We start from the raw sequence: 144,179 nt of genomic DNA, 5'->3' as shown, positions 1-144,179 counted from the left end.
AGGAATCAAAATTTCAAATAACCCAAAGGCAATGGAAAGACTACTAGGTAGGCATAAGCAGATTGCAACATAAAATCAGTGGTAATTTATAAGGGAAAGGTGGCTTGAAAGACAACAAAAAAGACATGTAAGAAAAAAAAAGGAGGTAGACTGGTATGAGACAACTATGTTGGCATAGTGGGGAGAACACTGGGTCTGGAGGAAAGAAGACCAGACTTTGAATCTAATGTGAGGCACTTACCAACTATATGACCCTGGTTAAGTTATTTAAAATCTGCTTACCTCAGTTAGCTAAATTGTAAAAAATAATTAATAGCTCTTACTTCTGAGGAAGGTTGTAATGATCAATGAGATATTTGTAAAGTACTTAGCAAAGCATTTGGCACATAAGAGGTGCTGTATAAATGTTGGTAATTATTATCAAATGACAAAAATGAGACAAAAGAATGGCAGACCAGGTGCTAAACTTGTACTCCCTGAGATAATAAGAGAATCAAAGGAAGGTATCCATTCAATGTATTAAGTGGATTTTCTATGGAGGAACAATTAAAACTCATGAGCTTTCATCCCTGTAAAATGAAAGGGTCAATCTAGGTGATGTTTTAAGTTTCCTTTAGTTTCTAAGACCTAATTATTCCATGGTTACTAGACCAAAAGAAAAGAAGAAAGAAAATAAGGAAGGAAGGAAAGAAAGAAAATAAGGAAGGAAAGAAAGAAAGAAAGAAAGAAAGAAAGAAAGAAAGAAAGAAAGAAAGAAAGAAAGAAAGAAAGAAAGAAAGAAAGAAAGAAAGAAAGAAAGAAAGAAAGAAAAAGAAAGAAAGAGAGAAAGAGAGAAAGAAAGAGAGAGAGAGAGAGAGAGAGGGAGGGAGGGAGGGAGGAAGGAAGGGAGGGAGGGAGGAAGGGAGGGAGGGAGGAAGGAAAAAAGGAAGGAAGGAAGGAAGGAAGGAAGGAAGGAAGGAAGGAAGGAAGGAAGGAAGGAAGGAAGGAAGGAAGGAAGAAAAGAAAGAATGAGAGAAAAAGGGAGAAAGAACAAGGAAGGAAGAGCAAGGGAGGAAGGGAAAAAAAGACATGAAGGAGCTGTAAAGATAAAATTATATAATATTTTGCAAGTATTTAAAGTACTATATAAATGCTAATTCTTATTATTATACCTCTCACAAGTCTAGGATGTGGGAGGTGGAATGGTGATGATTATCAAATATTGACTAACAGCATATGGAGGCCAGTTGATTATTCACTATTTTTAAAAATTCTTTTTTTTTCAACCCTTACCTTCTGTCTTAAGATTGATAGATACATAGGTATTGGTTACAAGACAGAATAGCCATAAGGGGTAGGTAAATAGGGTTAAGTGACCTAACCAGGGTCACATAGCTAAGAAGTATCTGAAGCTATATTTGGACCCAGGTCCTCCTATCTCCAGGCTTGGCTTTCTATACAGTGAGCCATTTACCTGCCCTTTCATTAGTCATTATTTCTGCAACTTTTTCAGGCTATGGCACACCTGCTAGTTAGGCTGTGAGGTACCTGGTAGGAAGGGGAGGAAGCAATATCAGTCCCTACCATCTGAACCACTTGTCCATTTATGTGAACTATATAAAGACACACATACACACATGTACATAGTATACATATACATTCACTCACACACATGAAGAACTAGTACAATTGCTAGTGGTTAATGTCTGAATTAGGAGAGAATGGTTGCTACATTTATTCATTGTATTTCAGGTTACAGTTGTATTTCCAAAGCTTACTTTCAAAGTAACATTTTCTTCCCTCACAATTTTTAGCACTAATTCTAACTCTTGTCAAAAATTGTTGAGCTAAGAATTTATGGTGGGAAGGAATCTTAGAGGTTATCTGTTTCAACCTCCTCCTCCCTCCCATTTAATAGATGAGAAACAGAGATCCAAAGAGGTTAGGTGATCTGTCCGAAGTTACACAAAGGGAATTTGAACCAAAATAATAGATTCCAAATCCAGTGAGCTTCCATTCTACAAACACTAATATGCCTCAAGAAGTGTAGGGAAATCTTAGATATAGAGACTATTTCCCTCCTAAAACCCTACCCCCAAACCTCCCAGGGCATGTTATTGTTGATGTCCAGTTGTTTCAGCGGGGCCTGACTCTTCTTGAGCGCATTTTACATTTGACCTTTGGGAAAATCATTTTGGAAACTGTGAGTAGAACAGTGGATAGAGCACCAGGCCTGGAATCGAGAGAAACTGGGTCAAAATCTGGTCTCAGACACTTCCTACCAATGTGGCCCTGAGCAAGTCACTTACTCCCTTTTGCCTAGTTCTTGTCTTTCTGTCTTAGTGTTTTAACTAGGACAGAAGGCTTTAAGGGGTTTAAAAAACAAAAAGATGTAGATAGACTTGAGACAAAGAAACTGATTCGAAGGTTACTTCCATACCCCACATGAAAAGAGTAAGGCTTGAATTAAAATAATTATTGTGGAAATATAGAAAAGGCAATCGATGAAAGAGATGGTGTAGAAGTAAAAATGACAAAATTTGACAACTGGCTTGCTGGCACAGTGGCTAGAGCACCAGGCCTGGAGTTGGAAGGATGGGGTTCAAATGTTGCCTCAGACACTTCCTAGCTGTCTGAGGAAGCTAGGTATTAAACTTAGTTGCCTAGCCCATACCATTGTTCTGCCTTAAAACCAATACTTAATATGGATTCCAAGATAGAAGGTTAGGATTTTTTTTTAATTGACAACTGAGTAGAAATGTAGGTTAAAAGAAAAACAAATCCAAGGGGATATCAAGATTGCAAACCTATGTGATTATCAAGGATAATAGTGCCCTTGACAGAAAATGGAAGGGAGGCGAGTTTGGGAAGAAGGATGAGTTCTGTTTTGTCTGATTTAAGTTTGAAATGTCTAGTAGGCAGTTGTTGATGTGGGATTGGAACTCAGTAGAAAGTGGGGCTTGAAATATAGACATGAGATATCAGAATAAAGATGCTACTCAAACTCTTGGTAGATAATGAGGTTACACAGAGAAAGAAGAGAAGGGGGGATCCAAAACATAGCTTTGAGGTTCAACAAAGTTAGAGGCTGGGATATAGATGGTGAACTAGTGTAGCATCCCAAGCATATTCACATCTATGAAATATAAATGACTGTATGGCGACTGTGTCTCCAAGCATAAGGTTATACCATATAAGGCTTGTGAATGTAACCTTGAACTGGCCATGCGGCCCTTGGCTAAGACAAACTCATTAACATGCTCGGACTCAATTCCCCCGGAAAGTGCGGTTTGCAATCTACACACCCAAAGGTGTTCCCTCTACCTTGCCACCCAATCTTAATTGTCTATACTTTGTGATGTGGTTACTACGTGCTTGGGAGTACCGCCCAAGCAGGACAGGAATAAATTCAGAGGCAAACCCATGAACTTCCTCTTGGCCTTTCTCCCCTTCCATGGAGCTCCACTGGGCTCCTCAATGACTATCTCTCTCCTCTTGACCTTCTCCTTCCCCAAGGCTGTAACCATCTCCGCCTGCATTTCCTATCTTAATCTCCTCCTCCACCTCGTGTTCCTTTGTACTCATACTTTCCTATCAAAGGGAGTATCATAGGGATTGCCTGCCCTATTCAAACACTGACTTGTCTGTGTCTTTCATTTCCACCCTGGTTCTGGGTTCCTACCTCTCCTCGGGTCCCATCACAAAGGTGAGCCCCTTCCCTTGTGGGACCCTGCTGGTCAGGGACGTCCATTAAGGAAAAACCCCACAACTAGCAAAAGAAATTGAAAATGTGTAGTTAAGACAGAAAGAAAACCAAGAAAGAATAGTTCCACTATGCCCAAAGGGCGCTAAAAGACTGCCTACCTTTTGACCCAGCCATAGCACTGCTGGGTTTATACCCCAAAGAGATAATAAGGAAAAAGACTTGTACAAGAATATTCATAGCTGTGCTCTTTGTGGTGTCAAAAAATTGGAAAATGAGGGGATGCCCTTCAATTGGGGAATGACTGAGCAAATTGTGGTATGTGTTGGTGATAGAATACTATTGTGCTCAAAGGAATAATAAAGTGGAGGAATTCCATGGAGACTGGAACAACCTCCAGGAAGTGATGCAGAGTGAAAGGAGAAGAACCAGGAGAACATTGTACACAGAGATGGATACACTGTGGTACAATCAAATGTAATGGACTTCTCCATTAGTGGCAGTGCAATGTCCCTGAACAATCTGCAGGGATCTATGATAAAAAACACTATCCACATGCAGAGGACAAACTGTGGGAGTAAAAACACCAAGGAAAGGCAACTGCCTGAATACAGGGGCCGAGGGGATATGATTAGGGATGTAGACTCTAAATGAACATCCTAGTGCAAATATCAACAATATGGAAATGGGTTCAGATCAAGGACACATGTGATACCCAATGGAATTACTCTTTGGCTATGGGAGGGGTGGTGGGAGGGGAGGGAGGAAAAGAAAATTATTTTTGTATCCAATGAATAATGTTTGAAATTGACCAAATGAAAATTATGTTCAAAAAAAAAAAAAGAAAGAAAGAATAGTTCCAAAGTCCAGAGGAAAGAGAGCATTCAGGAAAAAAGAAAATGGTCAACAAGAGTAATATGCTACAGAAAGGCCAAGAAGGATGTGGATTTTTTTGTAAAAGATCATATTTGGCAATTAAGAGACTATTGTTGGGGGCAGCTGGGTGGCTAAGTGGTTTGCGAGTCAGGCCCAGAGACAGGAGGTCCTGGGTTCAAATCTGACCTCAGTCACTTCCTAGCTGTGTGACCATGGGCAAATCACTTAACTCCCATTGCCTAACCCTTACCACTCTTCTGCCTTAACACCAATACCCAGTATTGATTCTAAGACAGAAGGTAAGAGTTTTAAAAAAGAGAGAGAGAGAGAGAGAGATTATTGTTGACTTTGGATAGAGAAATTTAAATTGAGTGATGAATGATAAGAAAGCCTGGCTGTAGACAATTTAGAAAATAATGAGAGAGAAAGAAGTGGTGGTAATGAACACAGACAGCCATTTCAATGAGTTTGGCCTGGAGAGGGGGAGGGGTGGGCAGATATAGAATGATAACTTGTGGAAATAGTAAATTCTAGTGGGAATTTTTAAGAATAGGTAGGCAGAATATAACAGCAAAGGTAAATAATAAATATTGGAGGAATGATGAACTGGATGATTTCAGAAAGAACTGGAAAGACCTACATGAACTGATGCAGAGTGAAATAAACAGAACCAGGAGATCATTATGCACAGTGACTGCAATATTGTGGAATGATCAAATGTGATAGACTTTGCTATGAACAGCAATATAATGATCCAGCATAATTCTGAAGGACTTATGAAAAAGAATGCTATCTACCTCCAGAGAAAGAACTGTTGGAGTAGAAACACTAATGTATTATTTATCACTTGCTTATTTGAGTATATGATTTGGGGCTCTGGTTTTATAAGATTATTCACTTACAAAAATGAATAACATGGAAATGTGTTTTGTGTGATAATACATGTATAAGCCAGACAAAATTAAAAAAAAAAAAAGAATAGAGAGGCAAATGTGTTTTAGGAAGCAGGGAAAGAACCAGGAAAGAGGGAAAGGTGGAAAGTTAGAAACAGATAATGGAGGCCATCTGCTCTAGAAGATGGGAATGGATGGGATCATGGGTACATGTAGAGGTGTTGTGGGGTTTTCAAGCCAGAGGACTACTTCATCAAATATTGGAGTAAAGGAGAGAAAAATAGATTCTGATGTCAAGAAGTTTGTGTGATAAAGGGGGGGGGGGGAGCTCATGACAAATAGCTTCTATTTTCTCAGTAAAATGAGTCAGAATATTCAGCTGTGAGAACTGGAAGGAACCTTAGAGATCTAATCCAACCTCCTTATTTTACAGATAAGGAAACTGAGTCCCAAAGGCTTGTGATTTTCTAAAGATCACACAGGTAGTTAAGTGACAGATTCAAAACCGCATTCTCATTTTCCCATCGTTCCATTTGGATTTCTTAAAGGTCACAAACTTCACTCCTCACTACAGTTATTTTGCATATACTCAGCAGGAGATTCTATGGAATCTAGTGCAATTCCATCCTCACTTCGGAGAAGCAAATTCAAGACCATATCCGGCTCCCCTATACGTGGGTAACCCACCTATACAAAGGACTGTCGGGCATTTGTACTAATAGCCTGGAAGCATCTATGTTTTAAATTTTCCTTTTAAAACTCAGTTAGGACTTTGCGGTGGGGCACACCTGTAATTAATCCTTCCTGCTGAAGGAGGCCGAGGCTGACAGATTGCTTGAGCTACGTTAGGACTAAAGCAGATCGAATGTCCTCACTAAGTCGGGCACCAGTGTTGGGGAAGGACCGAGGAGTGGGACCAGGATGCTTAGGAAAAGGCAAACTAGTTCAGGTCCGAAATAGAGCTGGTCCAATCCTTCCTGCCAATCAGTAATGGGATCACCAAGAGTGGCGCCTGCACTTTCGGCTTGGGCAAGATAGGGAGATGCAGTTTCAACCAATCAATTAATCGGCAAATAAAAAATAAATCTCCGTGAAGACCTCTGGGAGGAAATTCCTCATTAACCCTACTTGGCAAGTATCTAGCCAAGCCCGGAAGGCGAAAACGGCTGCTTTGAACTCCCTGGGGCATTCCACCAGCATGCCTTTACATCATCGAGACAAAGGAAGAGGTTCTGGGAGAAACTAGATATCGAATTTGGCTCACTCTCTCGCCAGTGGAAAAAACAAATTGTGGGGACTTTTTCTCCATTAAAAACACACACGTTTCTAGGGAACGAGACCATATAATTTGGAATACAAAATCATAACCACTAACTGAAAAGTGAAAGTGTCAATTCAATGTCTTGGTCTACTCAGAACTAATCAACCAGTTTGGAGGATTTCTTCCCTTCAGTTTAAGTATTCTCCGCCCCCAGCACTGATTGATCTAACCAACTGTTCCCCCCAAAAACAAATAAATAAATAAATAAATAAATAAATATTTTTTAAATGGCTCCAGAAGAGGGAAAGCGTTCCCCCGAAAAACGTTCATTTTTTCACCGCCCCTTCCTCAACCTTCCTGCGCAGAGCCGGTGCAGCTCCGTTCATCCAGGTCCTTGAGCCTACAGGTGCTTCCTTCCCATCCCCAGGTGGTTCGCCAAGTCACCTCTAGTAGCAGGTTTCCTCGGTGATCCACAAAGACTAAACCCAAACTACCCCAACCTCACCCCCAACAGAGAGAGAGAGAGGAGGCAGGAAGAAGGAAGAGAGGGGAGAGACAGAGAAAGAGGGAGAGATACAAATAGAGAGACACAAAGAGAGACAGAGACCGAGAGACAGAGGGAGAGATAGCGGCGGAGAGGGAGGGAGAGACAGAGACAGAGACAAAGAGAGAAAAGAGAGACAGAGAGAGATAGAGACAGAGACAGAGACACAGAGAGGCAGGGATTTTAGTGACACAAATGCACTAGAGGAAGTCAATTTGAGAGCCCCGACGGTGGGAAAGATTTTATTACATTTCTTTTTAAATGGAAAAATCAATTGCGAACTCAGATACCTGTACAATCTTCACTCAAATTCCCATTCCAAGTGCCTCCACCAAACAAAATTAAAACCGTAGTCCCCAGTGAAGCAAAACAGTGGCTGGGTCCCTCTCCTCTATTCCCATCCACATCTGACCTCCTTTCCCCTCTTTTTTCTTTTTCTTCTTAAAATAACAATTATTACAAGCGATCCCCAGGCAGCTGAGGCAGAGAAGACTTTACTAGGCAGCAATCGCAACCGTCCGCTCCGCACAGATCAAGTTCCGCATCACCCCCTAGGCAGGGAGCGAGCGCACTCAGGCGCTAGGAGGATGTGCTCTTACAACCCTGCAGTGGCTTGGAGCCCCTCAACTAAGACGCTTCGACTGCCTGCTTACTGCAGCTCCAAAGCAATCTTTCCGGACTTCCTGAGTGCCCGAGGCAGCCTGCGCGGGGCCCTGGGGCGGGGAGGGCACAGTTGGCGCCAGGATCCTCGGAGTACCCTCAGTAAAGCCCCATGATGGCCGCGCCCACATCCTTAGAGGGTCGCCTCTCCTGCACCAGAAAGTTGATCATGCTTTCAGACTTGATAAGCAGGTTGCAGCCCAGGAAGAAAATGCCGAAGAATACCGTGAGGGAGAGAACGCAGAGAACTGCGATCTGCGCCACTCGTGACACCCACAGGCTCCGCTCGTCGGGGGCCAGACCCGCCGGGATCCCGTCGCTCGCCACCAGCGGGGGGGTTCCGGGACAGCAGCCCAGCCACGTGTCCAGCCCTTGGCTCTGGTTGCCGTAGGCGCCGCCTCCGCCTCCGCTGCCTCCCGGTTCCAGGGCACTCCGATTCAAGAAGGTCCCGTTCATCTGGCTCCCTAGCGCGCCCCGCCGCCTGACAGACCTACCGACCAGGGACTCCTCGGCACGCTGTCCCTGACTCCTGCACACCGTTCCCTCGGCCGCCCTACGGGGCCCAGGTCTGGGCTCTGCAGGGAACCGCTGCACCGGCGAGAGCTCGGGGAGACTTGGAAGCTGTCGGAGTGGGGGTGGGGAGGCTGGCCGGGATACTGAGGCGGAGAGCAGTTCTGGGGGTGGGTCAAGAAAAAAGAAATGGAAGGCGAGCTAGCTCACATTTCCCTCTCCTACCTAGGACCGAGCCGTGGGGGCGGCCCCAGAGGATGAGAGCAACAGGCTGGAACGTTCTGTGCCTCCCGCCGCGGGGACGAGCTCGAATTGGAGCTGGAAAAACAGTCACCCAGACTGCAGCTCCCCTCCCCGCCCCTCTCCTCACTGAGCCGGCCGTCGTCCACCTCCCCACTACCACCCAACACACACGCACCCAACCTAGCAACAGCAATTCCCTCCTCCCCCGGCTGGGTCTCCAAGGGACTGCGGCTTGGCGTCTGAGAAACAGAAAAACAGTCTTAGGAGTGAAAAGGACCTGCAGGGACCATCTGGTTCTGCCCCCTGACTTCAAGCAGGAGAACGTCTAAAGCATCCTAAAACAACAACAACAACAACAACAACAAACCTAATATTTTCCCTCCTAGAAGATCTCTGGGACCTGAGAGTCTCTAGCTTCCTTCAGTCTCCTAATCTAGTACTTGAGCCATCCTTAACAGTTGAAATCTTCCTTAAATCTAATCGATATCGCTCTTTCCCTAATGTCCTCTGCCTCTTGTTCCTCTTTCTTGTTCGGTCCTTTTACCTGCTTTGTCTCCCTCTTCATACAGATGCTTAGAGATCAGAACTAAAATGTATTCCAGGCTAAAACCTCTGAACCCCTTCCAACTCTAGCTAATGAATCCCTTCCTTTTGTTTAGAAACATACCCATATTTTCCCATCTTTAAGACACTTTCACTTGGCCCCCATCATCTCCTCAATCGATCATCCTACATCTTTCTTAGACTTCTAATAAAAACCATCCACATTTATTGCCTCCAATTTCTCACACCCTCATTCACTTCTCAACCTCCTATCTGTCTTGAGGTCTCTTCACTCACTTCAAACCACTGTCTACCCTAAACCATACAAAAAAAAAAAGGCTAAATCGCATGACCTTTTTCTCAGGCTTCATCTTTCTTGACCTTTATTATATGTGTAAGGACAGGGTTGACTGCACTTTCCTCCTTGGTAAGCCTTCCATTCTGATTTTTCAGGACATTGCTCCATCCTACTTCTACATGTCTGGCTACACCTATGGATTAATACCCAGGTCCCACTCCCTTGGAGAGGCTACACTGTTCCTTAGTCCTCTTATCTCTTACTCTCTATCTCTATGTGTCTCTCTCTTTGTTGAAAGGGCTAAGTAATATATGGAGTCCTAGGCATAGTTGCTTAATATTCAAAGGTTCCTGTAAAGGCCTGATGCATGTAATTAACTCATGGGAGAGCAAAACGAATCACTCTTGCAAACCTCAGATTGCTTTATCAAAACTAATGATGCAAACTAATGATGTGAACTAATAATATACCTCAATCTCAACTCCCAAACAAAGTATTGTCATTAAGGAAATGTCTGGGTGATTATTCTGGGGATTGTTCCATCATGCCTAGTTGCCTGCTTAAATGGAGAACTAATGGGAGCATTCCTTGTAGTCTTTTGCAGGATTACTTATAAACATTTACTTTGAAAATCAGTCTCTTCTTGAAGAATAAACTTTATTAAGCTATTTCAGATTTGAATTCAAGAGTTTCCTCTATGGAAATTTGGGAATTAGGGTTTGTACTTTCTCCTACCAACCTCTGTCTGTCTGTCTGTCTATTTCTCTCTCTCTCTCTCTTTCTCTCTCTCTCTCATCTTTATGTATATGTGTGTAAGCTGTTATGGGCTAAAATATCATCTACCCAGATAGCTCCCAGATCTATATTTCCAGGTCCCTCTCCTTACTTCTAGTCCCACATTGTCGACTGCCTATACAACATCTCCAACTGTATGTACCATAAGCATCTGAAACTCAATATGTTTAAAGATGACTTATTATCTTCACCCTACTCTCAACCCTTCCCCCCACAAAAAAAAAACCCTCTACTCTTGTTGACTTCCCTATTTCTGTTTAGGGTACCATCATCTTTCTAGTCACCCAGGTTCACAACTACAAAGTAATCTTCAACTACTCATTCATCTTTCATAGTTACCAAGTTTTGTTGATTCTTCATCATTTCTCTTGAATCTCTTTCTCTTTTCTCCACTCACATGGCCACCACACTAATTCCCACACTTATTGCTTCTCACCTGGACTATTACAATAGCCTCCCAGTTCATCTGTCTGTCACCAGTATGTCTCTGTCTCTGTCTGTCTGTCTCTCTCTTTCACAAACACATACACACACACTCACTCTGTCTCTCTGTCTCTGTCTTTCTCTGCCTCTCTGTCTTTCTGTCTCTGTCTCTCTCTCTCTCTCTCTCTTTCTGTCTTTTTCTTTCTCTCTCTCAAACCATTACCTTCTGTCCTAGAATCAATTATAAGCATTAGTTCCAAAGCAGAAGAGCTCTAAGAGCTGGGCAATGGGGATTAAGTTATTTTCCCAGGGTCACACAACTAAAAACTGAGGTCAAATTTGAATGCAGGATCACTCATCACCAGGTTCTCTATCCACTGAGTCACCTAGCTGTCCCATCCCTTCTCTCTTTAGTCCATTCTCTGCCCAGCTGTCAAGTCAATTTTCTAATGTCAAATTGATACATTATTCTCCTTTTCATAAAGGTCTAATCACTCCCTCTTGCTTCTAAGATAAAATACTTTTTGAATTTTCATGTCCTTCATGATCTGACTCTAGCCTTCCTCATTTATTTCTCTCCTTCAAGGACTCTTTCAGTCAAGTTGGACTGCTTGCTGTTGCACATGCATGCCTCTCTGTTTTTGCAAAGGCTTTCCCTCTTGTCTAAAGTACACTCCCAATTTACCCACACCTCAGAAAATCCCTAGCTTCCTTCCAAATTCAGATCACCTAACACTTCCCAGGTCATCTATCTTAGTTACCCAAATCATTCCTGCCCTTTCCACTCTGAATTTCTTTATATGTAGTTTGTATTTCGTTTTCTATGGAGAGGTGATTTCCCTTCAATAGAATATAAACTCCTTAAGTGCAATAACTCATTATTTTTTGCCTTCCCAGCACCTAGCAATGTAGTATTGTGCCTAAATAAAACTTGTTCAATGAATGAACTTTTCTCTTTTATGATTACAAAGAAAGGATGGATATCCTTTTGATAATCTTATTGTTCCTTCTTTGGAATCTCTCCAGAGTCTTCATGTGGTTCTTAAAGTACAATGACCCATAAAAAACTTAAACAAGGGTCTCAGTATTACCAAGTGTGAGTAAAGGATTGCTCATCCGGATCTTTAAACTTCACACTTTATCTGCCCTATAGATGAACCATCTTTTATGTGTTGTCCACCCCACCTCCCCACCCAATTAAAATGTGAACTTCTTGAAAGCAGGGACTGCCTCAATTTTTCTCTTTTGGAGCCCCAGCACTTAGCGCAGTGTTTGGCATATAGTAAGTGTTTAAGAGGGACAGCTAGGTGGTGCCATAGTGCATAGTCATCTTTCTGAGTTCAAATCTGACCTTAGACACTAGCTACTTTACTAGAAAAAAAAAAGGGAAATAGGGGATAAGGACTGGACCTGTGATTTCAAGGTTTAGGAAACTACCTGGTGAGGAAATTTCCTCTTCTAATGAAAATCACCATTTTTTCTTCAACTAATAGTTTAAGAGATATGAGAAGTAAAATGACTTGGCCATAGTCACTCAGTCAATATTGATCAGAGATGAGATTTGAGTCTATATCACCCTGGCTCCAAGGCTAGCCCTCTATCAATAATAATGCATCCCTTCTCCGGTAAGTAAAAAATAATAAAATGAATTCACATAGAATATAAAATTGTTGATATGTAGTTACAGAACTCCCAAAATGAATCCTGAGTCCCAAAATCTAGCATTAATATCAGCAAAAGTTTAGTGACAGTGTAGCTTCCTTCAGTTGGAATATCATCCTGGCTGGGCCACAAGACTTCTAAAGCAAACTGCTTTCTATTTAGCTATCATTCTACCCTCAACTTTCCCCCATTAAGATCTGACTTCCAAAAAGGCACACTAATGCAGTATTAGTAGGATTATTAATTGATCTAACCATTCTAGAAATCAATTTTGAACTATGAATTCTGATCAATACAATAACCAATTGTACCTTCAAAAGTTTGATACTTCCTAACTTCCTAACTCTTGACAGGGAGGTGAAGATCTAGAGGTAAAGAATAAGAAATCCATTGATCAGATTCACACCAATGTGTAAATATTTGTTTTATTAGATTATACTTGTTACAAGGGAAAGGAAAGAGAGGGGAAGTGGAGGGCAGAGAAAGGGAGGGAAGCTGCAAAACATTTTAAAAATACATGAAGAGTAGAATAACATCCAGAATGGGGCACAGACAAACAGGATATTGTTGAATTTTGATACTATATGTATCTTAAAATAATAAACTATACATTAAAACCTCCCGGCCCACGAGAGGTTTCAAGGAGAGAAGATAGAAACAGGATAGAAGTTTTGGATTCCGCGAAGGGCATGAACGAGCTGGTTTTAGAGATGTAAATAATCAAGTCAGTAATCAATTATTAATTTTCGGGAGCCACAGCCTGCTCCGACCACTGGAGGTTACTATTCAGGCTATTCCCATCCAATGATCTCAATTTAACACTGCACTGGTCAGAGGATAATGCTAGCTCAGAAGGAAAGGAGATCAGAAACTAAAGGTGGTAGATAATGCTAGGTATTAGCATTTAGAAGAGAGAGAGAGACAGGAAGGCAAGATAGAGAGGAGAGAGAAAGGGGAGAAGTTGCTCCATTGCAAACCTGTCTATGTCCTCCAAGTGGGCGGGCTGGCTGTGTCTCATCCATTTTATTCTCTTTGATATACAAATGAGCTCAATACATATTGATCAGTTACATGATACTTCAATACATATGGATGAGTTACCTAGTGTATTGCCATTGGCTAATTGCAACTTATGACAAGGTGAAGGTGGGGTTATTATCCTCAGGTGAGTGAGACAAAGGGAAGCAAAGTTTCGCGCCTAAACTTCAGCCATGCTGGGAATAGAGCTCATTGCCATGCGCAGGGTGGCCATGTGCTCACTCACAATCCTTTTCTCTCCATAATACCTATGGGCTGGACTGCTACATCCATAAAGGATTCCAAGTTTCATACACATTTTCTTTTATATTCTTTATGTAGAGAAATGTTTGTGTTTGTTGCTATTTGTTCAATTCCTAATTTAAAGAAGAAGAAAAAAGAAGCTTTATGAAAATTAAACCATTCAGTGGGAAAAGGTTAAAAGCTGACTTCCAGGATCAGGTCTTTCAGTGCCCAGACCTCTGCAACCCTATCAATGGAATTCCCATTCTGCCAGAATGACTAATATTATCACAGCCTTCCTTCTCCAAACAAGGGAAAACTTAAAAAGTTAATCACGTCTGTCTGAGCTATGATGACACATACACAGCTTCTCTCCCAAGTAAGGAAAGAGGCATGTTTCACAACAAGGTAGGTTAGATATGTGTAATACACTGCTGCTTAGAGATGTGAAGGCCGGGAGTCATTTAGCCCCAATTAATTTACAGGAAGCTGAAGGTTAAGTTGATCTCATTAAATTGAGCATGAACACCCATTTACAGGAAACTGAGGTCAGAAAATTGTGTCAACTCTGCATAGCATTCAGGTCCTTTCTGTTATCCTGGTAGCAAGTCTTTCAGCCCATCCTTAAATTTCTTTGCCCATTCCTCAAACTGAACCCTGCTCCTGAACCAGATATTTCCTTTTCTGCTCTTTCAGCTCAGTAGTCCAGGAACCAACTCTCAATGACAACCTAATGTTTCAGGCTCTTCTCTCAATCGGAAACTTTCCTCAAAGGATGTACTTCATTTCCCAGTCCCAAGAAGATTCAACCTGCAACTTGGAAGTCTCTCAGGAGAACCCAATCCAAGACACTGGGTTCTTTACCCCAGCCAATGAGAACCTAAGGATAGGAAAGAGAAAGAGCTGATAAGAAATTTAGAAAATTAGTCATCAGAGATCAAGTTGCATCTAGGTAATACTGAATAGAGTGCCAACCTGAGAGTCAAGAAAAGCTGTGTTTAAATCTGGCCTCAGACACTTCCTAACTGTGTCATTCTGGGCAATCCACCAGGGAAGGAAGGAAGGAGGGAAGGAAAGTGGGAAGGAAGGAAGGAAGGGCAAGTCACTTAATTCCAATTGCCTAGCCCTTACCACTCTTCTGCCTCAAACCCAATATTTAGTATTAATTCTAAGACAGAAGGTAAGGGTTTTAATAATAATAATATTTATGAACTTGACCATCTTGATCTATAATCCATAGCTTCTCTGGAACAAAACTCAAGGACTAAAAAATGCAAAATCAGTTAATCTCAGATCAGGATTATTCTTTCTGCCAATAACATATAGCTGGGAATAAAAATTTTGCTGCTCAAAATGGAAATTCAGTCATCAGTGACCCCCAGACTAAAGAAGTATTAGATTTTAAAGGGATATTATTGTTTTTCTTCTCATTTGGAAGAAAAAAAACATGAGAGTAGGTGTAACAGGTCACAAGAAAGAGCAAGGATGATGGATTGGTGGCCCAGCAGAGGAGTCAAATTAGCACCCTGCAGCACTGCATTGCTTTAGGAAAAGCTCAGCAGAAGAGCTGATATTTGTGCTTGACCTTGAAAGTTGGGAAGATTTCAGTAGGAAAGATGGAGGAGAGGATTTTTAAAAATATTTACATAGCACTTTAATGTTCTCAAACTTTACATTGATTATCTAATTTGATAAAAGTATAACTGAGTAGGACAATGGACAGATCCCAATAACTCTACTTGAGACCTTCCTTTAGGTTATTTATTTTTATTTTTTTAAACTCTTACCTTCCGTCTTGAAGTCAATACTGTGTATTGGCTCCAAGGCAGAAGAGTGGTAAGGGCTAGGCAATGGGGGTCAAGTGACTTGCCCAGGGTCACACAGCTGGGAAGTGTCTGAGGTCAGATTTGAACCTAGGACCTCCCATCTCTAGGCCTGGCTCTCAATCCACTGAGCTACCCAGCTGCCCCCAGGTTATTTTTTTAAAGATATTTTATTTTACCAATTACAGGTAATAACAACTTTCCACATAAGTTTTCTGAAGTCATAAGATCCAAATTGTCTCCCTCCCTCTCTTCTTTCTCCTCTCCAGAGATTTTAAACCATTTGATCTGGGTTATATATGCATTATCTTGCATATCCTATTTCCAAATAGTTCATTGTTGCAAGAGAATGCTCACTGAGGGGAGGATATTTGAATCCAGAATTTGAGGTAAGCAACGACACAAAGTGAGAAAGCAGGGAATATGTACCTGAAATTATAAGTGTGGCTCACCCTTACTTCTCATCAATTATCATATTTCTTCTTATATGACTTCATATATTATAGGACAGCTAGGTGGCACAAAGGATAGAATGATGTGCTGGAGTCAGGAAGACTCATATTTCTGAATTTAAATCTGGCCTTGGACACTTACTACTTGTATGACCCTGAGCAAATTACTTAAACCTTTTTGCCTCAATTTCCTTAACTGGAAAATTAAGTAGAGAAAGAAATGGCAAACCATTCCAGAATATTGGCCAAGAAAACACCAAATGAGGTCACATAGGGTTGGATGGAACTAAAAATAACTGAACAACATCTTATAATGTGGGGAGGTAGGTGGCACAGTGGATAGAGTACTAGGTTTGAAGTCAGGAAGACTCATCTTCCTGCAGACACTTATAAGCTGTGTGATCCTGGGCAAGTAATTTCACCTTATTTGTCTTAGTATCCTCATCTGTAAAATGAGATGGAGAAGGAAATGGCAAACCTTGCAATATTTTTGCCAAGATAACCCCAAATGGAGTTCTGAAGAGTTGGGCACAAATGAAAAATGATTAAACAACAATAAATCTTATATTACAGTTTAGCACATGTATGTTCAACAATGTTGATTGATTAATTACATGGTTCCCCCCTACTTGATTCTAGTTTTTGCATTGCAGAGACAATGTCTTTTTTCATCTTTGTTTCTCCCTCAGCAGCTAGAACAGGGCTTCATATATAGCAGGTGCTCAATAAATGTTTGTTGAAATAAATATTCTAGAAAGAGGACAGGATTGAGGGTTAGCAGGCATCTCAGATGCCACCTGAGAGTTCCTACACCACAGGCTTCTCTAATGGAATGAGTTGTCCTCATACCAGGATCCACTATAAAAGATGTTAGGATGTTGATGTCACAGCCCTTCTGGGAGGAGTTGGAACACAGCCCTTCTGTCACCCATCCTGGGAAATTATTTTTATCCACTGTTGAAGATATGTGTCTGCATCTCTATGACTATGGAAAGGAAGGCTCCATCTGGAGTAGGTCTGGCTGTTTTGAGCAAAGATGTTTTAGTAAAGATATTCTGATGCATGCTTCAAAGAGACTGAAACTGGGATAAGTGGTCTGAATATACAGAGGAACAATGTTTACTTCTAAGTAAGGAACTCTGATTTTCACCTTGATATTCCTGAAAGATATTTTGGTTTAAACTCTTAATCCATATGAGCATTTTTACAATGGATAGTCTGAAATTTTTCCTCTGAAGATCTCCTCTGATGAATAGAAAGGCAGCATGGAATAGTGACTAGAATGCTAGACTAGGAAACTGAAACACCTGGACCATATCCTGCACATTTAGTGACCCTATGACCATATGAATAAGCCACTTAACTTCTTTACACTTGTTTCCTCATCTATAAAATGAAGGTTTTAGACTAGACACTCTGAGACCCCTCCCTTCCTGTTCTGAATCTATGATTCTATTGTAGTGGGGACTACCATAGGCAGAGTGCCTTTGCTACTACTCCAGACATGGAAGAGGCTGTAGAGTTTACTTCCAGGAGAATCATGATGGTGGGTAACAAGAGTCCCTTGGATAGACTTTGGAGCATGGCTAGAAATTCTGTAACTGGTGTAAACCTTAAATTTTCTTAGACTTATGAATGCTGGAAATTTCCCCCATTGGGAAATTTCATACTTGAAAAAAATTTCCTACTGATAGTAAGAACTCTATTGGAATATGAAACTCCTTGGCATGGGAGGATCCTTCTCCTCTCTACTTAAGACTACTTTAGGACAGAAACCTTTTGCTAAACAATGGAAAGGGCTTTGACCTATGCTTAAGCATAGAACAGGAAGTTCTTTGAGTCATGATTGATTTTAGAATTGATACAATAGAGATACTTGGAATGACAGAACCAGATCTTGGAAACTACAATCTCCACCCTACTCAGAGTAACAGGATTTAGGAAGGGCTGCAGCAAAGATCAAGATTTAATTATTTGAGAATATGACCTTCAACAGACATGTGCAAAGGGGGCAGACCTCTGGGCGGTCCTGGGTTAAGCTAGAGCCACCATTGGCAGAGGGGAGAGATTGACAGTGATTGGTAGATGGGAGAACTGAGGGGAGGGAACTTAGATTTTTTGCTTAAAGATAGTGGGGTCTGAGGACTGAGAGAGGATTGATGCTCTGAAGGAGGTCTGGAGAGGGGTAGATGCTCTGAAGGAGGTCTGAGAGGAGAGAGGTCCTGGAGGGAGAGCTCCTGGAGAGGTCTTGAAGGAGGCTGTGGAATGAGAACTCAGGAGGAGTCAGGAGGAGAATTCTCTGAAAACATTTCTTGAAAGGAGGCTCTCTTGAAGGTGGAGCCTGAGGTTGTCATGAGAAGCCTTACCTAGAGAGATCTTGGGTGAGTGATAAAACCAACTGACTGATTTATCTCTTAGGACTGAGGTCTAGGCCTTATTGGCTTGAGACCCTTCATTCTTATTCCTTTCTTGCTTTCTCTCTTTTTCTATTGATTAATCAGTGTATTATAAATTAAATTTCTCTATAAAACCCAGTTGGCTTGGGCATATTCATAAATTGGGAATATATTCCCTGGTGACCATCTTATATTTATATAAAACCAAGACATAGTAGAAAACATATTTCAGCAGTCATAATTGTTATATATTTCCCTTGCTCCCAAACATTTTAATTATCACATTTTATGGCTCCCACTCTCTTATCTACAACTATTTAAAGCTCAAAACTATTTTAAATCTAACACTGGTTCCAAACTTCTAACCACATAGTGAATGGCAGCTTCTTTAGTTAAGTAACTAGAACTGGAAATGCCTTCAAAAGGCACTAACTGACCACAGCCTGTTTGCCTCAGTTTCCTCATCTGTAAAATGAGCTAGAAAAGTAAATAGTAAACCACTCCAGTATCTTTGCCAAGAAAATGCCAAATTGGGTCATGAATGGTTGGAATTACTAAAAATGACAAAACAATAACAAAAAACAATTTTTAAGACCAGTACCTCTTTCATTTTCCTGGTCTAGTCCCTCTCCCTACCAGAGATCAAGGTGGCTCCTTAGTTCCTCAATAATGAGATGACTGAAAAACCTAGCATAGACTTTTGTTATTGAGTCAGGAAGGCATTTTCTTTTCTTTTTTTTGAGCATAACACACTTTTATATTTAATCTATATTGTCAACATTTCCTCCATCATTTTTTTATTAAACCCTTACCTTCTGCCCTGGAATCAGTACAATGTATTGGCTCCAAGGCAGAAGAGTGATAAGGGCTAGGCAATGGGGGTCAAGTGACTTGCCCAGGGTCACACAGCTGAGATGTGTCTGAGACCAGATTTGAATCTAGGACCTCCCATCTCTAGGCCTGGCTCTCAATCCACTGAGCCACCCAGCTGCTTCTTCCATCATTTTTTAAAATAAACAATTAACGACTTCCGGTCAAGATGGCAGCTTAGAGAAAGCTAAAGTTCAGGTCTCTGGAAAACCCTTCCCGACCAATCACAAACTATAAGCTCCTAAGGCGCCGAAATTCAAAACGATCAACAGCATAAACCCTGGGAATCCTCCTCCTGGACCTGAACCTGGATCAAAAGGTATGGCCCCCCTCAAAAGCCAGAACCTGAGATCACTTGGACCTAAGGGGTAGGAGCACAGAGTCAAAGGCTCCGGGAAGCCGCGGCCCCGCCCCGCTCAGAGAGCAGGGTAGTCTGAAACAACAGCAACCCTCAGGGCAGGCAAGACAGCCTCACCAGCTGGATCCTGCTATCCAAGTCTCAGTGAAAGTCACTGCCCTCGGAGCTCCGGGAAGCCGCGACTCCTTCCCCCACAGAGAGCAGGGTCGTCTGAAACAACAGCAACCTTCAGGGCCGACAAAACAGCCTCACAGCCAGCTATTCTGAAGGCAACTTCTGGAAAGCAACCCAACCCAGTTCAGTCGAGGGGGCACCTTAGCAGCAGGGAAGCAGATAGAGCCGGGGGAGAGTGTGGCCCCCTGGTCCGACCCTTCCATTCCAGTTCCAGTGAAAGTCATTGCCGGAAGGCATACTCAATTTAACCCAGGGAAAGCTCATAGAACCGACAATCTGCCCAGGACTAAAGCCTCTGAACACCAGACAGAGATAAGAAAAGCTAATCCTCCCCATTCAGAGATGGCAAACTCCACAGAAGCATAGAAGCCCCAAAATCCCAAGAAAAATAAGAAGAAAGGGGCGACTTTGGACACATTCTATGGAACCAAAATACAAAATACAGAGGAGATAGAATACGATGCACAAGAAAATGCTCCGAAACCTTCCAAAGGAAATGGAAACTCTCCACAAACACATGAAGAATTTGAATCAGAAATGACCAAAAAGATGGAAGCCTCCTGGGAGGAAAAGTGGGAAATAATGCAAAAGAAATTCACGCATCTACAAAACCAGTTTGACCAAAGTGAAAAGGAAAACCAGGCTTTAAAGGCCAGAATCAGGCAGCTGGAAGACAACGATCGTGTAAAAGAGCAAGAATTAATAAAGCAAAGCCAAAATACCAAGAAATTAGAAGAGAACATAAAATATCTCACCGACAAGGTGACAGATCTGGAAAATAGAGGGAGAAGAGAAAATTTAAGAATAATTGGACTTCCAGAAAAGCCAGAAATAAACACCAAACTTGACATCGTGATACAAGATATAATCAAAGAAAATTGCCCAGAGATTCTAGAACAAGGGGGAAATACAGCCACTGACAGAGCTCACAGAACACCTTCTACACTAAACCCCCAAAAGACAACTCCCAGGAATGTAATTGCCAAATTCCAAAGCTTTCAAACAAAAGAAAAAATCCTACAGGAAGCCTGAAAAAGACAATTTAGATATAAAGGAATGCCAATCAGGGTCACACAAGACCTTGCAAGTTCTACTCTGAATGATCGTAAGGCATGGAACATGATCTTCAGAAAGGCAAGAGAGCTGGGTCTTCAACCAAGAATCAGCTACCCAGCAAAACTGACTATATACTTCCAAGGGAAAGTATGGGCATTCAACAAAATAGAAGACTTCCAACTTTTTGAAAAGAAAAGACCAGAGCTCTGTGGAAAGTTTGATACCGAAAAACAAAGAGCAAGGAATACCTGAAAAGGTAAATATTAAGGAAAGGGGAAAAATGTTATCTTCTTCTTTTACTCAAACTCTCTTCTATAAGGACTACATTTATATCAATCTATGTATACTAATATGTGGGGAAAATGTAATGTATAAATAGGGGACAAAGAAAGACCAAATAGAATAATCTTTCTCACACAAAGATTCACATGGGAAGGGGAGGGGAAGAAAACTCCTATAAGAAGGAGAGGAAGAGAGGGTTTTTTACTTAAACCTTAATCTCAGGGAAATCAACTCTGAGAGGGAAAAACATCCAGATCCATTGGGATCTTGAATTCTATCTTACCCAACAAGGGTAGGGAGAAGGGAAAACCAAGGGGGGAGGGGGAGAGGGAAAACAAAAAGGGAGGGAAAGAGAGGGGGGAGGGGCAGGGAACAAAAAGGGAGGGACTAAAAAGGGAAACATCAAGGGAGGGGACAAGGGGGACTGATTCAAAGTAAATCACTAGACTAAAAGGTAGAGCCAAAGAAGAAAAGGTTAGAATTAGGGAAGGCTATCAAAATGCCAGGGAGTCCACAAATCACAATCATAACTTTGAACGTGAATGGGATGAACTCACCCATAAAATGTAGATGAATAGCAGAATGGATTAGAATCCAAAACCCTACCATATATTGTCTTCAAGAAACACACATGAGGCGGGTTGACACCCACAAGGTCAGAATTAAAGGATGGAGTAAGACCTTCTGGGCCTCAACTGACAGAAAGAAGGCAGGAGTGGTAATCATGATATCTGATAAAGCCAAAGCAAAAATAGACCTGATCAAAAGGGATAGGGAAGGTAATTATATTTTGTTAAAAGGGACTCTAGACAATGAGGAAATATCATTAATCAACATGTATGCACCAAATAATATAGCACCCAAATTTCTAGTGGAGAAACTAGGAGAACTGAAGGAAGAAATAGACAGTAAAACCATATTAGTGGGAGACTTAAACCAACCATTATCAAATTTAGATAAATCATATCAAAAAATAAATAAGAAAGAGGTAAAAGAAGTGAATGAAATCTTAGAAAAATTAGAATTAATAGACATATGGAGAAAAATAAATAGGAATAAAAAGGAATACACCTTCTTCTCAGCACCACATGGCACATTCACAAAAATTGACCATACATTAGGTCACAGAAACATAGCACACAAATGCAGAAAAGCAGAAATAATGAATGCAGCCTTCTCAGATCACAAGACAATAAAAATAATGATTAGTAATGGTACATGGAAAACCAAATCTAAAACCAATTGGAAATTAAACAATATGATACTCCAAAACCGTTTAGTTAAAGAAGAAATCATAGAAACAATTAATAATTTCATCGAGGAAAATGACAATGGCGAGACATCCTTTCAAACCTTTTGGGATGTAGCCAAAGCGGTAATCAGAGGTAAATTCATATCCCTGAATGCTTATATTAACAAACTAGGGAGAGCAGATATCAATCAATTGGAAATGCAAATGAAAAAACTCGAAAGCGATCAAATTAAAACCCCCCAGCAGAAAACCAAACTAGAAATCCTAAAAATTAAGGGAGAAATTAATAAAATCGAAAGTGATAGAACTATTGATTTAATAAATAAGACAAAAAGCTGGTACTTTGAAAAAACAAACAAAATAGACAAAGTACTGGTCAATCTAATTAAAAAAAGGAAGGAAGAAAAGTAAATTAACAGCATTAAAGATGAAAAGGGGGACAGCACCTCCGATGAAGAGGAAATTAAGGCAATCATTAGAAATTACTTTGCCCAATTATATGGCAAGAAATACACCAATTTAGGAGATATGGATGAATATATACAAAAATACAAACTGCCTAGACTAACAGAAGAGGAAATAGAATTCTTAAATAATCCCATATCAGAAAATGAAATCCAACAAGCCATCAAAGAACTTCCTAAGAAAAAATCCCCAGGGCCTGATGGATTCACCAGTGAATTCTATCAAACATTCAGAGAACAGTTAATCCCAATACTATACACACTATTTGACATAATAAGCAAAGAGAGAGTTCTACCAAACTCCTTTTACAACACAAACATGGTACTGATTCCAAAACCAGGCAGGTCAAAAACAGAGAAAGAAAACTATAGACCAATCTTCCTAATGAATATAGATGCAAAAATCTTAAATAGGATACTAGCAAAAAGACTCCAGCAAGTGATCAGAAGGATCATTCACCATGATCAAGTAGGATTTATACCAGGTATGCAGGGCTGGTTCAACATTAGGAAAACCATCCACATAATTGACCACATCAACAAGCAAACCAGCAAGAACCACATGATTATCTCAATAGACGCAGAAAAAGCATTTGATAAAATACAACACTCATTCCTATTAAAAACACTAGAAAGCATAAGAATAGAAGGGTCATTCCTAAAAATAATAAACAGTATATATCTAAAACCATCAGCTAATATCATCTGCAATGGGGATAAACTAGATGCATTCTCAATAAGATCAGGAGTGAAACAAGGATGCCCATTATCACCTCTACTATTTGACATTGTACTAGAAAAACACTAGCAGTAGCAATTAGAGAAGAAAAAGAAATTGAAGGCATCAAAATAGGCAAGGAGGAGACCAAGTTATCACTCTTTTCAGATGACATGATGGTCTACTTAAAGAATCCTAGAGATTCAACCAAAAAGCTAATTGAAATAATCAACAACTTTAGCAAAGTTGCAGGATACAAAATAAACCCACATAAATCATCAGCTTTTCTATATATCTCCAATACAGCTCAGCAGCAAAAACTAGAAAGAGAAATCCCATTCAAAATCACCTTAGACAAAATAAAATACCTAGGAATCTACCTCCCGAGACAAACACAGGAACTATATGAATACAACTACAAAACACTCTCCACACAACTAAAACTAGACTTGAGCAATTGGAAAAACATTAACTGCTCATGGATAGGACAAGCCAATATAATAAAAATGACCATCCTACCCAAACTTATTTATCTATTTAGTGCCATACCCATTGAACTACCAAAATACTTCTTCACTGATTTAGAAAAAACCATAACAAAGTTCATTTGGAAGAACAAAAGATCAAGGATATCCAGGGAAATAATGAAAAAAAACACATATGATGGGGGCTTTGCAGTCCCTGACCTTAAACTATATTACAAAGCAGCAGTCATCAAAACAATTTGGTACTGGCTAAGAAACAGAAAGGAAGATCAGTGGAATAGACTGGGGAAAAGCGACCTCAGCAAGACAGTATACGATAAACCCAAAGATCCCAGCTTGTGGGACAAAAATCCACTATTCGATAAAAACTGCTGGGAAAATTGGAAGACAGTGTGGGAGAGACTAGGAATAGATCAACACCTCACACCCTACACCAAGATAAATTCAAAATGGGTGAGTGACTTAAACATAAAGAAGGAAACCATAAGTAAATTGGGTAAACACAGAATAGTATACATGTCAGACCTTTGGGAGGGGGAAGGCTTTAAAACCAAGCAAGACATAGAAAGAATCACAAAATGTAAAATAAATAATTTTGACTACATCAAACTAAAAAGCTTTTGTACAAACAAAACCAATGTAACTAAAATCAGAAGGGAAACAACAAATTGGAAACAAAAAAAACATAGAAACCTCTGACAAAGGTTTAATTACTCATATTTATAAAGAGCTAAATCAATTGTACAAAAAATCAAGCCATTCTCCAATTGATAAATGGGCAAGGGAAATGGATAGGCAGTTCTCAGATAAAGAAATCAAAACTATTAATAAGCACATGAAGAAGTGTTCTAAATCTCTTATAATCAGAGAGATGCAAATAAAAACAACTCTGAGGTATCACCTCACACCTAGCAGATTGGCTAACATAACAGCAAAGGAAAGTAATGAATGCTGGAGGGGATGTGGCAAAGTAGGGACATTAATTCATTGCTGGTGGAGTTGTGAACTGATCCAACCATTCTGGAGGGCAATTTGGAACTATGCCCAAAGGGCAACAAAAGAATATCTACCCTTTGATCCAGCCATAGCACTGCTGGGTCTGTACCCCAAAGAGATAATGGACAAAAAGACTTGTACAAAAATATTCATAGCTGCTCTCTTTGTGGTGGCCAAAAACTGGAAAACGAGGGGATGCCCATCAATTGGGGAATGGCTGAACAAACTGTGGTATATGTTGGTGATGGAGTACTATTGTGCTAAAAGGAATAATAAAGTGGAGGAATTCCATGGAGACTGGAACAACCTCCAGGAAGTGATGCAGAGCGAGAGGAGCAGAACCAGGAGAACATTGTACACAGAGACTAATACACTGTGGTATAATCGAACGTAATGGACTTCTCCATTAGTGGCGGTGTAATGTCCCTGAACAATTTGCAGGGATCTAGGAGAAAAAAACACTATTCATCAGCAAAGAATAAACTATGGGAGTGGAAACACGGAGGAAAAGCAACTGCCTGAATACAGCGGTTGAGGGGACATGACAGGAGAGACTCTAAATGAACACTCTAATGCAAATATTATCAACATAGCAACGGGTTCAAATCAAGAAAACATCTAATACCCAGTGGATTTACGCATCGGCTATAGGGGCTGGGGGGAGGAAAAGAAAATGATCTATGTCTTTAATGAATAATGCTTGGAAATGATCAAATAAAATATAATTTAAAAAAAACAAATTCTTTAAAGACATAACCTTTTTCTCTTGTATTTGTAATGCCAGTGCTTAGCACACTGACTCGACCATAGTAAATGTTTAATAAATGCTTGTTACTTCTCTGAGAAAAAAAATTAAAAAAAATAAACTATCAACAACAAAAAAAATCAACAAACCCTAATTTGTAAAATTTGCTGATTTCTAGGGTGCAAACAACCACACTGAAAATTTAGCAGTAGTTTGAGTTGCTTCCAGCACAACCCTGCACAACACATCTAAGGAAAAGGTGATCAGGGAGGGATGTTTTGTTTATTGAAGTCACAGGAATAACAAGTGGAGTAATAGGAAAGTTGACTCATATGCCCTTTCAGAAGCAATAATAGTCAGCATTAGATAGAGAGTGAAAAGGGGAATGTAAAGACTCAAGGGAATGGTTGTGAATTGACCTTAGACTTTTAAATACAGAAAGTCAGAGGGGATCCATAGCTGAGACAGTTAGATGCACACTCTTACATTGAAGAAGTCCAAAAAAGACTCCCTAAGACCTAAAACATATCTCCATGCTACTTCAAATTATTCATAAGATCATAGACTTGAACAAATTATAATTTTCACAAATGAGGAAATTAAGGACCAAAGTGGCTAAGTGATTTACCTAATATCACAAAAATAGTCAGTATGGTACTGGAATCTGATCCAAAGTTTTCTAAGCACCAATTCTGATAATTTCTAGTGTATCATTAGATTTCAAGCTCATTAAGGGCAGGATATGTTTGGTTTTTTGCCTTTCTTGGTATCCCCAAGAGTTTAGCACAGTGCCTGGTACATAGAAGACTCTGAAGAAATGCTAGCTGACTGACTGACTACATCATTATATCTCTTCATTTTATGAAATGGATGTACCTAAGATACCATCACTAGTGTTCCTTTCCTTAGAGTTAATAGATGTCCTATTTTACTTTAAATCACTTCCCCCAATCCCCCTCCCTTATATTACTCCCCTTCCCACCACCAACCTTCTTATTCCCTTACTACTTCTCTATAAGGTCTTTTAATCATTCCCCCCAACTTCCCCCTCCCTTATATTACTCCCCTCCTCCTCACCCCCTTTCTACTTCTCTGTAGGGTAATATAGGATTCTTTACCCCAATGAATCTGTCTGTTTCTCCTTCTCTGAGCTAATTCCAATATGATTAAGGTTTAAGTGTTACCCATTACCATCTTCATCCTCCCCTCCACTCTAATAGTTACCTCCATGGGCCCCTTTATGTGAAATAATTTACCCCATTTTATCTCTTTCTTTCCATTGCTCTCAGCACAATATTCTTTTTTACCCCAATAATTTTTTTCATATCATCCTAAAAAGCTTACTACTAGACACTCTGTCTATGTATACTTATTCTAACTACCAATGATAAAAATTTTTAAAGTTACAAATATTATCTTTCCTTGTAGGAATATAAGCAATTCAACCTTATTAAATCCTTTAAATGTTTTCTCTTTCTTATTTGCCTTTTTATATTTCTCTTGAATTTTGTATTTAGACATCAGATTTTCTCTTTAGGTCTTGTCTTTTCTTCCAGAATGCTTGGAAGCCTTCTATTTTATTAAATAACCATATTTCTCCCTGAAAGAATAGTTTATTTTGATGGGTAGGAGGATTCTTAGCTGTAAACCCAGTTCCCTTGCTTTCTAGAATACCATATTCCAAGCTTTCTAGTCCTTCATTGTAGAAGCTGCCAGATCCTGTGTAATCCTGACTGGGGCTCCATGATATTTGAATTGTTTCTTTCTTGCTGCTTGCAGTATTTCTCCTTGGCTTTGGAGCTCTTAAACTTAGATATAACATTCCTGGGAGTTGTCATTTGGGGATTTATTATAGGGGGTGATCTGTGTATTCTTTCAACTTCTATTTTACTCTTTTGTTCAAGAATATCAGGGCAGTTTTCTTGGACAATTTCTTATAATATGATGTCTAGACTTTTTTATTATCATGACTTTCAGGTAGTCCAATAATTCTTAAATTGTTTCTCCTGGATCTATTTTTGAAGTAAATTGTTTTTCTTTAATGAGATATTTCATATTTTCTACTATTTTTAATTCTTTTTATTTTGTTTTATTGTTTCTTGATGTCTCATGAAGTCATTAGCTTCTGTTTACCCAATTCTTATTTTTAAAGACTAATTTTCTTCCATGACCTTTTGATCCTCATTTTCTATTTGGTCCATTCTACTTTTCATGGAACTCTTTTCTTCACTAGATTTTTGTGCCTCATTTTTTCCACTTGACCAATTTTTTATCCTTATGCTATTATTTTCTTTTTGTATTACTTTCATTTCTTTATACCATTTTTCTTCCATCTCTTTTATTTGATTTTTAAAATTCATTTTTGAGCCCTTCCAGTGCCTAGGGCCAATTCTCATTTTTCTTTAAAGTTTTACATGTGATTGTCTTACTCTTACTGTTCCCTATTGAATTTGTGCTTTGCTTTTCTTTGTTTCCATAAAAATTTTCTGTGATTAGATGTTTCTCTTGCTGTTTGCTCATTTTCCCAGGCTTTTTTGCCTGGGAATTCTGAAAGCTACTGGTTCTGTCTTGCCTGCTGAAGTCTTGCAGGACTTAGAGCACTATGAACTATTTTGCCTTGAGGCTAGGAGTCAGGGGATCACTGCAGCTGGTGCCAGGGCTTGGAACTTAAAGGGGTGGGTGGGAGGTACTCTGCTGTTAGCTTAGGCAGGGTCTTGGAATACCAAATTTGGCCTATACCTAGGCTTGGAACCTGGTGCAATGGTGGGGGGTGGGGGGTATGGCTGACACTTCTCTGTGCACAATTTTACTTCCAATTCCTCCTTATCCTATGAAAACTGACTATCTACCTTTTGAGTTGTGATCAGTAAGAGAGCCCCCTCACTCCTTCTTGGTTCTGTGACTTTAGTCATTTTGAGGTGCTATTTAAAGGTTGGTTTGGAGAAAGAAAGAAACAAAGAAACAAAGAAACAAAGAAACAAAGAAAGAAAGAAAGAAAGAAAGAAAGAGAGAGAGAGAGAGAGAGAGAGAGAGAGAGAGAGAGAGAGAGAGAGAGAGAGAGGGAGGGAGGGAGGAAGGAAGGAAGGAAGGAAGGAAGGAAGGAAGGAAGGAAGGAAGGAAGGAAGGAAGGAAGGAAGGAAGGAAGGAAGGAAGGAAGGAAGGAAGGAAGGAAGGAAGGAAGGAAGGAAGGAAGGAAGGAAGGAAGGAAGGAAGGAAGGAAGGAAGGAAGAATAACTGAAAAGATTAAGAGTATTAGATTGGGGGGGGCAACTAAGTGGCTCAGCGAATAGAAAGACAGATATTGAAAGTTCTGGATTCAAATCCAGTCTTAGACACTTTCTAGCTGTGTGACCCTGGGTAAGTCACTTAACCCCAGTTGCCTAGTCCTTACAGCTTTTCTACCTTGGAATCAATATACAGTATTGATTCTAAGACAGAAGATGATAGTTTAAAAAAAAATTCACTGAACCACCCAGCTGCTCCAAAGAGTAACCTTTGAAAGGCTAGTTAGCCAATCAAAGAGGCTGACATTCACATATGATTAACAGATTCAAGTCAGTTGCAAAATGTCTATACAAACTCCAGAGTCTTTCAAAGGGACTTTCATTATCACATGGGAAGTAATAACAATAATTATTGTTACAATCATTATTTTTATAGCAAAAATTAGCATTTATGTAGTGCTTACACTGTACTAAATGCTTTGCAATTATTATCTCATTTGATTTTCACAACAATCCTGGGAGGTAGGTAGCTATTATTATTATTCCCATTTCCCAGGTAAGGAAACTGAGGTACCTCTAAAAGGAGTTGCCCAGAATCACATAGCTAGTAAGTATCTGAAAACTCAAAACTTCCTAACTCCAGGCCCATCATTTTATCTACTATACCACTGTTATCACCCCCTATTTTACAGCTAAGGAAACTGAGGCATATAGCAGTTAAGCAATTTGCCTAGGATTACATAGCTAATAAGGGTCACATGTGAACTGAAGTCTTCCTGTCTGCTTGAATGTCCAAGTCTTCCTGACTACATGTATAGTCCACAACACAACCTACATGCCAAGATAAGGATATTTTAGTAAATCCTAGAAGTAATGGGGAGCCACTGAAGGTGTTTAAGCAGAATGTCAATGTGACCAGACCTTTGCTTTAGAGAGAATGAATATTATTTTAAAAAATAAAATGTTATCAATATACTTTTTCACATTGTCCAAACTTCTCCCTGACTACCTCTCCTTTCCCATTCCAGAGATCTACCCTTCATAACAACAACAAAACTAAACAACAACAACAAAAAAGAAAAATAGGAAAAAGAGAGAAAAAATCAGCCAAAGAAATCAATACATTGATGATAATGGGAATCCTTGCTTCAACCTTGATCTTATTGATAAGGCTTCTAGCTTATCCCCATTACAGATGTTTGTTGACAGTTTTAAATAGAAACTTATCTTTTTTTGTGAAAGAACTATCACTTTTATTTTTTTAATGTTTTGTCTTTGTTTTATTTTAATACCAAATTTCCACTTAAATTTTCCAAAGTTATATGATTCATATTGTCTCCCTCCCTTCTTCCCTTTCCCCTCCCAGAGTTGACAAGCAATTCAATCTGGGATATATATATATATATAAAAAAAATATATATATATATATGTATGTATGTATATATACATATTATCACATAAAAGATATTTCCATATTATTCATTTTTGTAAGTGAATAATCTTATAAAACCCAAAACATGTAGCCAAATAAACAAGTGATAAGTTGTATGTTTTCATCTGCATTCTAACTCCCACAGTTCTTTCTCTGGAGATGGGTAACATCCTTTTTCATAAGTCCCTCAGAATTGTCCTGGATCATTGTATTGCTGTTAGTAGCAAAGTCTATCATAGTTGATCATTCCATAATATTGCAGTTACTGTATGTAATGATTTCCTAGATCTGCTTATTTCACTCTCCATCACTTCATGTAGGTCTTTCCAGCTCTTTCTGAAATCATCTTGTTCATCATCCCTTATAGCACAATGGTATTCTATCACCATTATATACCACAATTTGTTCAGGCATTCACCGATTGAGGAGAAACTATTTATCTTCTTAAAGAAAACTCAATTTATTCCTATACTCTCCAGTATTTTTCATAGGAATTGGTGGTATATTTTGCCAAAAACTTTTTTCTGCATCTATTGAGATAATCATATGATTTCTGCTGGGTTTATTATTGATATAGTCAATGATGCTGATAGGTTTCCTAATATTGAACTAGAAATCAGTCAATACATTGAAAAAAATCTAACATTATATTCTATATTCTGCACCCATGGACTGCCCACCTCTACAAAATTGAGAAGAGGCACCTCATATCTCTTTAGGAAAAATATTTTAGCAGATATATATCAAGTATGAGTTGGACAAGAGAATGACAAAAGGGGTCCCAATGAGAAGTAGTCCAGGAAAAAGACAATAAAAACATAAATTAGGGTGGAAAACTGATTGGATATTGAGAAGGAGAAGGAGGGATTGAGTGTTGCCCTGGCTTGATCTAGTTCCCAGTAATTGTCTTATGGCCCACTTCATATATGACATCACTTCAAGGGATGCTATGTTATATACTGAAGAAATAAATGTCAGTTGAGAGGTTGGTACTGAGGTATTTGCTGGTTATACCTCAATTACTTTACTGACTAGGCCAGAACACACAATTAGTTTGGAGAGCAAGGATTTCTATAAAAATATATTTATTTGTATAAAATTAAATATAAAAAGATTAAAAAATAAAAAGGAGTCCCTGTCAAATTATATCTTCTAAAGAAGCTTTCCCTCTCCCTCTAATTGGACCTCACAGCCCAGTCTTCTGGTCTTCCAAGTTACACTCTCTCCTTACCAGCTAACTGTTAAAACCCAAAGGAAATGCTAAGCTGACTAATCTACCACTAAGGGAAATTATTAACTTATATATCTATACCTTGCCTGCAAGCAGATTGGCCCTGGTAGGCCTAAATTGTCTGGGCCTACCAGTTTCTTGGCAATGGGGGGAAATCTCAAATTGCCCACAAAGCAAAGGTTTGGTCTTTACTCACTGTCTGTCTTCTTAGTGGTTTCTGAAGACAGGAACAGAAAACCTTTTAGGATGGTTCAAACCTCTCTCAAATCAAAGATGGCCTGGGAAAGGAATCCAAGATAAATCTTAAGGCCAGCTTAAGATTTTGTTGCCTAAAGGATCTTCCTGGGAATCAGCTTTCCCTCTCTCTTCTTGAAATATCAGCGGTGGGTTATTCATTACATTATCTCAACTGGAAAAAAAAAATCTCAGCTGAGTCCTCACTGCTGCAAGGCAATCTGTACTACCCTAACTAACTCACTATTCCTCTTAACACAGCAGTACTCCCAAACCTTTTCATCCCTCCTCAAATCTCCCCCAGCTTCCACTTTCTTAGCTAAGGACTTTGAATGATATTTCACTAATAAGATTGAGGCTATTCACTGAGACTATATTATCTCCTCATCATCATTTCACATCACCCAGCTGCCTTCTGTCTCTATCTTGTCCTTACCACTGTCTCACATGAAGAAGTAGCTCTTTTCCTTGCAAAGGCAGATCCCCTCTAGATGCATGTGATCCCTTTCAAAACTGTCTTCTCCAGGATATACCCTCCTCTATCATCTCTACTCACTCATCCTCAGTCTCTCCCTGTCTATATTTTTACTGCCTCTTGAGATACCCATGTTCCTCCTATCCCTGAAAAACGTTCATTTGAACCATCTATATCTACTAGCAACCACTGTATATTTCTCCTCCCTTTTGTAGCTAAAATACTTGAATTTACAATATATTTAAAACAGATGCCTCCCTTTCTTCTCTTGACTCTGGCTTCCAACCTTACCACTCACCAAAAACTGCTCTCTCCCAAAGTTACCAATGATCTCTTGGTTGTCAAATTAAATTTTTTTCAATCTTTAACTTTTTTTCTTTTCTTTTTATTGAATTTATTAAGCTCTGGATCTAAACCTTCATGCAGTTAAAAAAGATGCTCAGAATAGATGGCATTGTTCTGGCCACTGCTGTTTATGAACTATCCTCAGGCAAACATACTCATAAACATAAAAGGGAAAATTGTAGGCATTCTTCCCCCACTTCCCCCAGACACCCCATGGTCTCTGCTCAGTGAACAAGTCTATGTTTCACATCTCAAGTTAACAGAATGGATACAAAAATAAGCATGTCTCCTGGGGCAGGACAATTACTTTAAAAGGTCTGAAGATGAGCAACACAGCTGGCATTTTACCAAATATGGCAGGACGTGGCCTTCTGGAAGAGCATGATCACCATCATGGTAGTCACCTATGTTAATTAGCTTCCCTAACAGCTACCTTTGGCTCAGTCACAGAGAACTCTCCTTTTCCACTTGATATTCAGAGCTGGAGATACCAATCAGTAAGACACCATAATTTTGGATAAATCAATTCTCCTCCATGGGGAATCCCCAATCTTCATCTAATTTCAGGAGAAAGTTTAGAAAACAACCAAAAATTTCGCAGAGCCAAATAATGGAGAACAGAGATCATGATCAGACAGGTCAATACCCCTGGGAGTGTATAACTGAAAAACTGTTACCCTAAAAAAGAAATGCATTTCCCAGGAGCCCACTGACTTCCTGTCATTACACACTTCCTGTAGGCAGGGGATAAATTTGGTGGGCAGTCTTGCTCTGCCACTTTGGCTTCCTGTTGGCGAGCATTGTGGTGGTAAATGCAATTTTAAAAAGACTGATTAGCCTTGGGCACATGGTTTTTGTTTGTTACCTTTTTATTCCTCTACTTCTAATGATCATTTAATAAATCTCTAAAAATATGATATTTTTATTATTGCACATTAATTTTAATTTTTACAGGAGATGCAAACTTGGAGTGGACTTGTAGGAAAGCTCCATTCATAGCTGTGAGTCACTTCTAAGACAGGTACTGCTCAATTCCTCATAATAAGCAGGGGTATATGGGTAGCACTCAGCCAACATTCAGATGGATGTCTAAGCACACAATCAACCTGACCCAGCCTTGTCACTTAAAGGCCACACTGAAAAGACTGGCATATGCTTGAGTACCCTTCAAAGATGGAAGCCTCTTGTTTCTAAGTTAGTTTGTATTTGCTTCAAGTAAGGATAATATATGGTAAGCACTGATATGATCTTCAGGACAGGATGGCCAACAAGAATCTGTCTTGAAATGAGACATTTCTTCTCTTCCTTCTCTCCCTTCTGGACAACCCTGCCCTCTGGCCAACTGGGCAATCATCACTCTTCCCTGCTAAGATGATTGATCCATTTGTCATTCTGACACCCTATCACCTAAGGATGAATATGATAGAGGTGCATTGGGGGTGGCCAGCAATCCTCACCATACTTGACCCCTTTGCGGCTTTTAGATACTATAAATCACTCTTTTCTCCTTGATACTCTTCTCTCTAGGTTTCTGTGACACTTCTCTCTCCTAATTTTCTTCCTACCTATGTAACTGCTTCTTCTCAGTTTCCTTTACTGGATCTTCATCTAAGTTATATCTGCTAAAGGTAGGTATCCCCAGGAGTGTGCACTTGACCAGCTTATAGATTTTGTGAGAGCAGATTGTTAAATTTTCAGTGTGAGCATTTATACCAGAAATCCCCAAATAAATCAAGGCTTGATTTATTTTGTTTTCTCCATCATTTAATAAAGTGTTGGAGAAAATGTTAATGATACAGATTAAATTTAAATGTGATGGTGGCACTTTTCCCCCAGAGACTTAGTTGTTAAACATTTACCAACACACCCCTGGTTACCTGACCTGAAATCTTTTCTCTTCTTCCTCAATACTAGTTCACTTGGTGATCTCAGAAGTTCCTGTGGATTAAATTATCATCTCTATGCTAATGATTTTCAGATCTACTTCTCCAGTTCTAACTCTTCTCCAGACTTACATCTCCAGATGTAACCTCCAGACTTACATCTCCAACTGACCATTAAGTATCTCAGAATGGACCTCCTGTGGATATCTTGAACTCAGCAGATCCAAGACTTAACTCATTATCTTTCCTCCTAAATCCTCCCCACTTTCAAACTTCTCTCTTGCTGTCAAGGGCACCATCACACTTCTAGTCATCCAAATCCATAGCTTAGGTATCATTCTTGACTCTTCACTTTCTTTCTCCTCTCCACACCCAAGTATAGTCTATTGCTTTTATAGCATCTCTTTTGTAACACCTACAACCATGATCCATTTAACCCACAGACCACTCTTTCACCTCATATTGCAACCATCCTTGGTGCATATCTTCATCACCTCACACCTTGCAACAGCCTACAGGTTGACCTTTCTGCCTCGAGTCTCTCCCCACTCCAATCCATCTTCCACTCAGCTATTAAAATTGATCTTTTAAAGTCTGACCATGTCACACCTTCTCCCTCCCCATTCAAACACCTCCAGTTTTTCCCTATTGACTCCAAGAACAAATACTAAATCTTCTATTTAGCATTCAAAGTCCCTTATAACTTATCTCCCTCCCACTTCTCCAGTACACACTCCAAAATCCAGTTACATCAGCCCCCTTGCTTTTCTTTGAACAACCCTCTCCATCTCCCAAATCTGAGCTCTTTTTTCCAACTGTCCCCCATGCCTAGAATTCTCTCCCACTTATTATCTCTGCCTTCGAGTGTCCCCATTTTCTTCCTAGCTAAAACCTATCTTCTATTGGAATGTCTTTTAATTCTAGTATCTCCATTCTGTTGACTTTCCAATTTGCTCTGCATATAGTGGTTTGCATATTGTTTTCCCCATCAGACTATGAGCCCCACAAAGGCAGTGAGGCTGTCTGTTGCCTTTCATTGTATTTCCATCAATTAACACAGAGCCTGGCACATGGTAGGCATTTAATAAATATTTATTAACTGACTAGCTCATGAACAAATGCTCTTTTGGGAGTAAATGCAATTTTTAAAAATGCTACATTGTCAGTTCAGATGAATGAGATGATAGCAGCAGGTAGGTGGCACCATAGTGCACAGAGCACTGGGCCTAGAATCTAGAAAGTCTTAAATTGAAACATTTACATTTATTAAATATGGAACCCTAGTAAATTCACTTAACCCCTGTTTACCTCAGTTTCCTCATCTGTAAAATGGGGATAATAACACCTACTTCCCAGGGCTGTCCAATTAAATGAAATAATAATTGTAAAATGCTTAGCATAGTGCCTGACCCACAGATTGATATAGACCCATACCTATAGACAGATATAGATATTAGCCAGAATAATGATGATGACAGGTTTGGGGCCAGAGTAGGACTTTTAAGTCATCTCAATTCTTACTATGAATACTCAAATAAGAAGGGTAAGCACCAGATCCATAGTGAAGACCGCTGCCCCGTGAGGTCTGCATGAACATGTAGTTTTTCATCCTTCATTCTGAAAAAGGACCAGTGACATCATGGGTAATGTCCTGACTTTGTACTTCAGTGAGCCAGAGTTGCTCAGTCATCAGCTTCCCCCTCTCTCTCTTCCAGAGTCATCCAAGTGCAGCAACAAGACAAAAAGTCAGGACAACTGGGGCTGGCCCAGGATGCAGAGGATGACTTTAGCATCTTCCACATCTGACCAAGCTCTAAGCTCCCCCCAACATCTGCTTCAGCCACCTTTGTGACTATTGGAACAAAGTGCTCTCACCTGCCCATTCTGTCAGGGGAAGTCTTCACATGCTTAGAGCAGACATCCCTTAACTCACCAACAGGTTTGATGGTTTATTTCAGTCTGGTTTAGCCTATCTGCCAAGATGGTTTTATTGGGGAATGGCTGCTGCCCATGCTATGACTTCTTGAGGATACACATGAGTGATGGACACCAAAAATGAATGAGCAACCCTGAAAAGGACTTGGCAAGCTTTCATACCAGAAGTTCTCGTCTTCCCTGAATACCCCATAGGCCTCAATCCTTCCTATAGAGCCACAGAAAAGGCTGGACAAGGAGCTGATGTTCAGACACATTTCAGTGTGTTGGAGCTTCCCCCTAGTGGCTTGAGACCAAACTAACAACCATGCATTTTCTTGCTATAGGATAGAATCAAGAGAACTGATTCTCTCAAATGCCTCAAATTTTAATGTAAGAAACAACATCAAAAAACATATATATATAAGAAAAGTGTAGATAGTATAAATAGGAGGTAATTTCAGAGGAAAAACATTAGCAGTTTGGGGAGAGGACGATTCTGGGGAAAATCATAATATTAAAGGAGGCCAGGGAAGCCAGGCAGAAAAGGTGAAAGGATGGAAGACATTGCAGACATGGGGGACAACCAATGAAAAAACAATGGAGTCATGAGACTCAGGGGTATCATATTTGAACAAGGCGGCCAGTGTAACCAGATCATTCAGTACTGTGTAAAGGGAACCCCTTCCTCCCAGGGTCATGAACTTTCTTCTCTCAGACCCATCCCATTTGTGTGCCTGGATGTCACATGAATGCTCCAAACAGAGGTCACAGGTGAAGAGCCCTAGGAACATGACTCGGAACTAAAGGTTACAGGTCCAGGTTCAAGAGAAAGGATAAAGGTGTGGGGTGAGACAAGCCCACTCTCTCTATTCCCTTGGAGGTAGTGAGGAAGGACCATGGCTGATAGAGACAGCCAAGTGGAAAACCACATAGTCAGGGTTAGGTTAGGTTAGATTAGGCTTAAATCTCTATATATCTGCTTTCTCTATTTCAAGTAATTATTAATAAACTCTATGGAAAATAAGAACCTGAAGTTATTAATTTAAATATAACAGTACCAGTAGAGTCAAGAGGAAGACTGAAATGCAGAAAAGGACTACCATATAAAAAGCTGATGATTAGGATTTATATTTCACCTGTGCCCTGCACTGTCTCACTCAAAGAGAAAACTATTGTAATAGCCTAATTTTTAAAAAAAATTTATTTAGTCAATTTAGAATTTTTTTCCTTGGTTACAAGACTCATGTTCTTGCCCTCCCTTCCCCCAACCCCTCCAATTCCACTGGGTTTTACATGTGTTATTGATCAAGTCCTATTTCCATATTGTTATGTTTGCACTAGGGTGATTGTTTAGAGTCTATATCCCCAATCATATCCCCCTCCACCCATGTAATCAAGCAGTTGTTTTTCTTCCATGATTCTACTCCCACAGTATTTCCTCTGAATGTGGATAGTGTTCTTTCTCATAGATCCCTCCGGGTTGTTCAGGAACACTGCATTGCCACTAATGGAGAAGTCCATTATGTTCAATTGTACCACAGTGTATCAGTCTCTGTGTACAATGTTCTCCTGGTTCTGCTCCTCTCACTCTGCATCACTTCCTGGAGGTCATTCCAGTTCCCATGGAATTCTTCCAGTTTATTATTCCTTTGAGCACAATAGTATTCCATCACCAACATATACCACAATTTGTTCAGCCATTCCCCAATCTAAGGGCATCCCTTAATTTTCCAATTTTTTGACACCACAAAGAGCGCAACTATAAATATTCTTGTACATGACTTTTTTCCTTATTATCTCTTTGGGGTATAAACCCAGCAGCACAATGGCTGGATCAAAGGGCAGACAGTCTTTTAGTGCCCTTTGGGCATAGTTCCAAATTGCCCTCTAGAATGGCTGGATCAATTCATAGCTCCACCAGCAATGGATTAATGTCCCAATTTTGCCACATCCCCTCCAGCATTCATGTAATAGTCTAATTGTGAGGTGATGAAGGAAGGCCTACACCAAGGTGTATCATTGAAGGGAAGGGAATATATATGAGAGATGTTGTAAAGTTAAAAAAAAAAAAGACAAGATGGCAGCAGATTGGATATTGTGGGGTGATTAAAAATTAGAAGAGAATAACACTAAGGTTTCAAGCTTAGACAATTGGAAGGATAATGGTACCCTCAACAGTAATGGGGTGAGGAGAGTATTTGATAATTAATTTTGTTTTGAACTTATTAAGATTGAGATGTTTACAGGACATCCAGTTTTTAATAGTTAATAGGTCATTGGTAACAGGTAAATTGAGGTCTAGAGAGAGGATAAGCCTGAATAAATAGATCTGAAAATCATCTTGAGAGAGATGATAACAAATTCATAGAAGATTAACAAGTGAAATAGTAGAGAGGGAGATGAGAAGAGAGTTCAGGACAGAATCATATGGAATACTCACAGTTAACAGAGATATAGATCCAACAAAGGAGACTGAGATGAAGCAATAAGATAAGTAAGAGGAGAGTCAGGAGAGTATAGTGTCACAAAAACCTAGAGAGGAGAGAGTATCCAAGAGAAGAGAGTGATTAACAATGTCAGAGGCTGAAGAGAGATGGATGAGAACTAAAAAAAAGGCTGTTAAACTGGGCAAAAGTGTTCATTCAGGGTATACCCAGGCAGCTGGGTAGCTCAGTGGATTGAAAGCCAGGCCTAGAGATGGGAGGTCTTGGGTTCAAATCTGGCCTCAAAGACCCTGGACAAGTCATTTGACCCCCATTACCTAGCCCTTACCATTCTTCTGCCTTGGAACCAATACACAGTATTGACTCCAAGACAGAGGGTAAGGGTTTAATTTTTGTGTGTGTGTGTTCATTCACTTTCACAAAAAACAAACAAACAAACAAACAAACAAAAAAACCCTGCCTCATATACTAACACAATCAGTGTCACCTCTTAATGGAACGAGAGAGGAGTTCTAGTCTCCTTGAATTTATGAGGTTGCCTCCAAGTCCTGGACAGATAAGTCTAGCTACTTCTCCCTTTAAGGTCCTAATGGTAATCTTGAGTAGTTAGGGTTGTTTTTTTGTTTTTGTTTTTTAGTTCCTAAGTCTCTGTCTTATATGTTCCTTCACTATCAATTATTGGCTATCATTTTTCCAACATCAAGATGACCAGATGATCTCTCCTCAATATTATTTATCCAGTTGCTATCTCTCCAATATCAATTAGTTTTACAAATGGTTAGGGAGTATTTGTTCAGTTGTTTTCACTCATATCCAACTCTTCACGACCTCATATGGGGTTTTCTTAGCAAAGATACTAGAGGTGTTTGCCATTTCCTTCTCCAGCTCATTTTACACATGAGGAAACTGAGAAGAAGGTTAAGCAACTTGCCCAGGGTCACATGACTAATAAGTGTCTGAGGCCAGATTGAACTCAGATGATGAGTCTTTCTGACTTTAGGCCTGGCACATTATTCATATACTATGCCATCTAGTTTTACTAGAAATTGTTCAAATTAATTGTGGTTTGACTCTGAATATTTATGTAGGTGGTTACCAGGGATTTAATTTCTAAATCCCAAAATGAATTACTAAAGTAAAATGAATTTATGGTAGTTTTATTTACAATAGAAGGAAGATATTAAGGAATGAGAGAGAGAGAGAGAAGAAACTCCAGCTTCCTTTCAGCCAGGTAGAAATACTGAAGGCCCTAATCAGGGAAAAGAGGAAAAGAGTCTCAAGACAATGGGCCTTTTTCAGAGGTTTTTGCACCTCCAAGAAAGGCAGGGTTCCTAAGTCAGCCTTTCACTCACCAATGGTGACTGTCTAAATGGAAAGAAATCTGGGTGTAAAGGGAAAGAAATCTGGGTGTCTGTCTTCCAGTCCCTCCTCAAGTGTCCATCTTCCAGTCTCTCCTCCAAGTCAGAAAGCTCTTCAATCTCCTCGAATCTCGAATCTAATATATCCGAATGTCTTCTTCTGGCTTTTCCTCCTCTTTTTAAAGATCTTTTTCTCTTGTGTCATCTCCCCAGTAAAGGAAGAACTAAGTACCTTCACTGTTACAATCAGGGGATTACAATTTAGTCATCACAATAAAGAAAGATCTAAGTATCTTCATTATTACAATCAGGAGATAGCCAAATCCAATCTTCACAAAATCCATAATAAAGACAGAAGAAAAATATCTTTAAAAAAAAAAGTGAGGGGGGGGTGTTACAATCAGGGGAAAGCTAAATATAGTATATCTCTGCAATATAATTTGAAATGAAGAAGTTGAATGTTGGTTAATTACAGTGACCCAAAATATATCCGAATCTCAATGGAGAAAGGTGAGATGTAGAAGGGATACCTGTGCAATGTTCTCCTGGTTCAACTCACTTCATTCTGTATCAGTTCAAGTAGATCTTTCTAGTTTTTTCTGAAATCATCCCGCTCATAATTTCTTATGGCACAATAGTATTTCATCATAATCATATACCATAATTTGTTCAGCCATTCCCCAATTGATGGATATTTCCTCAATTTCCAATTCTTTGCCATCAATTAACATTTATTAAGGCAGTTAGGTAACTCAGTGGAGAGAGTGCCATGCCTAGAATCAGAAAGACCTGAGTTCAAATCTGGTCTTAGATATTTGCTAGCTATATGACCCTGAGCAAGTAATTTAGCCTTCTTTGATTCAGTTTTCTCACCTATAAAATAAGCCAGAGAAGGAAATGGCAAACTACCCCAATTACCAAGAAAACCACATGGACATTATTAGCATGCTATACTATGAGAAAGAGTCAGACATGATTGAACAATTGAACTACATTCTGGCTTGGTGATGTAGATAAAAATACAGAAGTGAGACAACCCTTGTATTCAAGGCTTTCACATCCCTTTAGGGAAAGGTTCTTAACTTTTCTTGTATCACAAACTCCTTTGGCAATTTGATAAAGCCTATGGATCCTTTCTCAGAATACTGTTTTTAATTTACTAATGTTTTATTTTTAACTCAATTACATGAAAAAAAAACAATTTTTAACCTTCATTTTCTCTCAGTTCAAGTCAAATTCTCACCCTCCTCTCCTCCCTCCTGTATACAGCAAGAAATCTTCATGAAAGAGAATTCAAACAAATGAAAGAAAAGAAATAAAGTCAAATGTAGGATGTCTCATCTGCATTCAGACTCCAGCAGTTCTTTCTCTGGAGGCAGATGACATTTTTCATAATCAATTCCTAAGGATTTTCTTAGATCACTTTATTGCTAAGAATGACTAAGTCATTCATAAATGTTTATCACATAAGGTTGCTGTTATTGTGTACAATGTTCCCCTGGTTCTGCTCATTTCACTTTGCATCAACTCATGCAGATCTTTCCAGGTCTTTCTTAAATCATCCTTCACATCATTTCTTATAGCACAATAACATTCCACTATAATCATACACCACGACGTGTCCAGCCATTCTCTGATTGATGGTCATTCCCTCAGTTTCCAGTTCTTTGCCACCACAAAAACAGCTGTTCTAAATATTTTTACATAAGCAGGTCCTGTCCCCCCTTTTTTCATCTCTTTGGGATACAGACCTAATAGTGGTATTGCTGAATCAGAGGGTAAATTCAGTTTTAAAGCCCTTTGGGCATAGTTCCAAATCACTCTTCAGAATAGTTGAATGACAGCACCAACAGTATGTTAATGTCCCAATTTTGCTACATCCCCTCCAACATTTATTATTTTCCTTTTCTGTCATGTTAGCCAACCTGATAGGTGTGAGGTGTAGAAAACTGCGTAGAGGAATTATATGAACACAAGTACAAAATACTTTCCACACAAATAAAACTAGATCTAAACAACTGGGAAAACATCAATTGCTCATGGATAGGACAAGCTAATATAATAAAAATGACAATCCTACCTAAATTAATTTACTTATTCAGTACCATACCTATCAAACTATCAAATTTTATAGAATTAGAAAAAATTATAACAAGGTTCATCTGGTAGAACAAAAGATTGATAATATCAAGGGAACTAATGAAAAAAATGTGAAGGATGTTAGCCTAGCAGTATCAGATCTTAAATGATACTATAAAGCAGTGCTCATCAAAACAATATGGTACTGGCTAAGAGACAGAAGAGTGGATCAATGGAATAAATAGACTTAGGGGTAAATGACCTCAGCAAACTAGTATTTAATAAACCCAAAGATCCCAGCTTTTGAGACAAGAACTCACTGACAAAAACTGCTGGGAAAATCAGAAAACAGTATGGGAAAAATTAGATTTAGATCAACATCTCACACCCTATATTAAGATGAATTCAAAATGGGTAAATGACTTAAATATAAAGAGGGAAATTATAAGTAAATTAGGTGAACCTAGAATAGTATACCTGTCAGATCTATGGGAAAGGAAAGAATTTAAGACCAAGCAAGAGATAAAGAACATTACAAAACATAAAATGAATAATTTTGATTACATTAAATTAAAAAGGGTTTGTACAAACAAAACCTATGTAACCAAAATTAGAATGGAAGCAGCAAACTGGGGGGAAATTTTTATAACAAAATTCTCTGACAAAGGTCTAATTTCCCAAATATATAAGGAACTAAGCCAATATACAAGAAATCAAGTCATTCCCCAATTGACAAATGGTCAAGGGATATGAAGAGGCAGTTTTCAGATAAAGAAATCAAAATTATCAATAAACACATAAATCCTTCCTAATTAAAGAAATGCACATCAAAACTATTCTGAGGTACCACCTCACACCTAGCAGATTGGCCAGTACAACAGTAAAGGAAAATAATAAATGTTGGAGGAGATGTGGCAAAATTGAGACACTAATCCATTGCTGGTAGAGTTATGAATTGGTCTAACCATTCTGGAAGAAAATCTGGAATTATGCCCAATGGGCTTTAAAAAGAATGCATGCCCGTTGATCCAGTCATACCAGTAGAGGTTTGTACCCCCAAAGAGATAAAAAAATGTTTGTACAAAAATATTTAAAACCATGTTTTTTGTGATGGCAAAAAAATTGGAAAAAGAGGCGTTGTCCCTTGATTGGGAAATGGCTGAATAATTTGTGGCATATGATGGTGATGGAATACTATTATACTATAAGGAATTTTGAACTGCTTGATTTCTATAAAAAACTTGGAAGATCTCCATGAACTGAGACAGAATGAAATGAGCAGAACCAGAACAGTAACTGAACCATTATGGGACAAACAAATATAATAGACTGTGCTACTAAAAGCAATGCAATGATCTAGGACAATCCTGAGGGACTCATGAGAAAGAATGCCTTCCACATTGTGAAGATAGAATTAACTTTCCCTTTGTCGATTTTAAGTTAATCAAATCAAGACCTTAAAATACTCCCTGTTTAGCACCTAGTTAACCATTAAGTAAGAGAGTTCAGTCACTTACTGGAGAAAGCTCATACCTCCAAAGTCCACTGACCTCCCCTGGGCAATGCTAAGCAAATTGGGAGGCTGTGATTGGTTCCCATGAAATTGGGGAGTGACAGGAAGTGACTTCAAGAATACTGCTTTTAAAAGGCAGGCCAGAGTATTCATGGACTCACTCTGCCTTGGAGAACTGAGCTAGGATTCATTCTGTGTTGGTTAGCCTGGCTTAGAGGTAGTCATTTTGTCCTAGACTTGTCCTTGACTAGAGCTCTCTATGCTGAAGAAGCTTGCTGGGTAAATGACTCAAGCTGAAGGAAGAGGCTTGTGTTGGTGGATTTCTGGCTTGAAGATGCTATGATTTTTAAATTTCCTCCATCTTGCTTGGTCTAACACCCAAGAATGTGCAGACCCACACTACATGGGCATGTGCTAGCCAATGACAAATCAGAAACAACTAACTGCCCCCCTGGGCTGACCTAAGCCAAGCTTGAGCCACCATTGGCATGTGTGAGGCACAGGAAGTGAGGCAGAGAACAGCCTCTGGAGTTCGCTCACTTCCTGTGGACAAGGCTAGATGCCAGTGGGATCCTGGAGCTCGAGCTGGGAGGAGGCCCACAGACAGCTTTCCTTCAAATCAGTCACATGAGTGATAAGGACTGACTCCCTTCCCTGCCTTGGCCCTCCAAGGCCTAACACTCCCTCTGGCTCAGCCTGAGTCAAGAGGTAGAGTTAACCTCTTTCCTTCTCTCACTCTCTCCTTTTCTCTCTCTCTCTCTCTCTCTCTCTCTCTCTCTCTCTCTCTCTCTCTCTCTCTCTCTCTCTGTCTCTGTCTCTCTCTCTCTGTCTCTCTCTCTCATATTTTCTTACTCCTGTTGTAATTAAATTACCTTAAAACTCCATTCTGACTTGAGTGTTTCATTTAGGAATTTCATAATTGAATTCCTTGGCGACCTTTAATTAATATATATCAGTCTTCAAAAGTAATTTCTAATACTACAATGCCACCTCAACTTCCACTTGGAAATTGGGACTTGAGAGAGCCCTTTCCGGGGGTGCTGAGCTAGATTTCACTGGGTCAGCACTTAGGCTGGTAGGCTAGACAAGGCTCTGTCTCCTTCCTACATTTCCCACTTTCAATATCTCTGCCTTGTTGTAAATAAAAGCTGCTAACAGTCATTTTTTACATAAGAGCTAATATTTTATAAATGGTGACCACAATCTCACTTTTATAATTCTCATATTGAGTCAAACCTAATTTTATTTCTTTTTTATTTTAAATCCTTACCTTCCATCTTGGAATCAACACTATGTATTGGTTCCAAGGCAGAAGAGTGGTAAGGGTTAGGCAATGGGGATCAAGAGACTTGGCCAGGGTCACATAGCTGGGAAGTGTCTGAGGCCATATTTGAACCCAAGACCTCCTATCTCTAGGCCTGACTCTCAATCCACTGAGCTACCCAGCTTCCCCCCACTAATTCTTACAACATCTAAAGAAAGAAGTATGTGAATAGAAATGTGGAAGAAAAACATATGATGTATTACTTGTTTATATGAGTATATGATTTGGGGTTTTGGTTTTAAAAGATTAATCTATTCCAAAAATGAATAGTGATAGTAGTGATAATACATGTATAACCCTGGGGAATTACTTGTCAGCTCCAGGAGTGAGGAGGGAATTGGAGAGGGAGAGAACGTGAATTACGGATCCATGGAAAAATACCTTAAAAATAAATTTTTAAGAAGAAAAAGAAGAAAACTCCCTAGAATAATGTTTTTAAATACATATGTGGCCAGTCCAGTATCAACTAGGATTCTTCTATCTGTACCAAACTCTCCCAATATGACTTAGATTCCAAAAGAAAACAGAGCAAGGACTTGATTGACTTGGGGATGGAGTGAGATTTAAGCTACATTAAACTTGTAGCTTCCTGTTAGCCTCTGGCTATAAAGACAGTGGCTTCCTGGTTACCCAAGGGTATAAAAAGACCTACCTACATGGGACTAGAACCCTTCAGATTCGGTATATGTCCCAAGACTATTGAGCAACCAAACTATCTTTTACTGACCAGACCTGTTTCCCTCTGGAGGCAAGTGGTAGGGTGACTTCATCTACCCTAAGTGTTAGTGTATCCTTGTTGAATAACCTTTCTAGGCTAGGGCTAATATAATTAAAATGACAATTCTACCTAAATTAACTTATTCAGTTCAAAGGTCTCATTTTGTCCTAATTCTGAATATGAACTACTCTGTCTGTCCCTAAGAGAATAAAGTAAAATAATGTGGAAAATTAATATTGAATTGGGATCTTTTTTGTGAAATAATTTTCTCTTTAGTCCCTAAAAAACTGTTTGATTCTAAAGTGAAGTCACAAAGGTGTCTTTTCCAGGCTATGAAACTGGGTTAGGTGTTCCTTTTGTTGAGATCTTTGTTGAGGATAACAGAATTTGGAGAAGAACTAAGCAGCTACTTGACCCACTTGAAAGATTACATTAATGCAGCCATGCCATAGGCAGCCATATTAACCCAAACACATGGTGAGGTGGAGGAAGGGACTTCTTGGTATTCTTAAGATCCCCTTCTTCCTGTGATGAAGCAATGCAGGAAGAGTCGGAGTCACTAGGCCCATGTTCTCAGTGACAATTTTCCAATCAGAAAAGTCTTGGAGGGGGCATCTGGGTGGCTAAGTGGATTGAGACCCAGGCCTAGAGACAGGAGGTCTTGGGTTCAAATGTGACCTCAGACACTTCCGACCTGAGTGACCCTGGACAAGTAACTTCACCGCCATTGCCTACCCCTTACCACTCTTCTGCCTTGAAGCCAATATACAGTATTGATTCCAAGGCAGAAGGTAGGGGTTTAAAAAAAAAAAAGAAATACCTTGGAGAGGAACCGAGTGGTGACATCACAAGGGCTTACAACCACAGGAACTCATTCTCTCTTTTGCCCTGCTCTTGCTCCTTGGCTTCAGTTTGGATTATAGAGGGAGTCCACTGGATAGTTTAGATTTTCTTGAGTAGTCAATTAATAAACTAACTTAAAAATTAAGAAATACTGCCTCTCAAATTCAATTGAGAATTCAGGCATTACAACACATATAATTAAAGAAGAAACCCACTATAATGAAATACAATTACCAAATTATTTTTTAAAAAACAAGTTCACAAATCCCATTAGAACCCATTTTCTAGGGGAACACAGCACACTCATGGATAAGTAAAAAGACAGAAGAAGAGAACAGAGGATGATACAAAAGTGATTTGAAGTACAGAATTGTTGAGGCAAGGGAACTCAAAACCAATGGCTTCAATTTTTTTCTCTAAATTATGAGACAAGGTCTTATTCTGGAGGAAAGGGGTAGGTGGCAGCATAGGTAGTTTGAAAATAATAATTATAACTAGCATTTGTATAACACTTGAACTTCTGAAAAGCACTTTACAAACATCACTTATTTGATCCTTTCACAACCATGGTAGGTAGCTCCTATTATTACCCCCATTTTGTAGATGAGAAAACTGAGGCAGACAGAGGTTAAAGGATTCACCCAGGATCACACAGCTAGTAAAGGTTTGAGGTCCAACATTTTATTCACTGTATCAGCTAAATGTCTGTTAGGAAAAGCTACTGGTAGGGGGTTATAATAGAGAGTACATCAGAAAGAAAAAAATAGAGATTAGTGAATTATGTTAGATATCATAAATTCTTACCCAACACAATTATGTGACCACATTCTCTTAGCCATATTCAGCAGGAGCAAAAGATAGATACGAGGAAAAATCCACTGAGCCAGGAAAAGGAAAGGACAAAGGGACAATGGATTCAATGAGTAAGGCCTTTAGAAGAAGACCAATGACATCACAGTAAAAGTCTTACCTTGCTTGTAAATTGGATTTAAGTAAGGCAAAGTTGCACAGATTTGTCAGCCTCACTCTTTCTTCCAGAGTCATCCAAGTATAAAGGATAATTTTAGCGTTGTGACCTAACTATATTAATTATTGGTAGCAATGGATATCCCAAATTTAAAAAAAAAACCAAGTCAGCTGGAAATTTTTGGTGATTTAATTAATATAGTGGAAAGAAATTAATAAGAAGGAAGAAGGAAAGGGTGTAGGATTTCTCCCGCCTGGCTTGTGCCAGGAGGAAGACCAGAGACTCTAGGAAGGTAAGGTTTTGGAGAGTAAAGGAGGAAGGAATCAGCCTGAACTCCAAGAGGGCTCAGCCAAGATGCCTGAACCTGAATCAGCTCAAGGGTAAACTCACCGCCAAAACCCAGACAAATAGCTGCCACCATGCCAAGATGTCAGAACACTTAGCACACTGCCAGCCAGAGCCACCTCTCCAGGGAAAGAGGCCAAAGAGAGGAAGTGACCTGCCCTATGTAGATGGTTTTACGTCACTTTCCTGCATCTCATCTGTACTAATGTTAGCTTAGCTTGACTTAGGACAGCCTAGGGGTCTGTCAGCTGTTTCTACACATGTCTGTTGAAGGCCATCTTCTAAGATACTTAATCCTTGAGTTTAGGTGAAGACATTCCTGACCTTGTTAAACTAAGTAGGATGGAGCAATGTAGAGTTCCCAAGACCTGATTCTGTTAGAACAAGTATCTGCATTGTTACAAATCAGGAAATAACTAAATCAAATCTTCTAAAGTACGGTCTGAGTAGGGTGGAATAGTTTTAAAATTCACACAAGTCTGGTGGCAAGACAAAAGTCAGGATGACTGGTGTTGGCCCAAGATGTAGTTAGTGTATGACTGGTGTCTTTGATGTCTGGTCAAGCTCTAAGCACTCCAAGGCGGCTGCTTCAGCCACCTTCATGTCCATTGGAACAAATCCACCCATTCTGCCATGACAACAGCAGAGCTTAGCACAGTGTTTTGTACATATTGATGTTCAGTCATATCAGTTGTATCCCATTTGAGATTTTCTTAGAGATACTGCAGTAGTTTGACATTTCCTTCCTTGCACCTATTAAGTGCCTAATAAATGCTTGCTTGACTTGACTTCCTCTATTCTCTGGTATCCAGGCCCTAATGCAGAATCAAGGCAGTGCAGTTTCCCTATCCTTTCTTTGTCCTAGATAAATTCAGGGTATGTTCACTTCTTGCGGGGTCCTGAAAATTCTGTTTTTACTACATTTGTGTACTTTATGTTCCTCTTATTAGGACTAAACTATGCAATAATATCTGCTTGTTATTTAGTAAGTAGCAATTTTCTTATTGTCTTACACATGACGGCATGGTGAAAGGAGCACTGGGTTTGAATCCCAGTTTGCCATTTACTAACTGTGATCTTGGGAAATTCAGTTTCCATCAAGGATATTTGGTTTTGGATTTTCTTTTTCTTACTATCCTTCCAACATCAATATGGTACTCTCCCCTCTTCCTCCTTCCTTATATTACTTCTCTTCCTACCACCCCTCTTCTTATTCCCCTCCTACTTCTTTATAGGGTCTTTTAATCATCCCAACGTCTCCCTTCATTATAGTACTCCCCTCCCCAACCCCCCTTTCTTATTCCTCTTCTACTGCTCAATAGGGTAAGAGAGGATTCTATATCCCCAGTGAATCCAGCTGTTATTCCCTCTCTGAGTCAATTGCAATGAGATTAATTTAAATATTACCCATCACCACCTTCATCCTCCCCCCCCCCATTGTAATAGTTTCCCCCATGCCTGGAATACTCTCCCTTCTTACATCTTCCTCCTAGGTTCCCTGGCTTCCTTCAAAATTATCTCAAACCCCACCTTCTACAGGAAGCCTTTCCTAACCTCCCTTAATTCTAAACTGCCTTCTTAATTATAAAATTAGTTAATTCCAATTACTTCTAAAACTTAATTCTAAGGGCAGGTAGGTAGCACAGAGAATAGAAAGCTAGGCCTGGAGTTGGGAGGACTCCAGGTTCAAATCTGACCTCAGACACATCCTAGTTGTGTGACCTTGGGTCATACTTAATCCCCTTGGTTTAGACCCTTCTGTTTTAGAAATGTTAGTAGAACAGAAGGTAAGAGTTGAGTTTATTTTTAAGATATGTAATAAATTATTTCTAAAATGGACATTCCTAGACAACAGTTGGGTAGTAAGGAGTTTCTTAGCATTGTCTTGCCTTTTCCACTCTTGTCTTATAAATGACGCTAAGACAGAAGGTAAGGGTTAAAAAAAAAAACTCCCTTAATTCTAAAACAGCTTTCCCTCTGAAATTAAACCCCTAGTTTACCCCAACTTGTTTGTATAAGAAAAAGTTGTTTGCATATGGACTCCGCCCCAGACGGGATCTCCGGGAGTGGAGCTGAAAGTCTCCTCTGCTTGGCACGGTGCCAGGGAAAGAAGGCACTTAAATGTTTACTGAGGGAACAGTATTTCAATCAGATTGGTTTCCTTTGCAATTCTTTGTATTTTCTTTGTTGCGTTTTAAAATATTAACCTGAGGAGTCCCTAGGCTTCCCAGACTAACAAAAGGGTCCTTGGGATTAAGAAGGCTGGGCTGGCGTTCGCCCAGGACCTTAGAGAGCACCGGGTGGGTGATGCTTCGAACGCTGGCGGACCTCAGCCGCGGAGGCGCTAGAATAAACACTTTACCGGTAGGTCCACTCACCGCTATCTCTCCAACAGACTAGGCGGGTGGCGGAGGTGCGCAGGCGCAGCTTACAGAACGCGGCCCATTCCCACCCCCTCGTGCTGCGCAGGCGCAGTCTGGGGAGTAGCCCCACCTCTCACGCTGCGCAGGCGCAGTCTGCCGGCGGGAATGGCTGAGCTACTGAGTTTCACGATCCCTGCTGGTTCTGAAAAGACGCTGTTTGTGTGGGAGCTGAACCCCGGGCCCGGGCCCGAGTCCCTGAAAGTGAGCCGGGCCTGGGGCCGTGGGGAGGAAAGGAAGGAAAGAGGGAGGAATGAATGCAGATAGCTGTCAGACAGCCAGGAACGTGACTAGCTTCTACATCCGGTCTCCCTCGCTCCCTGTCTCAGTTTCCCCAGCCCTCCGCGTTTCTTCGCCTCATCTCTGTCCTCTGCTGCCTATGCTGCTGATTAGCTGGAAGGGACCGTGGAGACCAGCCTCTTATTTTACAGCTGTGGAAATCGAGGCTTCGAGTAAAGGAGACTTGACCATAGACTGCCGAGTTCGAACTCAGTTCTTGGGCTCTTTCCCCTTTTGTCTTCCTGGTGTTCCTAACCAGAGACACAAAGAAACGTGTTTTTCAAATTGCTACTCTCTATTGAGCTTGATCACCTACTGTGTACCAGGCACAGTGCAACTCACTGGGAATAGATATTGTGTTAAGCACTTAGGTGAAGGAGCATTGGCGAAGGAGTTAGAAAACCTGGGTTGGGATCCTGCCTCCTCTGCTTACTGTTTGGGTGACCTTAGAAGTGGAAAAGGGAAGGGGATAAGCATTTGTACAGTACGTACTTTGTGCCAGGCACTGTGTTAAGTGTATTACATTAATTTCATTTGATTCTCACCACAATCAGGGGGGGGGGGGGGGGTAGGTATTTGTGTTAATCCCCATTTTATAATTGAGGAGAATGAGGCAAACAGGTTCAGTGACTTGCCCAGGGAGGGTCACATAGCTAGAAAGTGTCTGAAGCTAATTGTTTTTTTAACTATAAGTTTCTGTTTTGTTCTAAGGCAGAAAATCAGTAAGGGCTAGGTAAAAGGGGATTAAGTGACTTGCCCATGGTCGAACAAATTTGAACCCAGGACCCTCTTTCTAGGCCTGGCTCTGTATCCTCTGAAGCCTAGCTTCCTGAAGCTGAATTTGAACTGTCTTCCTGACTTCAGGCCTAGAAATATATTGCACCACCTAGCTGCCTAGTTTGACAAGCAAATATAAACACCCTGGGCCTCACTTTCCTCATTTGTAAAATGAAGGGAAAGGAGGTTGTACTATATTTCCTTTGTGGGACCTTCTGACTAGAGTGATGATTCTATCCTTGGAGAAAAAATACCCCTGAATTCAGGAAGCTTATTTTTCTCTGAAGAGAGAATATACCTGAACAGAGAAGTAAATTAGAGGCAACTTGAGTAGAAGAGTACATACATTGTTCACTAGGGAGAATCAAAGAAGGCTTCCCATGGAAGGTGGCACCTGAGCTAAGCCTTGGAGAAAGCTAAGGATTCTGAGAGGCAGGGGTAAGGAAGGAGTATGTTCCAGGTTTTGAGGGGTGGGGGAAGTAGGGCAGGTTAGGGTTTTGTAGAGTCTAAAGACAATGTGGATTTTCATTGGTTGCTTAAGTAATGGCTTTTGGAAAGAGCAAACCTGAATGTTTTCAGGGCTAAAGATTTCATGGTTTTTCTCTCCCACAGCATTCTCTGTTCACAGTATTCTCCCAATTTGGCCTTCTCTATTCAGTACGAGTCTTCCCAAATGCTCCTGGGGCCACTCCTGGTTTTTATGCAATCATCAAATTCTATTCAGCAAGAGATGCCTGCAGTGCTCAAAAAGCATGTGACCAGAAACAGCTGTTTCAGAACTCTCCTGTGAAGGTGAGTATATGTAAGTCCATTGCAAGAAGTTTGTATCTAAGTCATCTAAAACATAAGATGGGAATGATGGCTAATGTCATCCTTATTTTACAGATGAAGAAACTGAGACTCAGAGGTTAAATGGCCTGCCTAAGACCACAGAGCTAGTTGGTAATAAATGTAGGACCCCATTTTTACTTTGGACCCAAGGACTTAGTACACATATTATATAGAAAGCAAACATAAAAGCCCCTCAAATAATAGGCTTGCTCATATTTTACTACTGGGTGAGCATCAGAAAACTAGGTGGCATAGTGGATTGAGTGCCAGGTCTGGAGTTAGGAAGAACTGAGTTCAAATTCAACTTCAGACACCTCCTAGCTGTGTGACCCAAATTGGGCAAATCATTGAACCTGTTTGCTTCAATTTCTTCAGTTGTAAAATGGGGATAATAACTACACCTACTATCCAAAATTGGGGTGAGGATCAGATGAGATGATTGTAAAGCACTTAGCATAATACAAATGCTTATTCCTGTCCCTTCCTGAGTTCAAATCTGACCTCAGACATTTAATAGTTGTGTGACCTCAAGTGGGGTCATGAAGAGTAGGATACAACTGAAACGATTTAACTAAAAAGCACAATAGAATTTAGCCATCTTCTGTAGATACAATAGAATTTAGCCATCTTCTAAAGACATAAAAATGCTTTATTTTCTATTATATTTCCAATCCTCACACTAACTGAATCCTAACTCCAGAGTAGATGGCTAAAAGTCATCTTTAATACATCATTTGGAAGCATACTCTTTAGACCCTCATTAATCTAATGTCAGATATGACCTTTTGCTTGTCTCTACCACTAGGTCTTCACTTTATGGTTTCCAGTTTCCTCAACCATCCTGCCCCTTTCCCACATGTAACAAGAATGCTTAGTTTTTCCATCTTGTCTACCATATAATCCTCTCTCCAAAAACCTTGCTTATCATATCACAAGTTTCAAGCTAAAAAAGCCCCTAGAGATCATCTAGTTCAATGCCTTCGTTTTTTTTAGATGAGGAAACAGACCCAGGAGAACCAATGACTTGTTCAAAATCACACAGGTCATAAATGGCAGACCTGGGATTTGAATCCAGATTCTCTGACTCCAAAGCTGATGTTCTGCTAAGCTTTTTTTTCCAATTTTTTTTTAGCTTTTAAAAAAATAGCAAGTTATTGGTTGGCAAACTAATGGTTTTCTTTTTTTTTTCTTTTAAATAAATCCTTACCTCCATTTTAAAATCAATATTGAGTATTGGTTCTATAGTAGTAGATAAGTGCTTGGCAATTGGGGTCAACTTTTCCCAGGGTCACACAGCTAAGATATATCTGAGCTGAGGACCTCCCATCTCCAGACCTGACTCTTTGTCCACTGAGCCACCTAGCTAACCCTTAATGGTTTTCTTTTTAATCCAGAAACTCTTATGAGTGCAGATTGGAAGTTTCTGTAATTTATAGTCTCAGAGAGATGCCAGGGGCCACTCAGGTTAAATCACTTCCCTAAGGTCATATAGTCAGTTGTATAGTCAAAATAGAAGTGAAGTTGTCCTGACTCTAAGGCCAACTTTCTAGCCACTAGGCAACAGAGCTTTAACTTAGCTTATTAAGCCTCTGTCATAAAACTCACAAAGCATAACCTTGTAGTTTTTTGTTAGATTATAGCCAGATATTCACCAGTAAGCAACTGTGAATGTAAATATTTGAAAGGTTTCTCTTTGCCATCTGACCAAGAACCATTGTCTCCAAATGTTGCCACATTCTGGAAGACATTGGCATATATTTGAACAAAAATATCTTTCAAACTAAGCCGTTTTAAAAATACTAGTCTATATTTAAAGGGAGTTTTCAAAGGAACCATAATTTCATGGGTGTAAATATACCCTCCAGCTATGTAGATGGCTACTTAACCATACTGCCTCATCCTGTTGAGTCTTGTCTTTCTATAAATCTTCCACATAGTATATACTTAATGTCCTAGAGGCCTTCCTCTAATTCTTTTATTATCCATAATCAATGGCTTTAGGACTAGTTATTTAAACTAAAAGTAGTTTTTAAATTACTGGGAAAAATAGTAAATAAAATAAGGCATAGCTCTAGAAAATGATTCTAAAGACTTCATTGGTAAGTGACTCTTCGTTCACTGCCTCCAATCCTATCTCATCTTCTTTTTAACTCCCCACAACCATCACCATCCCCCACCAGCTGAAAGTGTCACCTTACATTCCTTCAAGACAGGAATAACACTTACTTGGTTTATCTTAATAATTAAATAATCTTCCACATAATTCATATCAAGAAATGAGGGTTGAAATCATTAATACATATGATTGGGAAAATGTTACTTAAAAAAAAAAAAGAAATGAGGGGCTATCCAAGTATTCCTTTTAAGGAGGTATTTTCCTTTTGGTAGAGAGACTTGTTAGTCCTTGTTAGCATCTACAGTGCAACAAAGACAGGAAGGGAGAACTGCTTTGAAAGAATACAGAGGTTTGAAGGAAAACAGTATATAAAAAAAATGTGCAATCGATTCTTTGGAAATCCTCCAAAAGAACAGAATTCCATTTAACAATCTGGCACTTGGCTTCTGAAAATTTGTCTATCCTGGCTGTACTTCATTGTTTTAATTTCTTCTTCATCTCAGGCCATCTCCTCCCAGAAACTAGTGAAGGGAAAACAGCAATCATTTGCCCTGGTTTTGTAATAAGGTAATAAGGACTTAGTGGTAGAAAACCCAGATCGGGTTCCTATCTCTACTACCTAAAGCTGTGAGACCATAAGCAAGGTATTTCACCCCTTTGAATGTTTCTTCATCCTGGAAAATGAAAGGATTGATCTAGATGATCTCTTCCAATTTGGAATTCTGTGATCCTAGTTTGTGTAAAAAATTATATTTTCATGAAAAATAATTAATTGTATCATGTTTATAGCCCTTTTTTCTCTGAATTATTCCCACTTAGGAAAAAATTCTAAAATTTTAATCTATAAAATGTAGATGATACACTGCCCAACTCACAGGATTGTTTTGAGGAAAGCAGTCCCTTTATAAATTATTTCGGTCCCCAGAATAAATATTTATATGTCATTGATTCTATGTGATTTCTTGATAAGAGGCCAAAAATACTTCCTATTAACTGTAAAGCCTCGAAGTCATTGTACTGAGCAAGCAATCTAACATATTTATTTCAACTTTTTCCTTAATCTTTCTGCCTCCAGAAAGGCAATTGCTGTTAGATCTTTGTTAAATACTAAAGTTTGTAGTCCACCTTCTTGTTTCATCAGGTTCGTCTTTGCACCAGACGCAAGATGCATCAGTATCCTATCCATCCGCTCAACAGCTTCAAATGCCAAGAACTGGCTAATTACTACTTAGGTTTCAATGGATGGTCAAAACGAATCATCACGGTAAATATTTTTATTTGACATACCAAGGTTCCCAGTCACTCAGGTTCTTCAGTTCCCATTTGGGCCATAGCCTGAACTAGAATGGTGTTAACAGTCTGGCTGCCTGGCTATTTGAAAGAGATTGTGTTATAAATCATATGCTTTAATCTTTCATTGAAAGATCATAGACTGGGGACAGTGAGGTGGCTCAGTGGATTGAGAGCCAGACTTAGAGATAGAATGTCATGGGTTCAAATCTGGCCTTAGACACTTCCTAGCTGTGTAACCCTAGGTAAGTCACTTAACCCTAGTTGTCTAGCCCTTACTGCTCTTCTGCCTACACGTGTTGATTCCAAGATAGAAGGTAAGGGTTTTTGAGAGAGAGAGAGAGAACATAGATTAAGGGCAGCTATGTGGCACAATGGATAGAGCACCAAGCTTGGAGTTGGGAGGGCCTGGTTTCAAATTTGGCCTCAGATACTTCCTAGATGTGTGTCCCTGGACAAATCATTTAATCCCACTTGCCTAGCCCTTACTGTTCAGTCTTAGAGTTGTTACTAGGACAGAAGGTAAGGGTTTAAAAAAGAAAGATCATAGGCTATTCAGAACAAAAGAAATATATTACAAGTGTTTGGAGATTACTTCTTGGTTTTGTTATTGCTACCACTTCTCTATCTCATTTGCACTGTAGGTCAAGGTGATTGTCCTTGCTACTTTTTCCTTTGAAAACTAAAGTTTGAATTCAAATGCCTTATGCCTTAGGTCTTAGCTGAAATTGTTGGACTTAAGACAAAAATATTTGTGATCACCAGTAGCTATTTCAAAGTCCACATAAAGATCCTGTGTCTCAGAATTACAACCTGACAAGGTTCTCGTTCGGTGCAGAACTGTTGATGCATGAACTTGTGTTCTGTGTATTTGTTGAAGTGCAATGATGTATAAAAAAGTGGATTCACAAAGTTTTTAAAAATAAAACACTGATAAAAGAAAGATCCTGTGTCTCAGAATTGTAAAATTCTATAGTTGCAGAAGCTTTCTGACTTCAAAGTAAAGGAAAACACAAGCCCCATCAAGTCCTCTGCAAGGCAAAGTCTGAAGTACTTCTGTGCCCTAGAAGTGGTGTTGCCAGCCTACTCATGTCGAAGTCCTGGTGCTGGCATTGCAGAAGACTACTTGGAGCAACTAGAAGGTCTGTTTTCAAACTTCATGCCATCAGTGGAAGAAAGTTGAGACTTGCTTGGCCACAGAGGCAAAAACTCAGGTTCAATAGGAAGAAATTTTAAAGAAATAGAAATTGAAAGGAAGCATAGTGAAAAAAGCATAGTTATGAAGACCTGCTGTATTTAGTGCCTGAATTATACTACAGGACAAAGATGTCCTTACTGCCCTGAACTATAGAGTTTAAGTTAAGGTCAAGATGTTTGATTGAATTGGTGAGCTGAGAGTAATACTGAAGAAATAAGAACCATCCTTGGCCATCAGTGTGCCACCATCAATTCTTTCCTGATACACAATTCCATCCCTCCACATAAGATCTTTGGAATCTTCTAGGTTAGAAATTTAATATCACAGCTGGAAAAATTTAGGAGCAACTTAAATTGTAGTCCCATCTTCTGTCTCCTTTTTAGTAACCCCAGCAACATCATTATAATGTGTGGAGAGTAAATTCTGATTCCTCAGAAATATACCCACAGCAGGAACCAAATGAGTCTCACTTTTGTACTGTCCTCAATTTTAAAATTCAATGTTTAAATTATACTATGATATTTTATTTTAGTAGTGTGTGGAGTAAAAAAATCAGTAGTGCATTATTCACAATTATAGTTAGCCATTAGGATTAATAATTAGTAATAATTTCAGATCAATTATCCCTGTAACTCTCCTATATAGATTAGCTCAGCAAGGCCCTTCAGGAAAGAGAGAAAAGAAGTCTATCTCTACATAACAAACAGTAGAAACATTCTCTCCCTGAATAGACCCTCCTCCTTCTGATTATTAGTACTTCTTTAAAATCGACCGGACAAACACCTTTCCTTTTCTTTGTTATTAATTCTCAATTGACTTGTAATCAGCATTTCAAGGGTTAAGAAAATGAAGTCCCATGGAAAATTATGGTATAAAGAGTCCAATGAGGGGGCCATGGAGCCTAGAAGATATAGTAAAACTCCTATCTAGGAATTGTTGTAAAGACTGTGGTTCTGGCCTTGCACATTCCTGTATTATGACTAAAATGGAGAAAGTATTAATTTGAGAAATACCCCCATGATTCAAAGAGAGCTGGGAACCAAAAAGGGGGTAAGGAATATATCAAATAAGAAATCAGTGACTCAAACACAGGTGGTGGTGAACTCAAGACAACATTGTATATATTTCCTATGGATTCTTTTTGTAAGCCAGTGGACATGACTGAGGTAAAACCCAGCAATGTTCCCTGCTGTATGCTCTTTCTCTAATAAAGGTTGCTCCCTGTCAGCATCTTATCTGAGCCTCCTATCTGCTCATTAGAATGATTTCTGGGGGTGCTAGGCCCCCCAAAACCCACTCCACACAGTAGTCTTTAATTCTTAGTTTTGAGCATAAATATTTTACTGTCATTCACTTAGACTTTTATAATATAAAATGCTTTGTTTGTCTTTAGGTCCATTAGAGTTTATTCTGAAAAGGAAAAAAACTCAGAAGCTTGCCATTCAGAAAGCTTTATCAGATGCATTTCAAAAATTGCTGATGGTAGTTTTGGGTAAGTAAATCAGTTTAAATGGGTAGGCCTAAGGCCTGGAGGAAGGAAGTATGATATAGTGGGAAGGGCATAGGATTTAGATTCAAATTCTGAGTCTACCACTTACCCATCTGACCCTAGGACTAGGCACTTAACCTTTCTGGGCATCAGTTCTTCATGTGCTTAATGAAGGAGCTAGTCTGAATCAGAGATGTCAGGCACATGGCCTGCAATACTCACTAGTGTGCCCAAACCAGATTAAAATGAAATTGGGAAGTTTTTAATGAAATTAATGAAAATATAATAGAGGTAGTGTGTATGGTGCTACTCTGATTTGTTACAAAAGCAGGAATGTGGCGGTGATGAGTTTAAGACCTCCTCTGTATTCTTTGGGAATAGCACCAGCCTCTCTGTCTGAAAGAAAAAAAAAATACAATAGAACATAATGTTAATATGTGGTTTTCTGAATTAACATGCAACTCACAGGGATCTTTATGTGTGGTTTAGAGGCCTTTCTATTTGAGTTTGATACCACTGGTCTAGAAGACCTTTATATTCTCTTCCAGATTTATATCAGTAATACTGTGTCTAATTTTTTAATTTTATGGGAACACAAGTATGTAGAGCCTTTTCTTTTTATCATATGAATATGTCTAAAGTGCTTTCACAATAATAGTGTATGCATTTTGCTTTTCTTGAGAACCCTGGGAAATGAGCAACATATTGTTGCTAGTTAAAAGAAGGAAACAAATATTTATTAAGTGCCTATTATGTGCATGGCACTGTGCTAAGTGCTGCACAAATTTACCTATGCACAGATTTCATCCTCATAACCATCCCGGGAGGTAGGTGCTATTTTCCCCACTTTATAATTGAAGGAACTGAAGTAGACAAGGTTAAGTGAATTGTCTAGGAACACACATCTAGTAAATGCCTGAAGCCAGATAGGAATTCGAGTCTTCTTGACTCTAGGCTCAATCTATGCACTGTGCCACCTTATAGCTGTAGAAACTGAAATTCAACCAGCCAGTATTTATTTTTCTTCAAAACCCTTTCCTTCTGTCTTAGAATCAATAACAAGTATCAGTTCTAAGGCAGAAGAGTGGTAAGGGCCAGGCAGTTGGGGTTAAGTGACTTGCCCAGGCATAGCTAGGAAATATCTGAGGCCAAATTTGAATTCAGGATTTCCCCTCTCCAGACCTGGCTCTCAATTCACTAGGCCACCTAGCTACCCCTCAACAAATATTTATCAAAGGCATACTATGTTCCAGGCCCTGTTCTAGGTGCTAGGAATGCATACTCCCTTAAGGGAATTATATTGTATCAAGGAGACATTGGCATAGAGAAGTCTATACAAAAATAAATCTGAAGTACTTTTGGAGGGACAGCAATTGGGGGATAAAGAATGACCTTATATAGGAGACAGACAGCCTTTGAGCTAAGCTTTGCTGTTAATTAAGGATTCAAACAAATGAGGAAGGGAACACATTCTGGACATGGAAGATAATTTCACCAAAGCATAGAGATAGGAAATGGGATGGTATATGTACTAAAAAACAAGAAGGCCACTTCTGCCTGCTATAATTTCTAGTTTACTTCAAAATTCAGCTTGATTTCCATGAATTCCTCCATTTCTGACCTCTGAGGCCAAAAAAGAAAAATCTAATCCATGGGAGAGTTCCTTCAAATACTTAAAAAACACCACTATTATGTCTATCCTGGATTATCTTTTGTCCAAGTTGAAATATCCTTAGTTCCTACCATCAGTCCTCATATGACATGAACACAAGGTCTTCCACCCTTCTGATTGTCCTTCTTTGAATGACTGGCCACAGATTTAGCCCTATAAGGGACCTGAGAAGTCATCCAGTCCAGCCCCCTTATTTTATTAATGAAATAACTGAGGTCCAGAAAGGTGACTTGCCCAAGTTCACACAGGTGAATAGAATAGCTAGAATTTGAACCCAAGTCCTTTAACCTTAAATCCAGAATTTTTCCCATTGCCCTCTTACCACTTGACCTTATCAATATCCTTTCTAAAACTTAATGAAAAGAACCAAGCACAATATTTTGATATATAGAAAACATTCATACTATCTATAAACCTTCTTTTCCTATGGTTTATTAAACCTCAGCTGTATTTTCCAACATAAATTTTTTAGCATTTTCCCCTTTGCCCACTTTGCATTGAAGTTACCAAGTGTGAAAGTATATGTTGTTCTAATTAATTAAAATTAATTTAAAGGGTCTTAGCAAGTTCTTCATAAAATTTCTCTTCCTCCTCATCCTCTACATTAGATTTGATACATAAGCAGAAATTATCTTCATAATGATCCTTTTGCTTAGGCCCCTGCAAAACAAGAGGACCATATGCCCCATGAAGTTATTTCATGTTTCTTTTTGATGCACAATAAATCCAGCTCTGTCAACTCAAAAGGTTTTTTGCTCTGAGCTCTGTCCTTCAGAGTCTGTCCCTCCTGTCACCAGGAGAGTTCTTTGTACAACACCTAGCACAAGATTTTAGATGATGGTAATAAGAATAAATTACCTTTTGGGGGCAGCTGGGTAGTCCAGTGGATTTCTTCTAGAGATGGGAGGTCCTAAGTTCAAATCTGGCCTCAGATACTTCCTAGTTGTGTGACCCACTTGACCCCCATTGCCTAGCCCTTACCACTCTTCTGCCTTGGAACCAATACACAGTATTGATTCCAAGACAGAAGGTAATGGTTTAAAAGAATAAATGACTTTTTGAAGGAGCCCTACACTTTTTACTTTTAGAAATTAAAGATGCTAAATGCCCAATTATTGCGTGTTATATCAAGGGAGGGAGGAGTAATTTCTATTGTCTAATTTTTTAAACAAAGAAAACCAATTTTATTGAAATTTGGTTATATATATATATATTTTTATATATATATTTAAGGGGCATCCAGGTGACTCAGTGGATTAAGAGTCAGGTCTAGAAACAGGAGGTCCTGGGTTCAAATTTAGCCTCAGACACTTTCAAGTTGTGTCACCCTAAACAAGTCACTTAACCTCCATTACCTAGCCTTTAACTTAGAACAAATACATAGTATTGATTCTAAGACAGAAGGTAAGAGTTTTTAAATGTGTATGTGTATATACATATATATGTATGTACATATGTATTTTTAAAGTATGGACCTGATTTAAGAAACCTTAGCTTACAGTGAACAAGATTAGTATTTCCGAGTGCAGAACATTTAACACAAAGAAAATATAGGGAGGAAAAAGTGTCACAAAGTATTGTCTAGATAATTCTAAATTGAACTCTGAATTCTATTCCAGAAAGTGGTAAAGTGGTTGTGGAATACAGATCCACTGAAGAAAGAGATTCTGCAACAGACGAATTCAAAGATTTGATTCAAGTATGTGAACATTCCAAGTTTCAGTGCTTTACTGCTAAGTTCCAAACTCTTTTTATCTGAAGGGGGAAGGGAGAGGAAATCCCAAGTTTGTTTTCCTAATTTTGGAGCTGCTTTGGAACTCTAGGAAATTTTGATGCTTCTCCTATACCCCAACTGTGCAAAATGAAGGAAGGAGAGTTGGGTCTCTAACTCTGGATCCTCCACACCCAGCTTCCCCAGAAGAGGTTCTCCTTATCCTAGGAATCACAGCTGAAGTTTCCCTGGAAGTTAAGTTAAGTTCAGGGTACAAGATGAGTATATATCATAGTGTTCCTACAAGTTGGAGGCATAGATAAAGAATCCTTTTCTCCCTTGGGAAATAGTACTACCTCCATCTGAATTGTGTCCTGTGTTGACTATGAAGCCTCAAGATGCCCTCAACAAGCATAGTTATCTATAAAGACAATCCCTCTCTAGTCCTATTTAGATGTTTTGTGGGGTAGTAGGTTGGTTTGGCAGAGAGAACATGGAAGACATAGGTTCAAATCTTGCCTCAGACACTTCCTAACTGGGTGGTTCTGGGCAAGTCATAGAACCTCCAGAATGTTTCCTCATCTGTAAAATGAGATCAAATTTGATGGACTCCGAGATTCCTTCCAGCTCTAAATCTATGATCCTGTGACCTATAATTTTGCAAGTTGAGAGAGTTTCTAGGGGGAAAATTCCATCTACCAAATCAGACCCCTCATCTACAATTTATAATGTTAGAAAGTTGACTGGGCCACTGAGAGGTCAAGTGCCTTGTTCAGATCACAAAACCAGTTTGTATCAGAGGCAGGACTTAAGCTCAGGCTTCTTGATTCCAAGACCAGCTTTCTGTCCATTAAACCATGTTTGTGTTATAGCCACAAAAACATGTTGGGGACAGCTGGGTGGCTCAGTAAATTGAGGGCTAGGCCTAGAAATAGGAGGTCCTGGGTTCAAATTTGACCTCACTTCCTAGTTGTGTGACTCTGGGCAAGTCACTTCACTCCCATTGCCAAGCCTTTACCACTCTACTGCCTTGGAACCAATACATAGTATTGGTTTTAAGATGGAAGGTAAAGGTTTTTTTAAAAAATCATATTCTTACTTGAATCCTTTTGGGGAACTATTTGGGAGCTGAATTTTATTATTTCCCAGATTTGTAAGGTTTTGGAGGGAAGAAGTGAGTTTTTTTGTCTATTGTTTTTATTTGGGGGGAGGGGTAAAAAATTTTGCCACATTAACTAAATTTGTTTTTAATTCAGCATAAATATGGGCAGTCATTAAGACTTTGGACTTCAACAGAGATTTTTACTTAAGGATAATTTACACTGAAATTGTAACAGGAAAGAGACTTAACATAGACAATGTATATACCACACCTAATATAAAATATATGGATTTTAGAATGATATATGTAATATGGCAGCCATGTGGCATAGTGTACAGAGCACCAGTCCTGGAGTCAGGAGAACCTGGGTTAAAATGTGGCCTCAAACAGTTTTGTAGCTATCTGACCTTCTCGCAAGTCAATTAACCCCATTTGCCTCGCTAGCTCTTGCCCTTCTGTCTTAAGAGTTGTTCCTAGGACAGAATATAAGACTTTTTTTAAAAAATGACACGAAATAAATTATTTCTAAAATGACCATTCCTAGATTAACAGTGAGATAGTAAGAAATGTCTCATCACAGATGTGTGGGCTAGAACCTGGATAATTGACTTCTAAAGAATATTGAAGCAGGGATTTCATCCTAGCCCAAGATGTCTAGATTACTTCAAAAGTCCTTCCAACCCAGGGATTCTTATTATGGAAAACCCCATATCTATTACCCATTAATGTATATTATATATATATAAAAGACAGTTATGCCCCACCGTGCTTATATAAATGCTGAAACTTTTACAAGCCCCATTTAACTTCTCTCCATTATTGTTATGTCCTTGTCCTTCATGTCATTCATGCATGAATGCTCTAGGACAGCAAAAGTATGAAGTCGATAACTATATACAGAAAGTGGCTGTTTAAAAGAAAAAAAATTTTTCTCTGACAATATCACAGTAGAAAGTGCTCAGAACCTAAAGGACTCGAGTTCAAGTCCTGCCAGCCACTTTGTGACAGATTTGTCACAATAACACCTAACTTCCCTAGGCCTGTTTTTTCACTTACAAAATGAAGGGGCAGGTCTAGATGCCCGGTCCAGCCCTGTATCCCTGAGCCTACCTATTTACAATTCAGTATCACTCTCCTTCCTCATTAATTAGGTCAATGATGTTTCAAGGAATCAGGCCTACCAAGGGGAAGAAGAGTGCCTCTCCGATTTCGGCCTGGAGGAAGAGTGATCAAACTGCAGCCAGACCGCCCGGGCCCCAGCCAGACCCTGGCCCCAGCCGTGAGCAGGGCAGCCCAGGGAAGCCTGTGTTTGGGGCGTTTTGAAGGGGTGAGGGAGAGGGGAGGACTGAAGCCGGCTGGTGCCTCCACTCTCGTAGGGAATTGGGAGTGTGGAGACTCCCCTGCCGCCGCTGCTCTGAATGTCTGATGTGGGACGAGTCACCCAGCTATCAGCCTTGGGTGCCAAGGGCCCGGCTATGCGCTGCACTTTGTGGCTGCCAGCTGGGTAACGTCATCTCCACCCTGCCCTCATTGATTAAATAAAGAATTAAGGATTTCCTTGGAGTTCGCAGGGGGCGGGGCTTATGGGGAGGGGTGGGACCGTTGCTGGGCAACAGAACCAGCTCTCTAACGGCGGGTGGTCTACTGCGAAGAGGCCCCGCAGCCTGGCTGGGCTGCAACCTCAGCACCTCCGCATGTCGGGGCGGTCGGTGCTCCCGCTGTTGTTCTCCATGTTGCTCTTGCTGGCCCTGGCGGCTCAGGCTCCTTTCCCTGCGCTGGGGTTACGGAAGCCTCTCTGGAGGGCTCAAAGGGTGAGTCGCCCGCATCGGCAGCGGAGCGCCCACCACGCTCAGCATTGGATCCCGGCCAAGCCTCAGAAGATGCTTCCAAATCGGGCCGCTATTCGAGCTCAGATTCTGCCGCCAGGCAAAGTAGCCACTGTGACCTCGGTCCTGCCCAGTGTGTTGGGCATGCTTCCGAAAATGTCCCACATGCTTATGTCTCCCAAACCTACCCCCACCTTGGGTCCAGAGCCAAGTGAGAACTCCTACCTAGCTAAAAAAGGGTCTCAAATCCTGTCTACTCGGACGACGACCACTCAGGCTCCCAGCATGCCTCCAGTATTGTCTAACAGCTCATCAGAGTTCTCAATTCCCCTCTCAGTTTTCACAGTGACTCGGACTTTGGATATGTTCTCCTCCTTGCCTATCTCAATTTCATTAGCTCCTCAAGTAACAACTGCATCTTTGAAGCCTGTCCAAATCTCAAGAGCACCAGCCGGATCCTTGGTGCCCATCCAGCCTTCTGTGTTGCCTCAGATGACAATATCTTCTCAAATTCCAGCTGCATCTTTGGTGCCAGCTCAGTCCCTATCGTCCATTTCATCCCAGATGCCCACCCAAATCCTAACATCATCACCTATGACCCTAAATGCATCTTTGGAGCCCACTCCAACTTCCCAAATGATTCAGACTTCAGCTCCAACCTTAATACCTATCCAAACCTCAATATTACTTCTGCCTCTGGCGGTCCCCAAGGAGCTCTCACCAACAATTCCAACCCTGCCTCCAGTATTGCCTAAGGATCTAGCTGTGAGCAGGGTGCCTTCTCAAGTTTCCAAGTTGCCTTGGACTTCAGCTGCACGTGTGGTACAGGCTGCAACCCCAGATCTGTCTCCGTCAATGTCTCAGACAAAAGCTATTCCCCTGGTGCCTTCTCAGACCCTATCTCCAACTGTGGGCTACACTCAAATTCCAACCCCATTTCTACGATTATCTCGGACTCTACCTCATTATGAAGCTCAGGCTCCAGTGCCCACCCATACTCTAGCCCCACCACCTGGACTTCAGAAATGTCAGATTCTAACTTCAACTGAGCTACTGGCTCAGACTATTGGGCCACCTCTAGAATCCAGGGAGATTTGTGCTCCACCTCCAGAGCCTACCGTTCCTCTGGCTCCACCCCCAGAACCACCTCCAAAGCCAGCAAAGCTTTCCTCTCCATCTCCTGAGCTAAAGGGGCCTCCAGTTTCACTAACGTCCCCCAGGTCAATCCAGACTTTTCCATCACCTTCACACCTGGCTCATGCTACAGTATCACCACCTTCACTGTCTCAGAATGAAGCCAAAGGAATGAACTTGCACTGCTTGGGGCTCTGCACTTGCAAAACTGGAATGCTCTCTTGTACTGGCCTCAGTCCTGAACTCCGCCTGAAGACTGTGCCAATACCAGGACCTGAGGCCCATGAATTCATCTTCTCTTCCCTGTGAGGCCTGTTCTGCCCAGTATAATACATTGTGGTTTTAACTTCTCCCCTGCCTCTTCCCCATCCCTTTGTCATCACATCCTTCTTATTTCATAGACCTCTTCATCCTCATACTTCTCTTACCCATCTCTTGCACCGTTGTCTTACCTGTGCATCTGTTTCTCTGTTTTTCATCACTGTCTTCCTCATAATGTAACCTTTCATATTATTTTCCTTATTCCTTTCTATAGTCTGTTTTTTATTTTACTCATTTATTGTATCCAGAATTCATTTTTTATGCTTGCTCAGCACAATAATTACATTATCCTGTCACTCCTAGCATTCACATTTATTGATATATGTTAAGTAAAATAAAGGCTACAAATAGAAGAGGGTAGGGAGGGGAAAACTTACAGGGATAGTTGAGAAAATAAAACATACATAAAGTTAATTAAACAATACAGTCCAGACAAGTCAAGCATTTATTAAGGACTTATTATGAGTTGGACACTGTGCTTTATAAATATTTCATTTGAATCAACAACCCTGTGAGATAGGTCCTATTATTCCCATTTTACAGTTGAGGATACCGAGACAAACTGGTAATATCCAAGATTATACAACTAGCAAGTGTCTTAGGCTGGTTTTGAACTCAAGTCTTTTTGAATTCTGCCCCAGCACTCTTCTGTTTTTTATTGAGTACCTACTATGTGCCAGGCATTGTGCTAAAGTGAGGATACAAGGAAAAGGGGTTAAAATGGCTCCCTTTGAAGAGCTTATGCAACATGTAAACACATTTGCATGAACAAAATATATACAGGTTAAATTGGAAATAAAGGGAAGGCACTAACATCAAGGGGAACTAGGAAGAACCAAATTTGGGAGTTCACTGTATAAAAGGAATATTTGAAATGGTAGGTATGAATGAATTCTATGAGTTTATATATGTGTGTGTGTGTATATATATATATATGTACATATATATATATATATGAAAGCAGTAGGAAAGAACAGAATCTGGAATTATCCAATATTGATAAAAAGAGGGAAAATGAAACATATAAGGAACTTTTCCAATCACTGGTTTCTGGTACCCCAGCATCATGAGTCAGAAACTGGTATAAAGGCCTTCGGTCTTTTGAGTCATAGTTAATTTCAGATTTATCCACTCTATTGTGAACTCTTTGAAAGCAGAAAGTGTGTCTTAATCAATTTTTTTAAATTTTCCCTAGCATCTAGCACAGTGTTCTACACATAATAGGTGAATAATAAATGTTTGAAGTGTAAAGCCTCTTGGCATATCCTTTTATTATTTATGGGGATTTTCTCATATATCTTTTTCATTATATAAGGGATTACTTAGTTGTCTATCAAGCAATTCCCTTAGAGTTGCTTAGGCAACAACTTTATTTGGAGTATTTTGATTCCTGCCTCTCTCTCCCTCTTCCTACCCCAGTTGCCTGTGGTTTGTATATAATGCAGTGTCAGATTTTTTTAAATTTACACTTGGGGAAACAGAAGAGGAGGGGCCTCAACATGGATTTCCTAAAACATAGAAAACTGAATGCATACAATTTACCCCATCAATTCCACTTTTTCACCATGTTTTCAACCTCCAATTGCCCCTAGACTTAATCAAACCAACTAATATGTATAAAGAGATTCCCCCCAGATGGTATTCCTCCAATGTTTTGATATTGTATGACATATGGTGATTTCATGCATATGTAATAGTATTGATTCAATTAACAAAAAATTTGTTAACTATGCAAAGATGAGATAAAAATAAATAATATGCGGTCCCTACCTTCAAGGAGTCTACAATTTAGTCAACAACATATGACACATGAAGACAGTTATAATACAAAATAGATTATGACTTCATAAGCTAGGTACAAATAAAATGCTATGAGGGTTCAGAGGAAGAAAAATGTGATAAAGATTTGAAAAAAAATTTGAAAAAGAAAATTGAAAAGGAACAGAGATCATTTTTTCCTAGAGATAGGCTTTACCTCTCTTTGGTACTTAGCTTTTGAGGCTGTTCATTTCTTTTACCAATTTCTTTATATTGATTGCAAAGTTGAAAACTAACAAGTTATTATGGGGTTTTTTGGTTGAAATCTCCATGAGAAACTCATGCCATACTCATTTTTATTGAGTCATAAATTGTATTTTTTCACAGAGATTTCCATGGGAATTCTATTTCTGCCCTTGAGGGAAGTGCCTGGAAGTCATACCCTTGGGCTGAGACTCTGTAAGTACAATTTTATCCAGCCAATATATGGCACTAACCATTTTAAAATCAATTTTGATCTGTAGTTTTGAGTTTACACTTTAATAGAGATTTCCCTCTCAATCCAAGTTAGTCTTGGCCATTTACCCCTAATCTATTCCATTGATCTACCCTTCTATCTCTTAGCCAGTGCCATTGTTTCGATGACCACGGCTTGATAGTACAGTTTAAGATCTGGTACTGCTAGACCCCCATCCTTCACATTCTTTTTTATTATTTCCCTCTATATTCTTGATCTTTTGTTCTTCCAGATGAACTTTGTTATAATTTCTTCTAATTCTATAAAAAAAGTTTTTTGGTAGTTTGATAGGAATGGCACTGAATAAGTAAATTAATTTGGGAGAAGGATTGTCATTTTTATTTGCTTGTCCTACCCATAAACAATTAGATCCGGTTTTAATTGTGTGAAATCCAAGTTAATTTTGAATTAATGTCACCTGTCTGTCATAATAAAATTGGTAAAAATCTATAATGAGTTACATTTAGACTGAATTCTATGTATACAAATTGTATAGGAGGGAGAAATAGTTGAACACAATTGGCAATTGTTTTCTTTCAATTTTTTTTAGGCTGGTTTCCATTTCAAAATGGCAATTTTGCAAATTAAATCAAAAAGGTAGTGATTTAATAAAAATAATGCAAATACAGTAATCCAACTAAAGTAAAAGTCATAGCCACCTAAGAAAAATGTGAATGACTTAACTACTTGTATAGCTTCCCCTTGTATTAAATTGATAAGGAAAGATGATGATAATATATAGTTTATTTTATTTATTTAAGTTCATATTATTAGAGTACATATAGGAGTAGGTATATGTGAAAAATATATGTGCATTTGTGTATATACTTATAATATGAATAGTGTAAATGTCCCAGAGCAGAAACCTTTCAATATCTTTGTGATGTCCAACAAGAATATTAGGAAAAACAAATGCACATTGAAAATAACATTAAAGGGTAAGAATCATTCAGGAAAGACTTCGTAGAGGAGATATTACCTGAGCTGGGCCTCAAAGGAAGAGAGAGAGAGATGTTATAAGTAAGAGGGGCAGACTGCACAAATGCATGGAGACAGGAGGAGGCAGAGAAGAGGGCAGGAAAAGATCTAGGAACATCATCTAATAGTCTAGTTTGGCTGGAACATAGAGGGGATGAAGGGAAATCATATGAAATAAAGCTAGAAAAATGTATTGGAACCAGATTAGGGAGGGCCTTAAATATGACACTGAAGAATTTATCCAACCCATAGCAAAGGAGCCCTGAAGATAGTGGTATTTTAAATCTATGGATTAGGAAACTTTATTGGCAGCTGTGTGAAGGGTGAATTGGAGAGGCAGGAGGCAGGGGAATGAGTTTAAGGGCTTTTTTACAATAGTCTAGTCAATAGGTGATGAGGCCAGTTTGATATTAGTGGAGAGCAGAAGGCTAATCAAGAGATGTTAAGGAGACAGGATCAAATTGTATTTGACAACTGATTGGATAGAGAGGTAAAAGAAAGAGATGATTAGCCATAGAGCCACAGAATTTAAAGCTTAAAGGAACAGAAGAAATTCTCTAGTTCTGCTTCCTCCTTTTACAAATGAGAAAAGGAACAAAATCCAGAGAACTGAATTGAGTTTCCCAAGCTCATACAGCTAGTTAATTAGCAGTGCTGGAATTCAAACTAAGGTTCTAGGACTCCAGAGCCAATGCTCTTTGTACAACACCACCAGCATTCCAACAAAGTTAGTTCAGTTATGGCTTAGGGAATATTTACTTCCTGTGGTCTTTCTTTTACCCAGTTTTAGAAAGCATATAAATTTGCTGGTTCTTTATACCTTCTTTAAAATTGATTTTATGGGTTAAAAATAATATTCAACACTCAATAGTTTAGCCCAGTTCATTGTAGTTTTTGTTTCCACTTCCACTTTTGTTTAGTTCAAATTCCTATTTTAGGGTTATTTTATTATAGCTTCTTATTTTCCTAGTTTACATTCATCATATCTGTTGAAATCTGAAACCATTAGCTAGGTCTGTGACATCTTAAGTTTTAGAAGGACTAGAAGAAGTAAGAACATAATTTCTGCTATTGCAACCTGCTTCTCTGCAGACCTCGTCTTTGGTTCTCATATGAAAAGGAAAGAATGATGATGGATCGAGCATCTAGAAAGTGGCTTGTTACTGCATCTAATGAGGGCCGAAGTTAACCTTTGGTCAAGCTAGGAAAGTATACCATGGTTTATCACCAGCTAATCAGTATGGAAACAGCACTTCTGTTTAATACCACCATCATCTGTTGGCTTCAGTTGCTGTCTCTAAATAAACTACCATTTCTGTTTGGGAATTTCAAGTAGCAGACAGACAGATAGACAGACAGACAGACAGACAGACAGACAGACAGACAGACAGACAGATAGATAGATAGATAGATAGATAGATAGATAGATAGATAGATAGATAACTATATAGATATATGGATAAATGTATATTAGCATAAATGGTAAGGAGAATCCTGCTTCTTAGCTCCATTAATGGAAAGTGGTTTGGGGAGAAAAAATAAAAATTCAAACTTAGGAGTTAACCATATTTAATTTAGGACAACCAGATGGTGAGAGAGAAAAATCAGGATGATAATCACACTTTCTAGTGGCTGCCTCTCAGAAAGGAAGCAGCTCTCACTAAACAAACTGGTATCCTAACTTAATATTTGACCTCAAAGATAACATTTTCTTTTTCCAGAAATCTCAAGGATAATGCTTTGCGTAAACTAAACAAGAATTCCTTTGAAAGCCTGCTGTCCCTCCAGTATTTGTAAGTTACTTAATACTTAATGAGCATCAAGAATGTTTTAGGCATATAATATCTATGAAATTTTCATCTAAATCAGACAACAGACAATACACAGGGAAGAAAAATCAATTACATGGATAAGTATAGTGAATGGTTTCTGTGACATTATGGTTACCCTTAAAAGAAAAAAATATCATAGGTAATCTAGTCAAACCCTCTTATTTTATAGATAAGGACCATTAAGTAGTCAAAAGTAGAGTGTCAACTGAGGTCATCCAGGCAGTTGAGTGTAAAGGCCAGGATTCACACTTTGGTCCTTTCCACCATGTTTTTGCATTTTCTCCTGTGGCCATAGAGGAACTAATTTGTCAGTGTCCAGAAATGATCTGTTGGGGATTTATATTAAGTGTGAACTTTGGCAAAAAGAGAGAGATGAAAGTTACATAATTACCTGAACCATATTCCAGGAAAAAGAATAAAACATTAATTATTAATAATTTAACTTTGACTAGGTTCAACTTAATCTTTATGAGTCTCTAAAGAAATATTCAACTAAGTAAATTCATTAATAATGTATAAATGTATAGGAAACTCTGTTTAGCTCTTGAGAGCAGATTTGGCTTCAGAAAACCTGGGTTCTAGTCCCTGCTTCCATTCTTTTTTAATAGCCTTTATCTTCTGTCTCAGTATCAATTCTAAGACATAAGAGCAGCAAAGACTAGGCAATCAGCGTTAAGGGACATACCCAGGTAGTCACAGGTAGGAAGTGTCTGAGGCTGAATTTGAACCTAAGACCCTTGGTCTCTGGGTCTGACTCTCTATCCACTATGCTGTCTAGCTGCTACCTCTGCTTCAATTCTTACTGGCTTTATGCCCAGACAGATCACCTAATTTAGATCTCTTTACAACACTTTACCATTCACTCCCCTATGCCCTCCTGGATACTCTCCTTTCTGGTTTTTCATGACACCTGTTCCCCTGGTTTTCTTCCTACTTGATCCTTCTTGGCTGTAACAAAGAAATTTCCTATTGCCTCTAGGTTACAATATAAACTATTTAATTTGACATTTGAAGTCTTTCATAATCTGGCTTGAAGCTGTCTTTTTACTGATTACTGAACATTCTCCCTCTTTCCCTCTACTTTCTAGCTAATGATAGTCAGATCAAGTTATCTATACAAATAATAAACCAGTAATTTTATTTAAAACATTGCAATTTGTGGGTTCTTTGAATTTCAGTATGTTTGAACTGTTGTTCTACATTGTAAGTAATTTCTAAAATATGTAGTTTTGTGGAAGTTTGGGGAAGCTAGGTGTTCTGGTCCTGGAGTCACATGAGTTCAAAAGTGGCCTCACTATAAACATGTGACACTTGGCAAATCACTTAACCCCATTTGTCTCCATTTCCTCGTCTGTAAAACGAGCTGGAGGAGGAAATGGCAAACTGCTTTAGTATCTTTGCCAAGAAAACCACAAATGGAGTCACTAAGAGTCAAATGCTGCCAATTAACTATACAACAAATAGTTTTCTTTTCCCCTTCCTTTTCAGTTTAAAGTTCTTTTCATAGATTTGAAAGACATCAGGCGAATATAGTCTTACTTCCCCTTGTCAAGTAGATTCCATTCCCAGAAGACCATCCTTGCTATATTTAAAGCTGTGCTCCAGAAATCCTCAGTTAAGAAGACACGGTCTTCTTCTTAATTAGCTTCCTTGAAAGATTATAGCAAATGCGTGAGATGCCATAGGAATGGGGAAGGGAAAATGTCCCAGTTTTCAAGTAAAGAGAGAAAATAGTCTTCCAAATATAAACAAGTGAGCTTAATTTCAATTCTTGGCAAAATTCTAGAATGTTTCATTAAAGGACTGGTTAGTGAACACCTAAAAAAAGGCTATATAAAAGAAGCAGCATGGTCTCACCAAGAACAATTCATGTCAGACTAACCTTTTTATTTTCTTTTTTTTTTTAAGCAGCATTACTAAACTGGTAAATCAATAATGCCATGGTAACAATTTACCTAGATTTTAGCAAAGTATATGACAAAGTCTCTCAAGCTGTTCTTGTGGGGAAAAGATGAATATATTGAGGGCTAGGCAATAGCAAAATAAGGGTGATTGAGAATATAAAATCTCACTCATAGATTAAGAAAATTAACTTCATAATTTGAAGATGAAAACACAAGGGGGCAACAGGGTAGCTCAGTGGATTGAGAACCAGGCCTAGAAATGAGAGATCTTAATTCAAATCTGACATATCTTCCTAGCTGAGTGACCCTGGGCAAGTCACTTAACGCCCATTGCCTAGCCTTTACCATTCTTCTGCCTTGGAACCAGTACATAGTACTGATTCTAAGAAGGAAGGTAAGGATTAAAAAATAATAATAATAAATAAAAGCATGACTAAATAGGAGTTTTCCTGAAAAAAAAAATCTTGATTTGGTTTTAGTATGCTAAAAAGTTCAATAAGTCAACAGTATGATATGATACCAGGAGAGCTAATGATATCTTGGACTGGTTTCAGACAGCAAGACCTTCCCAGAATGAGTAGTTAATAATCCTGCTGTATGCTAATATGGTCACATGCCCTGTATTATATTCCATTCTGATCACTGTGGTTTAGGAAGAGCATTAATAAGCTGAAAGTGTTCAGAGATGGGTAATCAGAATGCTGTTGGGCTACCAGTTCATTCCATATGAGCACTGATTGAAGGAACTGAGAGTGCTTATACTACACAAGAGAAGATTTAGATGATAGCTATCTTCAAGCTTCTGAAGGTATATCAGGTAAAAGAGAGATTAGTTTGGTTCTGTTTGGGGCCTAGGGGTGCAGCAGGGGAATAAAATCAGAATTTATGGGTAGAAGTCCAAAGAGGCAACTTTGACTTTGATGTCAGGAAAAACTTTCTAACATTGTGCCAAAAAGTCCTAGATTTTGTGTGAAGACCAGCTTGACAAGTTATTTGTGGGTCATGGAACAGGATAAGAGGAATGAGGTTGGGATCAGGACAGACTTACAGACAGACTCACAGACCTCTTGCTATTCAGTGATAAAGTTCATTGATTTCAGGTATTTATAGAGGGTTTGAATCAAGTAGAGGGATTAGATCACTCACAATGGAAGTCAATGATACACAGGATGGAGACAATGAATTTAGATTACCTCAGTGGCTCTAAACAGAGTTTTCTATAGGTGATAATTCAATATGTCAATGTGTAACCATCTAACCAAGCTTCTCACAGAATTCATACATCAGTAATTTCTTGGAAGAGTTCTCATGTGAGGAGCATGCTATGTGTCTGACTGTTTCTAGGCTATGGCTACCCAGAGACCTTGCAAACTGGGGTTCTTTGGGCATTCCAAAGCCTTGCTTGAATGGAGGCCCCTGCTGTTCTCATGCTGTCCCCACAATTTTGAAGACCCCCCATTAGAGGTCTTCACACAAAGGCTGGATGACCACTTGTTGGCCATGTTGTAACTCTTTTTCTAGTATAAATTAGAGTTGTGAATTGATCCAACCATTCTGGAAAGCAATTTGGAATGATGCCCAAAGGACTTTAAAAGAATGCATGCACTTTGATCCAGTAATACCACTAATAGGTCTGTACCCCAAAGAGATAATAAAAAAGGGTTGTACAAAAATATTCATAACTGCGCTCTTTGTGGTGGCAAAAATAGGAAAATGAGGGAGTGTCCCTCGATTGGGGAATAGCTGAACAAATTGTGGTATATGATGGTGATGGGAATACTATTGTGCTATAAGGAATGATGAACAGGATGATTTCAGAAAGAGCTGGAAAGACCTATGTGAACTGATGCAGAGAGAAATAAGCAGAACCAGGAGAACATTATAAATAGAAACAGAAACATTGTGGAACAATCAAATGTAATAGCAATGCAATGATCCAGGACAGCTGAAAAAGAATGCTATCCACATCAAGAGAAAGAATTGTGGGAGTAGAAACTGTATCCGTGAAAATGTGGTTTGCCAAGACTGTGAATTGCCAAAACTGTAAAGGTTTCAGACAAACTATAAAGATAATTTTTAGTGTCTTGATTTAAAATCTAAAATTAAGTGGTCTTCATGGGAAAATTCCGAAACATGAAAATACCCAAGTCAGCTGGGTTTTATGGAGATTTTAATTAATACAAATGAAGGAATTAAGGGAAGGAGAGAGAGAGAGAGAGAGAGAGAGAGAGAGAGAGAAAATAGTAGAAAGGGCCTAGGCCAGAGCCTAAGGGAGAGCGAGTCAGTCTTTATCATTCACCACAAGATCGTCTTCAAGCAAGCTCCAAACCTCCGAACTCCAACTCCAACTAACTTCCAATCCAAAAAACTCCCAACTCCAACTAACTTCCAATCCAAAAAACTCCAACTCCAACTACTAACTCCAACCCCAACTACTAACTCCATCCCCTCAAATTCAATAAGTCCCTTCCTTTTAAAGAAATTTTCTCTTATGTCACCTCCCCTAAATTTTCATGTCTACCAATCACAGTAGATGCTTTTTCCCAGGACTGCCCATTCTTAGTTCACATCTTCTTTTGTTCTCACCTTCTCTGGTTAAATAAAATCTACTGAGTACTTCACACCTCTTTTGTTAAGCTTGCCCTTTGTAAGTTGCTTGACCTTTTAGTGATTAGTTTAACCTTTATAGGTACTTAGCATCCTTTTGTATTAGATCTAAAAACAGACCTAGCTTAAGGTCCTAGCTTTAATATAAGGTATGAGTTGGGGATTTTTCATTGTTCAATCAGGAGTTTACAACTTTATCTTCCCCTTAGGTACTGTCTGAGTAGGGTGGAGTAATTTTTTTAAAGTTCTCAATACATTCCTGATCAAGTACCTCCATTATTAAAAATTGGGAATAGCTTAATCAAATCTTCTGAAGTAGAGTCTGAGTAGTTTTAAGATTCACAAAATCCAAAAGAAAACACATCATTTATCACTTGTTTACATGAGTATATGATTTGGGGTTTTGGTTTTAAAAGACTGATTACTCTGTTACAAAAAGGAATATTATAGAAATAGGTATCAAGTGGTAACATTTGCACCACACAGTGGAATTGCTTGTCAGCTCTGGGAGTAGGGAGGGAAGAGGAGAAGGAGAGAAAATGAAGCATGTGACCATGGAAAAATATTTTATAAATAAATTATTTTTTTTTAATTTTTAATTAAGTATAGCTTAGACTAGATGGCTACAGAGCTCCATTCCAAATTTGAAATTCTGTGATTCTGTCTGAAAAATACTTATCATTAGTTGGAAAGGTAATTTTTTTTCACTTTATTTCTCCTGATAATCACCTACACATATGGAACTAGACAAAAGAGAAATTGATGAAACAATAATTTGATGGGTTGTCTTTAAAGGCAAAAAAATATTTGCATAATTGGATAAAAATTCTTAAGCTCCTATAATTTAATAACTCCTAGATACCTTAAGACATTATTTGGTTCATTCCCCTGGCTTCATGCAATCACCATCCTAATCAGTTACTTTAACCTTTGTTTATAAATCTTGTAGTTGATGATATCCAAAGAGATAAAAATAGGAGAGGAAAGGGGGTCAAAATTAGAAGTCCTGGAAGATAAAACTCATAATTGTAAAATTATTGAATGGAAATTACTTATTGACCGGCAAGATATTTTAAACAATATGATACATTCATTTAAATTAGATATCCAATAGAAATAATTAGCCAATTGAAATAGTAACTTAATCATTGCTATTAAATGAGCTTGAATTTGTTTTCTTTTTAATTTTTATAGGGATTTATCCAGTAACAAAATCAGCATTATTGAGAGTGGTACATTTGAATCAATACCTTTTTTGCAGTTTTTGTGAGTTACAAATATTTTTTTTTGTTTTATATTGAACATGTTTCCACAAAATATGGTTCTAGAATCCTTGATATTCATTTTAAAAAAATAAGTAGGGGCATCTAGGTGGCACAGTGCAAGGCTTGGAATCAGGAGGACCTGGGTTTCAAATCTGTCCTCAAGACACTTCATAGCTATGTGACCCTGGGTAAGTCACTTAACTCCAATTGCTTAGCTCTTGCCATTCTTTTGTCTTAGAACTGATCCTAAGAAGATAAGGCTGGGGGTGGGGGTGGGTGATGAGAAAGGGGAAGAGAGAGAGAGTTAGTTAGTTTTGATAGTGGAAAGCTAGAAGACTATTGAAGAATTTATAGTAAAAATGAATAGCAATAGACTGGAGAAATTACTATAGAAAAACAAAGATTGATTTATCAAAAATTAATTAGTGCTTTCATTCATTCAACAAGCACTTTTTAAATGCCTGCTGTGTACCAGGCACTATAGTAAGGCCTGGGGATAATTCAAAGACAAAAATGAAATTGTCCTTCCTCCAAGGAGTTTACATTCAATTGCAAAGAAAGAGTATGAACGTAAGTAAATGCAAAATACATACAAATATATTTTCCACAGTGGGGAGAATACTGAAGAGGTTAGGATAAGACTCTCTAGTGCTGCTACTTGAACTAATTCTTCAAGGTAGCAGGGACTTCTATCTGGCAGAGGAAGACATTCATTGCAGAGATGCAGGAGCGCTCACTCTGTGTCTAACACTAAAGTATGTGTGTGACTATGAAATACACATCATATTTTTAGAACTGGAAGTGCTTTAAGGGTTCATCCAGCCTAGCCCATCCCTCCCTCTATTTCAGAGGTAAGAAAATGTGGTCCCAAAGAGGCTGTCTTCTATATCGGGCATCTTGAGAGTATAAAATGAATTTATCAAGGAAGTAAAATAACTTGCCCCATTTACATATCTAGTTAGTTATAGAGTTTAGATTATTATAAGCAGGTAATGTCTTATACAGTAGCACATACCTAGTAGGTGCTAATTAGTTATTAATTGACTAAATTAATGTTATAGAATAGTAAGTAAATGTATTATATTTACATGAAAATTAGGACTCTAATAAATGTGCTAAAAGAAGATATTTATGTTTCTTTTTTTAATAGAAACCTCAGTTGCAATTTACTCAAAAACCTCCGTTATGGAACATTTCAAACCTGGCATGGAATGCAGTTTCTGCAAAGCGTGTAAGTGTAATAAAATAAATATGCAAAATTATTTGCTAGCTGTTGCATATTCATTGCTAGCTATGTCTTAGTTCTAAACAAGAACCCTGGGAGGTAGACTTTCATGATGTACATTTTACAGATGAGGAAACTAAGGTACAAAGAGGCTAATAGACTTGCCCAAATCATAAATTTAATTCTCCAATTAGTATAAAACATTAGTTCCTACCCTACCTTAGCTTAGGATAAGCCTTTGGAATTGATGAACCAATCTTTGCATGCTGGTAACAGCGTTGTAGTAATGATGAAATTTGCTTTTTTTGAAACAAGCTTGTGACATTTTAGGAGTATGACTTCTGACTACAATCAGTTGGGTTAGAAGGAACTTTGAGTGGGCTTCAGAGAATCAGAACATTTTGCACATGGCATATTTTTACATCTCATCATCTGGCCCAATGCTAAATACATAGCTTTTTGTATATAAATATTCTTGCAAAATACAAAGTTTGCTTAGTATCATGAAATGCTTGACTGAAATGATGGCCCCATGCTGAACCCTCTTAATCAGCTATTGAGATTCTGGCACACAACAAAGAAAAAGGAGTTCCTAAATTCCTGAAAAAACCTACATGATGTCCATGGATTATATTTCTCTGCTGTTGAGAGACTATATCTTCTGCATACTCTACCAATAAGCCAGCAACACTAATGTCTTAAAGATTTGCCAAACCGTTACTCAATATCTCAGATGATTATGAGTTTATAATGAGAGTTTATTTGTAATATCTTCACAGGAGTTATTTGATAAGAGAAAATATAAAAGCTAGGGAAAAATTGAGGAATTATACTCAATAAATACAAAGTAACAGGAGGGGACCCTAATATATATTGATTGTCTCTGCCTTCACCTCATAACGAATTTCTGAAATGGAAAAAAGTCAAATTTGTCATGCTGCAATGGCAAGGGTTAGGATTAGCATGGGTGGAGAGAAACAAATCTTGATGCTTAGACCTTTTTCCATTGGTCTAAAGAAAGCTAAATCCCTAGCTGATATACAGATAACTGCAAAAGATTAATAAAATCTTTAAAAATAAAATTTGGACAGAGCTTTAGCTTGTAGTCAGAAATTTACCTCAGATGGTTCCACTTACCGTAGTGAAATTAGAGGGTTTTGTTATATCTTTTTCTGCAGATAAACTTCCAAAGGATGCTATATTGAGCCTAGGTCTATGTAAATAGTTCTCCATCTGATGGATACCAATTGAGGCTAAATTTTTTGGAGAGGTTAGCTGTATGAGAGATTTTCTCGAAAGGTAAAAGAATATGATCTTCCTGGGGCAACTTAGGTAGCACAGTAGATAAAATACCAGATCTGGAGTTGGGAGGACATGGGTTCAAATAATTACCTCAGGCACTTCCTAGCTGTGGGACCTTGAGCAAGTCATTTAGCCCCAATTGCCCAGGCCTTACCATTTTTCTGTCTTAGAATTGATACTATGAAGAAAAGAATTTTTTAAAAAATGATCTTCCCAATATCTAAAACTGGCAATAATCAGGCATCAAGTAATTATTATCCAATAAGCATCCTGAATGTATTACCTGGCATGAATGAATCAAATATGTGCCAAGTATATGCAGAGTGTCTCAAAAGCCATAGTACAGTTTTAAGCTTTCATAGCTTAGTTAATTAGTAAAATTCTGTTCTTTTTCATGATAGCAATAATCATCTATCTTTCCATTAAAGTCAGGACTGAACTACAATATGGAAAACCTGTAGTAGTTGTTATTCCTTAATACTGAGTATACTTTTCTCCTGGCTTTAAAATGCTTCTCCTCCATTAACCTACACAGGCCCAGACTGATGGCTTATCTTTGAAGTTTTAGTTAGTGTAATGGTTCTTACAAAAGTGATCTTCATGATCATAAAAGCAAATATAATATTTGAAAAGTTAGGTAGACATGATAACTACTTGCTTTTATAGGATACTTTGTAATTCTCAAAGTCTTTTCACATTATTTAATCCTGAAGATAAATCTCTGTGAAGTATATGGTATAGATAATATTTTCCCAATTTTTCTGATGAAGAAATTAAAGCTCGGAAAAATTAAGGAGCAACCTGGAGTTAATATAGGTCAGAGCTGGGCTCCAACCCATTCTTTCTCATTTTGTGTTGTGTGTTGTTTTGTTTTGTTTTTTCCAGTACCCTACCTTGTCTTGCAAACAACCAGGTTCCATGCTGGTCTTCTGTGGCACCCTAATCCCTGAGCGTTGAAAATGAGAAAAAAAATCAAAACATTGTCCTTTAATTCTTTGCATCTTTTTTTTAAGATTTCTGACAGTTGGGGCCACTTTGAGAAAGTGATCATTAAGATTCATTGATCTCTTCTTTTCCTCCTAGTTCTCTGACAATGATATAAATGGTGGTGGTAGTGGTGGTGGTGGTGGTGGTGGTGATGGTGGTGGTGGTGGTGGTGTGTGTGAGTGACAAGAGAGTGAGAGAGAATGAGAGAGAGGGAGGAGAGAAAGGGAGGGGAGAGAGAGAGAGAGAGAGAGAGAGAGAGAGAGAGAGAGAGAGACAGGGACAGATAAGGACACTTGCAGACTTCCTCAAAATACACAGACAATAAAAGATAGTCTCTTAGTTTTGGGTAGTAACTACTATTCTAGAAGCCTGAGGTTTTTGTGACTGCCTCTTACCCTTGGTCTGCCTTCAGGCATCACCTAAAAGATTCCCTTTTTCCCTTCTTCGATATGATTTCCTGGCAACAGGCTGGTAGGTCTACTGCTGTTTTTCCAGCAGTTCATAACTATGCTATGATATACTAAATAAAGTATTTTTATTCAGTGCTTACTTTGGCAGCACATATATTAAAATTAGAATGAAACAGAGAAGATTAGCATGGTCCCTGTCCAAGGATGACATGCAAATTCCTGTTCCATTTTTTTTTAAATTGTGTTTGTAGAGTGAAAGTTTTAAAACATTTCTCAACACTTTATGCCACCTTTCTTATTTAATATTGCTTAAAGCTCTGTCTCTAGAATCTAGATTAAGACAAACAGTTCATTTTACAAAGCCACTAAGCAGATATCAAATGATTATAATTATCTTTTGCTGCATTCATTTTGATATTCCAACCCCAGGCCAATCTACCTGGTATCAGTTTCTTCTTGGACAGTAGTAGGAACACATAAGGGTTAAAAACTTTCAAAGTAATGTGACCACTTTTTGTTATGTAATGGAATCCTGGCAGCTTCTGCAAATATACACTAAAATATGAACATTACAAATGAATGACTGAGGTCTAGTCTATCCCTTGATATGACTTAAATACCTCATTTTATTTCATCTAATGTCTTGGAAGCCTCAGTGTTGCCAATACCTGGTGGTTGATTATTCCATGTAATTAAAATCTGGTAATATGTATTCTTTCTCAGTTGCACTTCATTCTTTCAAAAGTCTTTAGTCTTTTATGGTCTTTCCCTTGACCTCCACAATAATATTAGTTTTTAGTCTTAGTTTTATCAGTCAGAGTAATGGACTTGATGGTCTTTCTGAGTCTGTGATAACTCTACACACTATTTAAGATGAATGTATAACTGGGCCACAAAAATTAGTCAAAAAGTTTTAACACAAAGCTTTGCAAGCCATTTCCCATGCAGCTTCTCTACATATTCCTTTGTTTGGCCACAAGCATTCCAGCTTTTTTGTAAGCTTTCCTTTACTTTTATGTTATTTGGATACTTAAGAGTTGGTTCTTGGCTGGGAACAAGGGCTCCTGGAGAAGATTTTAGTACAATCACAAGGAGCCCAGAGCTATTAAAATTCAAAGCCATATGAACATTGTACATTCCATTCAATGGTCAATGGAGCTATATTATCACCATTTCAAAAAGAGCCAATTAATTTGTTTTAACAAGAAGGCTTCTTTGCCAAGGTTTGATGCAGGGAATTGATTAAAATGTAGGATAATCATTTCAGATTCAGTAAACTCTTTTCCTGAGAAAGGGCTTATACAATGCAATCATTTCTTAGAATGTTCTCTTGTATCAAAAAGCCCTACATGAGAAGTTGTGTTCCTATGTACCTTTGTAGATAAATAAAAGGAAAAGTTTAATTTCTTCTAATACTTTTGGGTATACTTGATCTATGATCTTGAGATCATTCTGTCTCTTTCTTTGACCACCTGTCTCCAATTTTTCCTGCCCCCTAAGATCCTAGTATAGATAGTTTTGGAGTTTGTCCTATTTAAAATTTATTTTTCACTACCTGCTTTGAACATTTTTTCAGCTGAAGCTGTCAGGATTTCAATATATGCAGGACAGTGGTGACATGCTTCAGTCCTCGATTCTTTTCTGTCTCCTCAGTTAATAGAGAGGAAACGTAGCCCATCTGTCTGGACCTGTGTAGAAGGATTTGGAGAAAAAAAAAATAGCAGGTAAGAAATGTTCCCTTATTTTGTGAGCTGCCTCACTTAACTACCTTCATATTATGTAGAAAAAAGACATAAAGAAAAATCAGTTGTCCAAGGCTAAAGCAACAACAACTTAAAATAATTTAGGAGAAAATTTCCTTTGTGTCTGGATTAAAATGAATGACACATGCCAATCTCACAAAGATACAGTTGAGGTATAGTAGAAAGAGCATGGAATTGGTACTTTCAACTGTGTGACTTGGCTAAGTCCCCTAACTTCTTTAGATCTCAGTTTCCTCATCAGTAAAATGAGGAGGTCAGTAGTCTCTAAAATTCTTTCCAGCTCCAAGAGTCTGTTATGCTGTGATGTTAAGACCTCCCTGGACTTTGGTTTCCTCATCTGTAAAATGAGGGTGTTGGACTAAATGGTCCCTAAGGTCCCTTTAAGTCTATGATCCTATATCATTATAAAGTGGGAGCAGGTAAGAAGGAAGAATGTACTGATAGGATAGGGTAGGCAGAAAATGAAGTCCTACGAAGGGTGGTGGTTTTGGACTTAATCGGGTGTGAAGAACAGCAAAAAGACCTTGAAGACTGGGATAGAACTGGTTATGAGGGAGGACTAAGAAGATAAGGAAACTGGCTAACTACCCCTTGCATATAAGCCAAAGGCAGTCTCAAAGGACTTGCTGCCAGTAAAAGCTAGTACCTAGGGTAGAGTTTAGAGCAGAAATTTCTTAGGCAAATATGTGGCAAGATAATGCTTTTCCCTAAAGTAACATAACAAAATCAAGAATCCAGACAGTAATATGAGAAACTAAAGTCCTTGTATTTACATCTCTGGATGATTATGCCTAGAAAAGGTATAGTAGGAGGATAGAAACATTACAAGACAGCATTCTCCCTCTTTCTCCCCCATAATATGCTCTAACTTTGAGGCAAGACTTCCTCAAAATACACAGACAATAAAAGATAGTCTCTTAGTTTGGGGTAATACCTAGTTTCCCAATTTACAAAGCTAAATTTTCAAATGATTAATTAGCATTCTATATGCTTATAGGACTGCAGTAATCCTTCTTAATCTATAAATGACCAGGATAAGGATTTGAGAATGGAAAATAATTGTGGGAAGGAAAATGAAGTTAGCAAATGAAATAAGTTACACTATATCCCAAATAAATGGGTGAAAGACTATATGGAAAAGGGGAATTTTGAATTATAGTATTCTCAGAATTAAGGTTACCACCTAAACCCCATTGCTATGACTTCTTCCAGAAAGGCATTTATAACAGTTTTATCTCTTGAATAGCTCAGAGGCAGGTTCCTTTTGTTTGTTTGTTTGTTGGGGGGGGGGGGGGAGAAACTGTAGCAGTCTTTAAGGAACAGCTTATGCCCTCCTGTAGTTAATCAAAGGATAATAGTAAAAAAAAATTTAAATAAAATAAAAAGAAATGCATTTTTATCTTCTGAAGGGAGAAAAAAAAAGTATATTTCTTGCTGGATTACCCAGCAAATGTATTTTCCCAGTTTAGCAGCTGGAGCTCATTCTCAACTTTTTTTATTCCCTTCAGTTTCTTGGCTATAAAATTCCCCAGCTAGAGATTCTGAGCCCCATGCACCAACCTCTTAGGAATAATGAACAAAGACAATCCTAGTGTCTTCTGGTTCAAGTGTCTTTTCTTTGGACTAACCTTTCTAGTTACTGGACACTGGGTCTCTGTTGATTATCAAATTCTAACTCATAAATATTCCCTAAACCTCCTGATTTTACTCTCCAAAGCCTAACAGTCCTTGATTATTATCTGTGTAAGGGCTATTTGTCAAAAAATACTGAGTCATTGACTTTAGTTTTTCCTTTTTTTATTTTTTTTTTATTTTGGGATTTAGGAGTCCCCAGGTTTTCAACCCCAAACCTCTTCCATTTTCCAAGGTAGATTAGTGGGAAAGGAAAAGTCACAGAAAACAAAAGTAATCCTGACAGTTATTGGTATGAGTTTCTTCTACCAGTGGCCTTTCCACTTGAAAAATCTTACTTGAAAAATCTGAAAAGGTTTTGAGTTTACCCTTATATAATTTTCTACAACCTATTTTTTCTGTATGGCATAGACTTTCTAGCATCCATCGCCTTCATAGCCTTTACTCATTCTCCCCATCCTTCACTATCCTCCTCTTTTCTTCATTTTCTCTTTTATTTCTCTTCCACATCTCTAAAGACTAGCATGGCTCCTGCAAACAAAAGGCATGTTGAAAAAAGCAACATGACATTTCTAGTAAGTATAGCACATTCTAATTCAGGCAGCTATGGTAGTTGTACTCCTCCTTCCCCAGATGCGCCTAATTAATCTAAAATTGCATTAATATTATTGAATTGTTCATTTTAATTTCATTTTTTTTCAGAATTCTCAGTCACAATCCTTTGTCAGCCATCGAAGATACTTTTTTTTTCCATCTGTCATCTTTGAAATATTTGTAAGTATTGAATAGGACATGAGTCACCTTTGCCTTGGATTTATTATTCTTTGCATTATAAAAGCACCAAAACTAATTTATTGTATATAGGGTTTTTAAAAGTAAAAACCCATTTAAATTTTAACTAGGCATTCAATAATGCTCTTATTAAGGATATTATAGTTAAAGAATGGCTTTTAGGGGGAAAACAGCTATCAGTCACCATTCATTTATTAGGCACCTGCTGTCTGCCAGGCAGTATGCTAGTCACTGTAGATACAAAGGTCAAAGTGAATTAGTTTCTGCTTTCAAGGAGTATGTATAACAAGGAAGACAACCTATAGGTAAATACAGAACAGATGCAAATAGATATAAGGGGTGCGGTAGAAGGATTGGAGAAGAGGGACACTAGCTGCTGAGCCCCATGGGCCCCATATAATCTTAAGGAGTTGAGGATGGCCCCGAGGTTGTAAACTTCGGCAACTGGAAGTATGGTCATGAAGAAAGCAGTATTAAAGTATTGAAGAATTCAGAGAGACATGGAAAGGAAATCAAGTGGATGGAGAAATTGTCATTATAAAGGGGGGATGTTTAGATTCTAAAAGTAATACCACTCATCATCAGAAAGAGGGAAATGATAGAGAATAAGAAATTTGAGGCATTTGCAGCTTACTTTTAAGTATATCCAGGCTCTTAATATACAATTTCAAGGTGAAGGGGCTCAAATATTTATAAATTTTTAAAATGAAAATCATTTTAGTTATTCTTTTTCTCTTCAGCATAACCATATTTAGGAATATCTTTTACAGAAAATAAATTCTTAAAGCTGCTGGTTTTATGAGTATTATCAGCAATTGAGACAATAACATTTTCTGAAGTATCTTGTTCGAAAAGTACAGAATTTCTATATGTGTGTTCATTGTTTTGTTTTTCTTTTAGGGATATAGGTAGAACAGAGGTACCACTTTTGGCCATCAAGAATATCCTGGAGATGGCCTTCAGGTTACAAACACTGTAAGTATTCTGTAAATCTTTAGTTTCAGTTAGGAATTTTTAAAAAATATTTCATTAGGACCCTATTATGATATAGCTTATTTTTTTCCTTTTTTTAATTTGAATTACTTTATTTAGTCAATTTAGAACATTATTCCTTGGTTACAATATTTATATTATTTCCCTCCCTCCCCTCCACTCACCCTTCCCCCAGCCCATGCACAATTTCATTGGGAATTGCTTGTGTCCTTGATCAGAACCTATTTCCATGTTGTTGATGTTTGCACTAGGATGTTCATTTAGAGTCTACATCCCCAACCATATCCCTTCAACCCATATATTCAAGCAGTTGTTTTTCTTCAGTGTTTTTACTCCCACAGTGTTTCCTCTGAATGTGGATAGTAGTTTTTCTTATAGATTCCTTCTAGTTGTTCAGGATCACTGCATTGCCACTAATGGAGAAGTCCATTACATTTGATTATACCACAGTTTATCAGTCTCTGGTAATACTGTTTTCCTGATTCTGCTCCTCTCACTCTGTATCAATTCCTGGAAGTTGTTCCAGTCCCCATGGAATTCCTCCAGTTTGTTATTCCTTTTAGCACAATAGAATTCCATCACCAACACATACCACAATTTGTTCAGCCATTCTGTTACAGACAAAAGAGTGGTTGCCATAAACTGTGACCACGAAAATGTGGGTTCAAGACTGTGAATTGCCCAAACTAAAGATAATTTTTAGTGTCTTGATTTTATATCAAAAATAAGTGGTCACCATGGGAAAAAATCGCAAATATGAAAATACCCAAGTCAGCTGGGTTTTATGGAGATTTTAATTAATATAAATGAAGGAATTAAAGAAAGGGAAAGAGACAGAGTAAGAGGAAATAATAGGAAGGCTAGGGCCTAGGCTTTTCTTTTAAGAGAGAAAACTAAATCAGTCTTTAATCACTCACCACAAGATTGTCCCAAGCAAAACTCTAGTGTTCAGAGAGACCCTCCAGTTCAGCTCCTGAGCTCAACTGATCCAAACTCCCTCCTGAACTGGTTCAGACAGCTCCTTTTAAAGAGAATGTTCTCCTATGTCACCTCCCCTAAATTTTCACATCTACCAATCACAGTAGACGTTTTCCAAAGGACTGATCATTCTTAATTCACATCTTGTTATCACCTTCTCTGGGCAGACTAAAACTTCTGAATAATTCACATCTCTTTGCTAAGCTTGCCCTTTTAGTGATTAATAACCTTCATAGGTACTTAGCACCCTTTTGTATTAGATCTAAAAATAGACCTAGCTTAATGGCTTTTGCCTTACTATAAGTATGGGTTGGGGACTTTTTCATTGTTCTGTAAGGAGTTTTACAACTTTATCTTCCCCTTAAGGTACGCCTAAATATGGATGGAGTAAGGTTAAGTTCTCAATACATTCCTAATCAAGTATCTCCATTGTTTAAATGGGGAATAACCTTAACCTTAACCTTAAGGTAATGTTCCAAGGTAGAGTTGAGAATTTTTAAGACTCACAATTCCCCAATTGAAGGGCATCCCCTCATTTTCCAATTTTTTGCTACCACAAAGAGCACAGCTATGAATATTCTTGTACATGTATTTTTCCTTATTATCTCTTTGGGGTACAAACCCAGCAGTGCTATGGCTGGATCAAAGAGCAGATAGTCTTTTAGGACCATTTGGGCATAGTTCCAGATTGTCCTCCAGAATGGTTGGATCAATTCCCAACTCCACCAGCAATGCATTAATGTCCCAACTTTGCCACACCCTCTCCAGCATTCATTACTTTCCTTTGCTGTCATGTTAGCCAATCTGCTAGGTGTGAGGTGATACCTCAGAGTTGTTTTGATTTGCATTTCTCTGATTATAAGAGATTTAGAACACTTTTTCATGTGCTTTTTAATAGTTTTGATTTCTTTAACTGAAAATCGCCTATTCTTGTCCCTTGCCCATTTATCAATTGGAGATTGGCTTGATTTTTTGTACAATTGGTTTAGTTCTTTATACATTTGAGTAATTAGAACTTTGTCAGAGGTTTTTGTAATGAAGATTGTTTCCCAACTTGTTGCTTCCCTTCTAATTTTGAATGCATTAGTTTTGTTTGTACAAAACCTTTTTAATTTGATGTAATCAAAATTATTGATTTTACATTTTGTGATTTTTTTCTAGCTCTTGCTTGGTTTTAAAGTTTTTCCTTTCCCATAGATCTGACAAGTATACTATTCTGTGTTCTCCTAATTTGCTTATAGTATCCTTCTTTGTATTCAGATCATTCACCCATTCTGAGTTTATCTTGGTGTAAGGTATGAGATATTGATCCAAACCTAATCTCTCCCATACTGTCTTCCAATTTTCCCAGCAGTTTTTATCAAATAGTGGGTTTTGGTCCCCAAAACTGGGATCTTTAGGCTTATCATAGACTGTCTTGCTGAGGTCATTTACCCCAAGTCTTTTCCACTGATCCTCCTTTCTGTCTCTTAGCCAATACCAGATTGTTTTGATGACCACTGCTTTATAGTATAGTTTGAGATCTGGGACTGCAAGTCCTCCTTCCTTTGCATTTTTTTTCATGATTTCCTTGGATATCCTTGATCTTTTGTTCTTCCAAATGAACTTTGTTATTTTTTTTCTAATTCAGTAAAAACATTTTTTGGTAGTTCAATGGGTATGGCACTAAATAAGTAAATTAATTTGGGTAGGATTGTCATTTTTATTATGTTAGCTCGTCCCACCCATGAGCAATCAATGTTTTTCCAATTGTTTAGATCTAGTTTTAATTGTGTGGAGAGTGTTTTGTAGTTGTGTTCATATAGTTCCTGTGTTTGTCTCAGCAGATAGATTCGTATTTTACATTGTCTAGGGTGATTCTAAATGGAATTTCTCTTTCTAATTCTTGCTGCTAATATGGGTTGGAGATATATAGAAATGCTGATGACTTATGCGCATTTATTTTGTATCCTGCAATTTTGCTAAAGTTGTTGATTATTTTGACTAGCTTTTTTGTTGATTCTCTAGGATTCTTTAAGTAGACCATCATATCATCCACAAAGAGTGATAGCTTGGTCTCCTCATTGCCAATTTTAATACCTTCAATTTCTTTTACTTTTCTAATTGCTACTGCTAGTGTTTCTAGTACGACGTTAAATAATAGAGGTGATAATGGGCATCCTTGTTTCACTGCTGATCTTATTGGGAAGGCTTCTAGTTTATTGCCATTGCAGATGATGTTTACTGATGTTTTTAGATATATACTGTTTATTATTTTTAGGAAAAGCCCTTCTATTTGTATACTTTCCAGTGTTTTCAATAGGAATGGGTGTTGTATTTTATCAAAGGCTTTTTCTGCATCTATTGAGATAATCATGTGATTTTTGTTGGTTTGCTTGGTAATATGGTCAATTATGTGGATGGTTTTCCTAATATTGAACCATCCTTGCATTTCTGATATGAATGGTCATAGCGAATAACCCTTGTTATTGCTGGAGTCTTTTTGCTAGTATCCTATTTAGGATTTTTGCATCTATATTCATTAAGGAGACTGGTCTATAGTTTTCTTTCTCTGTTTTTTACCTGCCTGGCTTTGGGATCAGTACCATATTTGTGTCATAAAATGAATTTGGTAGAACTCCTTCTTGGCTTATTCTGTCAAATAGTTTGTATAATATTGGGATTAGTTGTTCTTTGAATGTTTGATAGAATTCATTTGTGAATCCATCAAGCCCTGGGGATTTTTTCTTAGGGAGTTATTTGATGGCTTGTTCAATTTCTTGATATAGCTTATTATTAAACAGATTTGAATATATTAAGCATTAAATTGTGGCAAAAAAATAATAACTAAAGTTAGTATAAATTTGATCTAACAAAAGTAAACCCTTACAAAAGATACTAACCAGTAACACCATTTTGAGGTCCACTGTATGTTGTATCTGATGCAATATATTTACAAAATGACATCATTTATTAGTATCATAAACTTTTAGAAATGAAAAGTGGGGTCCATAGAGGTTTTAATTTAACAAAGATCACAAAATAAGTGAGTCACTAACCAGGGGTCCCCCAACTTTTTACACAGGGGCCCAGTTTACTGTCCCTCAGACTGTTGGAGGGCCGGACTATTAAAAAAACCCAACTATGAACAAATCCCTATGCACACTGCACATATCTTATTTTAAGGGGGGGGGGGGAACAAATACAATATTTAAAATAAAGAACAAATAAATTTAAATCAACAAATTGACAACATAATGACCCCTTTAGGGGCCATTATGTTGTGTATCTAGGGGAGTATGGGGGCCATTGTCCTACCATGTTTCCCTGAAAATAAGACACTGTCTTATATTAATTTGACCCCCCCAAAATAGGGGGTGTCTTATAAAACATTCAGTAGCAGTGGTGGGCTTCTCACAGTAGAGGCCCACTGCTGATGTCACAAGCCAGATCACTACTATCCGATGTCTATATACAGTACTGGAGGCCTGTGACACTGTATACCACTATCTGGGATAGTGGAGGCTGCAGCACTGGCTGTGATGGGCCTGTCACACCTTGCACAGGTCCATCCCTGCCACCACTATACCGGGCAGCAGTATACACAGTGCATAATCCCCTCCCCCAGATCACCGCTCACCATGCTTCCATTGTGCAACCACATAATCCTTTGCGCAGCACCTCATTCTCATTCAGTTACTCTCAGAACAAGGTGCCACGCAAAGGATTATGTCACCGGAAGTAGTACTGTACATGAGCAAAGCTGTGCTTTGTGGTGCAGCCACATACAGTACTCTTAAGAGCACAGGATGTGGATGCATCCTGTGTTCCTCTCAACACCAGTGAAAGAGGTGCCCCTTCCGGAAGTGCAGTGGAGGCTGGATAAATGGCCTCAGGAGGGCCGCATGTGGTCCACGGGCAGTAGTTTGGGGACCCCTGCACTAGACTATCAGATCAATGCTTTTTTTTCCCTTTTTTTTTTAATGATACTGTTCCTCTAGGGATATATTTCCACATTTCCTCCTTGTTTAAAAGCAATGTTCATTAATGAATTTTCAATCTTAAAGCCTTTGATATGTAATCAGTAGGGCTCACTGTAGAATAAAGCTGACTGAATACTAGGTCTTTTACTACCTCTTACATTAAAGTTGAATCCTCCCAAACTGTACCTTGTTCTCCTTAACTGGAAATCTCAGAGGTATGACTTTCCCTTATATTTCTATTTTCCACTCCCTTCCCTTTACAGTGATGGTGAACTTATGGCAGAGGTGCCAAAGATGGCAGGCATATAGCCGCTATCCACCCCCCCTCGCCTCCCAGAGTTTGTTACTAAAAAGGCAGAGGGACTGGAATAGAACTACTCCCCTCCCCCTGTCCACTTGTGCCTGATGACATTTTTTCACATCATCCTCCCCTCTGCCCAGCAGCCAATGGGAATGCTTCCCCCCTCCCCTGTCTGGGGTAAGGAGGGTTGGAGAAGGCACTGGGTCTCTGGGGGAGTGGGGTGTGGCATTCAATCTCTGGTGGGGGGCCAGCAAGTCATTCAGTCTGGGGGTGGGGCAGGGCCTGACACTCCATCTCCAAAAGTTTTACCATCACTGCTCTAGGGATTGGAATTTGTGCCTAAGGTTCTTGTAGGTTGATTTACCACACCTGGTTACAACAATTAATTTGGGGGTGGGTTTTTTTAGCCCACAGCAAAAAAAATAAAAAATAAAAAATAAAATAAAGACTACATAGGTCAATCTCTTAATTAGATTAGAAAGCATGCATAAGACAGTGAGTGGAATAAAAAATGACCCCATCTCCACCCCAAATTACAATTACAAACCTGTGAGAGTGAGAGCAGAAGAAGCAGACCTTTATTCTTTCCCATGAGAAAGGAAAAAATGTCCTAATGGCAAATGCCAATGCCTGGGTGCAGATACAAACATCACGTAGGCTCCTAATGCAAGACCCTTTCCCTCCTCTGTCCAACACCCCAATGTCTGGGGCCAGGACTTACAATCTAGGCACAAAGTCTACCCCAATCAGAAAACAGCAAGATATGTTCATCATGACCTCCCAATAGGTTGGAGTAAGGTTATGGGAAGGTAGCTTTTTCCTTGGGAGTGACTCCTCTGGCTCCTAAAGGTATAAGAAGATAAGGAGATAGGATATCCTAATGGCTTTCATCCTTGAAGTAAGATAAGCAATCTCCCAACTCACTGGGCTTGTGGCAATAGGGACATGTCCTTTTATTCTCCTAGCCTAAACATGCTCTCATCCCTGATGGGGGGCAGGAGGGGTAGAATGGATGTCTACCCTGAGAAGAACACATTAATTCTTTTTCCCACATCAGAAAGTTATATTAAAACCACTATAGCTCAAGACCCCCAGTTAAGATCATTCCTAAGGTTCAGACAGATATACATTTCTGTTCTATTTAAATAGGGGCAGCTAAGGGTAAGGTAAGATAAGACTGGAAAATGTCTGCCCTTTCCAAAAAGGCTGACATAAGGGATTCCCACTTCCTATCCCTCTCCTATTCCCAAAATGTCTTCAGAAGGAGTTGAAGGGAGAAGGGCAGTTCCTCCCAATCTCCCTATTCTTCCTTGTAGCATACCAGGTATATTCGCATCTTGAAAGTATTATTGGTATATTGATATTGTGTCTTATGTGTTCCTATATCAGACTCATGGTCATGTTACTTCTTGATTATTGTATTTCCAAATCTTCAGTCCAAAGGACAAAAGAATTCCTGAGCAGGACATTATTTGCCACAGGGTCCTCGCTCCTACCTTCTCAGACCACATTCCATACCAAGTCACATGTATGACTAACCTCCTCCTCTATGATTACATGGTTGTCAATTGAGCCAATGTTAAATCATATGTCATGTCATATGTTCATTAGCTACCTCCCACTCTACGTTCCTGGATTCTTCAATAAAAGTCTGGGAATGCGTGAAGCTCAGAGAATATCATCAGAAGAGCATGCTAGACCCCATATGTTTTAACTCTTTGTCTCTGACTCTTTGTTCCTTTGTTATACTCTCTCTCTCTCTATAGCCCCTTCATCCATTTTCCCCGCAGTCTCCATTCTCCTTCTCAGGTATCCACCCAGGAAGATATTAAGTAGGAACTGCAAGCAGCTCCTATATTCCTAGGGTTTGATTTTAGCAAAGGAAGCAAAATACTGGTAGCCTGGGTTTGATTCCCTCAGTTTTCTGGTTTTCTCATCACAGTTTGGATCCAATATGGTATTGAGGGGAACCTTGAAAGAGAGAGAGAAGGAAGAAAGAGGTTGATATTCCTTCTACCTATCCCACTCCCAAATAAGTCCAGAAGAACAACTAATAGACCCCTCTACTCAATCCCTGGCAGTGAGTCATCCATTATCTCCTGTGTCCTTCTACTCATTTGCAAAGTCAACCACCTCTTTATTGAGATTTTATTTATTGCCTAAGGCTCTCAAATTAAATAACCCAACATCACAGAATAGGTTAAATATGGGGCCAATTATTTAGTAAAGAGGTTATTAAAAAAAAAAAAAAGCAGAGCACCAGGCCTGAAATCAGGAAGACTCCTCTTCCAGAATTCAAATCAGGCCTCAGACTATGTGACCCTGGGCAAGTCACTTAACCCTATTTACCTCAATTTCCTCATCTGTAAAATGATCTGAAAAAGAAAATAGCAAACCACTCCAGGATCTTTGCCAAGAAAATTCTAAATGAGGTACGGAAGAGTTGGACAGCACTGAACAACATTTAAATTATGGGACTTTTTTTTTAACTCTTACCTTCCATCTTGGACTCAACATTGGGTATTGGTTCTAAGGCAGAAGAAGAGTGATAAGGGCTAGGCAATGGGGGTTAAGTGACTTGTCCAGGGTCACATAGCTAGAAAGTGTCTGAGATCACATTTGAACTCAGGACCTCCCATCTTTGGGCTTGTCTATCAATCCATTGGGCTACCCAGCTGCCCCCATGGGACTTTCTAATTAGCCAATAGCTTCCTCTTTTTCATTTACCCAGCATGTATCAGCATACAGCCAGTTCCAGACCTCTCCCACCCCTGGGGACCCCACCAGCAGCCAGGGCAGCTTCAGTGCCTAGAACTTCCCTGAGAGGAGGGATGTATGGCACTGATACTGCCTGGGAAGCCAAAGGTATATAGCCTGGCTGGCATAGGGGTTCTGCTACCAGCCCTGGGGAGTCAAATTTTTCTAATACAAATTTACTTAAAACAAGAATTATCTGTATAAGGATATATAATATACATTGGAGACTATCAGTCATAGTTGTGTTTGTTATTAAAGGAAAAGCACTTAAAGAGACACAAATCAAATAAAAAGTTATTAAGATCTTTAAAAAGCATAGAAACTTAAAAGTAAAATTTCCACCACTCACACACAAAGGAGAGAAAAAAATAATAGGGAAAGAATTGATATACATCACCATTTTGGCAGCTGCTAGGGGAAGAAACAGTTCTGCCACATTCCTTTGTAGGTGGAGCAGCCCTGGAGCAGAAGCTCTGACTGAAGCCCATGTAAATCCCCAGGTCAAATATCCTCCATTGTGCTGGGGCTGCACCCTGGCTTCTCTGGCAGTTTTGTGGCAGGCTTCTACAGGGCAGCTGCCAATTTGGTGTTGTGTTGTGCCTGCTCTTTTGAAAAGCAGGTAGACACAAGTGAAGTCCAACCTCCATCTCAAAGATAGCCCAATCTTGTGTCTCAGGGCTGGCAGGGGACTGCTACAAATCGAACTACGAATTCCAGATCTCAGACCCGCCTTATAGTTATAAAAAGTTATAATTCACTTGTGTTACATAATTATTGAGGTTCTGTCCATGGAGAGAGGCATGTATGTGGGAGAGAGTTGAAGAAATTGAAGTTGTCAATTGTAAACCTCAAAATTCCTTAGACTTATAAATGTTGGAAATTTCACCATTGGGATATTTCATACTTGGAAAATTTCTTACTGATAGTCTATTGGAATGGGAACCCCCATTTTGAGTTTTACACATTATAGACCATAAACAAATTTGAGTCATATAAAGAAAGGTCAGTGTTAGTTCAAACACTATTACTTGGGCCAGAGAAAGGTGGAACTTTGCCATAGGCGTAAAGCTTCTCTAAACTAGCAGGAAACCAAACTGGAAAAGCAGATGGACAAGTCTCAGGTAACAGGTAACTGACTCAATAATGGCTTTACACCAACAATGTTTGGTTAGGTTTTTTTAAAAAACCCTTAGCTTGTGTCTAGAATCAATACTAAGTACAGTTCCATAGTAAAAGAGCAATAGAGGCTAAGTAATTGGGGTTAAATGACTTGCCCAAGGTCACACATCTAAGAGGTATCTTTACATCAATCTTTGGAACATTAAAGTGGAGTTTAGTTATGATGGCATTGGTTGAGGGTACTATTATGTAGAGTCTACCTGTAAAGAATTTCTTAGCAAGTTTACTTGCTTAGTTAAAATCCAAAAGAAAAGGAAAAAGTTAAGCAAATTTGATCAAAATAAGTTAACATAAAATAACAACTTAAGTGACAAGAAAGTATATAGTTGTAAACAGACCTAACTAAGCAAAAGAAGGAAAATAACAACCATAAGAGAGATAAGATGCCCAAAGATTACATTTACAGGAAATGTGAGGATGTTGTTGGCAACCATTACAAACAATTGTTGTTATATGAAGTAATTGTTAATAGAAGAATGCCTGAAAAGGAAGGGCATTTATAGATCACTCATGGTTTTTCCTGCAAAGTAATGGTTTTAACTACCTGAAAAGTCTTTTAAGTACATATATAGAATACATATTGTTATTTCTTTGGTTTCAAGGTATATCTGAATTGCTCAATTACTCTTGCCTTTACCTTATAATTTATGGGGGTATAAGGAAGAAGGACATGTGTGTTTAAGTTTTTAGTAAAGCTAAAAAAAAATGAATACCTAAGTGAACCAATTATTTTAGATCTCATAAATTAAATTTTGTCATGGATTGGTTGATAATATTTTCTGATAACTAAAAATAATCCCTTGAAGATAGCTAAAGAAAGATTAATATCAAGTATAGGAAGACTTCAATACTTTATCACTTTCTATATTTTACTGCAGAATTTCCATCATGCATCATGGGTTATTATTTCCATTCTACTTGTGTAATATTAGTGTTCTAAATATAAAATATTAATAAGCACATTTTAAATTATTTTATAACCAAGATTCCCCCCAAGGTCATACATGTCTATGTATATAACATGTACAATATATATAATATATATAAAACATACAAAATATATATTATATATTATATATGAAAAACATAAAAAGAGACAAACCATATATAATATAAATACTGACAAAATTAAATTCTCTATATATTTTTCATATAATGTATTTCAAGAACTGAATTTAGTGAATAAATTAAAGTTAATCTACATTTTATTTTTAATATTCCATAGAATTTTCCTGCCACAGGCTTCAGGGAAGCTTGTAGGAAGGGGCTTGTAGGAAGCATTTGCCTGACTGAGGTTTCCAGGGGTTGTCTCTGCCCAGGACTTCCGTAGCCTTCTCTATCCTGGGATCTAGAGCTTCCTCTGTGGATTTCTGAGTTGAGTTAGGGCATCTAGATGTGATTTCTTTTTTCTACTTCTTTCTAGGATAGTATACCTCTAAGCCTCAGTGGTATGTCTGGGTGTTTGGTACAGATCTGGGGTTTTCTATGTTCTTCACATATTCCCACCATCATCTTAATTTAGCTGTTTCTATCCAAGCAGAACATACCAATTCTAATGGTTTTATTATAATCACTTGGTTCTATAGTACTGTCAGTCTGAGGCATCATTTTAAATTCATATTTATCTTGGGATGATAGATTTAGAGATGGATGAGCCTTGGAGAATATCCAGTCTAATCTCCACATTTTTAGATGAGAAACTAAAGCCCAGAGAATTTAATGAATCTGACCAATGACACAGTTAGCAAGTAGCAGAGCCAACATTCAAATCATAAGGCTATAGATCTAAAGTTGGAAAGAACCTGAAAGGTAATATAGTCATCCAAGAGTCATCAAGGTCCATGGGAAATCCCAACTCCGGGATGAGATTATAGCAACCATAAAAGGCATTTATTTATATATCCCATCCATTGCAAATATGGAGGTGAGGAATATTGTCACTCATATGCTTACTATTATTCAAGTCAAAGGTAGACGAATGATCAGTCAAAGGTAGTGGCACTCCTAGATAGCTGAAAATCACTTCTGAAAACCTATTAAGATCATTACTATAAGGTGGAAAATGGACTGGGATAATTGGCATTAAGACATCAGATTCTGGGGGGCAGCTGGGTAGCTCAGTGGATTGAGAACCAAGTCTAGAGATGGAAGGTCCTAGGTTCAAATCTGGCCTCAGACACTTTCTAGCTGTGTGACCCTGGGCAAGTCACTTGACCCCCATTGCCTAGCCCTTACCACTCTTCTGCCTTGGAGCCAATACACAGTATTGACTCCAAGATGGAAGGTAAGGATTAAAAAAAAAAAGACATCAGAGTCTGAAAAATCAAACATTTCACTCTCTGATTCCAGACCCCTTTATCCCCACCTCGCACCTTCATAAAGATCCTTGGCTATTTCTCTGGGGTTTCCCGTGCTGAGGGGGATTTCCACCATGATTATAATGTGGACAATCCCTATTTTGGTATTTTGGTTTGAGTTATTATTTGCTTCATTTGAATTATTTCTAAATGCGTTTCATTATTATTATTTCTATAATTATTATTTCTATTTTCCTGATTCCACTTTCTACAGTTCATCATTACATGACTCCTTTTTTCCACAGAAGTAACACATTAATGGTTGATTTGTGGATTCCTGCAAGGGGGCTATGGCTACTCCTTGATATACCTTGTCTTTTTTCAATTTTTTTCATTAGTACTTTTATTTCCTTTCTTAATGCCTCTGCTAAGTCACTGTTGTCTTCATCTTTCTTTTCATGACCATTAAAAACATGAACTGCTACTCTTCTTAATTCCTCAAGATTCATATTAGACCAGTTAAGGCAATTAGTCTTAAAATAGTCTTTGACCACTTTACAACAATTTTTAACAAATTGTCTTATCTGCCTGACATCCCTTTCTCTGGAAAGATCCTGGTCTATGTATCTACCTCCCAGCTCAATAAGTCTATCCATAAACTGGGAGGGATTTTCATCATGTTTTTGCTTTAAATTTTCAAATTTTGTCCATGTACCAGGCCTATCAGAACAAGCTCTTATTGCTTTTAGTAATGCCTCTCTAGCCTGGCATAATTTCAACTAATCTTGTTCATTATTAACATTCCATTTTGGGTCCTCACAGGGCCAATAAATTACTCTCCTTCCCTGAGCCTGATTAACAAGAGAAACAATTTTTTTTCTCTTTTCGTTAAAAAGGCTTGGAGCAAATTTTCCACATCTATCTATGTGGGATCATAAGTGCGATAAATATTTTCTAGCTTTTTAAATAATCACAATGGGCTCATTTTCAAAGGAAGGAGTATTTTCCTTGAATCTCTCAATATCCTTTGGAGTAAAAGGTACATGGTGCCTAATGGTCACTAAATCTCCACTTTCATTGTAAGTGAGTACCTCCCTTAAGGCAGTGGTTCTCAACCTTTCTAATGCCGTGACCCTGCAATACAGTTCCTCATGTTGCAGTGACCCCAAACCAAAAAATTATTTTGGTGGCTACCTCAAAACTGTAATTTTGCTACAGTTATGATTCGGAATGTAAATACCTGATATGCATTATGTATTCTCATTGCTACAAATCAAACATTATTTAAACATGGTGATTAATCACAAAAACAATATTTAATTATATGTTGAGAAATATTAATCCAGCAGGAGGAAGCCTGAGAGCTGGGGAGGGAGGTAAGTCCTGCCTGAGGAGGGGGTCCGCAGACGCTGCCTTCTTCTTCCTGTCGTCTCCCTCCAGCTAGAGCTGAGGCTTCACTTTGCTGGGGTTACTCGGCTCCGTTATCCACTCCATGAGTTATCCACTCCAGGACTCGTTCTTAACTCCTCTGGAGCCAGCGCCCTGGGTGCTCTCTCTGGGTCTCTGTTTGAGTCTGGTCTCCAGGCAACAGGGTAAATCCATTGCCCCTCATAGGGGGAGGGCTGCTGATAGGTAACTAATATTAGTACAATGTACAAGCAGCAGGGTCCCCTTTCTTTCCAAGATCTTGCTGTAAAGTGGTGCGATTTCTCAGCGGCTAAAGCCATTTAAAATATGCATTTTCCAATGACTTTAGGCGACCCCTATGTTTTGGTCATTCAACCCCCACCGGGGTCACAACCCACAGGTTGAGAACTGCTGCCTTAAGGAGAATAGGTCTATAATGGAATTATTTTCTATTTCTGTTGCTTGGTTTTTTGTTTGAGTTACAATGGAGAAGGAGAGGAGGGAACTGGGTGGAGTGGTAGGGGCAGGGGAGAGATAGTTTAGGCAGGGATGGTTTGGGTAGAGCAAGAGATGATTTGGCCAGGGTAAGGCAGAGACTGAGTAGGCTTAGATGGTGGAGGCAGTGCAGGGAAATTAATTTTCCTTTTGAATCTTGAGATTACTCAAACTTTTTTCAAGGTTTTCTATCTGAGTCTTGAGATCAATCAAGCTAATATTCTGTTGTTTTTCCTTGAAGAGAAATAGATAAATTGCAAGAAATCCAGTTAGAATAAGCACACCCAGAAACAGCACTAAACAAAGCCATTCTGAAAACTGTGAGTTGTGTAAGCTTGGTAATGTTCTCTGAGAACATGAGCTATTTCAGATAGAAAGGAAACTGTTCTCTCAGAGAGTGAGCCATGCTTAGCACCATACTCACTTGCCTATTTATTTTTAAATCTAATTATTAAATTGCTTGTAATTCTACTTCTTGTCCATAGATGGCACTACCTTAGTATGTATTGGCTGGGAGTTAAAGCCTCACAAGGCCAGTGAGCTGGGTATTGTAAAGACTAGAGAAAACAACTTTGTGTAGCTGGAGATATGCCCTAATTAGCCCTTGAATGGGGGGGGGGGGGGGGAGCCTTAGCCCAGACTAAATTTAAGAGGGACAACAAGAAAAAAGCAAAAGTTCAGCATAGAGGTTTGGAAGAGTTTAATTCCTTCCCCTTCCACCCTCCTCCTCCTCTCCCCCACCACCACCCCCCCCCCCCAGGGATACAAACACCAGCAGATGGACAGGAGTCAGTGTAAGAGGGCAAAAAGGGTTTGGGTATAGAATACAGGCTGTTGACATGTTTGCCCTTAATAGGCTTTGAATTTTTCTCAGGATTAAGGAAGGGAGCAATTTAAATTAACTTTGCTGCTACTTTCTCTGATTTCCCTCTTCAATGTTCCACCTCCCAGTTAAGCCAATGCTAGAGATAAGTAGGGGTTCAGGAAAGGCCTTTAAGAGCAGATTTCTAGGAATAAGATAAGGCTAAACTTTGTCAACTTATTCCAACAATTAACTCTTTCTAATAACAAAAAAAAAAAAAAAGACTGAGCAGAACCTAACAGCTTCCTCCAATACACCAGGACTCTGGGCTGCAAGGCAGTACCTGTGGGGGTGGGGTAGTTTCCCTGGAGACAAGAGTCAGGAGGTTGAAAGAAAAACTTTGAGGAGGCTAATTGCTGCTAAAAAAAAACAAACAAACAAATAACAACAAAAAAACCAACACCTGGTTTGGGAAGCCTCAGAAAGCAATGGCTCTTTAGCTGTTTACAATAATTTAAGGGAAAGGGGGATTTAAATCTCAATGAAATGAAAAAGAACAAAATGAGAGCTGCTAGGTAGCACACAGGCCTGAATTTGGGGAAGACCTGGGTTCAAATATGACCTCAGATACTTTCTAGCTGTGTGACCTTAGGCAAGTCACTTAACTCAAATTGCCAAGCTCTTACTGCTCTTCTGTCATACTTATACTGATGTTTAGTATACATTCTAAGACAAAAGGTAAGGATTTAAAAAAAAAAAGACTATAGATAAAATAACCCAAGCAACCTCCCAACAAAGAAGTAACGAATTTGAAATGGAGAAAGACAGATTTTCAGAAATAGTCAATGTGGGGATTTGTTTGGCTGCACCATGCAGGACATATTGAGGACTTTGTTTTTCTTTTTTCATTTGCCCAAAGGGTAGAAGGGTAGATAGAATTGGGAGGAGAAAATAATAAAAATAAACATTTGTAATAAGTTTATTCCAAATTAGACTATGCTTTTGGCCTTAACATCAGAAGCATAATTAACCTATTTTTAAAATTTAAATTAAGTCCCAATGTTATGGGTACTGGAAGGATAGCCTTGGGGTTCGGGAAGGATACCTTTTGTAAGCATGCAAGACTCCAAAACTTAGCTTAAAAACAAAAAAGAGATTTATTAATTTAGAAAGTAATGTTGAGAGTGGCCAGGAAGATAGCAAGGTGGAAAAGCAAGATGGGGAGCAGTTCTTTGGGAGGACAGCATGAAAGGAAAGGCTGTTCCCCCAAATGACATCAGTTCTGGGGATTTTATACTTTTTTACAACAGAGTTAGTCACTCAGGCATGAGGTGGGGTGATCATACTGGGGTCTGCCTGGGGACATAAAGATTCCTTAGTTTTAGGGAACAAACAGATGTCTGATAGGATGGGGGTGTGGCCTGAAGGTGCATCTTTCTGTCCATCTAGAGGATGATCAAAGGAAGATAGTCATCTCAGGACCCTAGAGGGGTCATTGGGTGTTTTTAGGCTCAGAGTCAGGAGGAGGCAAAACAAGGGAGTTTCCCTGATAATAGTTCACCTGGGTTTCTAGGGTACAGTGCCCATGTCATCTCCCCCCTCTCCTAATATGTAAGGGGAAAAGGGACGGCAGTTTGTCTTCTGTAACTTCTTCAGAGCTGAGAATGGGCATAAAGATGTCCCTGCCTACCCCTTAGGAGAGAGAGGGGTATTGACCGTAGGCCGTGTCCAGAGTGTCAGTGGGATGGTTGTAGAGGTTGTAGTGGCATCTCCGTGACTCCCATGAATGCTTTTACCCTAGAAGCAACTAGAGAGATGGCAAGGTTATAAATACAAGGTCCACATATCAAGATACCCCCAATTATCAGGATGATAGGGATAAATGGGGCAAGGAGGGCATATAGCCAGGATTTCCAGGAGGATGAGCCAGGAAACATCTTTCTACGAGCTTCAGCCATCCAAGTGGACACCTCATGTAACTCTTGGACTTGTATTTCCACTTTGTGAGAATTACTAATATACCAAAAAGGACAAAGAATGTAAGGAAAGAGATAATCATGGCTAGAGCAAGAGAGATTTAAGATAACAAGGAGGAGGGGATGGAGCTACTTATTCCAAAGTGTCCTTAGGTTGGGTCTTTCTGCGGAAGAGGAATTTGAGATCTTCCAGTGGCTCACAGGAATAAATGGCTTCCGTTCCCCCTTCACCACCTGTTTCAAAAGTCTCCTGTTTGGGCTGGGTGGAGAGATTCCTCTGTATCCTCTGTTGAGGGTTTGGGGAGGATCTGATTAGCATTAGTGTATTCTCTCAGAACCTGGTGGATTGGGCCAAGTTGTTTAGAGAACCGAACAAGGCTGTGTATTTCTGTATCTGCAAGGTGGCAAATGGGTGAAATCGATCTGCCAATCCTCACCAGGTGATTCCCCTCTCCTTTGGACCAGCTTAAGGAGGGGAGGTGGCCTAAGAGCTCCAGTGCTGTTGGTTTGGGCACAGAGGGCACAGGATCTGAAAATTTCCCGGATGGTTTTGGAAATGCATTTGCCTGTGAAAAGTGGCTTTATCAGAGTGGTTAGTGCTTCCCTGCCCAAGTGTGTGGAGTTATGTAATCCCATAACCAGCTTCCACATTAGGTTACTAGGGGTCCAGAGGGAGACCACCACCACCACCTGCTCTCTTCAAGGGCAAATCCCTGAAATTCTGCCTGTGCAATTTCTTCCTCAGTGTACAAGGGTGAAATGCCATTCGATATTGTGGGGTGTTGTGGAGTTAGGGTCAGAGCAGTCAGAGAAGTGGCTCTTGCAGCCTCTTTGGCCGCTAGGTCTGCCCTATGATTCCCTCGGGCTATGTTGGAGTCTAGACCCTGATGTCCTCTGCAGTGGATGACAGTAACTGCCTCAAGTAAACTCAGGATTTCTTTCCCGTGTTTCAAGGGAGAGTTTTTGGTAGTTAATAAACCTCTTTCTTTCCATATAGCCCCATGAACATGTAAAACATGAAAGGCATATATATTCAAGTCGGTAAAAATATTTGCCTTTTTCCCTTCAGCAAGCTGCAATGCTCTTGTGAGGGTGATCAGCTCTGCTTTCTGTGCTGAAGTCCCTGGGGGGGAGTCCCTTTGCCTCAATGGTGGCTGTCTGTGAGACTATAGAGTACCCAGCTTTCCTTACCCCATTCTCCATAAAGGAGGACCCATCTGTATACCAGCTGACCTCTGGCTCAGGTAGAGGAGAATCTTTTAAGATCTGGTTGGCTGGAGAAAGTGTGGTCTATCAATTCCTCACAGTCATGGGAGGAGGGGTCTCCAGGAAGAGGGAGGAGGGTAGCTGGATTTAATGCCCTGCATACCTTCAGGGTAAGGCCCGGTGTGTCCAGTAAAAGAGCCTGGTACTTAGTGAGCCGGCCCCCAAAGAGCCATCTGTGACCTCTAGCCTCCAGAATGCTGAGGACGTGATGGGGGGTCAGAATTTCTAGGTGTTGACCCAGAGTTAGTTTAAGTGCCTCTTCTGCCATGAGGACCGTGGCAGAGACTGCCCTCAAGCATGGTGGCCATCCCTTGCTAACTGGGTCGAATTGCTTGGAAAAGTAAGCAATGGGGCAGAGGTCAGGTCCTAAGTACTGTGCTAGAACACCTAGGGCAAACTGCTTTCTCTCATCGGTAAACAAGAAGAATGGCTTTTCAAGGTCTGGAATCCCTAGGGCGGAAAAAAGCTGGGTTTTTTAAAGTGAAAAGGCTTGTTCCTGGTCTCCCCCCAATCTAGGGGTTCCAAATCAGGCCCCTTAGTGGCTTCATAGAAGGGTTTTGCAATGATCCCGAAATTAGGTATCCAAAATAACCAGGAATATATGTTGGAATAATTTGTCTTCATGGGCACATGTTAGTGGTGCCATTTCCCTACAGCTAAGTGTCTTCCCCCAACTCCAATTACCTTGTGCTGCTTATGGAATGTAGGACCATCATGAGTTTGGAGAACAGAATATGTAGCTCCCATATCGATTAGAAAGGTAACTTTCTTACCTTCAACCTCGAGAATAACCCTGGGTTCGGCCATGGTGATGGAAACTGGGAGCGTGCAAACCCTAGGGCAGCCCTATTCCGAGTCCTCAGGAGACTGGAGGTCAGGAACATGCCTCTGGAGTCGATGGGGTCTCTGGTTGGCGGGGCACTGTCGTTTCCAGTGTCCCTGTCGGCCACAGGCTGGACACGGAGTCGTGGGTGGTCTTCCCTTTGAAGGACAGTCCTTTGACCAGTGTCCATCCCATCCACAGGTGTAGCAAGAGCCCCTTGGCCTCTGCCCATAGGTCAGAGAGGTGAGAGCTGCCGTGAGGAGTTTCTCACGGCTCTGTCCTTCTGTCTCACCAAGGTCCCTGTTGTGAAAAACCTTAAAAGCAGCATCCATTAATTGGTTAATTGGAGTCTGAGGTCCCAGATCCAGCTTTTGCAGCTTTCGCCTGAAGTCTGGGGCTGACTGCCCTATAAAGTGGAGCCTTAAGATAAGTGCCCCCTCATCAGTGTCTGGGTGGAGGTTGGTATATTGCTTCATGGTTTTCACTAATCGGGACAGGAAGAGGGCTGGATTCTCCTCATTTCCCTGAGTGATTTCTTTGAGTTTATTGTAATTCACTCGCTTTCTAATCCCCTTTTGCATGGCTTCAAGGAGACAATCTATCATATGGTCTCTCCTAAGTCTGTTCCTTTCATTCATATAGTCCCATCCAGGATCTTGCCCTGGGACTGCGGTGCGACCAGGAACTCCTGCCCATGTGCCAGCTAGGGCCTTCTCATCACCTATTTCTACAGCCAAATCCCATATCCGTTTTTTCTCATCTGGGGTGCAACAGGTGGAGATAATAATATGCAGATCTGCCCAGGACAGGTCAAACTGCAGGGTAAGGGATTTAAAACCCTCAATGAATTTGGTATGGTTCTCTGAGTAGCGACCCAATTTCTCCTTCATCTGGGCTAGATCAGTCATAAAAAAGGGAACATGTACCCGAGCTAGCCCATCTGGCGAGGGTACCTCTCTCATAGGGAGAAGGTGGACCCTGTCACCATAGCTCAGTCCGCTCCTGGTGTGGAGTGGGCTTGGTTGAGGAATGGGCGAGGTAATGTTATCCTTAGGCAGTGGCGGGTACAAAAGGATATTAAGGTTGGGAGTAGAGAGAAGAGTGGTCTCAGGCTCTGAACCCTGAGAATAAGGCAGAGGTTTTGGAGCCAAGGGTTGGGGAGAGGAACCAGGAGGATCTGGAGGGGATTCTGTAGTAGAAGTTAGTTTTGGGGGAGAGGAAGGTCTTGACTGCTCCATCAGAGATGTTATCTCCCTACCCCTCACAGAAGCTAAATTGCTTGGGAGAACTAAGTCATCCAGAACATCCTGTTGGGGACTTTCCCCAGAAGGGGTCAGTAAGGAGGTGGCAAGGCACATTCGACATAATCGTCTTAGCTCAGGATTCTGGCTGAGTTTAATGAAAGCAGAAATGTAGGGAATGGCTGTCCATTTTCCTTCCCTTCGGCAGAACAAATCCAATTGTCTGATGGTGTTATAATTTAGAGTACCATGGATAGACCATGTCTCTTGATTACCAAGGATGTAATGTGGCCAGTCAACATTACAAAAAGAAATTAGTTGATTTTTCTTTAAGCTGTTTAGTGCCAATTTTTTCCAATTTTTAAGTATACACCCCAAAGTGGAATCTCGGGGTACTCTCTGTCTCTGTCCCATTTAGATGCAGAATTGGCCAATTCCACACCAAGGGTCAACAACTGTGCATCCACATACGTTGCCTGACCAAGAGCACTCAGCTAAACACTGAGGCGGCAAGGCTTCCCACACAACTTAGAACCATCTTCCAATATAACGGGGAGCCAACAGACAGACCCCAAACTCCAGCAGCCAGACTGATCTGGGGCCGATGGAAGAGAGAGCACGAAAGAGTTCCCACAAAGATATCACCCAAAAGATGGGGGTTTCAGGAGTCAAAGAAAAGGCTCCCTCCTACCTGAGAAACTGTGTCCTCGTGGACGATCGGGGGTACAGGAGTAGCTTTCAGGAGAGCCAAACACGTTGGCCGTAAAAATGTTATGGGCACGGAAGGATAGCCTTGGGGTTCGGGAAGGATACCTTTTGCAAGCATGCAAGACTCCAAAACTTGGCTTAAAAACAAAAAAAGACCCTAGAGACAGGAGGTCCTAGGTTCAAATCTGGCCTCAAACACTTCCCAGCTGTGTGACCCTGGGCAAGTCACTTGACCCCCATTGCCTAGCCCTTACCACTCTTCTGCCTTGGAGCCAATACACAGTATTGACTCCAAGATGGAAGGTAAGGGTTTAAAAAAAACAAAAAAGAGATTTATTAATTTAGAAAGTAATGTTGAGAGTGGCCAGGAGGATAGCAAGGTGGAAAAGCAAGATGGGGAGCAGTTCTTTGGGAGGACAGCATGAAAGGAAAGGCTGTTCCCCCAAATGACATCAGTTCTGGGGATTTTATACTTTTTTACAACAGAGTTAGTCACTCAGGCATGAGGTGGGGTGATCATACTGGGGTCTGCCTGGGGACATAAAGATTCCTTAGTTTTAGGGAACAAACAGATGTCTGATAGGATGGAGGTGTGGCCTGAAGGTGCATCTTTCTGTCCATCTAGAGGATGATCAAAGGAAGATAGTCATCTCAGGACCCTAGAGGGGTCATTGGGTGTTTTTAGGCTCAGAGTCAGGAGGAGGCAAAACAAGGGAGTTTCCCTGATAATAGTTCACCTGGGTTTCTAGGGTACAGTGCCCATGTCACCAAAAATTGCCTCCAACAAGGAAGAGCTCTGATTGCTTGTTTAGAGGTAGCAAGATTCCAAGAGTGGACATCTTCCAGCCCTGAAGTATGTCTCTACCTGAAGTCCAATGTACAAATGAGTTCATCTATAACTTGTAACAGATCAAGAAACATATATCTATGTCAGGATATGCCTTTTCTGATTGCCTTCCCCCAACTGCTGGTGTCCTCCCTCCAAAACACCCTTATATTAACTGCTTTGGGTTTATTTGTATTTATTCTCTTTATATTCTACATATTTATGTTGGTATAACTATCTTCTCTATACTAATGTTGGAGGGTGTATGGTGTGTAGGAGGCAGGCAGGGAGGAGTAGTGCCTCTGGTGTGAGGGCCTCTGATCCCTTTTCAAGGGATTCTTATCCATTTTTGGTGTCCACTTTTCACCCAACTCTCCCACTGTGTTTTCAAGAAGCTGGAGCATGCTGAGCAGTCACATCATGGTAAAACTTTCTGGCAGAGGTCTAACCCAGGTTAAGGGTAGCCAAGGGGCCTCAAACCCATCGGTGAGTTAGAGGGTGTCTACCCCAAGCATGGAAAGACTTCCCCTGGGGGAATGGACAGATAAGAACAATTTGTTCCAATGGCTGTAAAGTCAGAAGAAGCAGGCATTGTGGAGCCCTTGGAGCTTGGTCAGATGGTAAAAAATGTCACTGTCATCCACTGCATCCTGAGCCTCTGCCAGTCGTCCTGACTTTTGTCTTGCCACTGGACTTCAAAGACTCTGGAAATACTAAGGCCCATGACTTTCTGCAATTCTGCCTCGAGTAAATCCAGTTTATGAGCAAGTCAAGTCATCATCCAGGGACAGGTAGCTTTAGTGGATCGAGTGCCAGGTCTGAAGTCAGAAGGACCTGGGTTCCAATCTAGCCTCAGACACTTCCTAGCTGGGTGACCCTGGGCAAGTTACTTAACCCAGATTTGCCTAAACTCTTCCCATTCTTCTCTCTTAGAACTGATACTAAAACAGAAGGTAAGGGTTTATTTAAAGAGCTGATACTAAGACAGAAGGTAAGGGTTTATTTAAAGAGAGAGAGAGAAACAGAGAGGGATTACCCCCAAGAAGTCATTGGTCCTCTTCAAAAACAGAAGGACAAACAACCACAACAAATTGATACTTACTTTTTCTTCCATTTGAATGTAAGATCCTTAAGTTGTAAAGGGTAAGATTATGGCTGAGACTGAATGTAATAATTAATTTTGCCAAGGATTTAATTTATAAACTCCTAATGAAAAAAACCAAGTCAGCTGGAAATTTTATGTTGTTTTAATTGATAGTGGAGGAGATTAAGGAGAAGGAAGAAGGAAAGGAGTAGGTTTTTTTCCCCACCCCCACCCCTCCCCTGCCTGGCTGGTACTGAGTGGGGTGATAAGGAGATAAAGTTTTGCAGTATGAAGGGGGAAAGAATCAGCCTGACCTCCAAAGGGGCTCAGCTAAGATGCCCAAACCTGAAATCAGCTCCAGGGCAAAACTCACCACCAAACCTAGCTGCCACCACACCAAGATGTCAGAACACTTAGCATGCTGCCAGCCAGTCTCGTCTCTTCAGAGAAAGAGGAGGAAGTGACGGGCTTTATATAAACAGTTTTACATCACTGTCCTGCATCTCATCTGTACCAATGATGACTTAGCTTGACTTAGGACAACCCAGAGGTCTGTCCTCTTTTTTTTTTGCATATGTCTGTTGAAGGCCATTTTCTCAGATAATTAAATCTTGAGTTTGATGCAGACCTTCCTAATCTTGTTAAACTAAGAAGGGTGGAGAATGTAGAGTTTTCAAGACCTGATTCTGTTATTCTAAGTATCTCCATTGTTATTGATTAGGAAATAGCTAAATCAAATCTTCTAAAGAATGGTCTGATTAGGGTGTGGAATAGTTTTTAAATTCACAAAGTATCAGAATTGTTTCAATCTTTGTATGAGACTCCCATTGCTCATCAGGTAGCACATAGTAAGTGTTTAATAAATACTTATCAATTAATTGATTGGGAAGCATATTCTGGAATTTTTAACCTGAAACTCCTACATCGATGCCCTTCACATCCCTTTTTATACTCTGCCCAGTGTGACCATGCTGATTTGTCATCTCAGCTCCCCTTCCAATTTGCCTCCCAGATTCAGAGCCAATAACCCACTGTCCTTTTCTGACAACCCACAGAACCCTGTCATGCAGGGCTATGTTACCTTGCTGTATTGCTGCTGTTCAGTCATTGCAATTGCATCTGTATCCTTCAATTTGGGGTTGTTATGGCAAGAATACTGGCATGGTTTGCCATTTCCTTCTCCAAGAAATTTTATAGATGAGGAACTGAGCCAAATAAGGTGAAGTGACTTGTCTAGTGTCATACAACAGTTAAGTATCTGAGGTCAGATGTGAACACAGAAAAATGAATTCCTGATTCTGGGCCCAGCCCTCTATCCATTGTGCCACCTAGCTTCCCTTGCTGGAGTCATATTCTCCATTTTCACCACCATTTAAACTCTCCTTTTTGTCTATTTGCAGAATCTTGCCCAATAATTTTGCCTGCTGCCTGTGCCAGTTTAAAAAGAATATTGAAAATCTCTTAAAGACAATTAAGCTACAGTGTGAAAGTGACTGCTTCAGCAACTCCTCTCTTTGTGGTATGTCTGAAATGCTCAATTATAAGATTTTAAGCTAGGCAATGGGAAAGTTCTTCATGTTTATGCCTATAGCACCAAAGAGTCACTCAACTTTGGCTTGGGCTTAGCCCCCACTTGAAGTGGATTGTCTTTCCCCTGAGGGTCCCCCACTCAGTCTGAAACTGTTAGCCTGGGATTTCCTTCAGGGTGGATTCTCATGGGAAAAGGGAACAAGGACAAGCTTTGGAGTCTCCAATTTACAAGCTGGTCCTAAAACTTGGGATTCATCAGATATTACTAGGTTAAAGTTTGGGGTTCCTAGATTCCTTATACTTATTTTTATACATGTCATATTTCCTGCTAGAGAGCATCAACTTAGGAAAACACAGAACCATTAGTTAGAAAAACCAAATCTTTAATCAAGACTACTAGAGACAGTGTTCAATATTCCGCTTCCACATAGAGCTCATCTTGAAATATCACATAGAGCCAAAGCTCTGGAACTCTGGCAACAGTGTCTCTGGGAAAATGTATCACCAAAGATGATTTTCCAAAGAGCAATAAAACTTGGGGGAGCAGGGTGGGCCTTACATACTTTTAGGGGAATTAAGGCCAGAAATCACATACAGACAGGCTACAAACAGGCTGTATGTAGCCAGAGGCTGGGATAGCAGGGAGTGGCCTAATTTACAATGGATACAAAGGCTGGTTCCAGGCAGATGTTGGTCTTCCTGGGAAGGGATCTCTGATGGGGGGTGGGGGGGGGGAGGGGGGCAGACTTCAAAAGGGTAATTGAGGATTTGAGCATTCAGGACACTTAATGGATGCTTGGTGGTCCAAAGTTCAGTCTAAGACATGGTCCATTTGGGACTTCCCTTAAAGCAAATTCCCAGGGGACAGGGGCAAACTTGAGGGTTCCTAAAATACAGCAGACAAGAGGAACAAACAATTTGGTAATAGCTCTGCCCACTGGGGTCAAATAGCACAAATATAATCCCTCTTCCATAGGACAGCCTTTCACATACAGCTATCCTATCATCTGTTCTATTAGTGTCTTCTTTCTCCATGCTAAACACCCCCGTTTCCTTCAAATGATATTTATATTATATCTCACTATATATTATGTATCTTTGCAGACTATATTTTATATATTATATATGTATCTTTACATATGTTATATTTATGAAGTGAAATAAAACCCTTCACCATCCTGGCTTTCTCCCTCTAGATGATCCGTGTAGCCTCCAGAAATGAACACAATATTATTCCCTTTTCTGTCTGGGAAGAATATTCCTTTCTTTGAATACCATTCCTAAAAAAAGATCTAACTTAAATTCCACCCTATCTTAAGAACCACCTAACCTCAGTTTGACTTTCCGGCTGCGAGCTGCTTCTCTTCATGCTGAGGGGTAAATTATTATTAGGCATCCAAATATTAGGCATCCAAAGGCTGAAATCCCAAAGTAATGGCGTTTCAGCTCTATAGCCCTCTAACCTCCAGTAAGAAAATACGAGTTTCCCCGCCCAGATGGGTTGGTAATACTACGCATGCCCGGGCTGTTTGTTTTGTGAATGCCTCTCATTTCTTGACAGATCGAATGGAATCCATAGACTCTATACAAGAGGAACTCATCCAGACGCTTCAGGCTAGAGAAAGGAAAACAAGTGCTAAGCTAAGCCTACAGCCTGAGAGATCCTATGCAGAGAGTGAGAAGGACACCTTTACTTTGCTAAATGAACCATTAAGTTCTAATGTTGAAAATGATATTCTCGGTGCAGCAAACTATTTGCTGCCAAAATTCCGGAAGGGGCAAGTGAAAAATGTCGAGTTGAACGTATCCCCCTTTATTAAACTGCTTGATACCCATCCTCGAAAAGGAGTAAAAACTCCGGGTCTTCCATCCACTGCTTCTGCGTGGTCCTCGTTTGGCACAATACGGCTCAATCTGACTGATGGGATTCAACTGAGGAAACTTCACTTTGTGACAGTTTTGCTGGAAACCTATCTTCGAGAAAAAATGTTAAGTATTGAAAAACCTGCCAAAGAGCCCACACTTCGAGAGAACTGGAAAGCTTCTGGGCCGGAAAGGAGCGGGATGTGTGGCGGGGAACCGGGGAAATGCAGCCCGACTCCAGCTGGCAGCCTCGGAAAGGCGGCAGTGCCAGGAGAGGACAAGTGCAGCGTGGGGAAATTTTGCGCCCAGAAGACGCTAGCAGAAGTGGGCAAGATCAGCCTCAGCCGGAGGAGCCGGGGGAAAAACCGTTCCAAAGGGGCCAGCTTGTCCCAGAACCTTCTGCACAAAGAGAAAAGGGGCAAATCCTTCCGGGAAAGCTTTGCCCGAGGGAGAACGGGAACTGCGGCACATGCCCAGAAGACCCCAAGCTCCTGGCCAAGGCAACCAGACCTGCGCCAGACTACACCGAGTAGAGGCTCACTCTATGCTGGGGCGTCCGTCTTTAAAGATCTTAAAGCAGCAGTTTCTCCTTTACTAAAAAAACTTGTAGGCATTTCTTCAACTGCCAACCTTTCGGATGCTTCATTAAAGTCCGGAAGCAAATTAGATGGTTTAACATATCCAATTTCTGCTTCAAAAAGTGTAAATAAAAGCCTTAAATATAAAGGGCAAAAAAAAAGACATGGAATTGTCCCCACATTGCAAAAAGACCGTATTCCAATTTTACATTCTAATAAAACTCATTTTTTCCATAAAGCAAAATCCCGAATCAGAATGTTCCCTGAGGCTAAACGGAGCCAGAAGGGAAAAACTAAGTTCCTACAAAAAAATTGGTTCCTTGAAAATTCCATTTTCTCAGAGATTAGAGACCTTGTAAATAATTCTCCAAAAAAACCTTCCAAAAAGACCATTCCCACAAAGATTTCTAAAGGAGCCTCTGCAGCAAATACTATGTCAAAAAATACTACTACTACTTCAAAACAGAAAGGATTCGAGTTAGAGAATGCTGCACTGAATGGTGAAGTCTCTCTTAATGATTCTCCTTCAGATGACAAGTTGGAAAGTGAACTAAACCAGCAGTTACAGCCTCTCATACCCAACAAGGTCTTCAGGGGCTTAATTTCTCATATCACCCAAACTTTGCAAAACGACTGCACCAAGCCTTCCCTGCAAGTGGCCTGTGCCAAGCTCATTTCAAGAGCAAATCTCCTGATGAAACTGCTCAGTGAGCAAGAAAAGATGAAAGAGTTCCATATAGATCAGAATTCTGACCTCTGGAAAAATGAGCCCTATCTCAATGACAGCACCACGCAACTGGTCCTAGGCGATCTAAAAAAGGTAAATTCGTCCTCTGAAATGTAGATAACATGTGTTTTACCATTAAAAAAAAATAGAATTCTAAGAGCTCTAATCGATTGCTAGTCTAAAGAAAATTGGTAGGTGTGAATTAGAATTAGAGACTGTAAAAATTAGAAAGGTCACAGAGAGCATGTAGTTCCCCTAATTTTACAGAGCTGAGTAACCTTGGAAAAAGTTAACGATGCCTTCATTTTCTCATCTATAAAACACTAAGGTTAATGTCAGGGCAAGTATGAAAAGTAACTAATGTGAACAGTAAATATATTGCATCTTTGAAGTAAGATCTCATAATGTATTTTTCATAGCTACATTCATGAAGAAAAGAGGAGAGGAGAAGTTAAGTTGGAAAGGATCCAATATATATGTGTCTATAAGCATACATTACCACTCTCCCCATCCTGGTTTTGCTATATGGGCAATGGCATAAGGCAAATGGGAATTTGGGGAGAGTTTAACACAAGCCACAGACAACACGAGAAGACCAGCACAGGATACATAAAACGTTTAGAACCTCATTTTTACTTAACTTTGACCTACAAATAGTTTATGACCAAATATTTAACCCAGATTTTATAATTAGGTGCTGTAAACACCTCATCAAAGAAAATAAGTTCAGATTTTTTTTTTCTCTAGTAAGAAATGAAAGCCAAAAAATTTGACACTGATTTTCCAGATCATGGGGGCAACATCAAAGGGATACTTGTATTTTTTAAAATTGACATTCACTTTTTTATCCTTATGTTTGTTTTGTTTCCACAGACACCAAAAGAAATTCCAGAATTTAGCTATAACAATAAACTCCTCTTGGCCATATCAGTGACAGTAGTGGTAATGATCATTATTGCTATGATTTGTCTCATTGAGGTAAGAAAAGTACTTATTCAAAGGTTTCAAAATATGTAATCTGTTTATAGTGATTTAAAAACCCATTCACTGGAAATCAGAGCTGGTATGGGTACTCTTCTGTCCTCTTATAAATAGAAGGAATTGGGAATCTGGGTACCATCTGTTGCTGAATAGGATGTTCAGCCTTTAAAGGTCCAAGATTACATAGCAAAGGATTGGGAGGAAGGAACCTGAGCAAAGGCCTCTGATGCAGTTATAGGAAGAAAGAAATAAGGATTGGGGGGGGGGGGTTCTGGTGGGCCTAAAAGCCAAGGCCAGCAGGACAGACTTGGAGGAGAGGGGATAGATCTCACTGAGAAGATCAATATAATTATAAACTTTAGCACAGAATATTTAGCAGAAACAAATTCCAATGTTGAGGTAAATTATAATAATATACATTTGTAAAGTCTTTCTCCAAATTAGTTTTGTGTGAGATCTGTGTATCTTGAGATGTGCTATTAGAACAGGGTGGAGAAATCAGAAAATTCTGGTATTCACATCTGAAGTAATTAAGATCCAGTAGGAGGAGAAAGTTCTATCTACTCTGAAGTAAATAGTCTGGCTGTTTTTAACATCTGAAATCAGTAACTAATGTAGCAACTAGGGACGTGCTGATAAATGTTTAAGAACCAGCTTTCTACAAGAAACAAAGTACCTACAAGACACTTTTAAGTATAAACTTATATAATATTATTTAAGTATTTCTATATTCATATACACATATGTGTATATACATATACTTATATAACATAGGAATAACTAGGTGGCTCTGTGAATAGAATCTGGAGGACCTCGGTTCAAATTTTACCTCAGATACTTCCTAGCTTGTGATGCCGAGCAAATCACTTAACCTCAGTTGCCTGTCCCCTACCACTTTTCTGCCTTAATATCAAGTCTAAGACAAAAGGTAAAGGATTAAAAATGGGTTTACATATAATATACTTGATAACACACGCAATAGCCTTTTTTATATATACGATATAGTATACACAATATACTTTTAAGAATAAACTGTTTTTGAACATTTAATCACTTTCTTAAGTCTAGACAACTAAGAAAACAATAAATCAAGGCCTGATTTGTAACTTTTGCCACTTTTTTTTTTTTTTAATAACCCTTACCTTCCATCTTGGAGTCAATACTGTGTATTGGCTCCAAGGCAAAAGAGTGGTAAGGGCTAGGCAATGGGGGTCAAGTGACTTGCCCAGGGTCACACAACTAGGAAGTGTCTGAGGCCAGATTTGAACCTAGGACCTCCCGTCTCTAGGCCTGGCTCTCAGTCCACTGAGCTACCCAGCTGCCCCCTTTTGCCACTTTTTAAGGTGTAAATGATCATACTAAAAATTTTAGGATCCACTCTCCCTAATCATACAAGTAGGTGCAATTTACCACAGCATGCCCTCTTATTCCTTAGGCTCCCAGAAAAGCTAGGGCAGGGTAGGTGTTCTGGAGGTCCTCATCCATTCAAACCTAAAGTTTCCCTAAGTGTTCACTTTTACAAGTCAACCTGATGAATAATTCATTCAGAAGAAATGAATATTCCCTGTGTAGCATCAGAAAAATTATATAGTAGGTCAGCAAGGTGGCTCTGTGGAAAGACAGAAAGCCAGGCTCATAGATGGGAGGTTCTGGGTTCAAATCTGTCCTCAGACACTTTCCCAACTGTGTAACCCAGGGCAAATCAGTTAGCCTCCACTGCCCAGCCCTTATCTCTCTTCTGTGTTAGAATCAATATACAGTATTGATTCCAAGATGGAAGGTAAGGGTTTAAAAAAAAAAGAAAAGAAAAATGATATGGTAAGAAAAGTAGAATATTTCCTCCATAAACCTGTGTCACACTCTCCCACAAATACACACACTGTCAATGGGAAGAGCAACCATCCAACATCATAAAGGAGACTGTATGCAGACAGCTCTACCTAAGCCTTAGCCACATGTGTGGAGTAGTTCAAAGATATAACATATCTATGATGCTGATCTATAACACTATCTTCTGGTGCAGTCCATTTTTTGGTCTTTTGGGCATACTCCTTGTTGGAGACATCATTTTGCTACTCCAGTGTTCCCAAATTAGGTGGTTCTTAGTGTTGCCACCCACTAGGCCCCAGCTATAGGCATCAGCTGAGATACTGCCTTTCACTCACAGGAGGAAAAATTGACTATACCTTCTCTCCTTCATCCTTCCCCTCTCTCCCTTCCTGGTGCTAGGCTTTAGTTATTTTTAGTGAGGAAGGCCAATTCTTAGACACCTGATCAGCAAGGACTAGAAAAAAGCAACTTTTCTCTCCATTCGAATAGCAACTTGTTAGCTTCCTGATTCTTGGCTTCAAATCCAAAGTCTAAATAATCTTTAGGAGACCAATGTGACCGCAAAAATGTGAGTTTCAAGACTGTGAATTGCCAAAACTGTAAAAGATCATTTTAGTGTCTTGATTTTTAAATCAAAAATAAGTGGTCGCCATGGGAAAAATTCCCAAATATGAAATACCCAAGTCAGCTGGGTTTTATGGAGATTTTAATTAATATGAATGAAGGAATTAAGGGAAGGGAGAGAGACAGAGTAAGAGAAAATAGTAGGAAAAGGCTAGGGCCTGTAAAGATTAAAATTTAGGGGAGACGGGGAGACTGAGGCAGGTAGAAATTAGTTTCTCTCTGCAAGGAGTATTATATTTTTTAGAGGTTTATTGAAGATTAAGGATTGAAGAAAATACAGGATAAGAAACACGTGTCCAGGCCATAGAGTGGCCTAGACACAACCTCACCTACATTATGAAAAAAAGCCACACCTGCCCCAAAATGGAAGTCCAAGAGTGAGAGACAGTCAGTCTTTTATCCACTCACCACAAGATTTTGTCCCAAACAAAACTCTAGTGTTCAGAGAGACCCTCCAATTCAGCTTCCAAACTCAACTAAGTTCACAGGCCCCTGCTCTGAGCTCCTGACCTCCTTTTAAAGAGAATTTTCTCCTATGTCACCTCCCCTAAATTTTCACATCTACCAATCACAGTAGATGATTTTCACAGGACTGACCATGCTTAATTCACATCTTCTTTTGTTATCACCTTCTCTGAGTAGACTAAAACTTCACACCTCTCTTGTTAAGCTTGCCTTTTGTAAGTTGCTTGACCTTTTAGTGATTAATTTAACTTTATAGCTACTTAGCACCCTTTTGTATTAGATCTAAAAATAGACGTAGCTTAAGGTTTTGACCTCACTATAAATATGAGTTAGGGACTTTTTCATTGTTCCATCAGGAGTTTACAACTTTTATCTTCCCCTAAGGCACTGTCTAAGTATGGGTGGAGTAATGTTAAAGTTCCCAATACATACAATCAAGTACCTCCATTGTTTAAATGGGGAATAGCCTTAACCAAATGTTCTAAAGTAGAGTCTGAGCAGTTTTAAGATTCATACCAACTAGCCAGTCTATCTATCACATCTGGAATGCTTACCCTCTTTACCTCCACTTAGATTCCTTAGTTTTCTTCAAAGCTAAATTTATGCAATTTATGCATATGCATTTCTTACTACCCCAAACTGCAAGTATTCTGCCCCTAAAATTAGCTTTTTATTTTATTTTGCATATGTGTATGTATACATACATATTTTTTCCATCATTAGAATTCCTAAAGGATGGAGAATGTCATCTTTTTGACTTTGTAACCTCTAGGCCTAACTCAATGTTTGACATATTTTATCCAATTAATAATTGATTTTTGGTTGATAGAATTGAAATATATTTAGTCTGTCTTTTAATTTACCTCCTTCTGCAAGCAGGATTGACGTTCCTGTCCTAAAACTCTGGATCTTGGGGTTTAAAAATATAAGAAAGCAAAAACATCCCTTTAACTCTGATAAATTCTTAGCTGTCTACTTGCATCACCTCCTCCCTAAAACAAACAAACCTATCTATAAAGCCAGAAAGGTAGAATTAGGTCAAGTTGTAAAGAGCATTAAAAATTAAATGCTCCAAAGAGGAGTTGTTGGGTTTTTTTAAGCCCTTACCTTCCATCTTGGGATCAATACTATGTGTTGATTCCAAGGTAGAAGAGTGATATGGGCTAGGCAATGGGGGGATTTGCCTAGAGTCACACAGAAAGTGTCTGAGGCCAGGAACTCTTGTCTCTAGACCTGGCTCTCAAACCACCAAGCCACCTAGCTAACCCCCCACCCCCACCCCATGCTTTCCAGAATATCATATTCCATGCCTTTCGGTCCTTCAGTGCAAATGCAGCCAGATCCTGTGTTTTCCTCACTGTGGTTCCATGGTATCTGAATTACTTCTTCTTGGTAGCTTGTAATATTTTTTCTTTGGTCTGATAGTTCTTGAATTTGGCTATAACATTCCTGGGTGTTGTCAGTTGGGGATTAAGTACAGGAGGTGATCTGTGGATTCTTTCAATCTCCTCTTTTCCCTCTTGTTCCAGAATATCGGGGCAATTTTCTTGGATAATTTCCTGTAGTATTATGTCCAGGCTTTTTCTTTTGTCATGGTCTTCTGGTAGGCCAATGATTCTTAAATTGTCTCTCCTCAAACAATTTTCTAAATCTTCTGTTTGTGAATGAGATGCTTCATATTTTCCTTAATTTTTTCATTCTTTTGGTTTTGTTTTATAGTGTCCTGCTGCCTTGTGAGGTCACTTAATTCTAGTTGTTGTATTCTGGTTCTTAAAGATAGGATTTCATCCCTGGCTTTTTGGTCATCCTTCTTCTGGTCTGATTTTCTTTGGAGGTCATCTTTCATTCTCTTTACCTCATCTCTCATCTCCTTTGCCTCATCTTTCATCTTCTTTACCTTATCTTTCATCTCCTTTGCCTCATTTTCAAGCTGGTTGATTTTGGCTTTCAAGATACTATTTTCCGTTTCCAGATGACTTATCTTAGTTTTTAAGTTCTTTTCCCAATTGTCTTCGGCCTCTCTTAATTTTGTTTTGAATTGCATTTTGAGTTCTTCCAAAGCCTGTATCCAATTCGCTGAGATTTCTGATTTATTGTTTGATGATCCCTCCTCCTCTGTTGTTTGCTCTTTGTTCATTGCCTGTATAGAAGCTATTGATTGTAATTTCTTTCTTCTTTTTCTGTTGTTTGCTCATATTTACCCCTTCTTTACTTCCCATATTTGTCTGTGCTCTTGCTCCTCAAATATTTTTGGTTTGGGGGTTTTCTGACAGTTTCCCTCTTGGAGCTTTGTCAGGAGATCTCTCTGTGCAGTCTGTGGGGGAGGGATGTTGGAGCTTGGGCTTCCCTGACCTCTGAAGACTTTTGATGGGATTAAGTTTAGCTGGGTTGGGCTGGATTTGCTCTGAGGCCAAAATCTCCTGGAAGGCTGGAGCAATATGGAGGGACTCTGCCGCTGTGACCAGGTTGCCTGCTCTGTGCTCCCTCTCCAGTTCCTTCCCCACCACCTGTGTTCAACACTCTGAGCCTGGCACAGCCCTGCCCACAAGGTATATCCTCCAGACCAGCACCTTTGCCCACCTAGAGGTTCCTGCTGCCACTGGAGGCTTAGCGCTCTAGGGGGGTGGGAGGGAGGGATCCTGGGATCTTCCTTCTGCCTTCCCCTTAAACCCAAGTGTTCTCGAATTCTAGCTTTTGGGGGGTATACCCTTTGATTTGAGTCCATCAGGAGGATTCCTTTGCTCTATCTTCTTGTTAGGTTTGATTTTCAGTTCCCTAGGAGCATTTAGTTTGTAATTGATAAGGAAAAGTATTCAGAGGTCTGAACTTTCCTGCTTCTACGCTGCCATCTTGACTCTGCCCCTGAATGATAATCCTCCCCACCCCAAAGAGGAGTTTATACTTGATTATAGACATAACAGCGGTCACTGGAGTTTATTGAACACAGAAGTAACATAGGCAGGCCTGTGCGTTAGGAAAGGCACTTAGGCAGCTTTGTACAAGCTGGTCTGAAGTGGCAAGAGACCTGAGGCAGGGAGCCATATGGGAGGCTATTGGGGTGGGTAGTCCAGGTAAGAGGTGATGAGGGCATGAGTTAGAGTAGTGCCCTGAGTGGATGAAGAGAAGGGGCCAATACAAGAAACACTGTGAAAGTAGAAATAATGAGATTTAGCAACTGATTGGCTATGTGGATATGAGTGAAAGTACAGAATTAAGGATGACACTGAGGTTTTGAACCTGGGTGATTAGAAAGACATTGCTACCTTCTACAGAAATAAAGTTGGGAAGAAGGCTACATTGAAGTTTGGTGGATTGCAGTATCATTAAGCATATATTTCATGCCTGCTCTATGTGAAGTACTGCACTAGCCACTAGATTCCAATACCAAATGAAATAGACCTTTCCCTCTAGGAGCTTTCATTCTATCTAGTGTTAGAAATAAAGAAATATCTGAACCATAATTCTGAGCTAAAGATCCAAACTTTAATTGTGGCAAATTAATGCTGGAGGTCTTACCATGCCCAAGCTATGGCAAAGACCCCCTTTAGATATTTAACAGTGTTTGATAGTTTTTAACAGTTAATTAGCGTGTCATACATAGAATGTAAAGAAACATGCAATGGTGTTTGGGAACAAGAGTTTGGAACATTTGATATGAAGTCCTAAGTTCAGTAGAAGGTTAACTATCATACTGCTTAGGTCAAAGTAATCTTTGTTGGCCATAATACTTTGGGGAGCCTATAGATGGCATAAATCTTCAGTGAATCAAACAATACCTGGACAAGCCAAGGTTATTTTCATATGATCTCCTCAGGTCAGCTGTGTACTCTCCACTCCTAATGAACCCATCTTCTCCTGCATGGGGTCTCAGCTTTCCTAAATAATTACACAGAGCTGAAGTTTCTACTCCTCCAACAGAAGCTCTTGATATATTTAGTTGCTATAATCTAATATACCAGACTATATCTGTTCTAATACTATGGTTAATATTCTCTTCTTATAATTGATACCTTATGCACAAGTAGTTTACTAACTAGGTCTAACTCTAAAAATTATAATTGTAGTTACTCATCTAAAGGATTATGTGTGACTACTTGGCTTATGAACAATAAAACAAAAGCAATATAAAACAATTTTCCTTTCAGTAGGGAAACATGACATAAACAAGTATGTATAAAATGAATGCAAGGTGATGAATTTTTTTAATTCCCTTTGTCTATTTTGAGTTAATCAAGAACTAAAAGTACCCCTGCTTAACACTTAGCAGTCGCTTAGAGCTAACTTAGTAACATGTATAATTATATGACATATAATTATAAAAATAGACAAAGGGAATTTTAAATCCTTTCAGTGAATGGGGTGGAGACTGGAGAATAAATGGATACCCTGAGGATGAGATGCATCCAAGACATCCAGTTGGGGATGTCCAATAGGCATCTTGGGGATGTCCAATAGGCATCTTGGTAATGTCGGACTTGGAGCTCAGGAGAGAAACTATGACTGTATCTGGGAGTGATCTTCATTGAAATGATAATTGAACCTGTGGGAGCTGATGAAGTTACCACGTGAGAGAATGTAGAGGAAAAAGAAAAAAAGACCCACATCAGAGTCTTGGGAGATAAACACCCACTGTCAGTGGCTATGACCTGGATGAAGAACTAACCAAGAATACTGAGGACTTGAACAGGTAAAAGCAGAACCCTATTGACTTCTTGGATGCTTTTAATCCATATGGCTGTTCCCTATATGGCATGACTTCTCCTCACTCATTTTCAGAAACAATATTTTTTTAGTAATATTTTGTTTTCTCCCACTTAAATGTAGAAACAATTTGGGGCCATTCTTTTTCTCCCTCTCCTCCATCCTTCCTAAGGCAGTAAGCAATTTGCTATTGGTTCTGCATGTGCTATCATATAAAACAAATCCATATTCACCAGGTTGTTGAAGAAGACATAATACACACAAACCATGAAGGAAGTGAAGTGAAGAATGGTCTCCTTCGATTTGTATTCAGATTCCATCTGTTCTTTCTCTGGAGGTCAATAGCATTTTTCATCAGAAGTCCTTTGGGATTATCTGAGATCTTTGTATTGCTAAGAATGGCTAAGTCATTCACAGTTGTTCACCATACATTATTGCTGTTGCTGTGTATAATATAGAAACTGGTCTTTCAGTTCAGTTCAACAAGCATTTATTAGATCCTCTAAGCACCAGCCATTGAGCTAAAAACTGAAGATAGAGAGGCAAAGGGAAACACGTCCTGGCCTCGAGGAGCTTATATTCTTCAGAGGAAACAACATGTACCTGGCTAAATTCATATAAAATGTTAAAGAGTTCAATACAAGGTAATTTGGAGACGTGAGTCCTAACAGTTGGGGGCATCATGAAGGGCCTCTTGTAAGAGATGGCTTGTGAGCTGAACCTTAAAAAGAGAGCTAGCATTTCTAAGAGGTGGAGGTGAGGAGGAAAAGCATTTTAGACAAAGAGAAGAACCTAGAGGAAATCAAGAAGGTAGGAGAGGAATATTGTGTTTGGAAAACATAAAACAGGACAATCTAGCTTGGCCACAAAGTATGTAGGGGAGAAGTAACATGTAATCAGTCCCCAAAGATAGACCAGAGTCAGATCATGAAAGACTTTAATTGCCAAATAGAGGAGTCTGTATTTTATCCCAGAAGTAATAGGAAGCTACAGAATCTTCTTGAGCAGAGAAGTAGCATGCTCCAGGTCTGTGCTTTAGGAATATCAGTTCAGCAAGTATGTGAAGGATTGATTAGAAAAGGGAGGGACTGAAGGCAAGGAGGTCAAATAGTACAGACAAGATAATGTGAAAAGAACCTAATCTAAAGTGATGAATCTCTGAGGGGAAAAGGGGACAGATGCAAAAAAATGTAGTGAAATTAGAATCAGCAACACCTCAAAGCAATGAGTGAGGGAAGAGTTTGGGTCAATTCCAACTCCAAGATTGCAAACCTGGGTAACGTGAACAATGATGGTGCTCCCAACAGAAACAGGGGTGTTAGGAAAAAGTAGATTTAGGGTAAAAATCAGTCAACAAGCATTTATCAAGTCAAGCACTGAGTCCTCAAAGATCTTACTTCTACCAGAAGGATAAGCGGGGTTTTAGGCATGCTGAATTTGAGGCACTTCTGGAAGTTCCCTGTGTAGATGTCTAACAGGTGGCTAAAAATGAGAAATTGGAAAGCAGGAAAGAGATGAGAGCTGGATATGTGGGTTTGGGAGTTGTGTGCATAGAGATGGTAGTGGAACCCATGGGAGTTTAGGAAATCACCAAGAAAGAGTATGGAAGGAAGAAAAGGAGAAGGCCTGGGTCAGACCTCTGGGATATACCCACGTATGGGAGGAATAATACAGGTGATAATGACCCTGCAAAGGCCCCTTTGAAAGAGCAGACAGACAGGTAGAAAAAGAACCACAGACAATTGGGATCACAAAACCTGGGACAGAGAGAGGATCCAAGAGGAGAGAGTGGCCAAGAAATATATTGAAGAAATAAAGAAGATTAAGTTCCTTGGGATTTAGCAATAATGGGATCATTGATGATCTTGGAGAGACCATTGATGACCTTCAGTCAAACAGTAGGGACAAAAATCAAACTACAAGTGGTGAAGTGATAGATGAGAAATGAAGGCAAAAGATGGACTGCTTTTTTCTAAGAATTTGGCTATAAAAGAAAAAAGAGATATAGTATGATAAATTAAGCCTATGGAAGGGCTAAGTGAAAGTTTTTAAAATGTAATTAAAAGGGGCAGCTAGGTTGTACAGTGGATAGAGCACCAGGCCTAGAGTTGAGAGGATCTGGGTTCAAATCTGTCCTTTAATATTTCCTAGTTATGTGACCCTGGGCAAGTCACTTAACTTCTTTTGCCTAGTCCTTAACCTTTGGACTTAGAATTGTTACTAAGAAGGTAAGTGTGTTTTGTTTAGTGGCTTTTTTGGGGAGGGAGGGGTAGCAGTTAGTTGACTCAGTTCATTGAGAGCCAGACCTAGAGATGGGAGATCCTGGGTTCAAATCTGGCCTCAGACACTTACATAACCCTGGGCAAATCACTTAACTCTCATTGCCTAGCCTTAATGTTCTTCTGCCTTGAAACCAATACCCAGTATTGATTCAAAGAGAGAAAGTAAGGTTTGTTTGGTTTTTTTTTTTAATGTAATGAGGACTCTATCCCATGGAGCATACACAGAGCTCCCCTGCCTGCTTCTGGCTTACCATCTCAGTTTCTATAGGACCCAGGTGCTTTTGCATGATGAAATGATCTCCTTAGCCCCATAATGGTGGTGGAATTTTTAGTTCAAAAATAAATATTTTTCAATTTGTATTCTTTCTCTCAAACATAAAGACTAGTATAGTAGCACTGTATACTAAGAAAATATAGAAACCAAGAGTAGGGAGAGGAGGAACATGGTGGGGAGAATTTGGCAAAGATCAACAGAAGAAGAAACAAATGATATTTGTTTTGAAATACACAGACCATCTGTACCAAAAGAAGAAATGGACAATAAATTCAGTAAACAGATCACAAACCTGGATTAGAGTTATGATATAGTAGTGATTGGCGCTTCACCTATTATGACATCTATTATACCTTACCTCTCACCAAATGCAAAATAGCTGATAAATTCTTGTGGATATTATTTCCAAATAATGCTTAATGGTAAAATTTCATTCCTTAAAAGGAGAGGAATAAAGGGGAATGTCTTTTCTATTTCTGACCAATAAGAAGCATATAAAATCTCAAGTAGAAATGAGGGGAACTTTGAAGGGAAATGGCCACTGCGTCTTAAAATTCATAATGGATAAGGAAAAGAAAACCTTACTTATTTGATACATACCTTAGATTTTGGAGGAACAGATTTCAAAGGGCTCAGAAAAAAAGATGGGATTCCAGGACCTAAGGATCTATAGGGGCAGTCTAAGAGGGACAAGAGACTCAAAAATGAAATTCTAATCCAAAATGATCCCAATAAGAAAGAAGGGAAGGAGAGGTATGGAGGAGGAGGGCCAAAAGAAATTGAAAGAAGATAAGGATTTTTTTAAAAAATACATGTATAGGAAATTGAAGAAAAAATAAGGATAATTTTTAAAATATTTGAAGTGCTAAAAAACAATATGAACTTGGAATAACAATGAATGAACGTTTTAGACAACAAAAAGTCTTTGGAGAGGGGAAAAGGGTAGTAGACAAGGAGACTATCAAAAAGGGGATAAGATAAAATATCCCATAATGCTTTAACAGGTATTGAAGAAGAATTTAATACTATTTGACTCTCTTTGCTTCTGCTTTCTCTACTAAAAAAGAATGATCTTTAAATTAAAAAGAAAAAATGGTTTAGAGGGAGCTGAAACTAAATTAACCCACAATCAAGCAAGATGTGATAAGAAGGCACTCCATTCCTGGTGAGTTCAAATCGCCATAATCAGAAAAAAGTGTCATCAGATAATGAAGGAATTGGCCAATATGATTGATGTAGAATGGAGGAGTACCCAAAGACCAGAGTTCCCTGATTTTCATAAAAATGAAGAAGAGTGCGGTTTGTGAATTTGCCTTCTACTCCTGCAAACTTCTTCAATATATTCTCTAAATGGGTGGTTTATGAGAAATTAAAGAAAATAACTAAGAACCAATATGATTTCATCAAAAGTAGATCACGTCAGACTTACTATATATATATATATATTTTTTTTTCTTTTTTAACTGCTAGATGAGTGGAATGCTGTAAGCTAGTTGACCTAGATTTCAGCAGGCATTTACCAAAGTCTCTCCTGTTTTCTTTGTGGACAAGACAAAGAGATTTGGGCTGCATGATTATATGATTAGACAGATTTGGAACTAGTTGAATGACTGAATAAAAGAATAGTCATTGATGGCTCAGTGCTAGTTTGGAGAGAAGTTTCTAATGTGGTGCCCCAAAAATGCCATTTCACATTTGTATCAGTGATTTCAATGAAGTCATAGATAGCATACTTATCAAATTTTCAGATGACACAAAACTGTGCAAGATAATTGGTTTATCCAGTGCCAGAGTCAAGATCCAAAAGGATTTCAATGGACCAGAATGTTGAACTAAGTCTAATAAAATTAAATTCAGTAGAAAGAAATATAAAGTCGCACCTCTGAGTTCACAAAATTAACTCCAAAAGTATTAGATAAGGGGAGGCACAGAGAGCAACTTGAAAAAGATGTGGGGATCTTAATAGGTTGCAGACTCAGTGAACAGCATGACATGACATTAAAAAAAAAATCTGATCCCACTTTAAGAGAAGATAATATCAAGTCCCAGATGGAAAAAAAATAAAAAGGTGGTCAATTCTGGATGCTCCATTTTAGAAAGGACACACTGATAAACTGAAGTCTCTCCACGGATAGGCAGCTGGAGTAGTCAGGAGCTGGAGATGAGGATCAGCTGAAAGATCTGGAGATGTTTGGTCTGGAAGACTTGGCAAGGGAATGATATTTGCCTTCATGTGTCTGAAGATTTGACATTTGTAACAAGTATTGTATTTGTGCTTAACCAGAGGGCAGAAACTAGGAGCAATGTATATATATATATATATATATATATATATATATATATATATATATATAAAAGGATAGCATAAATTTCCTATAAAGCTAGTTGTCCGAGAATTTAATGGGCTCCCCCTCACTGGAGGTTTCCTTCAGAGATTAATTGGCCACTTATTAGGGATGTTGTAGCATGGATTCTTATTCAGATATGAGTCTCTGAAATTCCTTCCAAAGCTGAGATGTTTTGATCCTCTGCTCTGCGTTGACCGCTTCCATTGGTATCAGCTGCAGCAAATTTCTGTTAAGCTCCAGAAATGCTAATTTGGCTCCAAATAAACTGAAATTTGGGATGTCAGAATTTCAGTGTCTAAGTTTTACTGGGGTTTATCACTAGTTTCTTTTTCTTTATGTTCCACCTCACTGATCTCTAAGAACCTCAGAAAATTCTCTTTTTTTTTCTTGATAAGGAAAGAAGCACTCTAAGAATTTAAATTGCACCTCACCAAAATCCTCCAAACTCCATCTTCTTTAGTGTTGAAACTGCCAGAAGACAAAGAGTTAAAACCAGAGGCATTCAGCATGCTGCAGAGATGCTTCTCAAAGCAAGGGATTTGCACAATTTGCAGGTGTCCCAGAACTTTTATTGGAGAGTTTAGGAATGTGGAGTGGGAGGTAGCTAATGAACATGTGACATGGCATAGGCTTTAACATTGGCTCAATTGACAATCACATACTCAAAGAGGAAGAAGTTAATCGAACATGTGATTTGGTAAGGAATGTGGTCTAACAAGGTGGTAGCTAGGACCCTGTGGCAAATAATGTCCTGCTCAGGAATTCTTTTGTCCTATGGACTGAAGATTTGGAAATACAATAATCAAATACAAATATCAAAATCAATACAAATATAAAATACAAAATCAAAATAAATACAAAAATCAAAAAACATGACCATGAGTCTGATATATACACACATAAGATACAATATCAATACACCAATAATGCTTTCAAGATGCTAATACACCTGGTATGCTACACTTAGCCTTTTGTGAAATCTATCCATCAGGATGTAGCTTTCCCACACTAACCTGGGAAAGTCAGTCAGGCTTACTTCCTGCTTTCTCCCCCTACTACTGAACTATAGCTGTAGTTCAGTTAGATGATCTGGAAAAAAATTATTATTCACAGTAAAAACAGCTTTGGAAACCTGGATTGCCCTCTCCTTGATATTTTCTTCTCCCTAGGGTTTTATCATATCCTATGCGATCACTCCTCTGTCACCTCTGCTGGATCCTTGCCCAGATCATGCCCTCTAACAGTGGCTGTCCCCAGGGTTCTGTCCTGGGCCCTCTTCTCTCTTCACTTGGGATCTTACCAGCTCCCATGGGTTTAATGACCATCTCTATGCTGATGATTCTCAGATCTGTGTGTCCTGCCCCCCTCCCCCATCTCTGCTGACCTCCAATCTCACATCTTCAACATCTTTCAGACATTTCAAACCAAGTGTCCAGTAGGCATCTTAAGCTAAAGATATCCAAAACAGAACTCTTCCCCCTAAACTCTCCCCACCTCACCTTCCCCTACTTTCCCTAGTACTGAAGAAGGCAGTACTATTCTACTAGTCCATCAGGTTTGAAATTTAGGAATAATCCTGGACTCCTCACTATTTCTCACCATATCCAAGCTGCACTATTGATTTTACCTTTGCCACATCTTTTGAATACACTTCTCTCCTCCGACACTACCACTCTAGTGCAGACCCTTATCACCTCATGCCAACACTAGTCTTTGAGGCATAAACAGCATCCAAAAGAAGAATCTAATTCTACAGATCCTTGAGATACAAAACACTAGTAAGACTGCCACAGAAAAGCTATATTTTTCCCTCTGTGTGTGTTCACATGAGTTGTCTTTATACATCCCCTTTTCTCCTCACAGCTGCTCCCCGGGTATAAACCCTCATTACTTCATGCCTGGACCAGAGCTACGGGTTGTTCTCCTGGCCTCTCTCTTTCCCCACTTCATTCCATCCTCCACTTAGTGGCCAGAGTGATTTTCCTATAAGGTAGGTCTGACCATGTCATTTCCCACTATCCCTCCACCCTCAACGACTCAAGTGGCTCCCTACTATCTCTAGGATCAAATGCAAAATCCTCCTCTTGACTTTTTAGGACTCCTTCCTACATTTTTAATAATCTTATATTTTAACTGCCCTCCCCCATATTCCACAGTCTATCTACAGTGTTCTTTACACATAACAGCCCTATTCCCACACTTGCTTGTCTCCCATTCCTCAAATGCCCTTTGCCACTACTTTTGGCTTCCATAGCTCTCTTCAAGACTCAGCTCAAATACCGTCTCTTGCAAAAGAATTTCTACTTGCTCTATTCCTGCTCCAATTTCCTTCCCTCTGAGATGACCTCCCATTTACATTCTTTCTGTTTCATATATCCATTATTAGTTTTTTTAATTTTTCATGTATTTTTTAAAATTACATGTAAAAACAGTTTTTAACATTCATTTTTTAAAATTTGAGTTCTAAATTCTTTCCCTCCCTATCTTTCCCCTTCCTTGAGGCGATTTGATATAGATTATACATATGAAGACATGCAAAACATTATTTCCCCATTAGCCAAGTTGCAAAAGAAAACATGGAGGGGGCAGGTGGGTGGCTCAGTGGATTGAGAGCCAGGCCTAGAGACAGGTGTTCTGGGTTCAAATTTGACCTCAGACACTTCCCAGCTGTATGACCCTGTTGTGACACTTAACCCTCATTGCCTAGCCCTTATCACTCTTCTGCCTTGGAGCCAATCCACAGTATTGACTCCAAGATGGAAGGTAAGGGTTTAAAAAAAAATGGATCAAAATTCTAAGGAAAATAAAGTTTAAAAAAAAGTATATTTCTGTCTGCATTCAGACTCCATCCATTCTTTCTCTGGAGGTGGAGATAGCACTTCTCATTATAAGTCCTTTGGGATTGTCTTGGATCTTTGTGTGCCTTAGAGTAGCTAAGTCATTCAGAGTTGATCATTGTACTGCTGTTACTGTAAACACTGTTCTCTTGGTTCTGCTCACTTCACTCTGCATCACTTCCTATGAATCTTTCCAGATTTTCTGAAAGTATCCTGCTCATTATTTCTTATAGCACAGTAATATTCCATCACAATTATATACCACAACTTGTTCAGCTGTTCCCTCAATTGATGGGCTTCCCCTCAATTTCTTTACCACCACAAAAAGAGCTACTATAAATATTTTCATACATATAGGTACTTTTCCCTTTTTAAAAAATCTCTTTGGGATACTAATAATAGTATTGCTGGATCAAAAATTATGCACAGTTTTGTGGCCAAAAGGTCAGAATTCCAAATTGATCTATAGAATGGTTGGATCAGTTCATAACTTCACCAGACATACCAAAATTTTCACATACTCTCCAATATTTATCATTTTCTTTTCCTGTCATATTAGCCAATCTGATATGTACTTCAGAGTTGCATTAATTTGCATTTCTCTAATAAATAGCAATTTAGAGTATTTTTTCATATGACTATAAATAGCTTTGATTTCTTTATCTGAAAAAACTTTATATCTTTTGGACAATCAGCCACTGGAGAATGACTTCTTATAAATTTTACTCAGTTTTCTATGTATTTAAGAAATTAGACTTTTATCAGAGAAACTTGCTATGCATTCCCCTCCAGCCTTAGTTTCCTGCTTTTCTTCTAATCTTGGCCACATTAGTTTTGTTTGTGCAAAACCTTTTTAATTTCATGTAATCAAAATTATTCATTTTATTTCCCATAATACTCTCTATTTTGTTGGGTCATAAATTCTTCTGTTATCTCTAAATCTGATAGGTAAGTTAATCCAGGCTCCCCTAATTTGCTTATGATGCTACTCTTTATGTCTAAATCATGTACCAATTTTGACCTCATTTTAGTATACAGTGTGAGATGTTAGTCTATATCTAATTTCTGCCAAACTGCTTTCCAGTTTTCCCAGCAATTTTTGTCAAAAATGAGTTCTCACCCCCAAGTTTAGATCTTTGGGTTTATCAAACATTAGATTACTATAGTCACTTACTACTGTGTATTGTGTACCCAATTTTTCCACGGATCCACCACTCTATTATGACATAATATAAAACAGAGTGCAAATGTGCATGGAATAAAAAGTACTATTAGAGTTCATAGAAAGGGGAAATGACTTCTGGCTGGAGAACACTGTGGAAAATTACATGTAGCAGGTGACATTTGAAATGATCTTCCAAGGATGGTAAGGATTTTATCTGGTAGAGAGAGGAGAACAAGATATTTTCAGACAAAAGCAACATAGTAACTGATATATATGAAAGATATGTGCATTAATTGGAAAGATTAACTTGGCAAAAGTGTATAGCATGAATGGGAAAGGGAGAGACTAGCTGGCCATGAGAATACAGAATTCCACGAGACATGATGGAAGCTCAAGCTAGGGTGGTAACAGGAGGAATTAAGATGAGGGAACAGATGCAAGAAGTATTGCATAAGTAAGATAAATAGGATTTAGTGTGATGGATTAGATGTGGGGAGTAATCAAAGATTTTGACTGAGAAAATGATTAACAAAAATAAGAAAGGCAGGAGGGAGGAACGAAATTTGAGAATGGTGAGTTCAGTTGTGGACATTGATTTTAATGTTTAAATTTTGAATGATTTAATTTAAATAGCTGGTTAAACATCTAAGTAGAAATGCCCTATATGGTAAGTTGGAAATATAGCTTTGAAAAAGGGATGTTGGAAATGGATAAAGACAGATTTATTCATCTCCATGTAAGAATAGTAGCCAAAGCCATGGTAGTGGGTGAGATTGTATAGAGGAAAAGAAAAATATGGAACCCTGAGGATTATCTATATCAGTCATCCTCAGTGTCTGACCCATGGATCCCTGGGGATGCCCAAGGCTTTTTGGGGGGATCCATGAAGTCAAAACTGTTTTCATAATATTAATGTGTTTTAATTCTAATATGGTAAACATCGGTAGATAAAACCTTTGTAAACAAAAGCTCTTCAGGAGGAGGGGCCTTGATAATTTTTTTAAAAATGTTTTATTTTCTCAATTACATGTAATAACAATTTTTTACATACGCTTTCTAAAATTACAATATCCAAATTGTCTCTCTCCCTTTCCTTCCCCCTCCCTGAGACAGAAAGCAATTTGATCTGGGTACATATATATATGATCCTGAAAACACATTTCTATATTGGTCATGTTGTGAGAGAATATTCATAAAATTAAAACTCAAAAATAAACACACAAATAAACTGAAAAGTGGTATACTTTGATCTGCATTCAGATTCCATCAGTTTTTCTCTGGAGGAGAATAGCATTCTTTGTCATAAAGACCCTCAGAATTGTTTTTGGATCATTGTATTGCTGAGAATAGCTAAGTCTTTCACAGTTGATCTTTATATATTTGTACAGCATTCTTCTGCTTTTGCTCACTTCATTCAGTTCATGTAGATCTTTCCAGGTTTTTCTGAAATCATTCTGCTCACCATTTCTTGTAGCACAATAGCATTCCATCAGAATCATATAACACAGTTTGTTCAAGTTTTCACCAATTGATAGATATCCCCTCAATTTCCAAATTTTTGCCACTCCAAAAAGAGCTGCTACAAACATTTTTGTACAAATAGGTCTTTTTCCCTTTAAAAAAAATCTCTTGGGAGCAGCTGGGTGACTCAGTGGATTGAGAGCTAAGCCCAGAGATGGGAGGTCCTGGATTCAAATGCGTCTTTTTAAAGAATTGTTTTCTTCAGTGAGCTTTTGAACCTTCTTTTCCATTTGATCAATTCTGTTTTTAAAGAGTTATTTTTTATTGGACTTTTGTATCTCTTTTTCCATTTGGCCAATTCTGCTTTTTAGAGAATCCTTCTCTTTATAGATTTTTGTGCCTTTTTTACTATTAGGTCAATCTGCTTTTTAAGGTGTTAATTTCTTCTTGCACTATTTTCAATCCCTTTCCCCGTTTTTCCTTTGCCTTTCTTACTTGATTTTTGAAATCCTTTTTTTAACTCTTCCAGAGCTTGTAAACAATTTCCATTTTTCTTTGAAGTTTTGCATGTAATTGCAATAATCTCATTGTCCTCTCTGAGTTTGTGCTTTGCTCCTCTTTGTCTCCATAACCATCGTCTATGGTTAGGTGTTTTGTTTTGTTTTAATATTCATTCATTTCACTAGTCTTTTTCTTGACTTTTATTTTTATCTGTTCCCAGAGTAGAGGGGGCACTCTCTTGAACTTCAGTATTTTCTTGCTGCTACCCTCAAATCTAGTTTTGGGTGTCTGCAAGTTTCAATTCTTCCAAGGTAGTATGATGGCCTATGAGCTGAGAGTTCTAGAAGCTGCCTTTGTTTGTTGATTTAGTCTCCCTCAGGTTCTGCTTTTTTTTTTTTTTAATTTGGCTTATAAGACTTGGCACACTGTCAGGGCTCAGAGCTTCACCCAAGAATTGTACAAAGCAGGGGGAGAGGGCTATAACCCTTTGAGGGATAGGAGTGGGAGTGCTCTGTTGTTGGTTTAGGCAGGGTTTCAAGATCTTGTTATTGGCCTGGGTCCAGTTTCAGAACCTTGAGATGTGGGGAATAGGGGCTTGCTGTTGCCTACACTGTTAGTGTAGCCTTTTTGCAGACTATCACAGTATTTGTCCCTCATTCCTGTGAATACAACCTGTCTTTTAAGTTGTCTTCTGCAGGAAAATTATCTCAAGATGTCCCTTTGTTAGCTCTGCCACTCTATTATTGGTTTTGAAGCTTTATTTTAAGGTTGTTAAGGATTTTATAGAGAGATTTGGAGCTTCATGCCTCTTTTCCACCATCTTGGCTCTGCTGACTTTGATAATTTTTTAAAGTTGAAAGGAATCCTGAAACTAAAAAAAGTTTGAGAATGATTGGTCAACATCCACCGGCAGAAGAAGAAGAAGAAAGCTATCAGAGGAGAATGAGGAACATTCAAGTGGGAAGAAGGAAGTAGGCGGATAAGAAGATTACACAATGTCATCATGAAAGTCTAGTCTAGCCCCTCTCACTCTAGTAGCCCCCTTCTTCCTCTGAAAAATGGTTGATTAGGCTGTGCATACAAGAGGCAGATGCTGGGAGTTAGAGATCAAGTGACTGAGTATGCTTAATATGTCAGAAATAACAAAAGATGAGGTTAGCCCACAAATATGAGAAGCAAATATAGAGGGGACATGGGATAAGAGTGCCAAAAGTACCTGTGCATATTTCTGTACACACACACACACACACACACAATCTAGACTAACAAGTGAGCATAACTACCTACAAAAGCTAGAGGGATAGGAGTAACCTCTCTCTGAAAACTATAGAGAATTAGAAAAATATCCTGCTTATGTTAAGGGAAGTATTTAAAAGCTGCAGTGAGCATTTAATGATTAGTACACAGAATCCTAAAGGTGGTCAACATTACCCCTAGTAGTTAAACAACATAGGAGAGATTATCAAAAAAGAGTAGTCTGCAATACCAGACAATCAGGGCCAAGAAAACGCCATTGGATTTGGAAGGTAGAATGTTATTTTTTACCTTTAGAAAGTAGTTTAAATAGGGTTCCAGAGAAGTCTCAAGAGTGACTAAGAGAAGGTTCACATCAGATTGAAAGATTTTTAAGAGTGATTGGTAAAGAAATGAAAGCAGGAATTTTAGACTATTCTATTTAGCAGTCTGGCAATAAAAGAGAAAACTAATAATATAATTAATAATAATAAAAAGACTATTTGAATGTGTGACAAGGCATGTCTCAACATAGGAGAAATCTGGATAATTTGTGTTCAGAGTGGAAGAAGGAGCCAGTGGGGAGAGAAAGAGAGAAACTGAAGACCTGGTAAATGATTGATAGAACAAGGTCTTGGAGGAGGAGATCTAGGATCAAGACACTGGGGAGGGGGCAAGGGGTTAGCCTTGACAAGAAGCAATGTTTTCTAATAGGATAATAAATCACAGGTAAATATGCAGTCATCTAGTCCAGATTCTCAGGGAAATGTTTGCTTCATTGAGTTTGTCTAGAACATTTTTCTCTGAAGGGGAGAAGAGGCTAGGTGAAAAAAAAATGAGAAAGCCATCAGTGAAGGTGGAGAGTTAAAGTTCACAACAGATAGATTTGATATTAGTAAAAAGACAAAAAAAAGTGATAAGGTTGGGTGGAGAATTTGATTTGTAATGTCACTGGGATAACTGGAACATAGACAAGATAAATAGGAAGATAAATGAAAAGAATAAAAGATTATCATGCAGTGAATAATAACCTAGCTGAGGTTTTGTAAAGAATATTTGTACCCATTTCCAGAGCTCTTCCTAGAACAATGAGCTTGGAGTAGAGGCAAGAAATTCGAATGGTGGAAGTTCCCCATAGCTGGGAATTATTAGGCTAGGAGGTTAAGGGGGTGAGGAATCCTAAACAGCTAGTGAAACCATTGTTGAAATGGCTTAGGTTGGGAAGTAAGACAAATAAAATCAGGAGAGCTTTCATGGATTAGGGACTGTATAAAGGGGCAGAAAGATTCATTAAGAAGATATGAAGTAATTCAATAAATTTAAGATATATTATGAAATAAGACAGAAAGGTAGCAATATTGATACCTGCTGGATTTAGAGAGCATATTTGTTCAAAATCTGTTTCTGCCACTTACTGCTTGTTTAATCTTAAGCAATTAACCTCTCTGGGGCTCAATTGCCAAAACTGAAAATGAGAAGAGGTTGTACTAGATGACTTCAAATGTCCTTTCAATCTCTAAGTCAATTATCTTATTCCATCAAATCAATTTTATAATTTACTATATGAATATAATACAAGAAACAATTAAGGCAGAGTCACTTGAATAGGAAGGGATGCCTTATGGGGATAAAAGACCCATGAGAAACGACCTCAGGATAATGTATGCCAAGGGGCAAGAGGGATCCTAACACTGGCCTTGTGAGGTGGGAAGATATTTTGAAACACCATCCCTAAACGGCTACTGTTATGGAGCAGTGTCTGGCAACTTTAAGTTTTTAATGAATTATTCTTGTTGACTCTAAAGCTCAATTTTTAATAAATATAAATACTGTCAAAATGTCATTTTTTAATTTAAATAATTATGAGTAGTTTATTTTCCCAATTACATGTAAAAATTTAAACATGTTTCTAAAATTCAAAATGTAATTTAAATTTTAAATTACCCACTTTAAAAATCATTTTTTGCTCCCTCTAAAATTTAGTGCTCTGAGACACCATCCCATATGCCACATTCAGTCACTTAGAATGAAGGAAGGTGTTCATATAATTTTGTTTTAAACCCTTGTCTTCTGTCTTAGAATCAATACTGTGTATTGGTTCCAAGGCAGAAGAGCAGTAAGAGTGAGGCAAGAGGAGTTAAGTGACTTAACCAGGGTCACACAGCTAGGAAGTATCTGAGGTCACATTTGAACCCAGGATCTCCCATTTCTAGACCTGGCTCTCTACCCACTGAGCTGCCCAGCTGCCCCCCCCCCTCATATATTTAAAGTTTATTAGTTGTGGTTGAGATTTTCTTTTTCCTGTAGAGTTGGTTTGACTGAAAAGGCGTTCTGATGAATTGGAATGGGCAAACTTTCTCATGAAAACTAATAAGAAAATATACCTACCTCCTGTCAGAAGGAAAAAGGAATTAAGTTTTTTAAAAGTAGTTGTTTTCCTTGTTATGGGGAAGGGTTCAATGAGAATAGAAGAGAAGTCGATATAAGGTAAAAAGAAATAACTGGCATTTAAAATAAGAGGCCACAATAAAACTTTTTATAGTTGCTAAAAAGGTTACTTAAAAAAACAAAACAAGGGAAATAATAAATGCCTGCTTTATTTTTCTTGCTATGTGATTGTGAGATCAGCAGTACAAGTATTCATATTATTCTTGTTATACTAATAAGGAAATGAGCTCAGAGAGGTTAAGACTTGCACAGGCTCACACAACCACTATCTGAATATGAATTCAAATGTAGAATTGTTTTTACTACTTTGTGATGTTGTTGTTGTTGTTGTTGCTCTGAGGTATCCTGACCCTATGTGGGATATAAGGGGGGAAAGGGGTTATTTTTTAAAGGGTTGAACTGGATTATTATGAGGTCGCCAGGAATTTAATTCATTCCAAAGAGATTTATTTACAATTTATTTACAAAATGTAGAAAGAGTGAAGTAAGAAAATCAGAGAGAGGATAGGATAAGATACCTAGTTTAAGCACTCAGTAATTTATTCAGGGTCCCAGGCAAGGAGAATTAGTCCTTAGGCTTTGGCAAGGCTGAGGACCTAGGGAAGTCTCTTCAGAAAAATTCAGCAGGTAGAGCCAGCTTTTTCCACTCACCATGTGTCAGTTCAAAGGAAGAGATTTTAGAACAACCTCACCAGGAAACAGGGTCTCAGGTCCAGTCAGCAAATTCTCTTCAGCCTCCACTCCAAGTGGAACTCCATTCAGGAAATTGTAACTCCCTTTTAAAGACACTTTCTCTTGAATCACTTCCCGTGCCTTCCCCTAATTCTACATCTATCAATCACAGTTGAAGTCCTGCTTTAGGATTGCCCAGAAGGCAGGCAACCGATTCTGATTTGTCACCCACTATCACACACATAGGTCACAGACCTCCCACTTAATGATTAAGTGGGATGTTTACACTTTTGGTGATTAGATCTAAAAATAGACAGATCTCCATACTTAACTTTTAAGTAGGGTGTTTACACTTTTGGTGATTAAAATCTAAAATCAGGCAGGGATTACAATTTAATTTTCACAATGGTTTTCTTGGCAAAGATACTAGGGTGGTTTGCCATTTCCTTCTCCAACACATTTTACAAATGAGGAAACACTGGTGCAAATATGGGTAAGTGACTTGCCCAGAGTCACACAGCTAGGAAATATCTGAGATCATATATGAATTCAGGAAGATGACTCTTCCTGACTCTGGACCCAGCATTCTATCCACTGTACCTTCTAGATGTCCCTGTTCTTAAGAAAATGGAAGCTCTGGTGGCAGCTAGGTGGCTCAGTGGATGGAGAGCCAGGCCTAGAGACAGGAGGTCCTGGGTTCAAATCTGACCTCAGACACGTCCTAGGTGTGTGACTTCAGGCAAGTCATTTAACTCCCATTGCCTAGCCCTTACCATTCTTCTGCCTTGGAACTAATTGTCAGGTGACTGACAAACATTCAGGGGTCCAGGAGGAGTGAGGAGAATGACAGTCAAGAGGGCTACTGAAGCTGGTCAATCAGAGTAAAAGTTTATTTCATCACAGCTAGTATTTTATAGGGCTATGTTACATAAGCTAAAGGATTAGGTAAACTTTTTACATGGATAATGGTTAGTAATGATTTACAATCTTATAATGACTTACAGTTTACCTCACTGAAGCTTAGACAAAGTTTTCTATAGGATAATAATTCAATATGTCAATGTGTAACCATCTAACAGAGTTTCTCATAAAATTCTTGCACCAGTGATTTATTGGATGGACATTTAGTATTCAGGAACGGATTTGGATTAAGTTGTCATGCTGGGGGGGACAGGGGGAGCTACATGTCTGACTACTTCTATGGCTATGATTTTACTGGGGCCACTTCAACTAAAACACAGTCTTGAATCTGAGACAGAAAGTAAGGGTTAAAAAAAAAGAGGGGGCAGCTGGGTAGCTCAGTGGATTGAGAACCAGGCCTAGAGACGGGAGGTCCTAGGTTCAAATCTGGCCTCATCCACTTCCTAGCTGTGTGACCCTGGGCAAGTCACTTAACCCCCATTGCCCCTAGCCCTTACCACTCTTCTGCCTTGGAGCCAATACACAGTATTGACTCCAAGATGGAAGGTAATGGAGAAAGAAAGAAAGAAAGAAAGAAAGAAAGAAAGAAAGAAAGAAAGAAAGAAAGAAAGAAAGAAAGAAAGAAAGAAAGAAAGAAAGAAAGAAAGAAAGAAAGAAAGAAAGAAAGAAAGAAAGAAAGAAAGAAAGAGAGAAAGAAGAAAGAAAGAAAGCTTAAGAAGGGCAGGTACCTGTCTATGCTTATAGGCACACAAATCAATATGCTTTCAGGAAGCATTTGGTAAACCATTCAACCAGAAATTAATATTTATTCAATTTGATGAATATTTATTAAAATGAAGTAAAAATTGATAATGGTATTTCTTCCTAAACAGATTTGTTCCCATAGACCAACATCTCCAAAAGGAGAAGGAAAGCATTCATACAGCTTAAGGTAAATATCACTGGCCACTTCAGAAGGTCATTGATTGTGCTGATTTTGTAAATATTTTTAACAGAATGCTAGAGTTGAAAGGGATCATAGAAACAGTCTTTTCTGTCCCTACTGATGAGCAAACCCAGGCCCAGATAGGGAAATTGTTTGCCTACAAATAACATATCAAATTAATCTAAAAAAATGGGGAGGGGGGCAACTAGGTGGTTCAGTGGATTAAGTCAGACCTAGGGGCGAACTGTATGACCCTGGGCAAATCACTAAACCCGCATTGCCTAACGCCTTGAAACCAATATAGAGTATTGATTCCAAGACAGAAGGTAAAGGTTTAAAAAACAAACAAACTAGGAATAGGACCTTGGTCTCCCCTGACTTCCAATCTAGTATTCCTAGACTATGTTGCTACTTCTTGCTTATAACCTGTTGGAGAAAGGCCGCATTTACCTTCCCAAGATCCCAGTTCAGTTTCTGCTTCTTTGTCAATTCTTGGGTCCCAGAAGAAAGGAAAAAATATCTCTTTGCAGCTTAAGAAGCCTACCTGTATGAGAAATGGTCCTTTGCCCCTCATAAGGGGACTTCACAGCTACTTTACTGTCTGGGTCTGCTGGGGCTTCCTTCCGCTTCTCAGAATTCAAAAACAAGAAGTAAATGTTCACAAGTTAGTTTTGATATGATGCTTTGCTCTTGCAAAATCAGTTGAAACTGAATCTCAGTGTTATTATGAAAGAATCTGTCCACTCTTGGTGCCCCTTTGTAGAGACTGGTACAAAACCAATGTGTCTACAGGCATAGACATTGGAGCTTAAGGGGGCAGAGGAAGAGCATCAAACAGAGCCATAGACTGGGCTGCTCCAATAAAACAGGCCACAAGCCAGCTTTGCCAAAGATAAGAAAGGCACCTTCCTGCTCAGTGTGGCTGTTCTAAACTCTGCTGAATAGAAGTTAAGCAGATCTCATTCTTCAGCTTTGATTCCCAGCCTCTTTCCCCACCCCACCAAAGATTTGCTTAGAATTGTAGAATGTGGCAAGGGTAGGGGATCACAGCAGGGTGACTTAGAGGATTGAGAACCTGGCCAGTTCTGGGTTCAAATTTGACCTCACTCTCTTCCTAGCTGTGTGACCCTGGGCAAGTCATGTAATAACCCTTGTATAATCCTTACCACTCTTCTGCCTTAGAACCAATACACAGTATTAGATATCTTGTAGTAGTAAAACTTCAGTACCTCTTTGACAAACAAGTTGTAAAACTGAATTACTCAAAATTTATAAGAATTGCTAACCATTTTGTCCTTTTTTCAAGGAATTTTTTTACATCTCTGTATAAGAAGTCCCCCAAAGATGGTTATGAAGAGGTAAATGGCATTTATTGGCACTAGCAAGGGCCATCAGCAAGGAAGACCCTTGTGCGAAGTGAATTCTATTGTATCTTCTAGGTTGAGAATTCTCAAAAAAAGGGAAAACCTCTCTGGCTTAGGGATATGTATCGGCCACTAGACGCCACACGCAAAAAGAACATGGCTCAAAAGCTACGTGACCAGGACTCCTCTGATGAGGAAGACATTTTCAGTAAAGAGGAAAGGTAAATCCTTACTAATGAATACATCCAGTGGTTTCCACACATGTGACATAACCAGAAAAGAAAAAGGCAATATTCTCTTTGAGACCAAAAGAAATAATTGTTTTTAAAAATCTTTTTTTTTTTTTTGGTCCTAGGAGTGAAGAAGATGTACAAGGAAAAAGAAAAGAGAAAGATTAAAGTAAAGCCTCAGAAAGAGACTCATCAATATTATTTTGTGAATATCAGTTTTTCAACACTATTTGTAAAATTATACTTTTTATCATATTAAATGAATATAATCCAAACCCAATTCCAGTCATGTGATTGAAAGTAAAATGAAAAAAAATCACATCTTTCTATATCTTTTCACTAAAAAAAATGGATGGTCTTTATCAGGCAGGAGTCTTATTCAGGGTAAGAAAGGGCATGGATCCTTGAAAAAGTACCTGTATTTAAGTTATAATCTGCTTCCCACACACACTATCTTGGATTTGGGTGTCCAAACTATGGGAAGCAAAAAGTGAAAAAGGGGGATCGATTCAAAGAAATGTGTAGAGGAGCTTTTTTTTTTTGTTTTGAGACTTTTTTGAGACTTGAGACTTGTTTGAGAAACAAACATGTGTTTGGAGACTTTAAAAATAAGTCAGTCAAGACAGTTAGTTGACATAGTACCAGGCCTGGAGTGAAGAGGACCTGGGTTCATACTTGACCTCAGATACTTCCTAGCTGTAAGGTCCTTCATCCTGTTTGCCTAACCCTTACTGTTCTTCTGCTTTATGCTTCCGATCAGTTCTAAGACTGAAGGTAAAGGTTAAAGTAATAATAAGTTGGTCCAAGTTCCACGTGGAGGTTGTCATTAATTTTATATGGGTTTTTCAGGCCTGATGCTAGTTCTAAATCCTCATCTATTAAAAATACTCCCTTTCAGGACAGCTAAATGACTCAGTGGATTGAGAACCAGACCTGGAACCTGGAAGTCCTGATTCAAATCTGGCCTCAGACATTTTCTAGCTGTGTGACTCTGAGAAGTCACATAAGCCTTTTTGTCTAGCCCTTCCTGATCTGCTTTGGAAGCAATATTTAGTTTCAATTCAAAGGTTTAAAAAAAATAAAACTTCCTTTCAATTTCCCTTTCCTCATAGAGTTAAAAAAGTGAAAAGGAAAGCAAAATCCTTTGCTTCCCTACCCCTAGAAGGAATTCTAGCATGGAATAGTTATCCTGTATTTTAAGAAAGTGATCACTTCTTTAAACTCCTGATAGGACCTAAGCAAAGAAAGACTATGGACATCCAAGCAGAGATATTGAGCAAGCTTTGGTTACATGTCTAGAATTCAAGAGAGAAATGAAAATTAGCTATGGAAATTTGAAGTTATCCACCCAGAAATAATAGTTAAATCCATGGGAACTGAGGAGATCACTGAAAGTATAGGGAAGAAAAGAGAGTCTAAGATAGAGAGTCCCGAGATATATTCCCAAATAGATAGTAGTAAAATTCGAGAGCAGACTTTTGTTATAGAAGCATAGAATTTTCCGTTGTTTTTATTTTGGTTTTCTCAATTACATATAAATGAACATTTTTGACATTTATTTTAAAATTTTGGATCCAAATTCTCTTCCTCTAGAAGTGTGTGAAAGGGAATTCTTCTTCTCTTTGTCTATTTTTAAATTAATCAACCAATAACTTAAAAACACCCCTACTTAAGAGTTCACAGTCACATACTTGGAGAGTTCCACCCTTTTAACTCAATCAGTCAGAATCCTTTGGGTCAGAATCAAAGGATTATAAATCCTTTGATAAGAGTTTATACCTTCAGAGAATGAGAGGTGAATCCCACAGACACTAACCACCCTGGGCAGTGCTAGGCAATTTGGAAGCTGTGATTGGCCCCTGTGAAGAAGAGAAGGAACAAGAAGTGACAGGGGGAATAGGACTATAAAAGTCCTGAACTTCCTGTCCAAATGAGCTTTGGCTTGCGACTTCTCTTGGAGGTAGCTCTGGACCTTGGATCTTGACTTTGGGACTTCTCCTTTGAACTTTGGCTTGGATCTTCTGGTGAGTCAGCTTGGGCTAGGACTTTGGCTCTTGGACTGCTTCTGGGAGGATTGCTCTTGGATCTTCTCCTGGTGAGTGAGTAGTTGGCCTTCCCTTCCTAGCTTCTGGAGAGATTGGTTCTGGAGAGGCCTCTCTTCCCTGGAGGAGGCTGCATGGGTAGATGAAGTCCAAAGGCTCAAAATCTCCATTTATACAGAACCCTTGTTTAAAACACCACTGGGCCCTCTTGCTGAGAGTTAAGGAGCCCCAGGGTTGCTCTGGATAATTGAGAAACATTTAGTGTGATAAACTAGACATTTTCTCTTCTCTCTTCTTACATTTCTCTACTTTCACTCTTCCCACCTCTTTGTAAATAAAACTACTAAAAGCCATTTTGGCTTGAGCTATAATATTTTTAAATTGTCGACCACAATATTAATTTGGAATTCTTACATATTTAGTCAAACCATAAATTTAATTCCTTACAGGTGGATAGCATTTTTCAGTCTTAAGTTATTCAAACTTTTTTTGGATCATCATTATTGCTGAGAAGAGCCAAGTAATTTACAGCTGATTATCATACAAAACTGTTGTTACTATGTAAAATGTTCTCCTGAATCTATTCATTTCGCCTTGCATCAGTTCATGTAAGTCTTTCCTGATTTTTCTGAGAACATCCTGCTCATCATTTCTTATAGCATAATGGTATTCTGCCACAATCAAATAGCAAAACGTGTTCAGTTGTTCCCCAATTGAGGGGAATCCCCTCAGTTTCTAATTCTTTGCCACCAGAAAAAGAACTTCTATAAATCTTTGCACATATAGATCCTTTCCCTTTTTCTTTGGTCACTTTAGGGTACAGACCTAGTAATGTTATTACTGGGTCAAAGGGTAGAAGCATAGAATTTTAAAGCCAGAGAGGACTTTCTAATTCTACCCCTATTTAAAAAGAATTCTGTCTATAAGTTACCTAAGAGTATGATATGACTATTAGAGCCTCTGCTTAAGGACCTCCAATTAGGGGGAGCTACATTTTCTCAAGGCAGCCTTTTCCATTTAAAAAAAAACAAACAACAAACCTCTTTTGCCTCTTTTCAACTTTTATTGTTTGCTCCTGCTTTGATGTCTAGGGCCAAACAGAATAAGTCCTTGAAAACAGCTATCATATCTTCTCCAGGATAACTATATCTAATTATCTTTTAATGGATCCTTCTATGACATGAACTCAAGGCTCTTCATAATCTGGCTGCCATAAAAGTTCTTAAATTCTGGTGGCCAGAACTGAACACAACACTATGTGATCTGATGGAAACATGCTACACTAGTATCATTTTATTTAATCAACAAGCATTTATTAAGTACTGGCACACTATGCTAAGTGCTGGAGAATGCAAAGAGCAACTGAACTCAAGGAGTTTCCATTCTAAAATGGGGAGATGGTTTGTGATTATCAATAGATACCTTGGAAGGAAAGCCACTAGCTCTTGCAGAGACTGGAAAAGGCCTCCTAAAGAAGGTAGGACTTAAGATGAGACTTGAAGGACACCATAGATACTGAGAGGCAGCATTGAAAAGAGAAAGCATTCCAAGCATGGGAGTCATCCAAACAAAGGCACAAAGAAGAGAGATGATATCATATATGAGGAACAGCAAATAGGCTAATATGGCAGAAAGAATGAAGTGGTAAAGGAAAGAAGGAAAAGAAGAAGAAAAAGAAGGATTTATTCAACTCCCACTAGGTGCCAGGTTCTATGCTAAGAGCTTTATAAATATTTCATTTGATCCACATAATAACCCTGGGAGTTGGGTAATATTATTTTCATTTTATAGTGGAGGAAACAGGCAAGAGTTAAGGAACTTGCCCAAGATCACAAAGCTAATGTTTAAGAACAGATTTGAACTAGTCTTTTTTTTTTTTAATAAACCCTTA

General features: G+C 39.1%; 3 protein-coding genes, 1 long non-coding RNA gene and 1 other non-coding gene across 7 annotated transcripts; 3 read left to right on the top strand and 2 right to left on the bottom strand.

The window, feature by feature from the left end:
• Positions 1-7,470: 7,470 nt before the first annotated feature.
• Positions 7,471-8,893, bottom strand: RPRML (reprimo like). The gene has a single exon (XM_007482498.3). It carries the CDS (start codon positions 8,370-8,372, stop codon positions 8,016-8,018), a length of 357 nt encoding a protein of 118 aa, XP_007482560.1. The 5' UTR covers positions 8,373-8,893; the 3' UTR covers positions 7,471-8,015.
• A 41,652-nt stretch (positions 8,894-50,545) lies between these two features.
• RDM1 (RAD52 motif containing 1) lies at positions 50,546-64,495 on the top strand. Of its 2 annotated transcripts, none has more exons than XM_001375762.5 (7): positions 50,546-50,677; positions 52,142-52,321; positions 55,618-55,740; positions 56,743-56,908; positions 58,358-58,456; positions 61,745-61,824; positions 64,090-64,495. In XM_001375762.5, the coding sequence occupies exons 1-7, from the start codon at positions 50,582-50,584 to the stop codon at positions 64,165-64,167; spliced, it is 822 nt and encodes a 273-aa protein (XP_001375799.2). In that variant the 5' UTR covers positions 50,546-50,581; the 3' UTR covers positions 64,168-64,495. The 2 variants fall into 2 exon arrangements, with proteins under 2 accessions (XP_001375799.2, XP_056672987.1); XM_056817009.1 differs by having other exon boundaries at positions 50,568-51,236.
• LOC130457238 (uncharacterized) lies at positions 58,700-64,256 on the bottom strand. The gene is made up of 2 exons (XR_008916393.1): positions 64,120-64,256; positions 58,700-58,849 (listed from the first exon to the last, which is right to left on the bottom strand). It is a non-coding gene; the product is annotated as an uncharacterized LOC130457238 (long non-coding RNA).
• Positions 64,496-64,521: 26 nt separating the features above from the next.
• On the top strand, positions 64,522-140,526 carry LOC103106137 (leucine-rich repeat-containing protein 37B-like). 2 transcript variants are annotated; one of them, XM_007482497.3, is made up of 14 exons: positions 64,522-66,203; positions 68,365-68,436; positions 71,194-71,265; positions 77,010-77,081; positions 78,231-78,311; positions 85,102-85,173; positions 86,092-86,166; positions 109,687-109,805; positions 111,378-113,077; positions 113,858-113,962; positions 138,600-138,658; positions 139,959-140,010; positions 140,092-140,237; positions 140,372-140,526. In XM_007482497.3, the coding sequence occupies exons 1-14, from the start codon at positions 64,522-64,524 to the stop codon at positions 140,412-140,414; spliced, it is 4,350 nt and encodes a 1,449-aa protein (XP_007482559.2). In that variant the 3' UTR covers positions 140,415-140,526. The 2 variants fall into 2 exon arrangements, with proteins under 2 accessions (XP_007482559.2, XP_016286057.2); XM_016430571.2 differs by lacking the exon at positions 77,010-77,081.
• On the top strand, positions 81,137-81,238 carry LOC130457676 (U6 spliceosomal RNA). The gene has a single exon (XR_008916968.1). It is a non-coding gene; the product is annotated as a U6 spliceosomal RNA (small nuclear RNA).
• Positions 140,527-144,179: the final 3,653 nt, after the last annotated feature.

Source organism: Monodelphis domestica, chromosome 2 (genome assembly GCF_027887165.1).
Source record: "Monodelphis domestica isolate mMonDom1 chromosome 2, mMonDom1.pri, whole genome shotgun sequence".
Classification (NCBI taxonomy): domain Eukaryota; kingdom Metazoa; phylum Chordata; class Mammalia; order Didelphimorphia; family Didelphidae; genus Monodelphis; species Monodelphis domestica.
Note: the sequence above shows the minus strand (reverse complement) of the source record. Positions and strands in the feature narration are given on the sequence as shown.

Coding starts and splice junctions, on each gene's coding strand:
- RPRML (XM_007482498.3), bottom strand. CDS start 8,372: ATGAACGGGACCTTCTTGAATCGGAGTGCCCTGGAACCGGGAGGCAGC.
- RDM1 (XM_056817009.1), top strand. CDS start 50,727: ATGAATGCAGATAGCTGTCAGACAGCCAGGAACGTGACTAGCTTCTAC. Junction 55,741..56,742: donor GGTCAAAACGAATCATCACG/GTAAATATTTTT, acceptor AAAATTCTATAG/TTGCAGAAGCTTTCTGACTT. Junction 56,909..58,357: donor CTACTTGGAGCAACTAGAAG/GTCTGTTTTCAA, acceptor GTTTGTCTTTAG/GTCCATTAGAGTTTATTCTG.
- LOC103106137 (XM_007482497.3), top strand. CDS start 64,522: ATGGGGAGGGGTGGGACCGTTGCTGGGCAACAGAACCAGCTCTCTAAC. Junction 68,437..71,193: donor TACCCTTGGGCTGAGACTCT/GTAAGTACAATT, acceptor TTCTTTTTCCAG/AAATCTCAAGGATAATGCTT. Junction 113,078..113,857: donor TCCTAGGCGATCTAAAAAAG/GTAAATTCGTCC, acceptor TTGTTTCCACAG/ACACCAAAAGAAATTCCAGA.